Genomic DNA, 144,179 nt, shown 5'->3' with positions numbered 1-144,179 from the left:
CCACTAAACACTTTTTCCCTCTTCCTGGATGTACCATTTGCTCCTCCCTCCCCAAGGCCCAGCACTTGGGCCCTGTGCAGTTCTGGGATGGTGAGTTTGGGGTTGTATTCCTGGGGTGATCCAAGGCTGCAGGGCCTTTCCCAGGTTCATGGAGTATTGCAGCTCATTTGGTAAAAAACACAAAGATATCTGCCTTTCCAAGGTCAGCACAATTTCCAGTCATGCTGCCTTAGGAATCAATAAGTATTTAAAATACTTTAAAAAACAGCCTAAATCCATAGTTGTGAATCATTTGCCTGGTTTAATGATAGAGCCACATGCACTGTACCATCCTGATGCACCTGCCTGTCTGCACCTCTGCTTTGAGAGATATTAGTGCACCCCTCTCCCTCTGTCTGTGTCATTCTGTTTGACCTGTCTGGGGCTGTGGGAGCAGAACAAACAGCAGCAGTGGGAGCTTTTAATGCAGTGGCTGAATTCTGATTTTCCTACTGGAAATAGGCAGAAACAGTCTTTAATAAAGGTGACCTTAGTTACACTTCAAGATAGGCAGTTCCAGAGGGAGGGAGGGGACACTGAAGTATGAAGGGTTTGTGGTATTAGTGAGAGGAAAAGCAGTGCAAGTGTTTTATTCCTCATTAAGGTCATCTGGTCATTATGTTCTTGCATCTATTCACTCAGAGCCTTGGAAGGAGAAACTCTTTCAGATTCCACAAGGAGGGGTCAGGTGGCATGGAGGAGGATTTTTCTTCCCATGCCTTCCCCTCTTCCTGACCTGATGCTTTCTCTCAGCAGGAGCAATTCCTCACCTGGCTTTCTCCTGTGTGCCCAAATGAGTGCTCTAATTACACACCCTGCCCTCCCAAACCATTCTTTATCTACAAAGGAAAAATAAAAAGCAGATAGGAGGTCCAGAAGATTTGTGCCTATACCCAAAAAAGCTTCACCTTCTTTTTTTTTTTGTTTTATTACGGTTGTTTTTCTTGAATATATTTTCTCTGATTCACGGATAACAGGGAGAAAAAAATTCAAATAATGGAAAAAGAAATGAAAACTATTCTTGCCATAAATCTTCCTTTTTCTCTATTTACTGGAACAGAAAATTGGCTGGAAGTTGAAATGTAGTGTGTATGTGTGTATTTGTGTGCCTCTGAACCTCCCTTTCCAATGTAAGTAGTGACATTTTCCTAATTTCAGTTTATATAAAAAAGGCTTTGCATGACTTTGATTTTCATAACATGAAGGTCAAACAATTCAGAATAGAAACAATAATATTCTTTAGAAATTGACCCATGAAAATGTATTTAAGTTGGGTCTGGAAAACTGCCCTTCAAAGCTCCTTCCCAAGTAAACTTGCAATGACATTTCAAAAACAGAACGTGGGCACCAGTAGCTGTGGGGAATTTTTGGATTGTTTCTACTAATTTGGACACCACACACAAAATACCTGTTACACAAATCAAAGTCCAGTAATTTACTATCCAGGTACCTGATCTTGTAACAGCCAACATGCTGAGAAACGTTTGAGGATATTCAGCTCAGCCTTATATACGTTCTCTATTGCTTTTTCTATTACTTTGATTGCTGATCTTACTTCCCAAGGCCTTTAACAATGAGAGGGATAAAGCTGCTGCCCTGTTAAGGCACAAGGCATTGAAATATCAGAGTAATTTTATGTCAAAGGGGTCATTCAGTTGGGAATTAAGGTTTCATCATGGTTTTACATCATTTTTTTATTATTGTTTGTCATGAAGAAGCAAAGCGTGGTATTGCCTAGCTGGACTCAGGTGTTTGGGAAGGTGAATGTCCTGTCTGTGTGGATGTAACACCTGTGTCTGGTAACACCAGGTATTATATTGATATTATATTATAGGCGTGGGTGAGGGGGGAATGGGGCTGGACAGAAAATGGGAAAGAAAGAAGTCTTTAATTAACCTTCTTTGGATATTCTTTGGCCTTTGTTTTGAGCTCTCTTCTCTATTGTAGAGTATTACCTGAATACATAAATATAAAGAGTACTTTCTGAATATGTTAAATAATGTGTTGGGAGCATGCAAATCCCCACAGTGATGGAGATCTGGTGAGGGATAAAAATCCCCATTTCTGACGGGCTGTGCAGGGGTGTGGAAGGGCTCACATGTAGAGAAAGCTCTGTGCTGACAGCACAGGGAACCCAGAACACCCAATTCCTGGGGGAATTCTGCTTCATAGCAAAGTGGTTTTGTCTAGTACTGGCCTAGTGATTCTGTGTGTGCAGTGCCTAGATCCTGGGGAGGAATTACCTGGCATCAGCTCTCATTAGTGATTATCTTCCTGCTGCACGCTAGATAGAAATTCAGAAGCTCTGTTGAATATCTGGTGGATTGTTATTTAATATATATGTATGTATGTATGTATTTAAAAGCAAAGTGTAGCTGTGGGTGAATCCATGAGTCCACTGGCCCTACAAAGACATATCCATGTCCATACCACCCCACAGCTGTCCATGTTTCATTTTTAACATTTTGGGAGTGATTTCACCATGAATCTTCTACTTGTTGCCCCCTGGATTGGGTTATTTAAATACAGATCTGCCTAAATTTCCTTTTTATTTTTTCCCCCTCTGCATTTCTAAATGTTTTCAGGCTGAAAACATTATGCCACGATTTCTAGAGGAAATACCATGTATTGATCTGGAGTCATGTGGTCTGTTGTAGCTGACATTGTTTTATTGCCTGGGTTTAATGGTTTTTATTGGTTAAAGCTTTTAGTCTCAAGGCCCAGCAGTTACAAGGGAGCAGTGAGTGTCTTGTGGCTGTAGGAAGGGTATTAACCTGTCTGCTTTAACTGCCAGCTCATTCCTCTGGAGGCATCCTGTTTGTCAGATCATTTTTCAGCTGTGCCACACAGGCCTGGGAGTGATGTTCATTCTCTCTGTAACAAGTTCTTTAATTAATTTATAGATGGGACACTGAGGAGTTCCATGTTGCTGCTTACTATTGTTATTACTTCTAAAATAAATTTTGGTTAAATCTTTGTTTTGCCAATGTTTGGTATGTTTCATGGGAGGGTTTGTTCTGCATTGGATAAAATCTTGTTATGAAGAAGCTCTGAGGGTGACAGGGGTCTGCTCTGGTTTAGGTGTGAGCACAGCAGGACTGGAGGGACGGTAGGAGCCAGTGGAATTTCTGTTGTTGTTACTCCCACCTCAGCTTCCAGTTGCTTTCAAGACTTCTTGGAGCCAAGGCAATCCCAGTGTTACCCCATGGTTTGTGTGAAGATGGATTGTGAGGAGACCTCAAACTTTCCAAGGTTCCAGTTTCCCAAATTTGGGGCTGCTCAGCCTGGAGAAGAGAAGGTTGCATGGAGACTTCACAGCACCTTCCAGAAGGAAATTGGAGAGGGGCTTCTCATCGGGAATTGGAGTGACAGGACAAGGGGGAATGGGTTCACACTGAGGGCAGGGCTGGATGGGATCTTGGGAATGAGGAATTGTTCCCTGGCAGGGTGGGCAGGCCCTGGCACAGGGTGCCCAGAGCAGCTGGGGCTGCCCCTGGATCCCTGGCAGTGCCCAAGGCCAGGCTGGACACTGGGGCTGGAGCAGCCTGGGACAGTGGGAGGTGTCCCTGCCATGGCAGGGGTGGGATGGGATGAGCTTTAAGGTCCCTCCAGCCCAAACCACTGTGTGATCCTATCCTCAGGTAATTTTTCCTCTCCTCCAGAGCTGGAGCTCCTCATTCCTGGCTGTCCCTCAGAGCTGGGTCCCCAATGCACAGAAGGAAACTCCTGGAGCCCCAGCTGTGATGGAACCCCTGAAGATCCAGCCCTGAGAGGAGCCAAGGGCAGCTCCTGTGCCTGGAAAACATCACTGAGGTGAAAAGCAGGGAAGGCTTTTTTCAACTTTAGTTTTCTGCCTCCTTGTAGCTCCTGTCAGTCACCTTTATCAGCCCAGGGTATTTACAAGGCACGTATCACCTCAGGATCTAAACCTCCCATGGAAGACAGCCTAGATAAAATAACTTTGTGGAATAATGAACTGACAACTGCAGGGTGTCCTCCAATGGGAATTCACTCGGGACAACGAATACATCCCACAGCATTTAACTGCTAATATATAAACCCAATTGTAAATATTTATGCTCTACACTATAACAGAGAGTTTTGGCAATTGTCCATAAAATCTTGATATTTTGAGACAAGCAGAATTTAATTTTCATATATTTCATGCAACTATATTTTTAATCAGTTTTCTACTGAATTGTGTGCTGAACTGCAGCAGGAGTAAAGTAAATATTAATGAAAATACATTTGAAATAGTATTTTAATTATTAAGATGTGCTGAAACATTATATATACAGAAATATTCATGGCTAAATCCTAAACTAATACTGCAAGATAAATTTCCGGAGCCTCAATTTGCAGATGACCAGTGGAAGAATGATAGGTTTGGGAGAGTAAATGTTTTCCTGTAGGTATGAGGTGTGATGGGTAGAAGCATTTTTGAGAATGTTGCTGAGGTATCACTGAAATGTTACTTTCTGCAGCACTAAAATTCATCACCAGAATTCTATTGCTCTTTTACTTAACTTGAATTACAGGGAGAAGTATTTCAATTTATCTCTAATAAAATACCTGGCAATCATTATAGTGGAAACCGGAATTATTCAGAAGATGGAGGTTACTTTAAGAGGAATATGGTATGAGTAAATTAAAGAATTCTTATCACATTCTAGTGAAAATGCTTAAAAACCCCTTAAATGTGCATGCTTTAACCAGAGGTTCTGGCTCATAGCTCTTAATTGTGCTCAAAGCTGTTCCCAGAAGTGCTGAACTCTGGATTGATGTATCTGTAGTAAATATACAAATAAGAAATAAGTGCAATTTATTTAGTTAAAGTCTAGAAATTAAGAGAATTGAAAACAAGTTAGAGATTCCTCGGGTTTGCTGTTATTACAAAAGTAAAAACTGTGGGGCTTGGAGGAGGTTTTTAGTCGCTCACATTGAGTCCATTTCATATATTTGGGTGTTCTGCAGGTAAAAATACTGCCAGTCTCTTGAGAGAGCTTCAATTTATCCTATCTCATGAGCTCTAAATCTGAAAAGGTGACAAAAATGGCTGTTTCAATGAGTCCTTTCAGAGTGTCATGCCAGCCCTAAAATCGAGACCATCTATTACACATGCACCGTGCTCTGAGCAAGTAGGAAACATGTTCTGATCCCAGAAAAAAGTTCAGTATTTTTCATCTGGAGTTGGTTTACTGTCAGCAAAAAAAAAAAAAAAACCAAAACCAAAATAAAAACCCAGCCATGGATGCAGTTGTGTATTTATGAGCAAGTTTTATCTCTAAACAGATTTGTAACTAAAAACAGAAATATCTTTTTATGGGAGACAGCTGGTTGGGAGATTAAAGAAACCCAACAAGGGAGGGGAGTTCAAATTAACAAACATTCCTAGACAAGGAATGCCTGTAAGCATTAGCAAGCTTTTAGCTTGCGACCTAAAACATATCTAATCTCATCCATGGGGCTGCACTGATGGCTTCCACTTGGTCATTTGCTGATAAAGAAACCTTTGAAAATCCTGGGGTGGAGCCATAACTCTTGGATGTCTTTAAGTATCAGACAGACCTCAAAAATCTGTCAGGCTAAAAATTTCAGGCTAAAAATCATGCCATGGGTGTCAAGGAGTTAAACCTCAGAGAGCTTTGCTGGTAGTTTTTGTTGGGACACATTGCTCTGAGTCTTCAGCAGCTTCCCTGAAAACTTCCAGATCCTGGAGCAGAGCATTGTCACCAGACATGGATTTTTTTCCTAGGGAAAACAGAATTGTCTCCCTGAAGAGCCAAATATCTGAAGATGGGCAGGCAGGAAGCAGCTTGCCCACAGTGTGTAAATCAGAATGTCACATCAGTAACCGAACCCCCTTTTTGTCACAGGAAACTGTGCAGGACAATGTGTGTGATGTCCCTGTTGGTACCAAGGTGCCTCCTGGGACTGGAGTCCTCAGCACATTTTTGATGGGATGCAGAAAGGCAGCTCTGCAAAACAAGGCCATTGTTCTGTGCAGAGAGGTTTGAATAGCCAGACCTTGAGTGATCAACGACAAATCTCGTTGAACTTTTCTCAGAAAGTATACAGCAATGTGTCAGTTAAAAATAGTTGGAGTATGCCTGTGCATATTGTATTCTGTCTTTGCTTGTTTAAATATTATTATTGGGAATGCTGCCAGTCTCCAACAGAACTATTGCTTGTTTTTAAATCAGTATTGTTACATTTGGAATTGTGTTCTTCCTTCAGTCTGGTTGGTTTTTATATGATTTTTCAAGTTCGTCTTATAAGGGCACATCTTCTGCTGGAGGAATCCAGCTCAGATTTACTGTCTTCCAGTTGCACCAGAACAGCCTTATCTATGCTCAGAAAATTCCCAGAAGTATTTAGGCCAAGGAGAGAACCAAAGTACCAGCTTACTTAATACCAACTGCTTTGAAGCCTTTTTTTTTTTAATATTATTTTTTAAGCTTTACCCAATGCATGACTGTGTTTTTGTGCTCTATCTCATAAATATCCCCTAAAAATTGAAGGGTGGAAAATCCTGTTCTCAGTGCAGTTAGTTAAGTCCAAGTTTCCCAGTATCCATATTTTCACCTCTTCTGCTTGACTTGTTTACAAAGCCCAAGTTTGCTCTAAAAAATTGAAGAGAATAAGGGAAATTATAATTAACTCTGATAATTAATATGTGTATAAAAGGAGCAAAATGGCCAGGATGGGACTTTTTATGTCACCGGGAAGAACTTGGAGAAAAATTTGAAGGAAATTTGTATTTGTGCTTGACCTCAGCTCCCTCAAAGAGCTCCCGAGTACTGATATTTGGCCACAAAATGTGGCTCAATGCAGGGGATGCAGGTGGAGATGAAGAGAAATGAGTTGAGCTACTCAGTTCCCTGATTTCTTGTCTGTGTTTCTCTTCTGTGATGTTATTTCACCTGCTCCACTCAGATTCCAGGTGCTACATGGAGGATAATTTATGTCTGATATCCATATTTCTCAGCAGAGATCTCTTTGAAGACTTGCAAAATCAAATCTTCCTAAAAAATATTCAAACTAATTTGGGTGTTGTCCTCACCACAAATAGGCTCTGGGCCATTTCTCGTTATTGCCTTTTGGATAGAACAATAAACTCTGTGAATGATGAAAAACACACGAATTAAAATTTAAAGGGGAAGAGTTGTAAAATCCTTAAACTGTGTTTTAGAGAATCAGAGATCCAGTGGAGAGTTTTTGTTTGTTTCCATTGCGGTATTTTAAGTGCGTTATTAAGAAATGTTTAGCTACTTAGATATATTTTAAAGATATTTTGTTCCCTGCAGGATTGGGAGTTAAACATTTTAGGGGTTAAATGTGGAATTTTAGAGCTCTTCTATTTGCTTTTTAACGTGGATTGAGTGCAGGTGCCTGTAGCAATTTATGCTTTCACCTTCCTAGTTGCAATTATGTACATACATTACCAAATCAGAATCCTGCCTCTGAAAATCTGTTTCTTTCAGTGCTTTGTGAGAGTATCATCAGTTTAGATCTTTCTCACACATGTTCCTGATTATATCCTAAAGAGGAAACACTTTTCAAATTCATAAGTTAAAAAAAAAAAAGGAAACTGTATCTGATTCTTGAACCCAAGAAAGTAACATGAGAATCATTCTATTTTGACTGGAATTCTTCCTTCATTATGTGCAATTCTAATCTAGACCACATTTTTATTACCCTCAAAGTGACATTCTTTCAGCATGTGCTCGGGTGGAGAGCTACAAAAAGATTTAAATACATCCTGACGGCACAAACTTCTTTTACACAAAAATAGTATTGGTGATTATCTATTCCATATATTTATGCTGGGAATTTTTCCCAGTTTTCCAGCCATAAAAATTGGGGTGGAAGGGATCCATGCATTGTTTGATGCATTTTTCTTCTGTACAAAGATATTCGCTGGATGTTTAGAAATTCAATTTGTTGGTATGGTGGTTTTTTCTGGGTTTTGTTTTGTTGATTTTATTTCTTTCATTTGTATTTATGCCACATTAAGTAATTTTGGCAAGTCACATCTTCGAGATTTCTGTAAGAGCTCACCTTGAATGCATTCTGGTGCATTCTTTTGTCCAGAAATAAAGTGATTTTGGATTGGAAAAAAGTCAAAATGGGTTATTTTTCATAAAAATACATAAACTAAACCTTTCCTGTGAGCAGCATTCACTTTTGCAGTGTGAATGGCCTCTGATTGACTACTCCAGACCATTCACCCCCTTTGTTGGAATATTCATACTGAAAACATCAGCCATAAAATCATAAGGGAGCATATGTAATATGTATTTACACACATTGTATGTATGTTTAAATATATATTACAAAAATATATGTATTTATATTGTATATATAATGTTAAACTGTATGTATTTATTTTTTTAAAAAAATTAATAGATCTCTTTTGCCATCCGTTTTTTTCTCCATAACAAAAAAAAAAAAAAAAAAGAAAGAAAATCAATTGGAGAACAATAAAAAAGGTGAGTAATGGACCACATGAAGGAAATTCCTCCTGCTGCACAGGCATTTATGAAGATGTGCGTGTGTATAGAGCTCAGAGAGCAAGTAAATAAAAGTATTTTTAATTTCAGGATTAGCTGGAACCATAAGATTATCTGTTTGACCTTTTCTGTGCAATAACTCTTGCCCTTTTCTGTGCTGGGCCCGTGATGTGAGGGAGGCAGCAGCGCTTGAACGAGAGCAGCACCTCAATGGGAGAAGATGAAGGTTCCTTTCCTTAATTACTGCTGTGTTCAATTAGCCAGCACAAACCCATGCCTGGTTGGGATTTGTCTGATTTCAGCATGGTTTGTGCCAGGTGTGTTTAGGATTTCCCCAGGAAAGCTTTCTGTCTGTGAGTTCACCATGTTTGCCAGAGAATTCACACTGTAAAATCAGCATTGTCCCGTCACAACCTCCAGTTGTCACTGCAAGTCCCCGCTGTCACTGTGACGTGAAGAACAGTTGGCTGGTGCAGTTCTAGTTACAAACCAACCCTTAAATTCCAGTGTTTCCCTGTCTTTGTGCAGGGGCTGGTCAGGATAAAGCTTCCCAAGTCACCTCTTTGTGCTGTCTCATCTTCTGGGGCTCACACCATTTTCAGCAAGTGCAATCAGTTTAATTTAATTTCCAATAGCATTCCTGTGAGTGAAATTCATGGATTTCCTTAAAATGAAGAGCCAGCAGAAAGATTCTTATTTAATTTCAGTTTGATGTCTCTGCAGCTTGTTTTAAATGCTAATGTTAATATCTTTAATGCTTTCCGGCATTTTTGCTGGTACTTTCTTAGTAGCCATAACACTTAGAGTTATTAATTCTGTTAAGGTGATGTTTATGCTCTGCAGAACTGAAATCATAAAAGTCCCTGGTAATAGGTAATATAATAGGATATCCAGAATTACAACAAAACTGAGTAGTAGGTGTGTTATTTTTTAATTTCAGCTTGTACTTGTTCCCCTCTTTGGCAGGGCCACATCAGCACCAGTGTTCTGGTACATTTGTGTCACCCATCAGTGAGAAGCCCAAAGACTCTTATTGTTGAAGCATACAGTGTGGACTGAAGGATTGCTGTTATGCAACCAGGTCTAGAGTTCTGCACAAATCCAAAATAAGTCTTTGGCAGGAAGATGGAATTATGCTGGGGGTCTCACTGCCTGGCACTGAAGTGTTTTTCAGATTTTGGGAAATAATTAGCACCTCAATTTCTATTTGGGAAATAGAAAGCAACTCAAATAGCAGAGAATATAGCCTTATCATGCTGGAAATATTAAGAAGTGATGTTAAAAAGAAGAAAACCACCTGAGATTAATACCAAAAGCAAGAAGATTATAGAGTATGCTATGAAATTATTGCTGCTGCTTAATGGTTACTTTAATGGTGAGCTGAAGGTTAAATAAGAGTAGTAGTAAAGCGGAAAGAAGGAAAAGAAGCTGAGACAAAGATGAAAAGATAAAGTGGAATAATTTTATTGATAGTCTGGATCAATTTTATTCCCCGGGAGACTTTATGAGATATTCTGTCATTGTCCATAATTATCTCCTGCCAGTGGAACAGCTTTTTCTCTCCTCTCACAACCAGCTCTGCATCTACAACATGCAATCCAACTTATTTCTCTGTCATATTCTTCATTCGAGACATAACAACATGGAAACATTTCATTTTTTCACAGCATTTCCACTGCTGTTTTTCCCAGTGAATTTTCCCTGACAGAAGCACTGTGCTGTCCAGCAGAAGTCCCAGGTGTGTAACCTGTGGATGCTTTGGGGTTGGGTTGGTGCTCTGTATTGTGGTGAGCAAGCCAACACCACCACGTCACAGATGGAGTCAGACTGACAGGAGATTTTAATCAGAATGTCTAAACCAAACATTCCTTCACTGGATGTTTGAGTGTGGGTTCTGGTGGATATTTTAGTCTTTATAAATCCCTTAGTGCTGTTAAAGTTGGAGAGGTTTTTGGCTTCCTCTGGGGAGTCTGTGCTAAGACTTTATTGAGTACAAACCCTCAAGATGCTGTAGAAGGTTTGAATTATGACTTGTGGGGCTGTTTATTCTCATAAACGAGTCCTTTTATACAAGGGAATTCAGAGGAGGAAAGTGGAGATGGCACAGCTTTTCCAGCTCCACAGGCTGTGTATAATTCAGGTCCCAGCATGGCCTGGCCAGAAGGATGGAGGAAAAATGGAATTCTGTAACCCTGGATAAGTGACTTCAGCTTATCTGGTTTGGAATAAGTATTTCAGCTGAAATGGGATTGACATTTTAAGGTGAAGATCAGTTCCTTCAGTATTCTTGAAGCAGGAAGATCAGGTGGAAAAGCCAAAACAGAGCCCAGTATCCCCACCTTTTGTGCTATGGAGAGCTCAGTAAAGGTTAGAACAAAAGGAGTAATGGCTGTGTAAGAATTTATCCCCAAATCCTGTGAAACACTGACAGGAAAAAAGAAAGCTAGAAGGATGTGGTGTTTCTTTCTGCATTCCACACCCCATTACCTTTATTGTCCGCAGAGGGAAAACCAGCACCGACATGATTGTGTGATTTACTAATGTGGATCATTAATTCTGCTGGCCTTAACCTATTGAAATATTTGACTTCAAACATTAGCCAAACATACTCTTGCTGTGTTCAAAGCATCTGTGGGGGAAGGCCCAGCCAGTTCTCCTGCCAGCAGAGGTTGGAGTGTGAGACCACTGGGATGGAGTTACTCCTGCTCCACAGGCCCCCAGAACCTTCTCCAGTGAGCCACCAAGAGTGAACTCTAGCCAGTGTTTTCTGAGACAAAGGAGCAATTTCAGCCACCCAGTTAGGGCTCTAAATGTAGAGGAAGAGCTCCAAATCTTCCACACACTGCATATTTCCATGGTTCCAATGTGTACAGCTGGGAATAGATATTCCTGCAAATTTCTGTTGGCTGAGTGAGGATGATACCTAATAATCAAGCAGAAAGTGCATTCTGATGGGTTTAATTTAACAGTAAATAAAAACCATGGTTTAAAAGCAAACTTTTCTGTTTCAAAGTGATAGTGTCAGGTGAACCAGAACAGAACAGAACAGGCCCTGGGAGTCCTTAAACTATATTTTCTGTATCTCCAGATGGTTGTGCTAAATGGCACAAATAATCACGTTAACCTGCTCACTAAGTCATTACTGACAGGATGCTGCAATGAATAAACACTGAACTGGGCTCTCATGTTTTGTTTTACAAATCCAGTGAGTTTTGGTGCAATTTACACAGAATATTCTGGGGGAATTATTTTCCTCCTTGAGGTTTGAGTCGGGTGATTTTGCTTTGTATTTGAAGTGTTCTACCTGAAATATTATTCTTTCATCTAACAGGAAGACGAGGGCTAGTTACAGGGCCTTGGAAAATTGCCTACTTTTAAGATGAATGGCAATTAGCACCTTTTTATTTCAGGATTTTGTAATATCTCTCTTCTTTCACCTTTGTACATTGCCTTGTAGCCATTATTCTCTGCTGTTTTTTACGGTATTTGATGTCTTACCTAGGTTTCTTCTCTTTTGTGAATCAAACATCAAGTGTTTATGGTTTCTGTAGGTCACTTGAATGTTATATTCACACTGGATTCTTTCAGGCAGTCGGGGCTTTGAACAGAAGCAGCAATATGCAGCTTCCCCCTCTACCTTTCCTTTCACTTTATATTGTTTTCTTGGGCTTCCTCAACAATGTTTCAGATGAAGTTTTATTGGAGGATCAACACTTATTTAAACTAATTTTTATAATCACATTGTGAACAGGAGACAGAAAAGGATCAACATAGAAAGAACCAGAACATTTCTCTTTGCCAGGGGCAAAAATGCAAATGAGTTAAGTGGTGACTTGAAGAACAGCAGCACATAAGAGAAATTGTTTTCTGAACCAGGGGAATGATCCAAATGAGTAGTCAGGGAGAGCAAATGGTGCTCTAAATCACATTATTTTCCCTGTGAACCTTGTGGCCCTTCCATAGAGAGCTGGTTGTCTGCAAGCCAAGAACCCACTGCTGGTTCTTTCACCTGGGTACAAGGATGGGAATTCCAAGCAGTTGGCACCTCTGGCAGAGCTTCCCAACAGTGGTGGTGTGGTCTGCTCTGATCCTGAGCCCTGAGTGTGTCCCAGGTGTGCCCTGCCCTGCTCTGATCCTGAGCCCTGAGTGTGTCCCAGGTGTGCTGTGCCCTGCTCTGATCCTGAGCCCTGAGTGTGTCCCAGGTGTGCCCTGCCCTGCTCTGATCCTGAGCCCTGAGTGTGTCCCAGGTGTGCCCTGCTCTGATCCTGAGCCCTGAGTGTGTCCCAGGTGCTGTGCCCTGGTCTCATGGGAGGGGAGCAGAGCTTGCACTGCAGGGCTGCAGATGGATCTGTTCCCTGATATTCGAGGGAGGCACGGCATAGATAGATGTGAGGGGTGTTTAAATTCTGCATTGTCTTTGGGAATCACGTTTAGAAAGCCTCAGCCCTGTGCTTTCCTGTGGCAGACCCTCCAGCAGGCCAGCAGAGGCAGGCTGTGGCAGGCAGGTGCACGTCTGCGGTGTGGAGCTGTGGAACTGAATGACCCCAGGAGCACAATCCTTGGTTTCCTCTGTCTGAGGGGTTTAGCACTGTGATCACCACTTAGCAGACAGGATTAGCACCGTGCTGATCATCCCTCAGCACGATGAGCAGCTCTGGCCCGTTTGCTCTGCTGGCAGGGTGGCATCAGGGGGAAGAGCAGCCCCCCACCCTTTGTTCATGCTCATGTGTCCTTTGGTTTCCCCAAACCATCCTCTGCTGAGACATGAGAATGCTGATCGTTATTTCCCAAGCCATCAGAAAAAAAGCAAAAGGATCAGAAACCACTCCCAAACTACTCTGCTGGTCTATTAAAAGTAACAAACATGTTGGTTTCCAGTGTACTCTTATGGAAAGCTCCTCTGAATATCTGATATGTTGTTTCCACAAAGAATTACTGACACCTTGAACGTTATCAAGGCAAAATGAACCCATCATTCCTTAGAGGAATTTACATCAAAATTAAGCTGTTCCACCCCCCTATTGTAAGTAATACAGTGATCTACTCTTTCTACTCCCTTGGTTTTTTAAGCCTTTTTTAAAGAGTTGTACAATACAATACACTTGATTTAAATAAACTGTTTCTTGATAAAAACAAGGAGCCTGGCAGAGCTGTTCTGTAATTGTGGGGTGTCGGAAATAATGGGCAGAATGTTCTGCACATGAAAACTGGCACAGCTCCATTAACTTCAAAACTGTTCTGTGAGCTAACAGCAGAATTAACAGCCAGAGGTGTAATTTGGGCCAGACCCTGTATGTGACTGGTCAGCTGCAGAAGTTTGCAGACTGGTTTGGGTTTAACTGGAGAAGGACAAGGATAGCTTGATCCTCTTCAAGCAGGAGCAAATTCCTTCAGCAGCAATAAATAAAAGTTACTTTCTTTCCAGGAGATTTCCAAAATCTTTAATAGACATATTTTCTCTTTGCCCCAAAACTGTAACAAACAAATGCAAAGCAATTCAAGAGAGAAACAAAACAGAAAGGAGAAGTTAATTACGATTTATAAATGTATTCACTTGTTGAATATTCTAATGAACCAAAGCAGAAATTTAATTTCAGGGCAATTCCACTAAGGTGTGCTGCCAAAAACAGCACCCATGGCAAGAAAGTAACATCCATCAGATCATGGTTAAAGATCAGTAAAAAATGTAACCTTTTAACCATTGATGTCATTTGCTTACTTCCAGATCAGCAGGTAAAAGTGACAGATTACCAGCACGGCATAGCTGAACCTTGCAAAGAATCATTAATATTTCATCATCAGAAACAGCAGTGGCAAAAGGCAGAGCTTGGGCTCGTGGGGGCTCCTGCAAAGCTCCCCACAGATTCCTCTGCCTGGGCAGGTGCTGCCTGTGGAAATGCTGCTGCTGTGTCACAGGGGATGAGTTGGTGCTGATGTATGGAGCCACAATCTCTCCTTCAGTAGCAGCACAGCCCTGTTATTTTAATGACACAGATGTCAAAGTGAGCCTGTGTTGCTGCCTAGATTGGCAAAAAAAAAAAAAAAATCCTCAGCTAATACTGAAGAAATTCTGAAGGTATTCAGTGTAACTGTGAAGTTAAACTATTACCGTATTCAGGAGGATATTAAAATAAAAAATGCTAATATAATAATAATAAATTAAAAAGAAATGACCTTTAGCTTTTGCATATTATGCATTTGTATTTTTTTTTTTTTTTTTGCACTCTCTGTGCAGTATTGTTTAGAACAGCATTTGCATGAGCTCAGAAGAAGCAGATGATTTGCCCACTGTCCTGGGTGAGAGGAGCTCTGGAATTGTCTGCCCAGTGTCCTGCAGGAGAGGAGCTCCAGAGCCAGAGCTGCTGCCCACGGAGCTGGATGCTGAATTGATGCTGCTAAGCTCTAATTCAGATCCAATTCTCTGTGCAGCAGTCTTGGGGCTGGGAGGGAAGGGTTTATTCCTGACAGTTTCCCTTCCTGGAGACAGGTTTGGATCTGATGGCAGCAGCAGCTTCCCCCAGGACTAAGTGAGGATTAAAATCCCAAATGAATTGCTGTGGGAAGTGCCCTTTCCTGAGCCACCACGTCCCATGGCAATGAGGACACCCCTCTGGATCCTTTGGTGGTCCTTTGGCACCTTTCCTCTCAGGCTTTCAAAGCGTTCTACAAAGGTGATGAATCACACCTCGTGTGAAGGGGATGAATGACAAGTCTCATCAGAACTGCCTTATTTTCAAGGCCAATTTTTAGCATTTTTGTTTCATGGAGTTATGGCATTTTGTTTGTTAACGTGGCAGTGCATAAGTTTTTAATACATTGGCAAGCCTGTAGTTTCATTAGATGTAGTTTTATTTAAATTAGTCATTCTTCCCTTTCCTTGATGTCGATCATCATTCTGTAGATTAAAATGGCTGGGAATCTGATTAGACTTGCAAGTTTTCTTTCCTCTTGCCACTGCTAGTATTCCAAAATATTTCAAAAAAATACTTTGGAAACATTTATTGCTCTGGACAAAAAGTCTTCATCTTTAGAAAAAAGATGTGTGACTCTTAGAGTCACAGAACCACAGAATGGTTTGGGTTTGAAAGGGACCTTAAAGCTCATCCGATCCCATCCCACGCCTGCCATGGCAGGGACACCTCCCACTGTCCCAGGCTGCTCCAGCCCCAGTGTCCAGCCTGGCCTTGGGCACTGCCAGGGATCCAGGGGCAGCCCCAGCTGCTCTGGGCACCCTGTGCCAGGGCCTGCCCACCCTCACAGGGAGGAATTCCTTCCAAATATTCCATATGAACTTCCCCTCTTTCAGTCTCTCTTCCAAGCACTGAGATGTCTCTTCCCAGCTCTCAGCCACCATCAGCACACCCAGGTCAGCCCTGTATTTAATGGCTGTCCTGGGTTTTGCCTAGGAAATTTCTAATTCTGTCATTGGGGAAAGCTCTATTTTTAACAAATGAATCAATTCTTTTTTTTCTGAGTGCAGCTCGTGGATACTACAAACCAATGCAGTGGTTTTGTTTTCTGTGGAAGAACCATACTGTGTAGTTGGGAACAACACTTACTACTCAAATTTTCCTCTTATTTTTATGCATTTCTCTACTTTGCTTGTTAAATAGCATTTTTTAAACATGGATTATCTAATCCCCTCTCTTTGCCATCTGGATGCACAGGTTCTCAAAGAGAACCTACACTTTCAAGGACTTGGGTTGCAATACAGGATTTTGACCTTCAATGATTTTTTCTGTTAATTCCATCCCAAAAATGCACAATGGAGTGATGACCTCGTTATCTTGTACATGGAACTGCTTTTGACAGACCCTCACTTTGCCATCTTCATCAGTCCTCAGATGCCTTGTAATCTGCACTGTGAATAGGGTGACATTGGTGCTCAGTCTTGATATATCTTTATAAATGTTTGGTTTTACACATTTTAGCTGCCGCCTTTCCACATACCACTGCCTTTTAGTTGTTTAATATGTATAGAGATAGGTAAAAATAGGCTGTTCTTTTTTTATTTCTGGGAGTATGTCAATTATAAAAATATATTTATATACTGGGTACATTAACATGAGAACCTATCCATAAGATTCTGGGGAACAAAGGTCATGGAAATACTTTTTTATCAAACCAGTGAATTTCATAATTTACAAGTTCAGTGGAATATTTCTGTGCATGTCGTTATCATATTACTTGTTACCAACATTTATAGGTGCTCCCATAAACCTTATTTAAACTGAGAACTGTTTTTTCCACTTTGGTCACTCAATGAAACAATTTAAACTTTTTTTTTCTGTTTGAAATGAAACTCCCAAAATGTATTTACAGTTGAAATAAATGTTTTAATGTGCTCAAAGACAGTTTTAAACATTTAGGTTTGAGAAATTTAGTTACATTTTGTTTTGATTTACATTTATAAATAACATTTTCACACATTTTGTTTAAAATATATTAAAACAGTGCTTTGACTTGTCTACAATGTTTCCCTTCCCCATTTTTCTTAATCCCATTTGCACACTGGATTTAATGTCAATTTATCAATAATTTGTTGCCAAAATGTCAGTTTAATATTTTGACTAGCAACAAAGAAAACAAGTAAATCCATTATGGAATTGAACAATTTAAACAGAGGCTGAGAAAAACACGTACAAATTCTGGCCCAAATTGCACAAGGCGCTGAATATTCTGTGCTGAAAAGAAACATCCCTGTTGTTAATTGGGGTTTTAATTGGAAAAGCTGAAGAGGAATGCTTTGAGAGGTGAGACATTGGGTGCCAGGAGGGCTGCTGGATTACGGACAGGGAGGTGAAATCCATAGAGGCCATGGACACAACTGGAAGTAATGCAGAAATAATGACATTTAGGGGATTCCTCAGGGATGTCATGTGGGACAGGCTCCAGTACCTGCCATATTCTTGTTGGGATTTTTATTATAACAAATGAAAAAATTCCTTTCTCTATTTCCTAGTGGCAGATTTGTTTCTAGAGAATTAAGTTATATTGGCATCTGAATACTTTCTTTGATCTTTTACAGGCAGGATCTGCCCCCTTTTTGTCTGATTTCATGCTGTAATTGCTCTGGGCAATAAAATTAAACTATTTTACTTGTATGTGTATTTCAATTTCATTTTATTCCAGAAAAAGCCCTACATAATTGTATAAAATTTGAACTAGGTCACTGTTGCATCATAAAAACACAAACAGTAAAAAAATCACTTGTAAATTAGAGAAGATGCTTTCTTTAAGGATTTTCCTCAGCCAAATTTAAGGCCAGTAGGATTCAGGGACTTTTTCAAATTAGCCCATTATATAATGTTTCATGTTTAATGTATCATGTCTGTAATGTAGTTTAGATTATTTAAAATTATTCTCTTGGTATCTTTAAAATCTGCATACTTTAGTTACTACAGCACATCACTGAAGAGGATGATTTACAGAGCTTGATTTTCAGGGTTAAAGGTACAAAAAATTTTGTATGTCTGCTTTGTGTGTGTTTTAGTCAATTCTTTGGTGTACAGAGCCATTACAGTTGGGCTCAGAAAGCCTCTGTAGATCTGTTTAACTTGATTTCTGGGCACTTTGTACATGGGTGCATAAGGAAATTTAAAGGGCACGCGATGCTCAGAACTGCACACATAGTTGGAAGCGTGGAGCATTAATTTCTTCTTATATCTCTTACCCAAAGACCAGCACCAAACCAGGCTTCATTCTTTGTTTATCAGTTCTTTGAGGTTCTCATTTATTCAGGAAAATTTATCAACCAAGCCTATGACTTTTAAAGTATGAGAAGATGGATATGGTGTCCTCTTATGGCAGATGAGAAATTAATTTGAGTGAAATGAAACTCATCCTCTGTTTCAAGAATTACAGATTGGATTGTTGTGCTCCTCTCGCTGATGCTCTGAGAGCTCCCTGCAAATTGCACCTGGAGAGACCCAAGAGCACAGGTTCCAGACAAAAATTAGTTTTTCCATTAAATTCTGTAGAAGTCCTGTTTAATGAATGAAGGAAAAGCTAGATGAGGCATCAAGGTTGAAATCAACACTCAGACATGGAAATGCTGAATATTAGTCTTGTGCCTGGGAAAAAGCAAAACAACCCAGACCAAAGTATTTAAAAGTTTTCTGAGTTCTTTCAGCACAAGTCTTGAACAGAAGACAGGCAGCTGAATGATATCAAAATCTGATATATGTGCTTTAAACCTAGACTCAAATTTTTACTGAATAAGTGACCAGAGCATAAATCCATCCAATATCTGAGTAGAATTAATCCAGGAATGCCCCTGTGCACCCAGAAATGCTCTTGGATCTCCTTTCCCTCACAGCCTCCCTTGTTCTGTTACACTCCCCCAGGATGTTCAGCTCCTCTGCCAACTTCCAGATCCTTAAAACAGGTTCTTTTGGCAGCTGCAAATGCTCTTATCAACAACTGCATTTGAAATTTATCCAACTCTCAGACAGTTGTAAAATCTTGCAAATTGAAAATCCTTGAATCTCCTGGGAAATCACTGTTTAAGATCATGTTTAATCTCCTTTTAATATCCTCTCAGCAGTTTGATCCTGATCCTACAGTGATGTAAATTCAAAGTAACTCTCCTGAAGTCAATGTAAAATCTAAGTAAGCCAATAGTGTTATTTTGGATTTATGGCATGAGAATAGAATCTGGCATGGCCTCCTTATGTTTTAGTTTCCTTGAGGGAGCAAGTGGGAAAGTTTCTGAATCCTGTGCTCTTGTTTCCTCATCTTTACCTGCCAAAAGGTTTGTTTTCTTTTTTTGAGCTTGACCTGAAGACTTGAGACATCAATAAATAATGAATCATATTCTCTAATGTGGTGGTTTCAGTTCGAAACCAGGCAAAAACACCAATTTCATGTAGCTGGCTTCAGACCCTCTGTAGCTTCGACTCCAAAATCCCAGTGGTCGGCCTTGAGTCTCCCCAGGCACCTTCTGCCAAAGGCTCCAGGACAAGCCATGGTTCCCGGCTGCAGAGTAGAGCACGTTCTTCACCTCTGGTCCTGTCCTGACTGGGCCAAGGGCCACTCCATGAGCGATCTCCTGCTTGATCTGTGCAAAGGCTTGTTGCTGCTCAGGGCCCCAGTGGAAAGTGTTCTTCTTGCGGGTGACGAGGCAGAGAGGGCTTAGATCTGACTGTACTCAGGAACGTGCATCCTCCAAAATCCTGTGGCACCCAGGAAAGCTTGTGTCTCCTTCTTGCTGGAATGAACACAATGTCTTTGGTGGAGACATTGATGTGACTTTATTGATGACTTCAGAGGGAATCTGACACCGTCCATCTTGCCACTTCGCTCCCAGGAACTGGATCTCTCGGGCAGGTCCCTTGACTTTGCTCTTCCTGATAGCAAAGCCAGCTTTTAGGAGAATCTGGATGATCCTATCTCCTTTCTCAAATACTTCCATTGCCGTGTTCCCCCACACAATGATGTCATCAATATATTGCAGGTGTTCTGGAGCCTCACCCTTTTCCAGTGCAGCCTGGATCAGTCCATGGCAGATGGTGGGGCTGTGCTTCCACCCCTGGGGCAGTCGGTTCCAGGTGTACTGCACGCCCCTCCAGGTGAAGGCAAACTGAGGCCTGCATTCTGCTGCCAGAGGAATGGAGAAAAATGCATTGGCAATGTCTATAGTGGCGTACCACCTTGCTGCCTTGGACTCCAGCTCATACTGGAGCTCTAATATGTCTGGTATGGCAGCACTCAGGGGTGGAGTCGCTTCATTCAAGGCACGGTAGTCCACAGTCAATCTCCATTCTCCATCAGACTTATGCACAGGCCAGATGGGGCTGTTGAAGGGTGAGTCGGTCTTGCTGAGCACCCCTTGGCTCTCCAGCTCACGGATCATTTTGTGCATGGGGATCACAGCATCTCGATTCGTTCGGTACTGTCGGCGGTGCACTGTTGAGGTGGCAATTGGCACTCGTTGCTCTTCCACCTTCAGGAGACCTACTGCAGATGGGCTTTCTGACAGTCCAGGCAAGCTGTTCAACTCTTTGACTCCCTCTGTCTCTACAGCAGCTATTCCAAATGCCCATCTGAGTCCCTTTGGGTCTTTGAAATACCCACTTCAAAGGTAGTCTATGCCCAAAATGCATGGGGCCTCTGGGCCAGTCACAATAGAGTGTTTCTTCCACTCATTTCCCGTTAGGCTCACATCAGTTTCCACCAAAGTGAAATCCTGGGATCCTCTTGTCACACCAGCAATAGAAACAGACTCTGTCCCCACATGTCTTGATGGTATTGGTGTGTACTGTGCACCAGTGTTGACAAAGGCCTTATATTTTTGTGGATGTGCCAGGCCAACAAATCCACACAGTCCAAAAAACACGGTTTTCCCCAGCCTCTACCTGGCCAGAGGCAGGGCCCCTCTAAGCCTGGTTATGCTTCTTCCCTTGGACATATGTCTTGGATGTTCCTTCGAGGGGATCAGACATGTCATCATCATCATCATACCTGGCAGTTTGGCTATGGGCAATTGGAGCTGCTTTCCTTCTGGTGGAACTCCTTTTCTCAGCCCTGTCTTCCTTCAATTCACGCACCCGTCGTGCCAGAACAGCAGTAGGTTTTCCATCCCATCTCCTCATGTTTTCTCCATAATCATACAGGAAGAACCACAGCTCAGCTCGTGGGGTGTACCTTCTCTCCCCCTGCTTTGCTCTCAGAACCAGTCTGAAAGGTGCAAAACTTATTCTGGGCTAAACAGACAAATGGGGACACAAGCATCACAAAGTCAACCCAGGACATCTGACTTCTTTGCCCCATTTCTTTCGCCTCTTTATTTTGCAATTCTCATAAAGAGTCTTTTTCAGTTACCTTTTCAACAGAACAGATGCTGAAATGGTGCGGGGACAGTATTAATTTAATTGCATGAATCACAGCAATGAAAGACAATTAATCTCTCTTTTCACTGCATGATCAGGAGGTTCAAACATTCAGGCATATTTTTCTAACCTTGGTTTTGTTGGACCATCATTGTAACCATCATTATTACAAATTTTAATATAACAATTAAAAGTCAAAAATTTCACTAGATCCAGGTTTAAATGTATAAACATGTGTAACTCCTGGGGATGCAGGGGTGTTATTTATCAATACTGTATTTAAATTCTCTGTTTCTGGTAGTCTTGAGTCAAACTTTCCAATACTATGTTCTACCACAAGTAGTGCAGTCCAATTAGATCTTCAAAATAATGCCAAGCTGCATTGTCAAACTAAAAAGGAAAACATGTAGGCCTATAATATAGTTCTGTGTACTTTATCATGACACCATAAAAATCATAGAGTGGTAAAGTGGTTTGGGCTCAAGGGACCTTAAATCCCCTCCAGTGCCACCCCAGCCATGGCAGGGACACCTCCCACTGTCCCAGGCTGCTCCAGCCCCAGTGTCCAGCCTGGCCTTGGGCACTGCCAGGGATCCAGGGGCAGCCCCAGCTGCTCTGGGCACCCTGTGCCAGGGCCTGCCCACCCTCACAGGGAACAATTCCTCATTCCCAAGATCCCATCCAGCCCTGCCCTCTGGCACTGGCAGCCATTCCCTGGCTCCTGTCCCTGCAGCCCTTGGCAATTGTCTCTCTCCATCTTTCCTGCAGCTCCTCCAGGCCCTGCAGGGCCACCCTGAGCTCAGCCCAAAGCTTCTCCTGTGCAGGTGAGCAATGCCAGCTGTGCCAGCCTTTCCTGCCAGCAGAGCTGCTCCCTCCCTCTGCTCATCCTGGTGCCTCCTCTGGGCTCTCTGCAGCAGCTCCAGCTCCTGGCTGTGCTGGTCCAGGGCTGGGGCAGCTCTGCAGGTGGGGTCTCACCCGAGGGGCAGAATCCCCTCCCTGCTGCCCATGCTGGGCAGTCCATGACTTCATTGCACAAGTCCAGATGGGACTAGGCTGAAATAACTGACTTTTAAAAGCTTAGGAAAGTGGGCACTGGGTCATTTTAACATCTTGTGGGTATGGTCTTGAAATTAGGCCAGTATCTGGGTCCCTTCAGGACAGGTCCCAGTGCCTGGTGTGGAGCACTGGGCAGGCAGCAATGGCAGAGAGCATCCACTGGATTCTGAAAAGCTGCAGGAGGCCACCCCTCTCCAAGAAGCTTGGGAAAGCTACGGAGAGTCACAGTAATCAATACATCCCTAAAGCTGAAGCAACTGCAGAGAACCTCTCAGAGGTTTCTGCATGGCAGAGCATTGCAGGTGCTCCTTTCCATGGAAATGAATTCATCTAGATGCTAAACAGTTTAGTGAGGGCTCCCTGCACATTCCTACACGGCAGCGGTGGAAAATGGAGAAAGATGAGGCTTTCTCTGAGTAGGTCTTATGGAAATGAAAGCATTTTCCATGGATTAAGGGCTCTGCAGATCCAGAACATATGTAATTTTTTCCAATACTCCTAGGAAAGAGCCATTCAGCTGTGTTAAATTGTATGAAATGCTTCTGTGAAGCATTGCTTTGTGTTGTATAACCTGAACAGAGGCAGAAGAGGCCTAGTCCATGTGCAAATTCCCATTTGTTTCTTTTTTAAATACATAGGTTTGCTTCCTTTGTTGATTAAATTAGGAGGAAGGGCGCATTGGATCCTCAGATGGAATGTGTTTGTCTCCTGCTTGCATTTGACAGTGTGGCATTACACTTTGGGCATGTTTTTCAGGATTTCTTAGCACCCACAATATTTCACTTGGAAAAAACCCTGACATTGTTAGATGCATTAAGCATCTGTGTTAATCTACCTCCTGATTTTGAAAAATGGAAAACAAACAGCAACACATCTCCACTGTGGAATTGACAGAAGATTTGTAGGTTGGTTTTTTTGTTTTATTTTTTTTTCCTTAAAAGCTAAAAAACATCACCACTTATAAGGAAAAAAAAAACCAAAATCAGCAAAGGACCAAGCAACAGAAAGGCATTCTCATGATTTCTTATAGATGCCCAAAGGACACCATGTTTTTCCACAGAAGCTTGTTAGATATCTATCTGGGTGAGAATTAAAGGCAAATAGATGGCTGAGCTTCCTGCCTGTTATTTTCAGGCATCTCTTCTCTGAGTGGGATTTATGATCCCTGACTTGCTTGTACATGGAACTAAAAATGGTATTCAATATTTCATTTATATTATTGGAAAATAGAAAAAAAAACCCCAGCAGACTCTTCAAATAATTATCTGGGCTCAAGCAAAATGATACCGTATTATACACAGGATTTTAAAAAGATTGTGCTGTGTGATCAATGAGATTTTAAACCCTGTGGCAGATTTATAGTAAAGAGGTGCCATTTCATTTTTTTTTAACAAGTTTAATAACTGAGATTGTTTTCTTGTTTTATGATTGATTATTGTGTGAATCATCTGATGTTTTCAGTTGTGACTCATCTGACAAACTCCAAAGTCTGTTATATTTTTATCTCCTGATAAAATCAATAATAAAGAATTATAATCTTGGGGACTTTAAATAGTGAAGCGAACATATTTCTTTTTATAACTTTTTTACTCCATTAAAGCCACCATGTTTTTACCAATAGCAGATAGATGTGAAAGCAGTGACAGCACGTGATTTATGGATAAAACTTCATAATTTTGCCATTATTTTGCTAGTCTACGCACAATTTATAGCTGTTTACTGAACCCGAGAGTGGTTGGTCTCTTGGATCATGGCTATTCACATACAGACGTGAAAATGCCTTTGATTACAGCCTTGTGTAGAGAGATAAGTAGCTCCCAGCTCCGGGTGCCTGGAATAGTGAGGGGACATGGGCAGAAATCTCCAGGAACAATCTGAAATACTCGATGCCTCGCTGGGCGAGATTGACTATCTCAAACTGTGGGCATTCAATGAAGAAAGATCTTTGTGCTGGATAAGCATGACTGCCTGGTGTCCCTCAGCACAGGGGGCTGAGCAGGGAGATTACAGGGACAGCACTCTCCTTTAAATCTTCCTGAGCACAGCCAAGGCTGTTCACAAACTGATGCCTGGTGTGCCCAATACACACAGAAGGAATATTCCCAGCAGAAGTACATGCTAACAAATCAAACGTGATTTCTCCAAACAAAACAGGAAAATGGACAAAAAAAAAAAAAAAAAAAAAAAAAAACATTGTGAAGATGATCTATTTTTTCTTAGATTTTGGAAGAAATAGTCAATCATTAATTGTACAGCACATCCTGCACCAAAAAACTGACATTCAGACCTGGAATGAAAAGACATGATTATTAGCAGCTATTTAGCTGTGCTATGTCTTACTGTCAGATGTGTGTGCAAGCTGTGCATGCTCTCTAGGAAGATGCAGTGATTTTTTTTTTTAACTTGTTTCCTAACAAGATAAATTAATAAGCTATCAGTTGACTACATTAGAGGAATATATTCAGAGGTGTTATCCTGCTTGGCAGCCTGTGCAGACAGTGCCTTATACATGGCTGGAATCACAGAACCATGGAATTTTGGAATCTCCTGGGTTGGAAGGGACGCACAAGGATCATTTGTCCCTCCATTGCTGACTCAGATCCACCTGGCCATCCACCAGGACCCCCAAGTCCCTTCTCATGGCTTCTCCCCAGCCTCTCATTCCCAGCCTGTCCCTTACTGTGTGTTCATACACATTAAAAAATGCATTTCTTTCTTTTAATGCACAGCGTCAGAAATAAATGAGCCTCAAGTTCCTAACTAAATAATGCCTTCTCTAAATGAGAAATTTAATTTTAGTTTTTGTGTTTCTAAAGAACTTATTAGCAGAAGACATTTATAGGTTAAAAAGTTTATGAGGTCGGTCTGACTCACCCATGCAAGCCTTTTTTCCCCTTGGATTCTTTGTGCTGTAATTTTTGGATACTGGGTTGAAGCTATAAATAGTTCACAGTTGTGAATCTACACTGGTCAGCAGACCCTTTAGTATACAGCATTTTTGAATTACTGCCCTTACAAATAATGTTCTCTGTGATAATCTACTTCAGTGTGGTCAAAATCACCCAGCTGGGGCTTGATCCCTGCGTGGGCCAAGTGTGTAACTCAAGGCAACTAAAAGTGTCCCAGTGCTTCTGGAAACCTCCCAGGCTTGAGAGCTCCTCAGGACAAAATCTCTGACCAGTCCAGTCCTGCCTGGCCTTCACTGCCTCCCAGCAGAGCTGAGGAAATGGGATGATGGCCAGAGTGCTGCTGCATTCACAACAGTTACTTACCACCTCATAAAACTGAATAAAATAGGGTCAAAAGATTCAGAGGACTGTATGAGGGTAAGATGATCTCAAAGCTCAGTGACAGCAATGTTTCAGTGTCCATGCATTGCCAAACATCCTCAGATTTTATAAAACAAAGCCATGAAGGGAGCTCTCCCACTAAAGCCTTAACGCAAACACACCCAGCTTTATAAGGTCTCTGAACACTGGAGAAAAATCAACTGTTGTCACTGCAGCCTAAATGAAACTGGACTGCATTCTGTTGTCTTCTGTGGGCAGGAAGGTGCTGGTTCTGTGGCCTGAGCCTGGATGCCTGGGTTTGGCTGACAGGAGGGATTTTCATCTCCATGAAGAGCTGTTCCGCTTGGGATAGGTGTTTCCAGCTGACGCCTTATCGGTGTCGCCTGCGGCCTTGCAAAATGCTCCATGTGCACATCTGAACTTTAAAACCACCCCCAAATCCTCTGTCTATGATTGTACTATTTCCATAGCTCAGTTTGGTTTTACTGTGATCCTCTTCCCACTTCAAAATTTCCTTTTCCCTTCAGGTTTCAGTGCTTCAAGTCTAACCCACGGAAAATGTTTGCATTGCTAACTTTGTGGAGATTCTGTATCAGTTGTTTTGTGTATATTTGTTTTAACCTCAATGGTTTTGCCTTTGTTTTAACCTTTTTCAAGTAAACAAGGAAGACATTTGTTATTGGAAGAAATGGCTCTAGGTAGCAGCTGCTTTGAGCTGTTTATTATTTATGGTGTAAAAGCCTTGCTTCCTCGCCACAAAGAAAACACTTTTGTTACTTATACTCTTTTTACACACTTGTCTTCTCACTGGGCTGGCTTGTGACTTTAATTAGTTTTCCCTTTTTTTGGCATTATTAAGAACAAGGTTTTTTCTCTCCTTCAATCCTGGCCACCTTTCATGTTTCCACATAGGATTTAAATTGTGCTTTGATTCATTAGCAAAATGACACTGAAATTGAAGGACATTTTGAACAAAGAACTTTGTTCTGGTTTTGTGGAATATCCTTTCCTATAGACCTCTGCTTTTCCTGCTCCTTCCTGTGCTCCCAGCTCCTGCAGATAGCAATATGCTACTCATGTGCCTCTTAAATCTCTAATATTTTCCAGGTGAGAAGAAAAGTGAAGGAAATTGCAGGTCTGTTAGAGGGAGCTGAGAGAGAAGAGCGTGTGTTGGCAAAGCCTAACAGGACTGGGGGGGCTGCAGAAAACAGGGTCAAAGAGATGGAAAGAAGTTTCTCCTTTCCTATTCCCTGTGTAAATGCGCTCAAGCTGCTGAGTAAATGGGGTACTGATAAATTCTTTTGAGTTGCTAAAGGCTTTTTGCAGTTCAGTTCCTGAAGTTCACAGTTCAAGCTTTTCCATGCATCCCAATGCAAATGTCCAACTCAAACTTGCAGCTTTCTTACCCTTATTTATAAACTTACAGTTTCCTTAAACAATAATTCAATTAGCAGAAGTGCATGTATCCCTTTAGATGCTTAGAAAACAAAGCAGACAGCTTATCTTCAAACAAAAAATGGGCTAATTTACCCAGCAATAAGCATAATTTTTAAAAAACTTCAGATTCTGTAAACCCGCAGTAGAAAAGAAACCTTTTATTTTTTCAGTTTCACAGATTTGTTATCACAGATGTTCTTAACCTAAATATATGGATATGCAAAAACAAATACTGTTTAAAATATGTATAAACTTCCTTTATTTATGTCTGACACTGATTTTATTCTGACTCCAGGTTTCAAGCAGCTGGAAATGCTAACTGCAGGGCTCAGTGTGCTCCCCTGCTGCTCCCCATGCCTTCCTTCGCAGCAGGAGTGCTCAGCCTGGTGTTTGGGGGTGCATCTAACATTTTGTGAAGAGAGCTGACAAGTGTATCTAGAGAAACTTTCCAGCAGTGAATGTGACACTGAGTTTAGCTTGGTTCAATGTGCCATTTGTAGAGGGACCACCAGCCCAGGGCTGTGAAGGTGGGGAGTCACCAAAGGCAGAAATGGGCAGTGGCAAATCCACTTTTCCCTGTGTCCGTGCGTGCTGGGAATATCAAGGTGTGGCCTGGGCAGGCTGTGAGCTCACAAACACTGGCAGGAATCCACAGGGCAGCTCTGCAGCCACTCCAGGCTGCCCTTCCTCCCTGCCCATGTGTGCCCTGCTGTCATTCCCTGGGCAATGCTCTCCTGGAAAGATGGCATAGCGCTTTGGAGCTGCTGCAATGGGAGCTGCAGTGGCTGAAGGGAATATTCCAAATGTCGCCATTTATCAGCATCATGGGCTGACTTTGGTTTGAGCACTTCTTCTTTTTTGTGTCCAACAGAGAAAACAGGTCCTGCCTCTTCCCCTCCAGCTGGCAGATAGATGGCTGTAGGTAGGGTTTTAGTGAGGAGGTTGTCTTTGGGATACAGAGAGGCTTATCCAGCTAAAGGCCTGTCCCAGCCCGAGGGACTGTTTATTGACATTGACTGGACTTTTTCTACACACAGCCTGTTAGAGATTCAATTTTAAAATGGTTTAAGGTAGGTGAAATTAATTCCACAGTGGTTATTCAGGTAATCAGCCTTGGGACTTAGCCAGAGGTACAAATACAGATTCCAGCAGGAGTTTTCCTTCAATTTTGTTTGCAGATAAGGACCATCCATCCATAGATCCTATGGGAAGATGAACAAATGAGAAAAATAATAGCAGAATGTGATTAGTTTATGCTGAGATTTCAATGCAGAAGGAAGGGAAGACACAAGGCTCTCTCCAGATCAGATGTTACTGCACTCATTTGTTAACGTGTGTCCTTGAATGGAATTAATGAAACCTTTCATTATAGATCAATATGCTCTTTGACTAGAGAATATTATGGCTACCTATTGTATATGCTTAATTAGATTGAAATTGCTTTCACATTTCCTTTATATTCAAAAAAATCTGATCTCAGCAGTTTAAAAAAGGGAATTACAGAAGTCATCCCCTCTGCCATGTGCTGGAATCAGCAAGAGAAGGGGAAAAGGGAAAAAGCTCCTCTGCCAGCTCTCAGGTCTCAGCTTGGTGTCAATTATGGCAGAGCTCACTTGTGCTGCCATGTACCCATGACAAAACCAAATTGTAATTCTTTTACCATCACCAGAAGATTGACTGGTGTCCATTGAAGGCAACATGTTTGGAGTGGGTCTATAAAATCAATTTTGGGACATACTTGTATTTTTTGTCCAAAACCAATTTCTTGACAAAACTGTTGTCAAATTAATGTGCACCACCCTCCTTCCTCATCCACATCTCCCTAAAGACGTTCTCAAACAATCCTTTGCATCTTTCATTTCTTGATGGCCTTTATTGCTCCTTGAATTCTCTCTCAAAACCCAGTGTTAGAACATGTTATCTTAGTCCCATAGCCCTATTCCTACAAAAATAAAGCCCTTAGACCTTCAGTACTTATCACTCTGCTGTGCTGTTACCTCATGCTTTCAGCTCAGTCCCTGGGGTGTTTCTGTGTCTGCTCAGGGCTGTCCCTGAGCACACACAGGACAACCAGGGCCCTTGTTCCTCACCCCCTTCAGCCACCCAGGTCCCCAGGCATGGCCCTGGGGCTGTGTCTGTGCTCCAGCTCCATCCTCCCCACTCATGCACACCCAGACCTGTCCCTGGGCCCTTCTCAGCTCAAATGGCAGCTCTCAACCACGCTCTGAAGCACTTTGTGTCCTTAATTCTCCAATCTCTGCTCTGCAGCCAGAAGGCTCCTGCTGTTTGCCCCAGGCTGCCATGGGCCAGGTTGGGGTTACTGTGCCTGGAGAAAAGGAGACTCCCTCTCCTTAGAGCTCTCCACAATTCCCTGACAGGAGGTCGTGGCCTCCCAAGTAACAAGGAACAGGACAAGGGAAAATGGCCTCAGGCTGCACCAAGGGAGGCTTAGATTGGCTATTAGAGAAAATGTCTTCACTGAAAGGTTTGTCCAGGGAAATGGTGACTCAAGACTCAAAACCTTGCAGATGTGGCACTTGGGGACAGGGTTTAGTGGCAGATTTGGCAGTGCTGGGAGAGCAGTTGGACTTGATGATCTTGCAGGGCTTTTCCAACCTAAACAATTTTATGACTTAGTGTTCCACTGTGCTACGTTCAGTATCCCTCAGCCTCCTAAGGATGCATTGTTTATCAGCTTTCCTCCTTCCAGATTCTTTGTTTGTACAGTGGCAGCTTTTGTGCCAATTTTTCCCCCCTCCTTTTGCCTGGAGTTATTGGCAGAGCTAATTAGCCACAGAATATAAAAGCCTTGTTCTCCATGGGCGGGCAGTGCTGTCCCAGAGCAGAACCAGTGCTGCCTTGGGGAACGAGCACAGGGATGGGCTGCCTGAGGATGGGCAGGATGTCTTCACAGAGAGGTACCAGGTTTATTCCAGCAGTGAATGCAGCTCTTATCCTGGAGGAGCCACGTGTTGCATCCTTCCCTGCCCTGCTCCACAGCCACACGGATGGCACCGGCTGTGCTCGCAGGCTGGCACGGGTGGGGCACGCTGGATGCTGGTGGAGCAGAGGGGGTTTGCAGGCTCACCTGTGCCTGTGTGGGTGTGAGGGGAGGGCTGTGAGCCGCCTCTGGGTGGGGATGGGTGCCCGGGCTCGGGGTGCTGCTCCCTGCGAGCTCAGCCACACCTGGGAACCACTGCAAGTGAGGGGAACAGGCAGTGGGAGAGGGGCAGCCATGGGGCAGGCCTGGTTGGGAAGGAAAGGGCCCCCCTCCAGATCCAGGCCTGGCCTCAGCCTCTGGCTGTGAGCTGTGAGAGACCAAGATTTTTCCACATGCAGAAATGCTTGAGGAACTTTTTTTTTTTTTTTTTTTTGTCTTTTTTTTTTCCTCTTTTTTTATTCCTGGACAAATGTCTTCTCCTGACAGGGAACATGACTGGATTGAGTATAAAATGCTGGCGCTGTCGCTGCCCAGCCGAGCCCCGTGTCGGTGTCCCCACGCACGGAGCTCTCGGGGGGTGCCCTGGGCAAGCTCGCCCTGCAGAGAGGCGACAGCGAGGGGACAGCGAGGCGACAGCGGGCCCGGGCAGCAGCCGCGGCATAGGCGGGGGTCCCCGGGCCCCGCAGCCCTGCCCGTGGGTGCCTGCGTGACCGAGAGGGTGCGGAGCGACCCGTGGGGAGGGCACAGCCCCGGGGGCAGGGACGGGCTGCCCTGGGCCCCTGCCCCGCTGCTCGGGCCTGCAGCCCCCGCCAGGCCCCGGGGCAGCAGCGGAGCGGGGCCTGAGGGAGGGCAGGGCCGGGGGCTGCGCTCCCCCGGGGCTGGGGGAAGGGACAGGAAAATCGAGACGAAGCAACAGTCTCCAGCTTTTCCCTTCCTCTAATCTTGCTTCACTCCCCTTGCTCCCTCTCCCTCCCTCTCCCCTTTCCCCTCCCTCCCTCTTTCTAATTCCTGCCGCTAGCTCGGAGCCTCATTCAGCAGCCGCTGCCGCTGGAGTGTAATAGGCTGAAGATGCTGCCGAGCCCGCTCCGCGGCCACTTGTGAATGGGACTTGCCGGGTGTCCCCGCTCCGCAGGCGGCCGAGGGACGCGGCCAGCCCCGCAGGTGAGCGGGGAGCGCCGGGGGCACAGCGGGAGCGGGGCAGCCCCGCCGGGGAGGGCACGGCGCCGGGGAGGGCAGGGAAGCGGCGGGGCTGAGCGTGTGGGCAGCGCGGGAAGGAACGGAACGGAACGGGGGATGCTCCGGGCCCCCCGAAGTTGGCGGCGCCGGGCAGGTTCGAGGCGAGCGGGGCCGGGCGCGGTGCGGGCGCTGCGGCGGCCGCGGGGCCCCGGGGCGCGCTCGGCTCTCCGGAGGGAGAAGGAAAACGCTCTGGCAGACGCTGCTTTATTTCTTTTCTTTTCTTTTCTTTTCTTTTTTTTTTTTTCCTGCCTTCAGTTCTTGCTCGGGGGCGGGGAGGGGGATGGCGAGCGTTTGGATGTTTTAAAATGTTCCTCCGGGGAAGTAGATGCCGAAAGCTCCGAACTGAAAATTTTTTACTTGCGCCGTAGCTCCCAGGCACGAAATGGATATGCAGGAATTAGGAGTGCATAAAATGAAGGATATTCTAGCCAGAATGAAAAAGGCAAAGACTTTGATTTATCCCCTTTCTCTCCTCCCCCCCACCCCCCCAGTCCCTTTATTTATTTATTTAATTATTTTGCTGGCTTTCAAATGCATTACTATTCACAAGGTACCAAAATGGTATCTGTCTCTAACACAGGCTAGTCCAAAAAGCATTAGACTCCTGGGTGATGCATGCATAAGCACATCCCCAAGGAAGGTAAAATAGATCAGGCTGCGGGTCCCCATAAATACCATTAAGTTCAGAATAAAAGTGCTTCCTGTGCAGCCCTTCGGGAGCACATATAGCAGTCTGACATCATGATACAAGTGCCTTCACCTCCTATAGAAGTCCCCCTTTATTGTCTACTTTTTAAATATTCATTTGGTGAGGAGAGAACCAGTATATGCTGGGAGAGCTTCTTTGTACCGCTGCTACAAAGGACAGAGTGGCTGTGTAACACAGTATTTACCTACCCAGATATCTGTGACAAAGGAACCTCTTTAGCAAATGAGGTCACTAATTCAGAAATTGGCCCTTTATGAGGAGAATGCTCACTTCTTTTTCACGTTCCAATTACTAGCAAGTCTCTAGGAAAGACTTTCTTCCTGTTGATTTGTGACGGTGACACGATAAGGTTTTCACAGACTCCGTGCCTCTCTATTAAGAAATTCAATGTTTTGAATTATTTACTAATGGAACTGTTGAACGAGAGCGGCAGTGCGGGCTCAGGGGCAGGGAAGCACGCATTCAGGCGCTGCTGCATGTCCGTCTCCTTCCCCCCTTGCTCTGCCGTCTGCCTCGCTGCTTCCAAAGTCTCTGTGATTCTCCAGGTAAATACTTTGTTCTCCTTTTCCACGCTGGCTAAGGAATCCCAATTAATAAATTGCCTTTCAGTGCAGAAGTCCTGCAATAATTAACGTGACTTGAGCCTCAGCCCGGTCTGTCCGGGAGGTTTGGAACACAAATCGATGCTCGTGCTCGGTCCTTGGGCTGGCTGTACCGGCAGGGATGTGTGAGCCCATAGCAGGGGATCTGCAGATGTTTGTGATCTCCCTGCACGGCTCCTGTGGCAGGGAGAGCAGGGGAAATGGGGAGCAGCAGGTCTGAGCTTCGTGCTCAACACACCAGGCGTTCTTGGAGCACGTTTCTGAGTCTAGAAAAGTCTGTGCTCTAGAAAACACAAGTTCCTGGCTGCAGTTCAAAAGCAGTTCTCCTGCCTCTTGCAGAAGAACAAAATAAAGTTTCAGGACTAAGAACAAGGTATTCAGTAAAAGAATTGGAAATCCTTTAGGAAAATTTTACCTAAAGGACATCTTTCTTTGGCACGCTCTTGTTCTTAGGCCCTGAAATAGGATTTTTTTTTTTCACCTCAGCTTTGCACATCAGAGAATGAGCATGGACAGACAATGCTATTTGTAGGTTTCTCCACATCAGCTTTAACTTTACTACAATTGTGTTGCCTGTCCAAAGAAATCAGTAGGAACTGGATTACTTCATTAGCAGAAATGCTGCTACAATAGGGCATGCCAGGGGATAAGTCACTGCAATTTATCAGCAGTAGTTTCAGAGGAAAATATGTATAGAAATGGTTGATTGAGAGATAGGGCAGCTAAATTAATTTTTCTTCTGCATAAAAATATGGGGAAACTGTGAAGATTGGAGTGATTTCTGTGATTTATCTGATAAAATGATTTAAAGTGTATAATGTGATTTCAGCTTCAATTAATATGCTATTCTGACAACATCTGACATATTTAATTTAGTGTAAGAAACATATGTGAAGTTCAGAGTTACAGTAGACTGAGACTAGCATTCTTATTTTCTGCAACTGCTCTGGCATAACAGCATAACTTGACAAACAAATCTTTGAGTGATGAGAATTCCACAATAGAAGCTATTTGTAGCTCGGACATCATAGAAATTTCAAATAATCTCACACCTAAAATTGGCATATCTTCTTTTTGGTGGACGCCCTAACTGAATTTTGAAGCCATTTTGTGAGCTGGATCTTTAGCAAAATATCTTCAGTGTGTGAGAAGCGGAGGTCTCATCTGGAATCAATTAATTTGAAACAGTTTAGGAACATACTTCCTGGACTTTGTGTGTGCGTCTGAGTTTTTCTACCAGCATTTTAAGCTAAAATCTCTGTACAGTTTCCTATGCCATAACCATTTTATTGTTTTTAATAGCACTTCAGCTTTCATTGTTTCTTTGTAGAGGCCAATCCAAGGCTTGGGGACAGAAATGACATGGTGGCCATTGATTTAAATGGAGATTGGGTCGGGGGCTTTGTCTGGGTGAACTAAGAGGACTTTACGGTCATTTTATGCCGTCTGTATCTCCGTACATCAGATGCGTTATCTCTTACCGGTCGAGGAGCGCTGTACCCCTCTGCTTTGATTCATGCTGGACATGGAGTAAACCCCTTTTATAGCATATGAGGAGCAAACGTAGCGGCCGCTGTGTGTGGGGTTTTGGCGCTGAGGGCTCGCACCGCGCGGCGGGCGGGAGCGATCCCCGCGCGGGGAGGGCGCGCTGCGGCGGGCGGGCGCCAGGGGGCGCTGCTGCGCCTCCCGAGCCGCTCCGCGCCGCCATGGAGCCGGCGCTGTGCCCGGTGCTGTGCCCGCGCCGCGATGGACCCTCCGGGTGTGCCCGGTGCTGTGCCCGCGCCGCGATGGACCCTCCGTGTGCCCGGCGCTGTGCCCGGTGCTGTGCCCGCGCCGCGATGGACCCTCCGGGTGTGCCCGGTGCTGTGCCCGCGCCGCGATGGACCCTCCGGGTGTGCCCGGTGCTGTGCCCGCACCGGGATGGATCCTCCGGGTGCCCGGCGCTGTGCCCGGTGCTGTGCCCGCGCCGGGATGGACCCTCCGCGTGTGCCCCGTTCTGTTCCCGGTGCTGTGCCCAGTTCTGTTCCCCAACCGGGATGGACCCTCCTTGTGCCCGGTTCTGTTCCCGCACCGCGATAGACCCTCCGTGTGTTCCCGGTTCTGTTCCGTTTCTGTTCCCGGTTCTGTTCTGGTTCTATTCCCGCACCGGGATGGACCCTCCGTGTGTTCCCGGTACTGTTCCCGCACCGGGATAGACCCTCTGCGTGTGCCCGGTGCTGTTCCGGTTCTGTTCCCGCTCCGGGAATATCCCGCGGGATGCGGGGCCGGACCCTCCGCGTGTGCTCGGTTCTTTTCCCGGCGCTGTTCCCGCACCGGGATGGACCCTCCGCGTGTGCCCGGAGCCGTCCTCGGTTCTGTTCCCGGCTGTTCCCGCACCAGGAGCGCCCCGCGGGGTCCCGCCCGCGCTCCCGGGGTTTCGCAGCTCTCCAGCCGCTGACCGCCTCAGCCCCGTCCTGCGCGGCCCCGTCCCGGCTCTGGCGGAGGCGTTTTGGGCTGCTGGAGGTGCGGCCCGTCTGCAGACAGGCTGACTCCACAGCTGGAGGCTGGGCGTGGAGTAAGAGCGCGGGCCCCTCTCGGGAGGGTTTCTGCTCGATCTCTCGTCCCTTTTCAAAGGCAGAGTCGGTTCGTACTATGCCAAGAGTTCAAAGTTGGAAAACAATGATACAGCAAAACAAGATGTATTTCTTTCAGAGATGGTATCGGGTTTGAGAGATCTTATAAAGAAATCCTTGATAGGAGGGAAAAAAAATTATAAAAAAAAGACATATTAAACCAAATTAGACTAGTTTTATCAGTTCACATCCAGGTCAGTGGAGCTTACAGCTGAAGGACTGAGAAAAGCAAATTGGTCCAAATCACTTCCGTATATCCTGCAGCACCCTGGAATACAAAAGATGTTACTACCCACAGAATCACAGAATGGTTTGGGTTGGAAGGGACATTAAAGCTCATTTCCTTCTACCCCCTGCCATAGGCAGGGACACCTTCCACTGTCCCAGGCTGCTCCAAAACCCATCCATTCTGGATGCTAACCAGCAGGGACATATATGATCATATAGATTTGGAATGGTTGCAGGCATGGAAAGAGGCTTATTCTGGCTGCCTTCTTCTGATGTTCTTCTAAACATCCCCTTTGGGGTGTTCCTACAAACTGGACCTTTGATTTGACTCAGACCAACCACATTGCTTTATGGAAGAAGGATGTACCACAAATAACAGTACAGAACTCTACAAAATTGCAGAACATCCACTAGGTGCAGCCAGAGAAGTTCATTAATGCACCTAATCCAGGTTCTTGCCTACACCAAAGCCAGGCAGTGTCATGACAGCTGTACAGCTTTCTGTCAGAGGCCTGAGAGAGACTGTTAATTAAGAATTATCTTGAAGAAACAACCCTTGGTGAGAGCGTCAGTGGCTCCTGCACAGGAGGGCACATTTCCTGTCAGGAGTCCTGTCAGTGCCCATCCTCTGTGCTGCAGGGCCAGGAACAGCCCTTCAGCTGCTCCCTGGGCTCAGGCTGGCACGGAAACTTCAGCTGCCAGCGCTGCTCAAGGCCTCCGGGAACATCCTGCATGGCAGGGACGGGGACAGGAGCAGGGACAGGGACAGCAGCAGGGACAGGGACAGCAGCGGTGCCTCCCTGGCCAGCAGGAATTCAGACGGGCATGTGGAGCTCGGCCGTGCCGCTGAGCAGTGCCCGGGCGCGGTGACACTCTGGGCACGGTGACACTCAGGGCACGGTGGCATTCGGGGCATGGTGACACTCAGGGCACGGTGACACTCAGGGCATGGTGACACTGGGGCACGGTGACACTCAGGGCATGGTGACACTCGGGGCACGGTGACACTCTGGGCACGGTGACACTCGGGGCACGGTGACAATTGGGGCATGGTGACACTCGGGGCACAGTTTCATTCAGGGCACGGTGGCACTCGAGGTACGGTGACACTCAGGGCACCGTGACACTCGGGGCACCGTGACAATTGGGGCATGGTGACACTGGGCACGGTGACACTCGGGCCATGGTGGCATTTGGGGCACAGTGACACTTGGGGCACGGTGGCATTCGGGGCACGGTGACAGTCGGGGCACGGTGACATTCGGGCTCCTGTGCCTGCCAGAGGCACCGGGGCTCCGTTCCTCCCGGCTCGGTGCCTCCCAGGCGTCCCCGTCCCGCCCAGCTCTGCTGGCTCCACCAGCCATAATTTGGCTCCTCGGTTTTAAAGTGCTGGCTTAAGCGAATTCTAAGGAGGTTTTGTGTGTGTGGTTGGTTGCTTTTTTCCCTCCAAGGTTTGGCAATGAGTGAGAGCCCTCTCCCTTCTGAATCAGCAAGAGTTCATCAGAATTCTTAATTGGAATGCAATGGCAGGCAGAGCTGGAGTAGTAGAAATCAATGTAAATGGATTAAAAGAAAAGGACCAAGTAACCGAATGTAAAAAAGGAGCCAGTTTTCCAGAGTGATTGGTGAACAGCGCAGCAAGAGGTTTCCAAATACAATTAATTATTATAATGATGTTTAATTGTTCATCAACAGGTAGACTGTAGCCACATTATAGATACACTAACAGAAATTGTGGATCATGGAGCATGATAATGCAGACAGAATGGACAGGACTTTGATATGTGAATGTCAGCTGTAGGAAATACCTGTCTCAGACAGTAATTGCAATTAGGGTTTGATTCAGTGGTGTTGGTGCAGCCTGACACTGTTGCCGTGAGCCCTGGGTGATGCTGTGAGGACACCAGCCCATGCTGGGAAACACTGAAGGGATGAGTAGGAGGAATTTTATTCCAAACCCCTTGAAAGCAGAGTTTTTGTGTTTGTGAGCTGCAGAGCACTGAGTGTTTAACTCCCCTGCCTTTGTATGGTGCACTGGTGCAGGTTTTGGTGCCCTGTGAGCAAGCTCAGCTCGGCTCAGCCTGGCTGGCTCAGGCTTGTCCCTGGATCCAGGGGAGCAGTAAATCAGAGCTGTGCCCTCTCACAGCCTGCTTCCTCCCCCGTGAGCCCCTAACCACAGTCTGTGCTAGCCTGGAAGCCAAATCCCATTGAAGGGCTCCTCCTTCTGCCCCACATTTTAGTGCTACTCCTTTTACAAGGGATATTCCAAGGGAGAGAGTCACGCTTAAGGTTAAACTGCTGCCATATAAACTCTGGTTCAACATAATTTTGATCCCAGTGAGGTTGCTGATATATACTTTTAAATAAAATCAAACTTCAGAAACACATTAATTGGTCTCAGTGGTTAAGTTAAATAGTTAAATACATGCATACATATCATTCTGCCAAGGCTAAGTCATTAGTTCAGTGGAAAGCAGAAATGATGGCTCTATTGGAATCAGGAGACTAAACCCTATTTCCATTAATGCTAACTGTTTTATTAATACATGCATGTGTCAGCATTAACTAATAAATTTAAATGGTCTGCCCCTTCTTGATTTAAAGTAATTATCTCACTGATCTTGGCTGTTGAATGAATAACTCTGTTACTCCTTTCATCTTTTATCAACTAAGGTTTTTGGGTTTTGTTTTTGGTGGTTTGTTTGGTTTGGTAGGCAAACCAAAGAAATAGACTGTGGGCAAAGTTGGCTGGTATTTGAACCATTTATAGAGGTGACTGGAAAACTTTGATGGAAGCAACAGGTAAAAATTGCAACCTTCATATTGCTAAAGGAAAATGCCATTCAAAAAGTATATCCCTAATTTTTTGACACAGTTTAATTTGATAAAGAGTGTCCTGAGGCAAATACAGGACTTTGAATGGCATTTAGAAATTAAGAAATGTCTCATTAGAATAGAAAACAGTTGAAGTGTTGGATTCAATCTCACCCTCCTCAGAGCAGTGCTCCCTTCAGAGACCTGACCACACACTGGTGCAGTTAAGGATTCCCCAGCATCACTCAGCTCATGGTAGATCATTCAAGACAAGGGTTTAGTGCATTTCTTGCTTTCAGGGCACTTCCTGTTCAGGCAGGAATGGCTGTGAGCTGTTTTCCAGGAAGGAGCAATACTGGAGCAGCTGAATGGTGCCAGGTTAATTCAGCACATCCAGAGCACTGATCAAACCCTCCCATTCCATATTGCATGAGCCACACGGATCAGCAGCTTGGTGGAACTGAGAATCACTCCAACATTTACCCAGCGCACACAGAGAACAGACTTTTTTTATGATAATGGCTCCTTCCTATTCCCTTTCAGGATATTTTTCTTGCAATTGAAATTCCAGAGATCTTCAATATTTCACATTAGTGAAAAGTCACTGTTCATTCACAGTTTCAAACCCAATTTCTCCAGACGGAAGAGGTTCCAAAATTTTGAAAAGCAGCTGAATAATTTTACTTGGGGCTCTGATTCAAATAGAAAATTTTGTCCAGTGCTGATTGTTGCCTTTTTATTTGTTACTGTTCCAATTATAGCTGGTATAGCTGGGAGAATATGGCTGATTAGTATGCATTTCAATTCTTTTTAGCACGGTGGCAATTTCCATAGCATTTCTCTTTCTAAAGCAAGAAGAAAACAGAGGAGGCAGTGGCATTTGCATGCAAACAATTTGTCATTTACATACAAAAGGGCTGATTAGGTAGCAATACAAGTGGCTGTAGGTCAGACAGCCTGTAGGTCATAATTGCTTTTTCTGTCCTTAAAATTAGGAATTTTGTAATATTTATATGAAAAAATTATACTCATAAATTCATTATGTTCATGTTTCAAGTACTGAGTTACAAATCCTCTTGGAGATCTCTGGTTTCTGTGGTGCTTTGGCTACAGCCCCGTGTGTGACACTGGTTTCAGCTGCTCCCTTGCTCGGCGCTCCCCAGCCCGGTGCTGCAGGTCCCAGTCCACTGCTGGGACAAGGAAAGCTGATCTGGAGCATTCCCAGCTGACGGGGCACTGCACACCCTGGCTCACAGGGAACCACACTCAGCAGCTGGGCTGGTGTCTCCGTGCCCTCAGAGTCCTGCCTGTGCTCCCGGCCTTGGCTTGGGCTCTCTCAGGTTCCTGCACCTTCAGCTGGAGGTCACTCACCTCGCTGGGGTGTGCGTGAGATTCCTTGCCCCTCAGTTTGTCAGGTTCTGCTCTCCCTGTGCAGCTCCAAATCTAATATTCAGTGAACACTTCACCCCCAGACTTTCCCACTTTGCAATGCAAACTTTGCCCTGCTGTAACCTCACCTTTAGCAGGTACAGCAGCCTCTTCTGACCTTTCTTTTTTAATTTTCATATTTCTCCTTGACTCAGCCAGCTCCATTTGTGTTCAAAAGTGGAGACATTCTTCGCAGCTTCCTTGGGTCAGGCTTATCCAACATTTGCCTTCTCCTCTGGCTCTTCCTACTCCCTGAATTGAGCAAGGTTTCCACATCCAGCCTGCAGGGCAATCACACTCCTCACTACGAGCTTGGAGTGATGTCCAGTGACCTTCTGCTGACATTATTTCACTTTTTTGTATCCAACAGCAAAAGCTCATTTGTCTGTGTATTTGTGTCAGTAGATATCAAAGTGCTGGGAGCAGCTCAAATTAAGTCTTGGTGCATTTAATGACTTCAATAATTATTTACTTCATGACAAAGAAAACCCCACATTGAAATGAGGCAAGAGTGTGATCTGAGAAATACCTGAGCCCTCTCCTGAGAGAGGAGTGGGAACCAGCCCTGCTGCCTCACTCAGAAGTGCAATATGCAGCTGTCACATGGAACTAGGACATGATGAACTCCTTGGAAAAGGTGGCACAAGGATTCACTCTGGCTGCAGTGATGTTCTGTCACTCTGGAGCATCACAAATTACCAAGTGGCTGCTGGCTTGGGCTTTAAAGGAGCAGTCAAAACGCATGAGGAAAATCGAAAGTCAAAAGTAAAATTGCTGATTTTTTCCTCATGGCATGGACTTGACATTGAGTTCCACCTTATTGTGCCCTTCAGTGTGGATTTGTACTTTTGGAAGGCACTGGGAATATCCACCTTGGTTAATACATGCTCAGAACTTTGTTATTGTGGTTAGCAGCCTTTTTACAATATTTTTATGAGTGGGCAAGTTTAAGCTGTTTATCTGATGTCTGCACCTCCTGGCTAAACTTAGACTGGTGAACCTGGAGTGCTGCTGGAGTCCATGGGTTATTCAGTGCCACTGGGATTACTGAGCAGCACCTTTGATGTGGCATTTCAGGGAGTTTTGGTGGTTACACTGAGTTTGTGTTAGAGTTTAGATGGAGCTGTGCATCCCAGAGCTCAGCCAGGTTTTGGAATGTGTTAGGATTGCACTCAATGCGCCATCAAATGGATGAAATTGCACTAATACATATTTAATTATCCAATCAAGTTGAAATTAGTTGGGCTGAAATAACCAGTTCTGCAGAGGAAGTGCCAGCTCTCAGATCTACCAAGATTTACCAAGATTTGCCGTTGCTCATGGTCCTGACCTTGGCTTTTTTGGGATGAGCTGCAAGTCAGGGAAGGTGCATTTCTGTCTCCCAGGCATCCTGAGGGCTCCTACCAGACTGTGCAGTGCCGCCCATCACTGAGGGACTGGGAGCAATTCTGTATTTTGATCACAGAGCTGTGAAATCCTGCTTGTAACTGTCCCCACAAACAGTCTGGGGAACAGCTCAGCCTTTAAGGTGTTTCCCTTCAGAAATGAGTAACCAGCAAGTCATTTCTTGGAAGAGGTACATTATAGGAGAGCTACCAAAACTCAGGACTTTTAATTTCTATTTACTTTTTTCTGCCCAAAATTTACAGAAGATCATTGATACTTTATAAAGAAAATAATGTAAATTAAATTAATCATGTCTACAAAAGACTTTGCCATTGGTATTTAGTCATTTTGCCTACTGGAGGAGAGAAGGAGAATGTTTTTGCCTAGAGGCATCTACCATCTGGAAATCACATCAATTTTTACTAGAAATGAAATAATTCAAAATAAACCAGAGTAAAGCTTGTGTTTTAACTGTTTCCATGTTCTTTAAAACATACTATATTTAACCCATAATTGCCTTGGGCATTTTATTACTCTGAGCTAATGAATGCTAATTGCGTGTTGAATTGGAGATCAGCAACTCCTCCTTTAACGCTTTTCACTGGTGTTACCAGGAGTATTGGCTCAAAAAAGGAAGGTTTCCCATTTCTCGTGTTAGTTCTATGTGCAGCTCCTTTGGCTTTATGGAAAATGCATAAAATTGTGTGTACATTGACTCCTTTTCTCATTCTTACTAATTCATTATACACATTTCCCCTCCGGGCTTTACAGAAGGCCCCAAGTTTTATCTTCCAACAAATCAGAAACATCCCAACTTTTTAAGAACTTGTCAAGCATTCTAAAGTAAATACATGAATTTCCATCTACATCCTCATGGCCCAAAATAATTTTCCTGTTATCTAGGGAAAGGCAGGCATGCTCGTTATGCTTTTTGCAGGCTGTACCCTGTGAATTGAGATGTCACTCTGCATGACAGGGATCCTTTCCCCAGCTGTGCTGTGAAGGACAGATGCCTTTCTGCCGTGAAAGACCAGAAAAGTCCTGTTGCAGAACTGTTTTTGTCACATCTCAGTAGTCTGGTGAGGTCATTTCCATCATCCATGCAACTGCTGCTAAAATTAGGGATGTATCCATGGCTGTTTTGTTGGAGCTGTGTAGGAAACTGAGTGAGAGATTTCTATATATTAATTATGCCTTCTAATTATGTCCTTTTAGTAACCTCCTCATGTCCCAAAAGAATCTTAGAATGAATGAAGGGGAGCCTAACTCCTCATTTATGTGGAGGAGTTATCTCAGTAATCATATTCAGAATGGCAATCAGCTGAGAGCACAGTGTCTGCATTGACTAGTTTCTGCTTTTCTGCAGGCAGTACCACCAGGGCTTTGACTTGGTCATGGCACAGATTAATTCATCCAGGTGCCTGTATTTGAGGAGAGGGAAGGCTTAGATCTACTTGATTTTCCTGTTTGAGGAGTGTTCTTTCACCTGACGAGAGGAGTCTGTGCCCACTCCCATTTCTTTTGGGGGGAATTGTTGGGAAGCATGGACGTGATGAAATCTCTTGTACAGCCAAGGCAAACCCCTTTGCTTCTCAGCAGCGTTTTTATGTCTCAGCGCCATTCCATCCAAAGAGCAGCTCCCAAAAATGCTTTTAACACAGGTTGACTCACTGGGGAATAATTTCAGCTTGTTTAGAAGATGAGCATCCCATCCAGTGTGGCACAGGGATCCTCCTGGACCTGCCATGCCTCCTGTGCTCCTTCTGGAGCAGCATTCCCAAACGATGCTGTGAGGCTCGCTTGGCAATGCCAGAGCACTGCTGCAGTCTGGCGCCAAAGGGGTTAAACCCCGTGCGGGCCAGTTATCCGTGCGGAGCTGCAAACAGCCTCCATCCACATCAAACACGGACTGCAGCGACTCCTTGATCAAAGCCCAGGTAATTGAATTATTTGCCTTCATGAATCAAGGGGTCCTTGAACAAGCTCGGGATGCTGGATATTAGAATATGGGAAATTTATTGTTGCACTCCTTCTAATGTTCCGACATCAAAGATAGCCTGTTCCTATAAACAAAGCAGTGGGAAGTCAAAGAATTCAAGTAAAAGCTAATGTGGAGAGACTCAGTTTTCTAATGCCTTTGTGAGCTGGAAATTAAGATGATTCCTGTGGGGTGAGATATTTACCGCTGTGATTCTTTGTGCCTGTTTTATGTAAGGAAGCATCTGTCCCGCGCAGAAATGCTCAGTCCCACCCTGCCCAGCCCCTTGGCTGCAGTTGTTGTCCCCGTTCCTCAGTTTTGGGCGATGTTTCGCAGTTTGGGTTGGAGTCTCTGTGTGCCGAGCTCTGAGTGGCTCTCTGACCGCGTCACGCTTTGAGATTCTAATTAGCACATCGTAATTAGCGCGGGCAGCCGCGTGCGGGGGGGCGGCTCCCGCGGCACGCCGGCCAAGAGCGGGATAAATGCCGGGATAAACTCCGTGAGGGAGCGGAGCTGGCCCGGGGCTCCTAGAGCCGCTCCCGATTGATGGGACCGGGATGGGCCGGCATTTCTGAACCCCAGAACGCCCCGATTGATGAGGCAGAAATGGACCGGTATTTCTGAACCCCAGAACGCTCCCAATTCACGAGGCAGAAATGGACCGGCATTTCTGAACCCCAGAACGCTCCCAATTCACGAGGCAGAAATGGACCGGCATTTCTGATCACCAGAACGCTCCCCATTGATGGGGCCGGGATGGACCGGCATTTCTGAACCCCAGAACGCTCCCAGTCCATGAGGCAGAAATGGACCGGCATTTCTGAACACCAGAACGCTCCCAGTCCATGAGACACAAGTGGAGCGGCATTTCTTGAACCCCAGAACGCTCCCCATTGATGAGGCAGAAATGGATCGGCATTTCTGAACCCCGGCCGAGCAGAGAACCGTGTGCTGCCCCCAGAATGGATCCTCCGCCCGCACAACTAAATGTCGCTTTATTTCTGGGAGAGATGAACTCCTCTGTATCTTTCCCTTCTCTTTTCATTTTAACATTCTCTTTTCTCGCTCTGCCGCGTTTTCTTTCGCAGCTGGGGCCTGACCCCTGTCGTTTCTTTGTTCATGGAGCAAACATAAAATGCTAGAATTTCCTCTGGTAAGTGCCAGCCTCGGTGTGTGTGTTGTGTGTTTGTGTGCTACGTCATTTCTGCATCAAGGCTCTCTCCTTGCCTGTGCTGCCCTGGTTTTGGATGCGCTTTTGGATGCGTTTGATTCGCAACCTGCACCAGTCCTGTGTGTGAAGCTGCTGCTGAAGGCAGCGAGATGTCTCTGTGCCTCCTCATAGCTCAGCAGGAGCCAAAATAAATTAGTGGGAGACAAATCAGCAGAGAGAGGAAACAAATGCAGTCACTACGTGCAGTGACAAATGTTTCTGAGAATGGTATAAAAGTTCTCAAAATAGAAAATAAAACAGTGGCTCATTCCACCTGCTCGTATTTACCTGTGCGATAAGAGCCACAAATTTCTAATGATGCAAATCCTTTTGCAAATGAATTTTTTTTCTTTAAAAATGCGATGGAAATATTTTAGAGGAAGGGCTGCAAAATGCAAAGTATGAAAAATAAACTGTTGAATTATTTTATTCAACACAGTAAATAATTAAGATAGCAGTGCAGTATTCTGCAGCTCGCCGGTGAGGAGCTCTACAGAGAATTTTGTGTAAAATGGTGAGAGGATGCTTGAAGAGATGTTCCTGGCTTGGTGTAAAGGTGCAACCTTCACCTATTGATTTACTGTAGAACAGCTCTATCAGCTCTGTGCATATCAGTTCCCTGCAGATCACAGAATTTAATCAACTGAGCTCCATTCTAGTGACATTCCAAGTTCCTACAGCAAAACACAGGCAACTGTTATTGGAAGAATGTTTCGTTTGAAACTTTTAAAACCATTGGGTCCCATTTTTCCGTTTCTTTAATTTGGACAGGGAACTTTTAAGCCTGAAAGACTTAATTTTAATTTCCATGAACTAAACATGGTCAGTTTGTTACCAGGTGAAAATCCTATTCCTTATTTTCTGAGAAGTCAGCCGTAGAAAGGCGATTGTTTTGCTCAAGGGGAAGTAGCATCCAAGACAGCCAGGCAGGATTGCCAAACAGTTTTCCAGGTTGGATGGGGTTCAGAGCAATCTGATCTTGTGGAAGGTGTCCCTGCTTGTGGCAGAGGGGATTTTTAGGATCCTTTCACCCCAAAGCACTCCATGATCCTGTGTGAGAACACTCACCCTCCTGGGTGAGTCCCAGAGCTCCTGTGACTCCTGGTGCCAGCAGGGGTTTCTGGCAGCCCCAGTGTGTGCCCCAGGGCTCAGGGGCTGGTGGGCAGTGGGTGATACAGCTCATGGTCATGCCACTACCAGAGGAGGAGGAATTGATTAGTAATAACACACTTCATTAACACTGCACTTGCTCAATCATTGCAATTGTGGCTCTTCCCTAAAACATCAAGTGGATCAGGTTTTGTTTCAACCAAATCAATCTAATGTGTTAGAATTTACATAATTTCCTCTCATTTCGTTTATGGAGCAGCAGGAATTTTAATTTGCATTGTCTGTATAGCCTATAATCAAAGTGTTAAGAGCACAAGGTTTATTCATTATGTATGGCATGTGGTGACAAATTTGCATAATGGGCCACATCTTGCTGAAATGTTCCTTCTTTCCCCACACCCACCTTGGCAGTTTTGCCTATAAATGATTTTCTATAAACCTGGTAATTCAATTACACAAGACTTTGAGTCCCTTGGAATATTTAGTGGGGATAAGTATCCCTATAAAAATTAAAAAGTGGATAAAATATCATACTGAAAGATGAGAAGGGCTGAGGCAAGTCCTTGAAAACTGGGCCGTGTTTTCTGACTTAGGGAGAAAGCTGATATAAAGCCATTGTTGCTGTAGAGTGAAGGTGAATATTCAGAGGATGAATTGAAAGGTGCCTTTATGTTTTTTTCATGGCAACTCCTACACAGACTCCTTCCTATGAAAATTTCAGGTCTAAGTTAGAGACTAAAAAGCTATTGAGGTGCTGCAAATGAAAACCTCTATCATAGACTGTTGTCTGCCAAGGCCAACATTTTCTTTATGAAAATGAAGTTCTTAGCACAATTTAATTTTTTTAATAGAAGATTATTATATTTTAGTACATAGAGAAAAAAACGTAGGAGCTAAAAATATTATCTAAATGAGGAATGCAATGCATCCTTTGGTTTGGATACCCAGGCCCTTCATGGAGCATCTCAGAGCATAAGAGTTCTCATTTAGATCTTCAGTTGGTGAGTTTTGGATTTGGAACAGTTTCATTCTCCCTTTTGCTGCCTGAGGATAGTCAGACTAAAATGTAGGAATATACATTTATTTCTATTTTATCCAGCTATCTCACAATCCAACAGTATAAACAATATCTTCTATGTGCTAACATGAACAGAAATTCAGGTAGTACAAGATTTACCTACCTTTGATCAAAGCAAAGCTCCTGACAGAAATGCAGAACATCTTTAGATGCTGACAGCCATGCTCTTTGTAAGAGTACATGGACAGGTGTTTCAGTTCTTTTAGGAAACATTCATACAGATCATTTTGTTAAACACATCCTTAAATCCCTCATCTGAGGTGAAGAGTTTAAAACTCCCAAAGTGCATTGTATTATTTTAGCTAAGAAAAGGGGCTGTGGGTGTCGTACATGCATGGTGACTTGTGTTTGCAAGTTATGTAAGGAGAGGAGCAGACACAAATCTGACATTTGAATCATGAATCTTTCAATCTCTGCTTGAAACTGGAGTGAAACTTTGACAAGGCTGTTGGCACCCAAAGTCTGCCAAAAGGCTTTTAAACAGAGTTCTGTCACTGTGGATGCAACAACTGCAGACAGGAAAAGGAAGGGAGCACTCTGAGTTCACACTACCACAGTGTCAAGAACAATGCCTGGAGAGAGGGTTGCTCGGTTGGTTAAGAGAGGTGCAAAGGACAAATGTAAAGGCACTTCGCCTTTGAGAGAAAGAATATCCCAGGAGAGGGGAGGCTCATTTTGCACTGTGTTCACCACTAAGAGGTCCTATTGAGGTGATCAAGCTGTAACACTCTCAAGCCCTAACACTGGTCACTTTTTTCTCCAGCTTTTCACAGAAGTTGCTGTATGTGCTGCACAATCTTTGAAAATGCCATCTCTTCTCTCCAGCTCCTGTGGCAAAACCTCTCTTGCCTACTTTCCATCTTTTTACTTGCTTACTTATTTTCCTACAATTTCTCCACGTCCATTAAAAGCTGTTGAAAAATCTGAAAGGATCTCCCGAGGTTTACAGAGAGAGACAAAGGGCAAGTCAGTCTTGGGTGTCTCTTAGCCCAGCCTATTCTCGGAGATAAGCCATGGGTGCTCAGGATTCACTTCCTTAGAGTGCTCCTGGAGGACCTTCAGAAGTGGGGGTGAGGGAATGTGTATGGTTATTTTAATTGTGTCCCCCACCCCCTCATACCCATTGTGGGCAGCTGCAGGCACCCCAGGCTGATCCTGGGAGCCTTGCAGAATATTCTTGTCAAATTGAAATCTCTCTTGGACCACACCAGGCTCTGGAATCTGCTCGAGCATCAGCACATCTTGCTGGTAATTAAGCACCAGCTGAAAAAACACCCAAAAATGAGAATGTCCCCAGAGCTCCTGCTGGCCACCAGCAGGGAGCCAGCCTGTCCAGCTGAGAATTGCTGCTCACAAAAGGCCAAGGAAAACCAGGGAAAAGCTGAAATATGGGAAGGGGCATGTATTAGGGGCAACAGCAGCTCATCCCATCCAAGGACATGCCCTCTCTGCATGGCTGCATGGAGCTGCAGCTGGAGGCTGGGGGAATCAGGAGCAGCCCTGTATTTGTATCAAGAGAGGGAATTAAACCTGGGGGAACCAGGAGCAGCCCTGTGTTTGTATTAAGAGAGGGAATTAGACCTGGGAAGCCACGAGCAGCCCTGTGTTTGTATTAACACAGTGAATTAAACCAGCCAGGTCAGCTTGGGTAATCTCAGTGTGCAGCAGCACCTCTGAACTGGCTCTGTCCTTTCTGGGGGAATCAGAGCTGCTGAAATCTGAACAGTGCACTCAGCCTGCTATTGCCATGAGAATGAAATGCAATAGTCAGGGCAATATATCTTAACCCAGCTCAGCAGCTCCTGGCTGCTGCAGGTGCTATCGCTCCCAGCCTGCTCCCTGCAATTTCAGATACAGTTTTTCTTGTCCGTGGCTTCAGCAGCTGTCATGTAGATCAGGCTCCAGCCCAAATCTCTGTCTGTGGCACTCTTAGTGAATAAGAAAAATGTGTTTTACAACTCAGTGTGAGAGATGAAAGCCAAATCAGATAAAGTTAAAATGTTTTACAAGTTTAGCAAGTTGTCTCTTGAAATGGCTGCAGAACTTGGGCAGCCACTAAAACAAAATGTACATGAATCAGTTGGAATAGCAGCTATTTGTTGTGAATGCTGTTATGTACAATTAAACAGGAGCACTTTTATTTTTGTGAAAGGCTATAGCTAGTCAATTCAGAGAAGTGCCTACATTAGGGTAATTAAAACACCAACTGTGGGGCATAGTTTGGCACCCAGGCAGGAGAACAAGGGGATGCCTCACCTTTGACTCAGATGTTGTGGTTTGGACAAGACTTAGGCAGGCTTGGGTCACTCAATGGGGTTGTTTTCCAAGTTGTACTCTTCTTCCTTTGGAACATGGAATGGGATTTTATTTTTTTTTAATAGTATCATCCAGGGCTTTTACATTGCAAATATGTTCCTCTTCCAGAATATGTGATTGATTTCTCAAGCTCTATTCATATGGCACTTCAGGTTTTCCATCTTCTAGTGCACATCTGAAGCTTCCTATACTCAAACCTGTCTGCTGCTTAACTGTGATGGTGTTTCAGGAGCTGCACCTTTTCCGTGTCCTTCTCTGTCTGCCTGAGTCGAAGTCTAGAAATTCCTGGAGTTCCTTTTTTATTCAGTAGTGCATAGAGGCAATTTCTTTGATAATTTACATGATAATGTAGAAGGGAAAGTAGAACCCCTTTGCCTTAAGTGCCATTATTTATAGGGTACTTGGAAACTCTTAAAAATATTGGCGTTGATAGCTTTCAAAGGAAATAGATCTGGTGCAAATAGACAAAATATTCCACTAATGGTTCTTTCTCTCCTTGATCCTGTTTCAATCCAGGGACTATACAAAAGAAAAAACAGTGGGCTTAGACCTATTAAAACCTATTTAATAGGTTTTTGAAAACTTAGATTTAAATCAGGGAAAGATCAGCAATATGACACTGCCAGCTCGAGAGGAAAAATGAGATGTCTTGTACCTGAAATAAGTGCTACAAGTCTTTGTGAGGCAATGGCTGTATTTTTTTCCCCTGCCTGATTAGATTTTATAAATATCCTGCCTTGTTCAGGTGTGTTCTCATCTGCCCATCAGCAGCGCAGGGCTGTGCTCCCCTCGCAGAGGACAAGCAGCCAGCAGCTGTTAATGACAGCTCTGGGATTTCTGGCACCTTTTTCACACCGCTCTGACTCCGTGCTCACAGGGTAATTATCTCTGGCTCAGTTCTGTGGCACTGAGCACAGCGTGTGCATCACTGCTCCTTCCAGAAATTTCCCAAGAATTTCTGGTGATTTGAGGGGAAAAGGACCCTTCACTTCATATATGATTCATGCAGGGGTATTACCAATACCAGTTCCTTCTTTCTCTTTTCTGAAATACTTTCAGTGAATTTTGGGCAGGTTGCAGCATTGGGCTGGGGGATGATAAGCAACTTTGTATATTCTTGGATATCAAAGGAATCCCAGCACATATTTGTGTGGAAGGCATCAGAACTTTTGAGGATGGTTAGTAGGGTTAAATGCGGGTAAACACAGAGATCATGGAGGTGTTGGACCTAAAGCCTTTGTTTCATGCAAAGTTTGACCCTGCAGGAAGCTCCTTATGGGCTCCATGATGAGAGCTGAAATGTAAAATACACTGAGCAGTGCCAGAGGCAAGAGGAACATGGATCCTCTTTGCTCTATATACCCTTTCTCAGATGAAAGACAGATATAAAATTCATTCTTATTCAAAAATTTTCACCCCAATGTTGCTTCATCTTTCACCTTTTCAGTGCCTGGATCTTTTATCCTATGTCTTTGCTGCCCATTTTTCAATATCCTCGCACCATGGATTCCCTTTTCACATTCTTGATTTCCTTCAGCTCCGTGAGATTCTTCCTGCCTCAGGTCTGAGGGTTCACAGTGCCACATACAGTGGATTCCCAACTTCAGTTCAGGGTTTCCAGGACACTTAATACAGGCATCCACAGGGATCCTCCTTTTGTGTTTAGGTTTCCTTCCTCCTTCCCTTCCCTTCCCTTCCCTTCCCTTCCCTTCCCTTCCCTTCCCTTCCCTTCCCTTCCCTTCCCTTCCCTTCCCTTCCCTTCCCTTCCCTTCCCTTCCCTTCCCTTCCCTTCCCTTCCCTTCCCTTCCCTTCCCTTCCCTTCCCTTCCCTTCCCTTCCCTTCCCTTCCCTTCCCTTCCCTTCCCTTCCCTTCCCTTCCCTTCCCTTTTCTTCTTTCTTTCCTTTTCCTTCCTTCTTTCCTTTCTTTCTCACGCTCTCTCCCTCCCTCCTGTAATTGTAATTATTTCAAGCATGATTACATAATTTAACATTTTGAGAGTAGTAAATGTTGCAAAACACTGAACCAGCCAGTTTAAATGCTCAGAACCAAACAGTGTCAGCAGCTTTTGAAGAGGCCGGGGATTGCCTAAGGCAGTGTGAGGAGTGTTGGATTTCTGCTGCCACAGCCCACAGGTGGCTCCAGCCCAATGCTCCTCAGAGGAGTTTCTCCTGAGGAATGACCAAAATGAAGCTGTCACAGCCCCCCCAGCTCAGCTGCACAAGATTTCAGTGCCTGAACCTGCACTGACCCCTCCAAACCAGGTTGTGCTGAGCCCCACCCCAAACAACATCCTGAGTCAGTTGCTCCTTGTGAAGTCGCTTGGAGGAAACACCACTGGAATGGGACCTTTGAGTGAAGGAACACCAAAACTTGTCTTAAAAGATTCTGATAAATGAAAATACAGAGTGGAATTCATTTTTTATACTCATCCTGTTCAGATTTATTTGCCATCTTTTGGATCAGAGAAGCCAAATTCTATTTGCAGTGGTTTTTCTGTATAAAACATCCGTTGTGCTCTTTCAAATTAAATGTTGCGTGTTTGTTAAATTCCCACAGAACCTGGGAAAACCAAGGCGTGTATATTGGATTAATGGACCTCTAGTGAAATCTATAGTTTTGTCCTTACAGTTTTAAGAATAAATTTTGTAAAAATTCCTCCAAGTGTATCAGTTCACAAGATGTTCCCTGTATTTCATTTGTTCTTTTCTGACTACTTCAATATGACTATTTCAGTTCTGATTACTTGTTTCTTCATTTTAAATAGAGGAAATGGAACAATTTTATTCCTGTAGTAAAATGTTCCTTGAGGAGGTGTGAGAGTACCACAGAATGAGACAAAATTCAGATAAAACTCTGCAATAATATCTCAAGGAACCATTAAGGTTTTCAAAAGAAAGAACATTAAATTAATACAGGGTAGTCATTTCTTTCAAGTATTTTCCTCAGATAGTGAGATACAGCTTTGGTATACTACTATACTACGGTATAGAATTGCAATATTTATTTTTCTTATTCTTGAACTGTTATTATTTTCTCCAGGTTCTTTTAGGATAATGTTGTCAGGTATCTATTTCACTCATAAATCCAATAGTTGCATCCTTTATGCAGAAAAGAAAGGACATTTACTACCTTGGAGCGATCGTTTCTCAGATGCTAAAACAGGCAAAAATCATAAAGCGACAGACTTGCTGTAATTTTAGCTACTTATTTCCTGGAAGAAAAAAACCTTGAATTTTTAATTCAGAAGAAAATTAATTCCATCCCTTAGTATTCTTAGTAAATGACTCATGTAACAGTTTTCAGGCACCAGCAAATCTGTCTTTGGGTAAGACATAAGATTGAACTTCAGAGGAACTGCTGACGCCCACATGGTGTCAGTTGGACTCAGTTGACACTACTTGCCAAATTTATTTCTTTGTCTGCCTCTTGTTTCTCTGTAGGAGAATATGTGGATATCTTGGAAGGCGCACGGAGCATGGAAATGTGCGTGCAGTTGGTGGGAGAGCCTTTGCTTTGTGTAACAGCAGTAGTAGCTCTGTTCAGAGGGGTGGGAACAGAGAAAACCCACTAGCACAGACCCATGGAGCTGTGGAATAGAGGTGGACTTCACAGGTCAGAGGTCTGAGATGATTCCTGTTTTTAACATTACTATTTGTAATTAGTTTTAGGTCAGGACAGTGGCAGGAAACAGAATCTTCTTCAAATGCAGACGTTATCTCCTAAAGAAATGTACTCTCACCACACCGTCTGCTCCAAGTGTGGAGGTTTTTTGTGGTTCAAATTTTAAAAAGAAAAAAATATTCTCGTGAAGAAGACATGTTTTGGGTCCTGTTCTGCAGCAGAAAGTGTTTGCTGATAGAGTTCTGCCAGGATAGCTGTATCAACAACACTCCTTATTTTAAGCACAGCATGTGCTGGCAAAGAAATGCTTTTATCGGCTCATGGATAAAACTCATATGGCAGAAAGGACTTGAGTTTTGCCAGATGAAAAACTTCTCAGGTTTTTGTCTTACACTGTCAGGAGGGGCTGAAGCAGCTCTGATGTAGGCTGAACCCAAATTTTCAGGGAGCCAGAGAAAGTGAGACATTGCTAATTTAGACATCTCTAAAGTTTCTGCTATTTTTTAGACATTATTTCTAGAGTCACAATTTTAAAGAAACACTGTTATCACCAACACAGAGAGGTGTCAGTGCAAGGGATTTAAGGTCTTGTAAAATCTGACAAAAAGATTGATAGACTATATGGTTAATGTCACATTTGCTAATCTAGAGACATCTGAGTAAAAAATGTGGGTTCTTTTCCTACCACTGTGGATTCCTTTAGTGACTTGTTTTATGGCCTTTATCCAGGCCATTCATCTCTTTGCACCATCCCAGGTGGCTGTGCCCATCTCTTGGAATAGGTTTGCGCATGGTTTTAGAAATCTAGAGGCTTTAGGGAGATAGGTCCTTCTGTCAAGGCAGGAAGAATTTCCAATCTAAGTAATCTAAAATGGATAAAAACTTTTCTTACATAAAAGCTGTGTGCTAACCTAAAAACCTGTGGATGTTACAGTGACCAGCAGTGTCCTTCAGTTCAGAACCTTCAGGAGCTGTATCTCACTAGCTCCATCATTATTAAATTAGCAAAATTAAGCACTTCATAGCTTGAAAACGCTGCTAATTGCTGGTGAACAATGGGTCATTCATGCACCATGCACGACAATCCTCAGGGCAAAGCACCATTTCCATTTTCCTCTATAAGCTCCTAAGTGCAGAACGTACTTACTCCAGGCCTGTGGTGTTTTTCTGAGAACAGAACTGTTTATGGAGAGGTAGGACAAAAAAACCTACAGAAAGTTCTCAAACCTCTCTCCCTGGATCCTGACAGGAATATCCCAGGTGTGTGTCTGGGTCTGCCCACAGCAGTTACGTGAGGATACTGCTGCACCCTCTGGCTTCTCACCCACCAAGGCATTTCCCAGCAGTGGCTCCAGAGCCTCTCTCAGCTGTGCAGAGAGCTCTTCATGATTGCTGATAGCTGAGGGATGTGCCAGCCTTCTTTCAGACTCAGCTGCCTGGCTTTTCTGTGGGTCAGAGCTGTGGCTGGTGCTGTGGCTTGAGACAGGCTCGAGCGGCTGAGCAGGGATGAGACACCAAGGCAGATGTTCAAGGGGAAAAAGACGCAAGGGATGGGAGATACAAATGCAAGGAGCATTCCTTTCCATTGGAGCCTTTGTGGGGCTATTTCCCTTTCAGCATTTTTGGTTTATAAGCAATGAAACTGTGAGTTTATACTGGAGGAGGGAGTACAAACACAGGGTGAGGATCAGCTGACACCAGATCATTTCTTTGCTGGTAGGTTGAGAAAAGTGCTAGAGAAACATATAAATTATAGCCTCATATATTGTATATATTACTGTATAATATGTACAGCAATATGTACTCTTTTGGCAATATTGTCTTTACCACGATTTCTGTTCTGTTTGTTTGTTCTTCTCTCTCCAAAAGTTACATTTAATGAAAATATGCTGCAGGTTTGGTTTTTATTTTCTGTATATAGGAGAGAGTTCTGCCCAGTGTTTTATATTCCATTTTCTTTCCTGCTCTGTATTTCATAGACTGCTTTGGATTTTATTAGTTATCACATTCTCTACATACAAAAGGCATGTGAATTAAGCAAAACGTGTTCTTTGGTTTGGGGATTTAGGACTTAGGAAGTGAGTTAGGTCAGCACAAGAGTTACCAGTGTAGATGCACAGAAGATACTTCAGGCTGTGAAAAATAAAAGAACAAGAAAATTTTAAGGCATTTAAAACTTGCCGAGTTAGGGATGAAAGGCCTTGGCACAGCAGCTGTACTGAGGAGATCCTGGCAATGGCATTTTGGCCATCCAGAAAAGGCTGTGCTCTTCCTAAAGACACTGTGAGCCCCATCCTGCCTTCCCTTATCCTGAGCCCTGCTTGAACTGGGAGCAGTTACAGGGTGTTTCACCTCCTGCTAAAACTCTGACCTAAAACTGGTACTGAAAATGTATTTAATGCAAGGCAAGAAAAAACTTAACATCAATTTACTGAATTGTAGTTCTTCCTTCCCAAGAACAGGAAGAATCTACTCTTTGTGCTGTTTATTTGGAGAGGTACTAAATGGTGATGAAGGAGGTTGGAGTGCTAGCTAAATGCTGCAGAGATGCTCCAATAGCAGCCTGAGCTTCTGCTCACATCTTACCAGGAGTGCAGAATAATACACCAGCATGGCTTCAGCTCTTAATAATTCTTCTAATGAGCTGAACTTGTGCTCAGATTGTCTCCTTTTCCCTAATTTTGTGGACCTAAAATCTGAGTATAAATCAGAAGTCACCTGGCTGCCTCTCATGATATTTGTTGTTTCAGTGCAGCAAAGCCATTTGTATTGTTGAATAATAAAAGTAATGCTAAAGCTAATATATCTTATTAGGCTTCATGTCAATGGAAGTAATCTTGACCAAACCTGTATTTCAGCCCAAGTGGGGGGAGTTACAAAACCTCACAGTGCTGTTTGTCATTGAGACAGCCATCATGTTTGCTAATTGGAGCTAATGATTGCTGTAAATTGGGATACAATTAGTCTGGATTTGACAGCAGAACTGTTGGGTGTTCAACTGGATGGAGCTAATGAGAAACTCTAACTGTGATTATTATGGTTTATCCAAACAGATGCTCCTACCTTGCCATAAAATCATGGTCATGCGTTCTCCTTTCCTTAGAATTTATGTGTTAAAATTAAACAGGTGGATGTGACAGGGAATGGCTGCCAGTGCCAGAGGGCAGGGCTGGATGAGATCTTGGGAATGAGGAATTGTTCCCTGTGAGGGTGGGCAGGCCCTGGCACAGGGTGCCCAGAGCAGCTGGGGCTGCCCCTGGATCCCTGGCAGTGCCCAAGGCCAGGCTGGACACTGGGGCTGGAGCAGCCTGGGACAGTGGGAGGTGTCCCTGCCATGGCAGGGGTGGCACTGGGTGGGATTTAAGGTCCCTTCAAACCCAAACCAGTCTGGGATTCTGTGACTCTAAGAAAAATATGCTGATTTGGTGTAATTAAGAACATACAGTAATTTTTTTTAGATTATTTTAATAGCATTACTTAATTTATTACAAGAATTCATTTAGTAAAGGTCATCGTGCTTTTCCATTTGCAGTATTTTCATGCAATAATTACATGCTGACATAGTAATTGAAAATTAGTTAATCTCAGTGAAGACTCATGTATGTGATCAACTTTTCTCACCTCACTTGACTATTTGTACAAGGTCACTGACATACACTGTTGGTGGAATTGTGTTTATTTGGGGTTTTTCTGTGAGCTGCTTGGTGCATTTTGAGCTGGGCTGATGTGATGTACAAGTGATGTGTGATAACCTTCAGTTTCCTAAATAGATGTGTAGTTTTTGGAGTTTGGATCCTGACGGGAATATTAGCAATGACAACTTGAAAGGCTGCTGTAAATAGTTACACAAAATATGCTGTTTCAGCAAATGCACTTGATAATATGGATTCAGGGAAGCATTTGCAGATGTAGGATCTGAAAGTGTGTGAATTTGATCAAAATGTTTTAATCTGAAATGAATATTTATAGTGCTTTGGCAATATTTGCACAGCTTTTAAAATGGTTCGTGAGTGCATCAGACTACTTTCATTTTCTTACCATGGAAAAAGAATTAATTACGTGGGGCAAGCAGCTAAATAGAGACAAACTTTGCTCCCAGGGGGTTGGAGTGAGGTTCTGATCACAGCTGATGGCTGAAATGGTGTCCAGGAGCCCAAGGCACAGCTGCTCATCTCCGTAAGGCAGAGCAGTGAAATCCACGGTTCTGCTTCCAGTCATAAAATCACAGAATCATTAAGTTTGGCAAAGTCCTTTAAAATCATCAGGCTCAACGAGGACCACCACCACCACGTTCACCACTCTGAGAAACCCCTCAGCATCCCAGCAGAAACTGTAGGGTCCCCCACTCAGCCTCGCTCTTCCATGCTCACAGTTATTTTACATTTGTTTGTGTTGTCTGCAGATCCAGAAATGAATCCATCTCTTTTTTTCCTACTTAAAAATGTCAGTGGACGCAAGAATCTAACAAGCCTTTTCCCCATAACACTGGGAAACTTAAAATGCTTACATTGTTCCCTCACCCAAAGATGAAAATGAACTTGTGGGTCTTGCCTTCTGTCATGAAGCTGAGAAATTGTGGATTTAACACCAAGTGCTTGTGGAAAAAATTCATTATAAACATTTCCTAACAATTCCCAGCTTTTGATTAAAGCTATCCACCCTTGCCATTAAGGCATCAGAAAGTTTGCAGCTAAGCCTTCCTGATGGTTTTTTAATGCATCAAACTTATTTTTAACCTTTTATTTATTTGTTGCAAGCTGATGCTTTCAGGTCTCTGATGCCATTTTTTCCCTGACATCTGAATGAGTCATAAGGTGCCTTTTATTCATTGTTTTGTTATTTTTCCTGTGTTGCTGATACATCTTTTGATCTACCTGGCTCACAAATTCTTAAGCTTGGAATTCAACTGCAAGATCAAGCACTGCAGCCTTAGACTGTTTTCAACTTTTAATTTTTATTTACTTAGCCACATGAGCATTTAATTAATACTTTCCAGTTATTTCCATCAAGGTCACCAGATTCTTCATACCCTTCAATATCTTCTGTAGTCAGGGCCTTCCATCATTGTCCAATTCAGCTTTTAATTTTAAATCTCTCCCAAGTTTTAATATTTGTTATGTGGTGACCAAAAATCAGCGGGTTTTTTATTTTGTTTCCTCTGGAGTTACTGGAACTTTCTTAGAGTAACTTTCATTTTCCTGGTTGTGATCACTACTGATAACTGGATTCTGAAATTCAGCTTTTACCTTCCCTTAATGCCTCATGCATTTTATTATTGAAGAGTTTAGAATAAAAGGTAATTTTGGATAAAGGTTAAATGTAAGCGGGTAACTTTCAGGAAATGTCAACTTAATTTTAGCAAGATTATATAAACTTTTTTTTGCAAAGCTTTAGAAGATGGGACGTGCTCTGGTTCTTAAGGGCTGCACAGTCTCCAGCATTTCGGACAGTGACCCTCTAACCAAATTTGGGTGATAGCTTGGTTGAGACTATGAAAGTTGGATAAAAGTAACTTGTCCTTGAAGTTTTATTCAGATCATTTTTATGTCCACACAAATTTATTATGACAGATGTTTCTCCTCTGACTTATTTTAAATTTCAGAATATTTGATGATGTTCCAGCCTATAATTGAGTTAAAATAAGACCTATAAGGAACTTCCTTCATCTGACTGCCAGCACAGGTGATGCACCTAGACCCTGCCTGCTGCCAGCTGATGAACCCCCAAGGAAATCCTGCCTCTCTTTTTTGAACTTTCTCATCCAGAGGTTTTATTTCTTTGTGCAATTTACTTGTTAAAATTAGACATTTTCGCTGTTCTCTCATAATTCCTATAAAATTTCTGGATCCATCTCAGTCATTCATACATGATTTTCTTATAATTTTTTCCAGCAAAGTAATCTTGGGTTCCTTCTGAGGCTCCAAAATGTTGTTCAAAACCAGAGGCGTTTGTCTCCTCCTGGTTCATGTCAGTTCATGTGCTCAAGTAGATGTTAATTAACAGAACATTTTATAAATTTTATAAGAGCATAATTTCTGGATCCACTCTTCATTTTAAAAACCATGTCTGCTCTACAGCTTGGGGAAAAAAAATAAAGAGAGTGGCTCTTGCATCCTTGTTCCCATGCAAGATCTTCCTTTTCAACTGCTTAAAGTGCTCATTTTAAATATTGTGCTGTACAATTTACAGACAAGATTGTGGAAGGGAAAAGAGTGGCAGGAGCTCTTTTGGCTGTGAGCTGCAACCACAGAATCCCAAAATGGGTTGGGATCATAAAGCCCACCCAGTGCCACCCCTGCCATGGCAGGGACACCTCCCACTGCCCCAGGCTGCTCCAGCCCCAGTGTCCAGCCTGGCCTTGGGCACTGCCAGGGATCCAGGGGCAGCCCCAGCTGCTCTGGGCACCCTGTGCCAGGGAGGAAGGGAAGAATTTCTCTCCCATGTCTGCTCTAACCCTGCCCTCCTTGAGCTTGGTCTTGCAGGAAACCAGCAGTGAAGGAGAAAGGGGCTGTACCTTGCCTTGGTGCTTCCCTGCCCTGCAGCTGGGTCAGGTGGGCTCCCAGTGTGGTTTTGAGGAAGTTTAATATTGTGCTGCCCTTTTTACATGACTTGAGACAAACCTGAGCTCAGCTCCTGATGTGCAGTGTATTTCTCTTACCAGCCAGACCTAACGAGGCTCAGCCAGGGAGCTGCTGGGCCTTTGCTTGTTGAAGTGAGGGGGAGAACGACCATCCTATAATGCATCGAACTCCGAATTTATTGATCGATCAGTCACTTTAAATAACAGTGTTAATTAACTTCATGCATATTCCAAAATCCAGGTTTATGATAGGCTAACAGAGAAAACTCTAACCACTCCTTTTGTTTTACAATACCGTTGATTGTTTACATCAAACAAATCCAGTGTTCTCACTGTGATACGAACGGTTCCCAAAACTTCCATATCTGTTCCCAGGGTGCCATCTTTTCCCAGAGAGGATGTTACCTTTGTTATGGGAAGACTGCCTGAGAACCTTATTGTTTATACAATGATGCCTGAGAGAGACTAATTGTTTATAGAAGTCAGGCTGGAAACTGCTTTGAAACTGCTTCACAGCTACCTGTTACTTTTCTCTCAGCTGCATGGCTTCGTGGCCTTTTTCCTCAAGCCATGCCTGAACTAAACTCCCGACATTTGCTCAGCTGACTGACAGCAATGGGAGCTGAAGAACAAGACAAAGCCTTGCAAGTCTCATTTTCCTGCCTTGCAAATGCATATGTACTGCTATACATGCTGAAAACCCAGCTCATTTCATCATGTGGTTCAAAATACAAAGGTTGCGTGTCCTTTAAGTGTGGGCAATACCCTTCATTTTAGTGCTCAAATTATCTCTTCTTTTCTCCTCCTCTTTAAATCTAAGCACATATCAAATCTGTTTGATCAGATCAAGATATTATTTGTGTGGAAGGCAGTAGAAAACATTGTGAAGTATCTCAGTATTTCTCAATATCAGCTCAGCGGGTAAGCTGCTATTGCTTTAAAAATATAATGTGGAAACTATAATGAGAAAAAGTTTGGATTTGGGCCAAAAAATGTAAAACCTTTATGGTAGATTAAACTGTTTTGCAACTAAATACTGCTTTTCTCTGAAACAACCCATTCCCTCACGCAGCTAAATACTGCCATATGTTTAAATTCTTGCAGGCCTCCTAAGGCTGACCCAGAAGAAATGTCAACAAATGTTTGTGAGTCCTTGTGGCCTTGTAACATTTCCTTTAAAAAGTGAAGAATGGAACAGCAGGAGCTGTAACACTCCCCCAGAACAGACATATGAAGGCATATGGCTGACATGGGAGCCTGCTGGCTCTTCCAAGATTGCTGGCTTCATTTTTAAGGATCCTTTTTTTTTTAAATTCCTCAAGACAGCTAAACTTGTCTCTCTGTTTAGTGAGTTGCTCTGCTCTGCTCAGAGCAGAGTTTGGGATGCCTGGGGTCCTGTGCAGCCCCTGCTGTGCCATGAGAGAGCCCACAGGTTGTTCCTACACGTGGCAGATGGGGAAATGCAGGGAGGGTGAGACGTGGTGGCTGCGAGCTGGGGGTGTCCCAAAGGATCTTCAGGCAGCTCTGTACACTCAGGAGCTTGGGTAGCTGGGGAGGTTTTCTCTGTAGAGCATTAACCCAGTGCTAGCTCTGGTTTTGATAATTAAAATAAATTACATTTGCTGAGCAGCGCTGAATAGTTGCACTTCCATTGCAGATGTGGGTTTATTACTTCTTAACTATAGGGTTTGAGTTTGCTGATATAGGGGAAGATCTTCAAATGTACAGGATCTCAAGTTTTTTCCAAGCCAAAATGATTTATTTGTACAAAGCCATTACACTTCCAATAGAATTTGTGCTCAAAAAAATCTTTGATGCCTTGGATCATTTTTCTTCTTCCCTGTAAATATCCTTTCCTCCAATTATTATTTTTAATTAATTGAAATATTCCTGTGCTGTTCTGAAGTAACTCCAGCCCTGGAAATCTCAATGGCACAAAGCAACCAGAAGGGTAAAACCAGGTCCACAGCTCAACTTCCAGCAGCCTGTGCTTCATCTCCCTGATAGTGTGCATTTTCCTCCCTGTTCCTAAGGCACTTGGGAACATCTGTGTCCTTAAGTCCAGCTCTGCAGGTTTTTGTGTTCTCAGAGGCTGATCCAGGCCAGCTGGGTGAAATTGTGGATTATCACAAACAGAAGGAAGAGCAGTGACTGTGCCTTGGGTACTCATCCAGATTTCTTTCTTCATCTTTCTGATGAAACACCAGATCTTACTCTCCAGGTTACAACTTTTGGTCACTTTTTTCTCAGTCCATTGTGCCAGATTTGTGGATGTGCAGTGCTTTAGACCCTGAAACCTTGATCTTTTGAGTTACAGCAGTGAGTGTTTCTCAATACCACAAGATATTTCTTCACAAAATATTTTGGAAGGTAATTTATGTAATTGCTTATAAAATTATACTGTCTTGATGTGGGGACTGGTGAGGTTTGTTTTCTCCATTGTGGCTAGGGCAGTTTCTGTGCCCTGAAAGATAACATAAACCCAGCCTTTGAGTAAAATGCAAACTGTAAAAGAAAAAAATCCAACCTTTAGTGGAGTTTCTGTGGTTTTTTCCTCATGCTCTTTTTTTCTCTGGGCACTGCCGTTACAGTAATAAGAAAACAATTATGTAAAAACAATGAACATCTTGTATGAGATTGACAGAATGAATAACTAGATTTCTTTTTTTTGAAAGGGAGTGGGGAAGCTTATTATTGGCGTTGGAAACCTCTCAAAAGAATTTTGTGAAGTGTTCAGCCACAATTCAGCATGCAGAATGCTGTCTGTTAGAAAGGGCTGCAGTAATTATCATTTCTGTGACTGGAGAACCAGCAAGGTGTTGAAGCTGAGCTGTCCATGCTCTCAGGTAAACTCAGGGGGCTTGTTTCCCTGTAACTCCAGTTGACTCTATCTGAAAATGAAATAACAGGTTTGTTTAGCCATGTTGAGCTGTCAAATACTCATAAGTCTCACAAACTCGAAGCTGATAGCACAGACACGAGTGTGTGTTTATGTTCTCCAAGTGGAGAGCTCACCAAATTGAACATTAAGTGTGCAGACAGCTTCAGTTTGGCTCAGTTCCACAGCACACATATGGAAAAAGGTTGGCTCCCTGAAGAAATAATTATATGGCCATCTCATTCTGGGCTTAGAGCATCTCGGCGTTGGCAGTGCGAGTGAATCCCCTCCCCTCCCGGCCGCTCCCCACCCAGGCGTTAATTGCTGTCTGCAGCTCCCGGAGCTGAGGAGCAGAGCCCGTGGTGACAAAGCTGCTCTTGGCAGATGGCACCTCAGCCAGCCCCGTGCTGTCGCCGTGCCAGGGCTGGGGGAGCAGCTCTGGTCAGCAGCGCTGTGCCCCTGTGCCCGGGCACACCGTGTGGGCTGAGCCAGCTCCAGCTCAACCCGCAGCTCGGGCAGGAGGAGCTCGCATCTGCAGGCTGTGCCCTGTGGAGACACTCCCAGCAAAGCTGCCCAAGGCCACCCAGAATGGCCTGGAACATTCTTCCACCCCTGGCCCATTCAGCTGAAAAGGAAAAATGCTGTGGGAGAATTATTGCACTTATCTATTTTAGACAAGCCTTTGGCAAACAGGCTTCTCTGTGCTTTTGGGGAGAGTCACATTTCTGCAGAGCTGGTAAAGTGACTCCATTATTATAAAGTTATCTTGGACTTCTATTAGTAATTAGAATCATGGAATCATAAAATTATTTAGCCTGGACAAGCCCTCCCAGCCCATGGAGTCCCAGCTGTGCCCGATGCCCACCCTGTCCCCAGCCCAGAGCCCTCAGTGCCACCTCCAGCCCTTCCTGGGACACCTCCAGGGATGGGCACTGCAAACCCCCCTGGGCAGCCCCTGCCAGGGCCTGAGCCCCCTTTCCATGGGGAAATTCCTGCTGTGCCCACCCTGAGCTGCCCTGGCCCAGCCTGAGGCCGTTCCCTCTGCTCCTGTCCCTGTTCCCTGAGCACAGCCCGACCCCCCGGCTGTGCCCTCCTGTCAGGAGCTGTGCAGAGCCACAAGGGCCCCCTGAGCCTCCTTTGCTCCAGGCTCAGCCCCTGCCCAGCTCCCAGGGAGGTTATTTCCATGCAGTCTTCCTTTTTCTCTAGGGATGCTAACACTGGGCACTCCTTGCTCCGCCCCAAAAAAAGCCACTGAAACTTAGGGAGTAGCTGTGCTTCTGAAATCTGGTGAAACAGTGGAGACAGGTTCTCAGCATTTAGCCAGTGAGGGTTCTTGCTTTCTTAGTGTTGTTTTCTGTTTCATCTTTGTTTTGTTTTGTTTTTCTTTTAATGATCCTTTTATTTTCCTAAATAGATCCTCTTGCTGGTTGAATATAAGTTTACCACATGATTGCAGTGGTACCCTGGAGCTCATTTATTGTTATTTAAAGAACTGCCTACAGCACCTAGGACTATCTCCACCAGGCAATGTCACTGACAGACACCAGCAGGAATTTTTCCCTAATTGTGCAGTTTCTCTGGAATATGCAGAGCACTTGCACTGTTATTGTTTGGTTGTGTGTATTTCTACTTCACAACCATTGTTTGGAAGAAACCTCCTAATGCACTTGCTTGTAGCTTGTTATAATTACACCACAGAAAATTAGAGCTTTGGGTGGCATAATGAAGAGCAGACAAATGTTAAATATTAATATTGTCAACTATTCTGGTTCATTTTGGCTGTGAATTTTGGTGTTATGAACATGTCATTACCTGCTGCAGCTGAAATACAGATATGTGCTCAAGTTACAGCTCCAAGAACAGATGGGAAGGCAGGTTAGCAAATAACAAAGTAACTCCATAAAAAATATTAGTGTATTGTAATTTCTGGAGTGATATCCTGAAATGATTGGTGGTGGAAAATCATGCCATCCTTGCTATAAATATTGCTGAAATTCTGCAAAACTCTATTAGTTGTGAGTAGGAACTGCACAGCAGGCATCAAGAAATGCTCCTAGTCCTTTCTCATCTCCCAAGTTCTTACCCACTGAGTATTGAGCTCTGTTTTTAATGGATATTTCTTAATTTTATTAGATATTTCTTAAAAATTATATACATATATATAATATACATAAAATATATATTTGTGTATATATTATATACAAATAAATGATATTATTACAGTATCAAAATATCAATTGCTCAGTACTGTTCAGTCCTGAAAACTGAACCAGTTTTACCAGTTGAAGAAGATCTGGGGGTTGTTTTCCTTTTTGAATCAGTACTGTTTATCTTGTCTGTCTGCACTTCTTCAGGCTTTCTTTTGTCCACACTTAAAGACTGCTTCATGGACAAATTAATGTGCTTGACATTGCCTTGTCCTTGATTGAGAAGCCAAGTGTGTAATGTCCTTTGAGGAAACACAAAAGGAAATGAGGAAAAGCCAGTGAGGAAGGACAGAGACAGAATGGCTTCTGGGTGACCTAAAATGAATTTACAATCCATTTTCCCTTCCTGCCACCCTCCCTAGATCTAGACAAGCTGTGACCTCTGGGAGTCTGGGAGGAGAATGGAATAGGAATAGGCAAAGGGATATATTTGGTCCAGAAATAAGAGTGAATGAAACTTTTTTAAAAGCCTTACAAATGTTTGAAGAGTCATTGCAGGGTTTGCAATAGGGTCCCCAGAATGAATAATGAATCTTCCTGGGCTGACAGAGATATTCAGTGAGTTGAATGAGGCTCACAGAAATTCAGAAGCATCAGATCTCTGGGGTGGCTTTGAACAACTCCTCTTTTCTTTATTTATTAATAAAAGGAAGAAGGTAGGAAAAAATGTCCCTGAGACCAAAGAATTCTGTCTCTCTTGAGTCTCTTGGACAGACTCTGAACTATTCTCCTTTATGGTATCTCTGATGTCCCAGAATTATTCTTCCTTGGGTGTCTCCAGTGGACCTGGAACCAGCAGGATGATTTTGTAGAACATTTATATAAAGATTTTTTCCAAAGGTTAGTTGAATTTATTTTCTGTGCTGAGTGTCCCCTACAGCTTGACTAATGGGGGCATTCAGCATATACTTCAGTGGCTCTCAATTTTTAGGTTTTCTTTTCAGATCACTAGAAGAGATTGATAAAAGAGAGCAGAAGAAAGCCAGAGGAAAGAAATAGAGAACAGCCTTCTGAAAGATAATATAAATAGAGCACCAAATGCTAGTGAAGACAGCCTCTGGTACGGATTTGCTCTAGAGGAAGGATCTGGCCATTCATGTTTAGTGGAAGAAAAGCACCAAAGAATAGGAAAATGGCAAGGGGAGGATGCAAACCAGAAAAAAGCCCCCAAAACTGTAGGGCAAATTTGCTATAAAAATCTTTCAGTGCTGACAAGCTCCCAATCCGTGGTGTCTGACATCTGCTGCCAGTGGAAGCTGAGCTCCAGTGTGACTCAGAAGGCTTCAGAGCAGCTCTGTGTGCCTGCTGCACTGGCAGGAACTGATTTGGTATGCTCTGCATGTAGAATTTGCTTTTCCAAGAGAGAATATATACGAGCCTTTTACTGCTAGCGGCTCAAGAACAAAGGTTTGAGATAATCTGCTAGACAACGAAAATAAAAAATCAAGTTTTTAGAGTACAAATGAAGTGCTTTTTCCACATATAGGTCATTTGAATTATATAGGGTGTGGTACATAGAAATATTTATTTAGGCATTAAGAACTTGTATAATTTTTAATTCATATTTATTTACATGCATATACATCTCTATAAGTGTGTATGCACAAAAGGTCTGTAGCTGCTTGCTGTGGATCTAAAATGCTTCCAAATTTAGATTTTAGAGGAAGCTCAGGGAAGTTGGAAACATTGAAACAGAGGGCTTGATTTATGATATTTAAAATGACAGAACACACCTGCCTGCAGGCCTCCCAACCCACTTGTATTCCTGGTACCTGGGTAGGACAGAGCTGCAGCAGCATGAGGATAATTAATACAGACTTCCCCCTCCAGGGCCCATCGTTTGCCTCCAGGCCCTGGTGACCCAAAAGCAAGAAAAAGCTGATAAAGTCATATTGTGTGGGTGAGCACAGCACTGGGCACTCATGTGATTTGCAGGGGGATTTTGGAGGGAGGTTAATTTGTTCCTTGTGAGCCCACATGAACCTTTTCTGTCCTGCTGGGTAATTTGGCCTCAGATGGGTGAGATTTGGGCTTTAGTCTGCAGACTGTTACCACCCTGCAAAGCACTGAGATGTGGTTTTGTCTCTCAGGAGAGCACACAGCTGCTCTGCTCCTGAGCTTCCTTGCTGCCTGGTTGGTGCTCTCCCAGCTGGGTGTTGGGCTGTGGGTTTGGCAGAGCTGCTCTGCCCTCCTGGCTCCCTGTCTGTGCCGCAGCAGTGTGGGTGGACAAGGGTTGGGAGCACCAGGGGAAATGTTTGGGCAGAGTATAAAGTCAGAACAGTTCATAAGAAAGCGAATCAGGCTGTTAACCTGCTTAGAGCAGAACCTTGTCTGTGTGAAACCTTCTCTGCAGCCCTCACGTGTTGTCCTGCACAAGGCAAACCCCTCGAGTGGAGAGGTGCTTTCCTCCTGGACAAAGGTACAGGACTGTACAACATTTGAGCCAGATTCTGGTTTTGATCCTCATTTTATGTCAGGCTTCTTGTGTTGAGAAGGGCTCCTCCAGGCTGAGCCCTGTGTGCGGACACAGGCATCAGCTGTGCCCTGCCTCGGACGCAGAGGGCAGCAGAACCATCTCAGGTGCTGCAGGGACAGTGTGTGCTCCTGTCCTGCTGCTCAGGAGTGAGCACGGGGCAGGGAAAACACCCCAGCTCTGAAATCAGAGTTATTTATTTACCCTAGGCTGCCTACAGACCTGTCACTGGGGGTGTGTGGGGAAGGCAGGTTATCCAAATTGCTCTTCTGTCCTTTCTGCTGCAATTCTTGCCCTTTGCTTTGTTCCACACCTCTGCACCTGACCATATTTCAGCACAAGATGGGAACCCTTACATGTCCATGTCCACACAGGGACCTTGGTCATGCTGCTGGTGTCAGCTGTGGACATTAATTAAGTGACAGCCTTAATAACCTAAATGAATTTTGAATTTGGAGCTGCTTTGGGCGGTGCAGTTGGACCAGGTGTCCTCCAGAGCCCCTTCCCATCTGAACTGTCCTGGGCTGCTCTGTTGGTTGCTGACTGTGGGATTCCCATTGCTTGGCTCAGCTGCCTGCAATCAGAGGGAAAAACAGTTTCTCCTCAAGGTGATTCCAAGCATGAACTTATTTCCTTGCTAAGATAATGGCTAGCACAGGAGCAATTTCTACACAGCCAAGGAAAATCACCCTGGCCAAGGCCCCCAGATCTGAGTTCTCCAGAAGGGTTAAATAATCCCTGTTGTATGCTGAGACTTAAACCCCAATGCAGATCCATTTTTTTATACCTAAACAGAGATTACTCTATATAAAAATATGGTGTGGTGCTGTGGTGTGTATTAGGGCCTAGAATAATACTCAGAGAGCTGACAGGAAGCAGGTTTTGTTGAAACTGTGTTGCTGAAATGCAAATTGCAGAAATAATCATAATAATTTCATGCAAATTATATTTATACAGATAAATTCTCTTCAGGAGAAAGGGGAGTTTGGGTAGTGCATAGCACAGAGTAGCAAACACCAAAAACAGCATCAGGGAAGTCAAGTGTAAACTTTATTTTAAGACAGAACTTATACCTACATCTTTAGAACAGTTAATTATTCAGTGAGGAGAGAAGTGAGAGAAGAAATGGGGAAGCTCTGCACCCAAACAGCAGAGATCCTCAGCTGGCATGTGGGAGCTCTGAGTTTTATATGGATTCGTGCATTTTTCAGAGGTGAAATGTTTTATAGTGTGCCTTTGCTCACTTTCAGCAATGGCTCCAAGGTTAAGTGACATGTGGCAGGGCCAGACTGCAATTCATGATAGAACCATGGAAAGCTCACATATTCCTAAACCTTTGTGATTGTGAGCTCAAACCTGCATAATTTTTAATTTAAATTACATTAGCTTAGTTTCTTTTTCTTTTTGTTAATTTTACCATTATTGATGTTGTTTATTGCATACATTCTGAATATTTAATACGAGTAATCTGCTTCATAGGTTATGAATACTTGCATTTTTTGTAGGCTTGTAATAATTAATCACAGGGGGGGAAAAGCCCTAGAGCCACGCAGTCCATTGGCCTGGGCTGTGTAAAAACTTTGTTCCTGTATTGGATTTGAATAAGTAGTTTATGATCAATAATTCAGTCAAGAAGTTTTGACTTCTCCAGGTTTTAATTCAGCCATGCAGATGTCTCTGGCACTTTGAATATGATCAGCACTCTTTGCTTAAGCAATAATTTAGATTATTAGGGTTTTTCTTTAATCATTGTGTGTGGTGTCAGTTGTGTTTCCATAGGCACTTCTCCAGCAAATTGTAATCAAATAACTATTTATGTGGAAACCTGAGGCAATGGAGTTCTGTGTTAGAAATGCTTTTTGAAGTGTCATATTTATGGAATATTTTAGTCTCTTTCAGTCAGTTCTGTGATATTTACCAGAATTTTCATTGGGCTGAAAAGAGTTGCAAAAATCTGGCACCATTTCATTTCAGAAACTCATCCCTGATGCTTTTGGATTTCTCTGTAAGTGGGACCTAAACATATGTAGTTAGAAATCTACAGTTTAAGTCCTTTTGTGATTGTGAGCAATTTGTCTCTATTTCATTAAACTCTCAGATATGCTCCCAAGTTTATTTCTGGAACTGCTCTCCTGGAAATATTTAATTTTAGGGGTACAGTGGATGCAATTTGTCTCCAATTTGAGATTGTTGTGGATTTCTAATATTTTTCATCTCTTTTGATAAGAGTAATGTATCTGGGTGTTTTTTAGAGGGACAAATGTGTGTGCAGTGCATCAGGAAAAGGGAAAATGAAAATTAACAGAGGTTTGGGGTTGTTTTGGGTTTCCTCGGCATAAATTTGCGTATTTTGCGTGCACCTCGATTGTATTGATTTATTCACTTTGCCAAATGGCCCACAAAGCTGTGAATATTTATTTAGTGCTGTTCCTAATCGTTTTTCTAATAGGGAATTATTTGGGTACAATGAAAGACATTTGTAAATGAAGCAGATAAGCGCTTTGGCAGACAAGGAGTGTTTTGTCCAGCACAAGAATTCTATTGTCCACTGCTTTAGTTGTCAAGTGCCTGGGGAGCCCAGGATTTATGGTGATGTTACAATGGCCCTTTCAGAGGGACTCTAAGAAGCTGTGAGATTCCGTTCCTCTGCTTTTCAGACTCCCAAACCTTTTTGTGGGGCTGGGACAATGCCGGATTCAGGGTCTGCCCGGGCGCTCTCCCACTGGCCTTATGCGGTGATTTCCCCGGGACAATGGGCCCTGCTCCCACGGGCACTGTGCGGTGATTTCCCCGGACAATGGGCCGCTCTCCCACCCTCGTTGTGCGGTGATTTCCCCGGGACAATGGGCCCTGCTCCCACCGGCACTGTGCGGTGATTTCCCCGGGACAATGGGCCACTCTCCCACGGGCACTGTGCGGTGATTTCCCCGGACAATGGGCCCTGCTCCCACCGGCACTGTGCGGTGATTTCCCCGGGACAATGGGCCACTCTCCCACCCTCGTTGTGCGGTGATTTCCCCGGACAATGGGCCACTCTCCCACGGGCACTGTGCGGTGATTTCCCCGGACAATGGGCCGCTCTCCCACCCTCGTTGTGCGGTGATTTCCCCGGACAATGGGCCGCTCTCCCACCCTCGTTGTGCGGTGATTTCCCCGGACAATGGGCCCTGCTCCCACCGGCACTGTGCGGTGATTTCCCCGGGACAATGGGCCCTGCTCCCACCGGCACTGTGCGGTGATTTCCCCGGACAATGGGCCACTCTCCCACGGGCACTGTGCGGTGATTTCCCCGGACAATGGGCCGCTCTCCCACGGGCACTGTGCGGTGATTTCCCCGGACAATGGGCCACTCTCCCACGGGCACTGTGCGGTGATTTCCCCGGACAATGGGCCCTGCTCCCACCGGCACTGTGCGGTGATTTCCCCGGACAATGGGCCGCTCTCCCACCCTCGTTGTGCAGTGATTTCCCCGGGACAATGGGCCGCTCTCCCACCCTCGTTGTGCAGTGATTTCTTTGGGGCACTGTATGGTGATTTCCCCGGGACAATGGGGACGATGGGGACAATGGGGACAATGGGGACAATGGGCTGCTCCTGCCCCGCTCCCGCCGCCCTCAGAGCGGCCCCGCCTGTGCTCGGCATCCCCGGCCCTGAGCCGCGGCTCCTTCCCCACAACAATCCTTGTCAGGCCGTGTGCTGTAAAGAGACACTGTGACAAATCTCTTTCGAGCATTGCAGCTGGTTAATGGATTTATTTTTAAAGTTTTCTTGTACTTGTAATTGGACTTTGAAACTGTAAATACAGCAGTTGGAGGCCCTTGGCTTTTTGCCCTTTTGTAAGCGTTATCAAGTTATCAGAACTCCTGAAGGCATATTCAGCTGCAGAGGAAACAGGAAAATAAAAATGTTATACAATAAGTAATAGGCATCTGATTAATGAAATGGTAAGAGGAAGTAAATAGGTATCTGACACCTAAATATCAATTACTCAAACTGTTCTGTCTACAGTCACAAGGATGGAAATAGTCTCAAACTATATTTTTAATGAAAATTGACATCTGGAGGAGTTTCTCTTTGCTTGATGTTAATATGAAGCTTTATTTACTTCTAATAATGATTAATGCTACAAAAAGTATCCGTTTGAAACCCCTGATATTTGCTGAACTGCAGTGTGACTGCAGAATAGAGGCTGTGATTGGCAGTGAAATGATCATTTGCCATTTATTATCTTTTATTCTTTGAGATGCTTGCAGCCCAGCCCACTCTGGTTCCATGATTGGTGCCTTTGCTGGTGGCCCCGTGGGTGCAGTCAATGGAGCTGCAGGTCAGGGGGGGACTGGCAGTGTTATCTAATCTCTGAGGCTTTTAAAGACAAAAGAGCTTAAAAAAATTGGATGGTAGGGATATTAGGGAGGATATTTTCAGAAGTCCTTATCCAAGCAAATTCAAATGTCTCGGGCATAAAGGAGTCTTGGGCTGCAAAGTCATCCATAAAGATGTTGTTTCCTGTAAAGATATTGAACAAATTCTCAAAATGAGGGAGTTTATTCAGTTTTAGTCATTCATATGTATTGTGAATTAGTTCAAAAGGGTCCTTTATTTAAAAAAATACTTGCAAAATTAATATATTTCAAAGTGCCATAGGTACTTCATAGTATGAATGTGTGGAGTACTTTTACCAACCAAGTGCTTTTATATTAGTGGCTCAGTCATCACACAAATCATCACTTCACAGAGCTTAACCTTAGCAAAATGCACTGTCTAGGAATGTGCTTTTTTGGCACATGTATCCCAAGTTTTTAAAAAAGACTCAATGTATTTGCAGTCGTGAGAGGCCACAGAAGCCACATGAATTTATTTATTCCTTTGGTGGAGCAAGAGTGAAATATGTTTGTGCAATACTGGATATAAAATAGCCAGTCAATCCTGTTTCCTTTTCAACACTTGTGCTGAGAACTCTGAAATTCCACCTGTGCTGCTGAACTGGTTTTTTGCAATTAAAACTCGATTGGTTTAACAGGGGTGAAAAGTGGGTATAAAATGAAGGATTGATATAGATGAGGTATCATCAGCAGTTAAACACTACAGAAAATTACTGACTTGGATCTATCAGCCCAAATTACAGAGGCTATTTCTTAATAATTAAATAATTAGTTCTAGAAATTTTCTAGAACTACTTATTCTAGAAACATTATTTTCTAGAAATTAGTTCTAGAAATTTGGAGGTACTAGGGAATCTAGCCTAGTTTCCTTGGCTGGAATTGATGTAGTGCTGGAATTCAGTTAGGGCTGTGTCTATCAAGGTCTCAAATGAACCTCAGGAATGCAGTGTCTGTACCAGTAGGGAACAACAGATCACACTGAGTATTTCCTTTGCATTCAGTCACATTAATTATATTTTATCTATATTTTACTTGTGTGGGGACATTGTCAGAAACACCTGGGATGATGAGGTGTGAAATGATGAGGTGTGCGGATGACTGCTCTGGGAAATTGTGACCATCCTTAATGTACCAATTTAAATTCAAGACTTGTCATGAGAAATGATTCAGCAGGTTTCTTTTTTGTTCTTGCTCCCTTTGTCCAGACTGACTCAACTTCCTGCCCTATTTTTGAAAGAATTGTAACTACTGAAACAGCTGTAGATGAACTTCTTACAGGCACAGGCGCCTCTTACGTGTTTGGGGTTTTTTTGGGTTTGTGATTTTTTGGTGGGTTTTGTTTTGTTTTGGTTTTTGTCTTCTCTTATGTATTTTTTCACTACTGTAGTGGCAGTTCCACTTCCTAAAATAATCTTCTCCCTTTTCCATCATAATGATAAACCCACTAATTTTCTAATATGCCTTTAGAGCACTTAGAAATGTTCAAAGCACGTCTTGCTGGTTAATGGCATCTGCAGCTGTTCCTTTTTTCACTGCAGTGTGTCTTGTCTTGGAGAACATTGCCAGAACAGATTTTTTCCATAGATAACACAAAAGAGATGTGAAAGAATTTTGATATGGCCTCAAGCATTTTAGTTATGGGAACATTGTAGCAAAAGTGAGTCTTAAATATTCCAGGTTGAACAGGGCTGGGATGGTGGGAGGTGTTCCTGCCCATGGCAGGGGTGGCACTGGCTTATCTTTAAGGTCCTTTCCAAACCTGGACTTCTGTGATTCTAGGTAAAAGCTATTTATTAATTATAAATAGTACTTAATTGCTTGTCTTTAGACTCTCTTTAGGCCGCTGTGGTAGTTTGTAGGCCAGGCTTCAGTTTCCTTTTTTATGGTCCCACCAATAGTTTGGATTTCAAATGTCCTTTTCCTTCTTTGCAGCCAGAGCTGAAGTAGTGGCTGAGTGGCAGCAGATTGCTGACAGGTGTCACAGCTCCTGAGGTGCCATTTCAGATGTGTGGAATATGCTACATCAACTGGCAGCAGGTTTCCAGTGGGTGAAGGTGAGTCCTGCATCCAGCCCTGTCATCTCCTGAGGGATGTCAGGGGTCCATGGCTGGCACCTTGTTTCTGTGGTGTCCACAGTGTTTGTACAGTATGGGGAACATTTCTGCAGGCACTGATCCCTCAGAGAGTTTAACTAGAGCTCCTGATAGCTGTCAGCTGTAGGACACAGACCATCCTTCTACCTCTGTACAGCACAGTTTGATAAGGGACATGTTTTGAATCCCTTCTGTTGAATTTCTTGTTTTAAACATCAAAGTATCACTTCAAAACTCACAGCAGCGGAACGCTGAGGCACAGGAATGTAAGAATTTTTCTGATATTTAGGTTTGCAGCTGGAAGTGATCAGTCAAACAGGTTCATACTTTCCTTATTCTAGTGAGTGATTAATTCCACATTTGGACTCTTTCTCTGATATTTTGTGCAATCTGTTGAGCTCAGTATAACCGCTCAGACTTGGGTTAGGAAAGTAACTTCATGGTGACCCTTAGGCTTCAGAGCAGGTGGAAAGTGTGGAAGTGTAGAGTTTAGGAAACTAGACATAAAACCAGTTGGATCTGCTGCTCTGATGCCTTTAATTGTTCAAATCGTCTGGGACTTTCAGTTGTGCTGTTGCTGCAATTCCACAGAGGTGAGAATTGCTCATTTACAGGAGTGTCCATTGTTTGTTTCTAAGTTTAACACAGAAACAGATTAGGTGTAATAGATAATAAACATCTAATCACTGTCATTTATACAGAATCAAAGGCACGAGCCCACCTGAATCTTGTGGGATAAAAAGTACAGTGCCAGGATATAAAAGTTCTTTGTCTTGCTGACTCATTCACACTTTCTACATTCAATTCACTCAGGTCCTGCTTGACAGACACTTAATTTCAGTGAAAATCCCTTAAATGACAATTATCTTATTTCTGGCAGCCAAATGAACCAACACTTCAACGTCCTTGTGAGCAGCTCTATGGGCTGTGTGTGTGTGCTGTCCTCAGATCTGGGGAGGGGACAGCAGCAGCCAGGCTGGGTGACACCAGCAGCACGGGGCTGAATTAACTCTGAGCAATGGCAGAGCTCAGCAGGGCAGATTCTGGTCCTGTCTGAACACAAAAGCCACAATTGCAAACAGTGCTCAGCTCTTGTTCAAATCCAGTTTCTCAACAGAAATATTCTAAAGAGGGTTTGGTTTGAGGACATCCTAGGTTTCAAATTCATTCCTGGGTATTAAGAAGACGTAGAGAAAATATCTGAAATTAGTTCTGCATGTCTCTGCTCCATGCACAGTTACATGAATTTTCTCACCACAGTTTTGCCTCTTTTGGTATTTTCTAATATCTCAGTTCATGGTTTAGTTCAGGCCCCTTTCTACTCCACTTGTTCTTGACTTCAGAGCTACTTCCAAACAGACTTAAATTTTAGAAATTAAAGGACTGTGAGGAATAAGCTTAAAGGAAAACAGCCCATCACTTTCACTAGAGTGTGAGATAAGTGAACTTTAACTGGGTCTCTACCCAAGTTTTATCTGACAAAGTGTTGTCTTTTTTTTCATGGACCTCTTTGCATTTCAGAGTTAAAGCAAATAATTTGTGAAAGAAAGCTTCCTGCAGAGAGACTGTGGGATGTTCCCTCTGCTTGGAGTGTGAAGTGTCTCCCTGCAAATGAGGAGGAACAAGAGCTGCTTTTGTTGATTATCATGTAAACCTGTGACTCCATATGCTTCCTAAATTCTCTTCCCTTCTTTTGAAGGATCTTTCTTAAATTACTTCCAGCTGTGCCTATTCAGGAATGCAAATTTCCTGTTACAGTATCTGGATAATGACAAGAGTTGAGAAGGTAAAATATTCATGTTTAACTATTGTTCACGGAACAAAGAGCAGCGGGGCAGACAGCAAGGCCCTGCTGAGCTGCTGGGGGCTGTGACACAGCCTTGGCTCAGTCACTGCAGAAGGTGACCAGGGAGCTACAGGAACTGGGAATATCCTGACTGGACATTTTCTTCCTGTGCTGCATGGATTTTCTATAGTGAATTCCAAGAGAGATTGAGGATAAGCACAACAGATAGACTTCCCTATGATTATACTACTCTGTAAAGCATCCCACAGGAATAAAGGGTCCTCAGGACCCCAAAGAACAATACTCTCATAGAATCATAAAATCAGGGAATCCCAGAGTTGGGCTGGGACCTTAAATCCCACCCAGTGCCACCCCTGCCATGGCAGGGACACCTCCCACTGTCCCAGGCTGCTCCAGCCCCAGTGTCCAGCCTGGCCTTGGGCACTGCCAGGGATCCAGGGGCAGCCCCAGCTGTGCCAGGGCCTGCCCACCCTGCCAGGGAACAATTCCTCATTCCCAATACCTGACTGAATTTCCCCCTGTCAGTGTGAAGCCCCTGCCCCTGGCACTGCAGCTCTTGGTGCAGAGCCCCTCTCCAGCCCCTCTCTCTCCCTGCAGCCCCCTCAGGTCCTGGAAGGTTGTGATGAGTTCCTCAGATGGGATGAGAAACTGAAGTTCACTTCCTAAATCCATAAATTAGTGCTGTATAATGCATACTTTGCCTCTTTCATGTGTAATATTTCATTCTTATCTAGAAAGACCATAATGGGAAAACCAGGCTGTTCACAATGCACAGAGCACATCTTGGAATGAAATTCCTCTATAGTTTTGTTTTTGCACAGATGGCACGTGGAAAGAAAATTAATTTTCCTTTGGAATCCCTGTCCTGCATGTTGAACCCAGCCTACAAATCAGAGCAGAGTGTTCCCTCTCCAGGTGCCTTTTATCCTGTCTCACATCTTCGCTTCTCTACAAATATCCACTTCTGTAGGTTTTTAAAACCTGAATTTTGAATTCTCAGTGTCAGCCCACAGAACAGACACTCAGTGTACCTGCAGGATTAGCTTGTTACATGTATTTTAGGATGGATATTAGTAATCTGAATGAAACAGGCTCACATGTGAGGGCAAAAGCTTTGATTTTAGTAAGATGACACTCCAAAGTACAGAGAATCTCCAGCTGGCTCTTAAAGAAATGCCTGAGAGTGAACTGTTAAGAAGAGTAAGTGTCATTTCACATAGTCTGTGCAATGAGATGGAGTCTGAATTTATTACTTCTGCCTTTTTGGTTCTCTTCAAGACCTTGCTTGAGCTGAAAAACCTTTGGAAACATTATTGGGATAATTATAAGACCTGTTCTGGTCAAACAGATACCAAAGAAGAATGCTTATTTTGTTAGGAATTACAATGGCTTCAAAGACATCAAGTGGGGAAATACATTGACACTGTCCTGTCTCTTATGGTCTCAGTACTTACTAACATGGACATTTCAGGTTTTCCTATCTACTTTTTAATAGAAAATTATTTCCATGTTGCCTTGAAAGAATCTTCAATGTAGAAGAATGCTGAAATGAGTGATTTGTTTTTGGAAACAATGAACATGTACCTGAGCTGAAATTCAGCTTTTCATGGCAAAAAAGTTTGTTCCTGGTTGAATCCTGAAACAACTGAGTCATCAGAGACTCATCCCTGCATTTTCCAGCTTTCTGGGGAATCCCAGCCATGTCTGGGCTGCAGGGTGGAGCTCTGGAGCAGGATCTGGAGCAGCCTGGCTGGGCTAAGGAATGGGAAACTCCAAAATTCCCCCAGGATGAGATTCCCTAAGGAATCTGCACTGCACAGGCTGCAGAGATTGGCCAGCAGAGGAGAAAGGCCATTAAAAGACTGATCCATTGACTGAAAAACTCCCCAAAACTCCCATCATTTCTGGATCCAAATAACCTCAAATACTTGGAAATTGTGCTCCAATAAAATGAACTGGTAAAAGTTACACAGCTGCTTCAAAGGTGAAAAGTGGGAATTAAAAGTGAAATTGGAGTCTTTCTGAAACAATTTTAATGGGAATTTGTGGATAAAACTGTTGTCAGCTTTAACAATAAATACATAAATATACAGTGTGTATATATAAACACATGTATACCTATATACATATATCTCTGTGTATATATAGATATGTATGGATATGGATACAGATATAGATATAGATATAGATAGATATAGATATAGATATAGATATAGATATAGATATAGATATATAGATATAGATATAGATATATAGATATAGATATAGATATAGATTAGATATAGTTGCTCACTTTCTGTTTTAATAGTGATGGTGAGGAGGAGAATAATAACATATTTAAAATTTATACTATAGTGTCCCCAAGAAAAAAATACACATAGCCAGGGCTAGAAAAATAAACCCAAGAGAAGAGTAAATAGCATGACCTTCACATATATATTGCATATGAAAAGATGGCTGTGCACTCAGCCTTTCAAGGTTTCATATGCAATAAAAACTATTTGAATTCTGCTCAGATGTTAGTTTGCTGTCTCAAAAATTGACATATTCTGCATGCCATAAAATAAATCACAATTTAGTGTATTTAATTCTTTTGAGGTGTTTAACCCAGCCAATTACATTGTTAGTCACAGTTGAAGAAAAACTTCTTAAGAATGTATCTTGCAGGAACACTTGCTGATATAACCATGCAGCAGATGCAGTTTCTGTGGCTTTCCTCATCTGTATAAACACTAATAAAGACACACAGGTAGTGATTGGTAAAATCTAATGTAATGCAAAGGTTTTTCCCTCTCCATTCCTGACAACCTGCATTTGCAAGCACTCAGTTACTTTTATTTTAAAATGGCTTTTCAATTACATTCTGCTGCTGTAGGGGAAAGCTTTTTGACAAAGGCATGACATAAACCATTTCTATTGCAGCTCCATCATAGCTTCCACAGCTAAACTAGACTGGACAGTTCATTAAAAAGAAAAATTAATAGTACAAGGTTGTAGGGAAACAATAACAGATTATGACTGGCCTGTGGCAGCCCACTGAATTCATGTAGTGGAATAAAAATGATTCCCTTGTCTCATAAATGAAGGTTTGTTCCAAGGTTTTAGGTGAAGTCTCTCCTGTTCTTTTACAGGAAAAAGCTGTTCCAGTTTCTGGTCTATAAAAGCAATACTTGTAATCACTGCAGGAGAATAATGTGGATTTTTTTGGGATAAAAAGCACCCATTTGATTATCACTGAATATATAATAATAAACATAATATCAAAGAGAAAGGCATAGAATACAACATACTAAACAGATACCTTAAAACAAAAAAGTAACTCTCTCAGGGCTGGTCAGGGGGAGGAGGGACAAAATGAGAATGGAGTCAGGACTTGATCCTATTTTTATTTATCTAAGGTAGTAACTGCTGTAGACCAGGTTAAATTTGCTAAGTTCAGTGTGCCAAAGCCAAAGTGTTTGTGATTCCATAGCAGTGCTTTCAGGTCTGCTGCTGCTACCTGTGTAGCATCATGTGTGATTTCTCTCTTGCTTGGGGCAGTTCTTAAACTTGGTTTAACTTGTTCTCTGACTTGGTGCAACCAAGTCCTAAAGCCTCCCTCTAGATGGGAGTGCATATTTTCCCCAATTTCCTCAGGGTTCTGTGGCTCAGATTTTCTGTATAATTCTGGTATGTGTGGCAAGCAGACAGACTCAGACTTTAATGCTGTAATCCGAGTTTCATTATATTGATGCCATAAATTCCTGTCTCAGAAGATATTTCAAAGAATATGGGCTCTGGGATGCATTACCCGTTTCTTTTGGCCAGTAGCCACAGCCTCCTAATGAATTCAATGGGATAATGGGAGAGGCCAGGAAAGGGGAAGTCTGAGCCAACATAACATTTGGAATCAAAAGCAGGACTGACCCTGAAGGGTATTTTCTGGTTCTGTTTATGAACACAGTCTTCTTTTAGAAACAACAGCCTAAAATTCTGAATATTCATGGTCATGGGGTCTGACCCCCTGTTCTTTTGCAGCTTTTCCCCTTCTTTTACAGGAGAACTTGGCCATTTGGCCTCCAGCTCTCCCATCTCTCCCCCCAAAAGAGAGAGCAGATTACATAAGCTGCACAGCCTGGCCACTGTCAGAGGCCTCCTGGCTGCCCTGGCTGGGGTCTGTGCCATCAGCTGCATTTTGTGAACCAGGGTGTCACTGAAGCAAAAATAACCAACCAAGCCAAAGGCTCTGCCTTGACCTCCTGAGCTGCTCCCATACTTTCTTACTGCAGGCAGCATGTGTGACTTGCAGCACGCTGGGTAGAAGACATTCCCTATTTATTCCAGAAAATGTGCTCACACAAACACATAGCACTCACTAATGAGCTGCTCATCCCAAGGCTGGGAGCCAGCTGCAGCCTTCCCTGCTCTGCTGGCCTGTTCACGAGCCCAAAGGTGCCAGCTGTGTCTCCTGTCCCCCTCTGCCATGTGTGAGGCCCAGGAGAGAGCAGCCCCATCCCAGAACGGGCTCACCCCAAGGACAGCTCAGCAAAGGCTGTGCTGGGCTCTCTGCCAGTAAAGCCCCTGTGACCCACTGGTTATCACCCCTCTGCTGCTCCCAGCCTTAGCACAATGACCCCAAAACTGTGTGTCCAACAAATGGAATGCCCACTGTGACCGTGGTCACAAGGGTTTTGAGGATGAGAGAGAGATGAAAATGTTGACTCTATGATCAGAAGGCTTGATTTATTATTTTATGATATATATATAACATTATAACTATACTAAAGGGAATAGAGAGAAAAGTTCTGAGAAGGCTAGCTAAGTTAAAAATAGAAAAGAATGAATAACAAAGGTCTGTGTCTCAGAGAGAGTGAGACCCAGCTCTGCCATGAGTGGTCAGTAAATCCAAACATCCACAGGAGACCAATCACAGATCCTCCTGTTGCATTCCACAGCAGCAGATAAGCATTGTTTACATTTGTTGCTGAAACTTCTCAGCTTCAGCAGGAAAAATCCTAAGAAAGGATTTTTATGAAAAGATGTCTGCGACAGACCACTTTTCTCCTTGTTGGTTTGTAGTAATTTGATTTGTTTTATATTTAACAAATACAGAGATAATTAATTGTTTAAGTGGGAAAACTTTCCAGCAAAGAATAGAATGGTAATGACTTTTTAACAGTTGTCAAAAGCACTCTCCCAAGCAGGGGCTGCTGCTCTCTTGGATTAGGGTTATCCAGGTTCCCTGTGCTCCCCAGTGCTGTTGCCTGTGTTTCCTCTGCTCACACATTGTCCTTTGCCCAGCTGTGTGCTCTGCCTCTGAGCAGCTGTGGAGTTACATCCAGGTCTCAGTGCAGGGTCCTTCAAGTCTCCATCAGTTTAATCTGCTGCAGCTTGTTGAGCTCATCTAACCCAAAAGAACAGAAATTAAAAGCCAAGAATGTTCTGTTGGCCTAAATTCTAAAGAATCTAACAAGAGAATTGTCAGTTCTGCCACACTGAGCTCTTATACAAATTATGTACAGTTAAAAGTGATGCAGAGGAGCCTCCCTGTCCCTGCCTTTTCCTGATGGAGAGGAGCCATCAGCTGCCCCAGGCAGAGGTATTGAGGCATTGGGGGCAGGACCTTATCCCAGAGAGCTCAGGGATGGATCCCTCTCCCTGGACCCAGAGCCATTGCTCTGTTTCTAACACGTTATTTCTCCAGAGTCACTGTTAAATTTGCAAACCTGCTCCTCAGGCTGCACTTTCCCCATGGCTCTGTAGGGCACATGGCAGCCTGTGTTTCTGTGAAAGGTGATTTTCTGGGTGTTGCTGTGAAAGGTGATTTTCTGGGTGTTGGACAGCACCCTCTGCTCCCTGTGCTGCCTCTGAGCTTTGTGCAGCTCCCAGGCTCAGTGATTCCATGGCTGAGCCCTGGGCAGCAGTTTCCAGCCCCACCATCCTCCAATTTTCACATCTCCTCTCTCCTCCTGTGCTGTTTCCTGGCTGCACAAGTAGTTCACTGTGTATGGAGCAGTGCATTATTATTTTTACCCTTTCATTTCAAACATACACATGAACCCACTGTGTTACAGCACAGAGTCATCCTGAGTGAAGCAATAAGCCCAAGCAAATCAGGCAATGGCCCTTTGGTCCTTAAATAACTTCTTACAGCCAAATAAATCAACCAAATTCATAAAACCAAGGCCTGGGCAGGCCAAAAGTGGTGCTGATGCTGCCTAAGAATCCAGCTGGGTCCTGCTGCCTGTGCTGGCAGCTCACTCCAGCTTGGGCATGTCACAAGCAACGGTGGCACTGTCCTAAAGGCTTACAAGGCACTGAAATTTTAACAAGTTCACATTAACATGTGGAAAATTATGTTTTACACTATTTATTTTTAGCCCCATTATTAAATAAGCATTTATAAACACTCCTATTGGCAATCTCATTGTTACACCATCATTCGTGTCACGTATCATGGCTGGGTTTAGTTCAAGCTGTGTTTACAAATATCATTCAAGGCCTGTGCATGGCCTCTGTAATTATTCTTCCTGCTTGTAATATGGATTTGCCATTCCTTGGGTCTGATTCTAAGCTCACTTGCTGAAGCTTAAGCCAGAAGGGGTTCACAAAATTTGCATGAAGAGTTCAAAAAAAAAAAAAAATAAAATATCATGTTAAGTTTTTTATAGCAATGTTTACCCTGTCAGCCATCCATTGGAACAAGAAATATGTCTGTCTGCTCAGAAAGATGTTCCCTGTTCTTGGATGAATCCCCAGACCCAGTTTCTCCAGCTGGTGCCTGTCTGCTGCTTTATTCCCTCTGACCACTGGATTTCCAGGAAGCTATTTCTTATTGTCCTTTTGCTCACCCTTGTGAGTTTTTAAGTTGGAAACACTGTCTTTGGGTCTTCAGTGTGGTGAGAAAGTAGAGGTTCAGCTTGCAGACAAGCACTGGGTCACTGTCCTTGGGTGGGATCTGGTAAAGATCCATAAAGAAATTCAGATACTGATCCACGTGAGTTATCCTTATGCAATATTATCTCATATACCAGAGAGATTTAAAGGAAAAGGAGGATGGGTGTTTCAGCTTCACACATAAAGGAAAACATAGCCAAGGAATTAAAAGAAAAGCTTTAAATGGAAAGCTCCCTGTTCTTTGCAATGTGAACAATACTAGCAAGCCCCAGAATTTAATTCTATGAAGTCTGAGGTACCAGACTAAGCCAGAGAACAAGGTGAACAGAAAACAAGCTTGTTCTGAAATCAGTACTGCTTATCAGATGAATGCCAAATCCCCACAAATGAAAGGGAATCCCTAGCAAAGGTAAAAGAATTTATTCTGGAAAAAAAAAGAACACCTCAAAAACTCATGAGATGCTCAACATGCTACACCTAGCAATTTTAGCCTGCTTTGGAGCCAAAGCCAAAGCACAGCTGGAACATAAAGTTACACATTTGGAAATTCTGGAGCTGTGAAAGCCTCGTTTGCCTCTGTCAGGGCAGGTCAGGTTCCCAGAGAGGGGAGGCATTGGAGCTGATGGATGGGCACACACAGAACCCCCCCAGCTGCAGCAGCCCAGTCCCAAGGGCTCCAACATGATGGATTAAAGGAGTGACTGCTCCACTTTGTGCCCTCCTCTGGATCATCAGTCCTGGGCTCTCCGTCCCCTTCATCTTGTTCACCATCCACTTGCTTTAACACTGCAATTTGGCCTTCCAGTTCTCACCAGCCCTCTTGGGCTTAATACATAGAATTGAAAAGCTTTCTATTGACACAACTTCCATTTTCTTTCCCTCTGCACTCCCAGGACTGTCAGCAGTCATTTAAGCTTGGTGCTTACTTCAGTTGGGAAGTTGACATTTCCTTTAAAAAAGCTAAAAAGGTCCAAAGTTTTAAAGTATTCCATCCTTCTTCCAATAAATGTAGCAAGCACCAATGTTTCTAGAAAGATTATGTTTGGTGACAGACTCTCATCTCTCTTTAACCTAATAGTTCCTTTTCCAGAAAAAACCCCAACGTAATTACTGCAAGAGCAATTTATTTAATTACTGTTATGGGAGACTTCAAAGGAAATTGGTTGGATTAAAATAGTGATATCACCCTGGCAACATTTTGAAAAGAACATTTTGGTAGAAAACATGCTGAATGTAAGGGCATGTTTAATGTGGAGGAAAAAAATGCCTAATCCTGTTCTGGTGAATGGAGCTTTCAGCATTTTTATGTGTATATTTGTACATGCATGGCATTTTTTTAATTATAGGTTTTTTGATTTATTTCACTTCTATAAATGTAAATTTTTCCCTTCTACTTGCCTCATATTGAGGTAATTTCATCAAAAAATGAAACTGTTCTCAATCCAGCAGTCCTACCAAATGTAAGGTTTTCCTCTTTCTTTTTCCCAAACTCATTTTTAAGGGCACTTCAGGCATTTTCATTAATGAGAAAATTGTTATTGATGTGGAAGGTGAAGCTCCACCGCCTGGACATAGGTTCATTCCCACTCCAGTAGTTCCATGACTTCCTGTTGGTTGAGGAAGACTTTGCTGGTGCAGAAATGAGGTTGGTGTTCCAGGACCTGCAGATTCACCCCCCCAGATCTGGTTATTGCACTCTTAAGGCCAAGGCTTGTCCTTGGCACCACAAAAGGTATTTATAGCCTCAAAACCCCTAATGCCCTTCCAAAATACATCTAATGAAGTTGATTCATCGATTCAGCTATGAATATCACTAAGCTAATTTTTTAAATGCCCATTTTTGGCCAATTTCCCACTACAAACTCTGTGAAATATCAGTTCAGGTATTTAAAATTTGCCTTTTCTGCATGGTAACAATGACACCAAACATCAACAATGACACCAAACATCATTCCAGCTAAAGCAAGGCACTGCCTTAAATCTGTTGTTGCTACTGGTTCTGCCCCAGGTACAGAAATGAAATGTTTTGCCACCATCATCTGTAATTATATGTCAGAAATAGTGCCAGGCCGGGTCTGGGATGTGTTTGTGGTTCATGTGACCAGTTAGAAAGATGTGATGAACAGGTTTAACTCAGAATGAGTTATGCCTATGAAAAATATGCTGAATCATTTGCCCTTTTTTTTTTAATGGGTCAGTTGAATGAAAACCAAATTTTAATTGCAAGCTGACACCAGTCTGTCTTTTTTGTGCTATTATTGTATTTATTTGTATGCTTAGCATCTCATTGCATCATCCTAGCACCTGTTGCTGGATTTTTGGGTTTGCAATAAAAAGCTGAGAATTATGCCTCAGTTCTTACAGCCTGTGAACCCTAAAAATCCATATGATTCCTCTGATTTTTGCTCAGAGCAGATCAGGAAGCCAAAAGGAAGTTGTTTTAATGAAGATGGTGTTTTCTTTGTGTTTGTGTACTTGGGGTTTCTTAGGTTAAATGGAAATATTCTGTGGTGACTAATTACAGCAAGGCATCTCAGGAAAGAGTCATGCAAACATTTTTTTAATTATGATCTTGTGATTTAATAGCTTGCAAATAATAATAGAAATGTGGAGATTTGGTCTTTTCAGCTGTAGCCTCCCATTAGGTATTTAAACAGTGATGGTCTTCTTTATTAGTGCCACTGAGGCTGCTTTGGGAACGTGTTTGAATATTCTGAGGTTGTTATCTCATACATTTGAGCCAAAATTGGTCTCCTCACAGACAATCTCTGCCTAGGCAAAAATTAATTATTGATTCAATTTTTCATTCAGAAGTCTCAAAGTGGCTTTTATGCTCTTTGTGGAAGAAATCTGCACTAAACTGGAATAGTTAAGCAAGCTATCAAAAGAAGAACCTTCCACGGGCATGGCTAAAGGATCTGAGCTCTTCCTTCTGCAGCTCCAGGAAAGCTGGGGACAGGAGAAGGCTTTTGGTTGCTAATTTAGCTCTCACCTTTCTCTTTTTAGCAAATGTATTTGTAAAGGGAACTCTCAGTAATTCCCTGACTTAGCGAGTTTTAGAAAGATAAATGTTCCAGGGCCTGTAATGTGAACCTCTCTAAGGAGGGGAAGTCTTTCATCAGGAACTTTGCTGCGTGAGGGAGACCAAACTGAAGGGGACAAGGGGATGGAGGAGTCCAGCAGGATTAAATTCAAAGGGAAGAATGTTTTGTGGAGGAGCACACTGGCCACACAAAGACCACCCAGCATGCTTTAGTAGTGTGGCTTTTGGGCAGCGCTGCTGAAGCTGCCTCTGGAAATGAAGCTGTAAGTGCAGAACCACAGGCTGAATTGAGATTTCTGCTCCTGAGGGGGCTGCCAGCCTCTCAGCAAGGGGTTGTGGATCCGAGCAGAAATGGACTGCTGGCTGGAATTCTGTCTGCCTTGGTTTGGGAGCTCAATAGACCTGCCTGCAATCATTAGTTTTTGATAGGTTTTCACCCTTTAATCTTGACTTTCTGTCTCATTTCTGGCACAAACCAAAGAGATTATCAGTCACAGCACAAATGCTAGTCAGATATGCATACATATCAATTCTTAGGGGAAAAAATATTCAGGGTTGGCTTAGCATGTAAATACAGCATTAGTGGTTGCAAGTAAGTTGACTTTAGTTGTCATTTGTGTCCTCCTCAGGCTGTCATTGATAGCCACTTACATAATAACAAAATGACTGAGACTATCATGGGCTTGGCTGCAGCCTCGCTGGCCTTGGAGCATCCACAGAATTATGAGAATTCTAGTTTGTCTGAGGAGCACAAGAACACAATTACTATTTAAAATAAACTCTACCAAAAGCTTAGTCATTACTTGAAATGACTCTATCGATCACCATGTTCTTTAATAAGACTGCCTTTCTTATGCTGGTTGTGTTCCTGTAGAGTTTATGCTTAAAACCAGACAGCCTCTGTCACATTTATCTTAAGTGGATCTCCCCAGGGCAGCAAGTAAATGTAAAACTCTGTTTACAGCCATTTTTCATTTCCCAAGCCTTTTAATATCACTCTCTCAGGCTTATTTCTGTGTCATTCACTCCATAATGTACTAAGTTGTCTTCCTGCTTTCCCCTGCTTTATATGAGGTACAGCAAGAGGCAATCTCACCCTTCCCCAACGAGCACAAATTAAATCAGAGCTTGGGGAAAATGCCCTCCTTCCATGATGAATTCAGAGGTGGATGCTGACAGATAGCACATCACACTGTTCAGGGCGTTATTTCTCTTCCTCTTCCCTGCACAATGACTTCTGTTTTCAAAGAGCCATCATTTTCTGGCTTTGTCTGTGGTTTTGTAATGCTGAGTCTCAATGCTGCTACAGGAAAATGTGGCTACATTTCAAAAACTCTTCTTTGGAGCAGGTGGGGATTATTGGCTTTAAACATCTCAGTAATCCAATACAGTGCTATAAAACATAATTTAAAAATGCAAAGGATTAAGATTTCCTTTCATAGGATTCTACAGAACTCAGAATAGGATTCTACAAAACTTGCTTAGCATTTTTGAAGCAACTTCTATTGTCAAGATGCAAATCACCAGTTCTGTAAAGATTTCACTTCTGTATTTAGTACATACAAATCTTGCCATGACCTAGAATTCCTCTGTGGTAGTATACCTCTAGAATCTTGGCTGTTTGCTCACCAAATACAAAGTTATATATAAAGTTATATATACACTTATCTCTGTAGAATTGCAGTCTCAAATTCTAATCCTTTACATTGCAGGGTAAAGCACTCCCATGCAAAACACAGAACATGAGCTGGGGGAGTGTGAGGTTCTCATTATTCAGTGCAATAACTAAGAGAATTTTTTTTCCCCTAAGTATCTTTAAATATGAAGAATTTCCTTTTCTGGACTAAATACTTTTGTCTCATAAGACTAATTATGTTTTGTGAATGGCACAGAAAACTTCATATTCATTTGCATTCAGTTGAGGGGTTTTTGCTGTTCTCTCCAGTGAGGCCTGGAATGTGCTCCAGCAAGAGGGACCCAGAGCTGCAGAGGGGCTCCCAGGGAGTAACTGCTGCTGCTCTGCTCTGGGATCACACACTGGGAAACATGACATTTGCCAGCTGCCTATACTGCAGCAATGTATAGAGATCAGAGCTCTTGTCATCTAAACAAAACATTTTACATGAGACCAGTGCACATTGGCGTTTATTAAAAAATTCCAGAATGGTTTTGGCTGGAAGGGACCTTAAATCCCACCCAGTGCCACCCCTGCCATGGCAGGGACCCCTCCCACTGTCCCAGGCTGCTCCAGCCCCAGTGTCCAGCCTGGCCTTGGGCACTGCCAGGGATCCAGGGGCAGCCCCAGCTGCTCTGGGCACCCTGTGCCAGGGCCTGCCCACCCTCCCTTGTTCATTTTTTTCCCCTAATATCTGCTCTAAATCTTCCCTCTATCACTTGTCCTGTCATTCCATGCTCCTGGTGCCTGATTCCCAGCACACACAGATGTACATGACCAGACTCTGGGGCTGCTCACAGGCATGGAGTCACTTTGATGCAGAGGGAGTCCTTCAGTTTTTAATTCTCCTGTTTCACACATGGTGAGTGAGGCCCATGGTGCTGGCCCTGGGAGGGAACTGTGCTGGTGCTGTGTCCCAGTGCTGCCCTGGCAGAAGGGGCTCATTTGAGGACCCAAAGCTCCATTTCCCAGTGGGATGATTTCCTGACTGGAAATACACAGGAAGCCCTAAACTGCTGGGGTACAGCTGAAGGCTGATGTTGTCTCATCTCCCAGTCCTTTTAAAGGAGGCCTTGCAAATTTTGACACAGCAGAGTTGCACCTCCCTAAATTCTGCTTAAGGGTAAATTCAGCCTGCTTTCTAGTTGCAGTTCTAGTTTCTAGTTGCAGAAAAATGCAATAATCCTCATTTGAGTCTTGTCCAGATTTAGCACACCTGGAATTTAAAATTTCAGCTGTTTTCAGGACTAAAGGGTTTATGTGAAGAACTGGCATTGCCATATGTGTCATGCAACTGAATGTGCTGGAAAGCAGATCTTGATATCATAATATTATTTTGTGTAAATAAAATGAGGAGCCCTTTTTTGCACAAGTTTGTGATGAAGTTCAAGCAAAAAACTATTCAAAGATTGGTCTGATAATGCAGAACAGTTTAAAATCAAAAATTAATGGAGAGAATTAAGTTAAATGTGCAAGGTACTGATTCCTGGTGGTTTTTTCTTGCTTCGCAAACAAGAAGGAAGAGGTTATCAATTTACTTTATTATGTTATTTTCTTGAAATGACTCAGGAGAACAACATTTTGTCAAAGAGGAAAAAAAAATGTTAAATGTGGGAGACTGTCTGGTTAGGGCTGAATAGCTTTCTGCAACAATAACTTTTATCCTTCAAAAATCCTTTCTTATTAATATGCACCAAATTTCTTGAAAATTGGTAGGCATCAAGGGTTTGCATGGAGAAATCTGCAGGAGGATAGAGATCTGTGGCATGCTGAGCTCCTCCCACGCTCATCGATGCTCAGGAGAATGAAACCCTTGTGCACAGAACTGTTCCACATCCCTCCCCTCGTGTGTTTCATTAAAACTCCCCGAGTTACCTTTGTGATGTGCCCTAAAGATTAGGCAGCGTGACTGGACTGATTGTTGGATGTGGGGAGGTGCTCCCCACCTGCTTTCCCTGGGAGTGCTCCTTTCCAAAGGGACACTGCAGTGTCCAGGGAAGGGCCCTGCAGAGCACTGAGGTTAAACCATGCAAGGGGAGCCCGGGCTGCTCAGAACAGCCCCAGTGCCAGAGGCAGGGATCTGTGCAGCTGCCGGGAGCTCTGCAGTGCCACATCCCATGGGGACAGTCCCAGCCCTGCTGGGGACATCACCTGCACACTGCAGGCCCCTCCCTGCCTCCCAGGGCTCCTCCTGCCGAGCCCCATCTGCACCTCTCTGCCCAAAACTCCGCCACCCTGAGCTCCAGAACTAATATGATCCAATATTTATTCTGTCATTAAAAAGCTATTCATTTCCTTGTCTGATGATAAAATTATGGTAGAATAAATCCTTCATCTTTTCAGCTAATTCTAATTACAGCTAAAATCTCATTTAGACTGGGAGTTTGCTATGTTTACTTGATACTTTTGCAAAACATTTCAGAACATAATCATCCATTATTATATTGCAACGCTGTGATCTTGGCTGCCTTCTGCCAAGTGTATTCCTGAGAACAATTGCTATTTTAATGCATCATCCAGAAGTTATGGCCTAGACAAATCAGAAAAAATTGTTTAGTCTATTATAATTTGGCATATGGTCATTTAACAGCATACAGGAAATCATCATGAACGCTGGGGATTATTGTTGCTATAAAAATAATGAAAGGAATTTAAAGTTGGCTAGACTTCACTTCCGCCACTGCTCTTGTCATTGAAATCATCTCTGCTGCGTCTTCATTTTTCACTGTTGGTGTCTTGGAGCATTCATTCAGACCTGTGTGAAGCTGTGGGGAGCACACTGACTTTGCAGAGTGGCTGCTTGCAATATGGTTTCCACATGGACATGGATATATTATTTTTCAGGTGTTGTGTTCTTGATTGAATTCTCAAATGAACAGCGTATTTCCATTAGGAATATTGATGGGTGTTATTTTCTAGCAGTCTAACAGACTTTTCTTATGTTAAGATTGAAAGTGGTGATGTTTGCATTTGCTACAAGCACATGCATTTGCTACAAGCTACACACAGGCCCAGCAGGCCTGTTCTCACAATTGTTTAGGGACACATTTTATTTCCATGCAGACATTTTGGTATACACCTCCTCATGCAGGTTGTTTTTTAGAGTGTGCACTAGACTTTTAAATATTTCTCTGTCCTGTATGCATCCAATGATATTCAGGGATTCCACTGCACTCATGTGAAATGAGATCAGGCCTTGTGTGGTGGCTGACTAACTCCTTTTCACCCTTTACCCCTGATGACGCTGTTACTCAATACCAAAATTGCCAACATTCATCTGTATACAGTTCAAAGGTATTAATGGAATTCCTGCTTTTCAGTACAAGTCCCTCTTGGTTCAGCCAGAGCAGTCTGAGACCTCCTCCCCAGGGGCAGCTCCGAGCTCTGCTCAGGCCAGGGCAGCCCCAGGAGCGGCTGGAGCTGGGCCAGGGCAGGCTCAGGCTGCAGAGCAGGGCAAGGTTCTGCTGCCCCCAGAGGGTGCTGGCACTGCCCAGGCTGCCCAGGGAATGGGCACAGCCCCGAGGCTGCCGCAGCTCCAGGAGCCTTTGGGCACCAGGGATGGACAGGGGGGATTGTTGGGGGGTCTGGGCAGGGCCAGGGGCTGCATCCATCATCCTGGGGGGATTGTTGGGGGGTCTGGGCAGGGCCAGGGGCTGCATCCATCATCCTGGGGGGATTGTTGGGGGGTCTGGGCAGGGCCAGGGGCTGGACTGGATGATCCCTGTGGGTCCCTTCCCACTCAGGATATTGTATGTTTCCATGAAACTTGGGATCCACTATGCTCAAAGAAGTGGGAAACAGCTTTTCTTACAGATTTGTTAGGAAAAATTGGGATTTCAAAATGATACCTTGCACAATTCTAAATAACAATGCAAAAAAAAAAAAAAAGAAATCAGGATGTTTGTCAATTAACCTGAGCCAGCAATTGAGCACCACACAGGCACTGCTCACTCCCTGCTACTCCCCAGGAATGGGGCAGAGATTTGGGAGAGTAAAAGTGAGAACACTCATGGGTTGAGATAAAGACACTTTAATAGGACAGAAAAGAAAGGAAATAGTGATAACAGCAAGGAAAGAATTTGAATATACAAAACACGTGATGCACACTGCAGTTGCTCAGCACAACTCTGACTTCAGTGTTACCAGCATCATTCTCCTCCTAAATCCAAAGCACACCACTGGAGCAGCTTCCAGGAGGAAGGTTAACTCTATCCCAGTGTTGCAGTTTGATCAGCTGCCCAGAGACTGGCTTTGCTGCAGTTGAGGATTGTAACCTATGGGCAGAGATACCCAAAGGTGTCAAAGATTGTGACTTTTAAAAAGGCTGCAACCTTTCATGGCAAATCAGTCTGACAAATCTGTGCATCTGAATCCAAGTGCTGCACACAGAATTCTCAGGTGCTCGCTGGAGCAGCAGCCCAGCAGCTGCAACAATTGCCATCCTCACATTTGTATTCCAAACTCTCAGTCTTATGAGGTATTTTTCCCCAAGAGAAAAAGGAATTGCTTTATAAATTGTTTAGCTGTTTTTCCATGTTTTCTGCTTGAAGTAGAAGGAAACTATAGGCTTTCAGCAGCTGAATTAATGTTGAAATGTTTGAAATGTTTTAAGTAGATTATTTGGAAAATAAAGGAAGAAAAAAAGAGCTTTGGAGTTGTTTTTTGGGGTTTTTTTTGGTAAAAGCTACTGCTTCATTTTTTAATGAAGTTCATTTTAGCTTTAACTTAAGAACATCTTGTGCACCTAATCTTTTAGAATACAAGTAGTTCATGAAAATCTAGACTGTAGCTGGTAATTTCACAGCCTTCAGTGGGAGCCTGTTGATTTATGCTATTTTAGGTTTTCTGGGGATAGGAGTCAGAGGTTTTACTGCTGCAGTGAGCACCATGTGAGCGAGCAGAGCATGAACTCCAGGAGGGGAGAAGGGGCAGGAGGAGGCCAGGGCCACGCTCTTGCAGCTCCAGCTTTCCTGGCAGCCTGTCTCACCTGGGGGCCACTGCCTACAGAGCCAGCTTGGAACTGCTGCCAGCACAGAGCCCTTTGCCTTTATAGCCCAAAGCAGAAGCAATTGCTCCAAACAGCCCAAGGGACTTGTTCTTAGCCCCAGAGGAGCCTGGCTCAGCCAGAACCCCTGCCCTGGGCTGAGCCCAGCGTGGGCAGCAGGGAGGGGATTCTGCCCCTCAGGGAGACCCCACCTGCAGAGCTGCCCCAGCCCTGGACCAGCACAGCCAGGAGCTGGAGCTGCTGCAGAGAGCCCAGAGGAGGCACCAGGATGAGCAGAGGGATGGAGCAGCTCTGCTGGCAGGAAAGGCTGGCACAGCTGCCATTGTTCACCTGCACAGGAGAAGCTTTGGGCTGAGCTCAGGGTGGCCCTGCAGGGCCTGGAGGAGCTGCAGGAAAGATGGAGAGAGACAATTGCCAAGGGCTGCAGGGACAGGAGCCAGGGAATGGCTGCCAGTGCCAGAGGGCAGGGCTGGATGGGATCTTGGGAATGAGGAATTGTTCCCTGTGAGGGTGGGCAGGCCCTGGCACAGGGTGCCCAGAGCAGCTGGGGCTGCCCCTGGATCCCTGGCAGTGCCCAAGGCCAGGCTGGACACTGGGGCTGGAGCAGCCTGGGACAGTGGGAGGTGTCCCTGCCATGGCTGGGGTGGCACTGGAGGGGATTTAAGGTCCCTTGAGCCCAAACCATGCTGAGCTTCTGGGATTCTCTGAAGAGGTGGATGAGAGAGAATAGGCTTTTTTAGATTGAAGACATGGAGCCTTATTGCTTCATCTCTGTACTTGTAGAGGATAAAACAAAAGATAACAAAGAAGTTTGCTTTAAATCCTTGTTAGTAAATAAGCATGGATCTGTGATTAACATTTTGTTTCCAGCACTTCACACTTGAATAGCTGATAATAAGCAGTGTGTGTATCAGCTTGGCTCTGCCATTCTGGTTAAGCAGCTTTAAAAAGTGTTTACTGGTTTACATAACAGCATTGAGGAGTTGGGAAGAGTGGGGGGATTTGTTTATTTATCTCTGTAGCTGATATAATTCTGTGATGCTAATGATGAATGACTGTCAGTGAGTTTAATTTGCAAATGCACCCCAAGTTTATTAACATAAGAAGTTTATTTACAGCTTTTCGGTTGGGTTTTTGGTGGGTTTTTTTTTTTTTCACAGCAGGTTTAGAAATGCACAGCTGTCCAGGAATATCTTCCTGTTCCATGTTTGGAGTATGTAAGGTCTTTGTAACATGCCAGGAACCCAATCCCATCTAACTACTGCACATGAGTGATCCCTACAGCACAAATCCCATCCTTTTCTAACCCTATGCAGAGCTGGGTGCAAAACAAGCATCCAAATTAGGTGAAATCTCAGTTTTCATACCACTTAAGCCTTTCATTGTTTTTACCCCTCAGCAAGATGGAGACATGAAACCACAGACCTAATGCTCTACACTTCACACACATACATTGTGTCAAAATAGAATAGAATTTTTTCCTGAGCAAAATCATAGGGATTGTTTTCCTTTGTATGTCTTCCATGTTGGTGTGAGTAATCTGTAATGTATCATCATGTAACAATAGGAAAATGCCAAATGGATACACCAAATCTATTTAATAAATATGCTTGGGAAAGCTAGACTATATTTGCATCTGTGTATGAGAATGTCATTTCATTCATTATGCTGTAGTTAGTTTGGTGCTGTGATTTCAGTTTTCAGTAAAATAAAATTGAAAGCTAATCTTTTTTGAGGAAATAAACCAATATATTTCATTCCTTATTCATGAACCCCTGTCAGCCAATGTATTTTTATGTAACTGTAAAAGGAATGTGGAAGGAGAATATGACTGCTTAGGATGTGAGAAAGACAACCCCAAATGAGTGGGTTTGGGACTGAGATGTTTGTCTGTGGCTGGAGTTACAGAATGTGCTTAGCTTCAAGCTTTTGCCTATGTTCACATTTTCTCTGCTGAAAATACCATTAAGATCTCCCTACTTCACATTTAAAAATCATTCTGTTTTACAGTTAATGGTGGTACATATTTATATATTTGCCTGTACAAATATAACATCAAACTTTTTATCAGTATCTTGCAGAAGAGTAAAGTGAATCACACCAAAAGCTAAACCAAACATTTTAGGGACCTTGTAAAATTTCTTGCTGTGTAAAGATTTTAGGAGAATATGTTGGAAACCCCAGGGATAAGTGGAAGTGGCCTTTGTGATGGATTGAGGGCTGCTTAGTTCAAGTTTCACTGTATAATGCAATTTCTCCCTCAAATATTAAATCTGACCTAATGTTTTAAGAAGTATTAGAAAGTAGGAGATCAATGTAATTTGATCATTTTGATCACCTAGTAATTTGACATCCAGGGAAAGTAGAAAAAAATAGTTAAATCAATTGTTATCAAAAATATCTGAATGCATCACACTGGCAATCACTGCTGATGGTGCCTCGATCCTCAGAGGTACTTCCAGGTCTAAATCCAAACTGGAGCTCCTTAGAGGTCTGCCAGCCCCTGCTCCTGCCCGGAGAAACCAGGGGTGGTGATGTTCAGCATAAGGATGTGTTGATCATGCAAGGGCTGGTGGAGAAATATTGCATTCCTGATAAGTCTTGGGATCTCCCTTGTATCTGGACCTCTGCCTTAGCAGCTTATATCAAAGGCTTATATCTAAGCTCCAAAGAGGGATTAGGTCTAAATTAGGTATTTCTACAGTTACCTTGCATTTTGGGCTAAATCTATTTGAGAAGATCATGAGAAAATATGATTCCCTATCTATCTTTCAACTTCCAGCCACTGAGTGGCCAAACAAGCCAGCCAGGAGATTGTGCAAGGTGGCAGCTGCATGTAGCAAAACATCAAATCTGCTCATTACTCAGGATTTCATCAGCATTGATGTTTTTATTTTAATCTTCTTATCTTGATATTTACCAAGTCCTAGTTTTGTTTTAGTAAATTAAAAGCCCTACTAGATCCTCAAACAATTGACGATTTTTTCCATTTTCCCTTCTTGCAGGAACTGAGCTGGGAAGCTGCAGAGCATTAAGGTGATGTGTTTAATGCGTGGTGGCATCCTATGTGCACAAGGGTTGGTCTGAACCTCCCCGGCGGCCCCAGACTTGCTGACTGCCCAGGTGGAAGGGGTGGAATCTCGGATCCTCCTGTGCCTAGGCTCTGACCAAAATGAAGGAGGAGCGCTGTGTGCGGGCGGCCCTGCTGTGCCTGGGGGTGCTGTGCTGCAGCCAGGGGCTGGCAGGGGAGCGCGCCCGGCCCTCGCTGCACGGGCACCGCGACCGGGGCAAGGAGGGGCAGGTGCTGCACCGCTCCAAGCGCGGCTGGGTGTGGAACCAGTTCTTCGTCATCGAGGAGTACACGGGGCCAGATCCTGTGCTCGTGGGAAGGGTAAGAAACCATTGCTTTTTCAGCCATTCATTAATATGCTTCATTTTTATTATTTCTGAGGTGGTTTTCTGTTGTTTTTTTTTTTTGGTGGTTTTTTTTGTTTGTTTGTTTTTTGCTGTTGCCTTTGTGCTTTATAAGCTGCTTCTTCATTTTCTGGTAGATAAGTTTAGATGCTAAGCAAAATACTACCTAGGTCAATACAAATATATCCATTGACCTCAGCAGTCCTTGAATGAAGGTATGCAGACTGTTACTCAGCAAAACAGCAAGAACCACGCCAACAACCAGAGCAAAAATATATCTCAAGAATACCATTCTCAGATCTTTAAAAACAGCAATTAAAGTTGAATGTCTAACCCAGCAGCTCAATAAAATAGGTATATTTTATCCTCTCATTTTCAAATTATCAGTAAAATTAAATATATTGAGGGCCGTGTATAGAGGAAGGTAAATATCTGTGTGCACATGTATATGTACACACATCCCGGACTGGTTTTTTATTCTGCTACTGTCTAACACTGGTAAAATATAAACAGGTAAATAAACCAGTATATTTAGCAGTTTCTAAATGAGCAGCAGAATGGTGTTGACTTAACCAGAGCACAAAAGGAGTGGAGAAACAGGATCAATGTCAGCAAATACCATGCTGGGTATTCTGGTTTAAAATGGTGCAATTTGTAGCTGTCAATATCAAATCAATAAATCTGTAATTTGGCTCAATGTTTCCCTCATTCATCAAACTGAAATGTGCACTGGTTTTGGAATTAAGAATGTTTAGTAAGCATTTGTTGTCTCTTTTATATGAGAGAGGGCGTAATTAAAAACTAGTTGGCAATCACAGAATGACACAGAATCACACATAATCCCAGAATCACTGACATTGGAAAAGCCCTCCCAGCCCATGGAGTCCCAGCTGTGCCCGATGCCCACCCTGTCCCCAGCCCAGAGCCCTCAGTGCCACCTCCAGCCCTTCCTGGGACACCTCCAGGGATGGGCACTGCAAACCCCCCTGGGCAGCCCCTGCCAGGGCCTGAGCCCCCTTTCCATGGGGAAATTCCTGCTGTGCCCACCCTGAGCTGCCCTGGCCCAGCCTGAGGCCGTTCCCTCTGCTCCTGTCCCTGTTCCCTGAGCACAGCCCGACCCCCCGGCTGTGCCCTCCTGTCAGGAGCTGTGCAGAGCCACAAGGGCCCCTGAGCCTCCTTTGCTCCAGGCTCAGCCCCTGCCCAGCTCCCTCAGCCCTGCTGGGGCTCCAGCCCCTTCCCAGCTCTGTTCCCTTCCCTGGACACCCCCAGCCCCTCCATGTCCTTCCCGAATATGGAGGCCCAGAACTGGACACAGCCCCGAGTGTGGCCTCAGCAGTGTCCCCAGTACACGGGACAGTCACTGCCCTGCTTCTGCTGGCCACATTGTGCTTGCTACAAGCCAGGGTGCCCTTGGCCTTCTTGCACACCTGGGCACAGCTGGACTCATTCATTTATCACTTAGCTCATCCCCGTTGTTATTTAACAGCATTTTACATGCAACCCAGTAGAACATGGCTCTCTGAAGTGTACAAAAGCTTTGTAAAAATTACTCCTCCTATCAACTTCATGTGAATAAAGAGCTTGCTATAAGCATCTTTTTGTGTATTTTCTTCCTTCAATCTGAAATTTTGGGTTTAGCAGAGCCCTGCATGAGGCAGGAGGCCTGTCTGGGCTGGCATTGCCCTAGATGCAGGGTACCCATGGTCACAGCATGTCCCTGAGTGTGGATTATTGCCTGATGGAAGCCACAATTGTTGAAAACTGTGAAAAGGTAGCAATTCTGCATTTCTTTGTCTTATAAGTGCATCCAGGAAATGTGTGCCCCCATGTTAAGGTATGTCTGTTTCTCCTTTTGTAGCTTCATTCAGATATTGATTCTGGAGATGGAAACATTAAATACATTCTCTCAGGTGAAGGAGCAGGAATCATTTTTGTTATTGATGACAAATCAGGGAACATCCATGCAACCAAGACACTGGATCGGGAGGAGAGAGCTCAGTACACCCTGACAGCTCAGGCTGTGGACAGGAATACAAACAGACCTTTGGAACCCCCCTCTGAATTCATTGTCAAAGTTCAGGACATAAATGACAACCCGCCTGAGTTTCTCCATGAAAATTACCATGCCAATGTGCCCGAGAGATCAAATGTAGGTGAGTACTCAGAAGGGCACTGCCCTTGTGGAAGGTGCTGCACTCTCAGGATATCTTGGCTTTATTTAATTCCTATTGTCAAGGATTCAGGGAAGTAAAATTTACTTCCGTGTTCAGCCAGTGATTCACTTGATGTATTTAATCTGCTGCCCAAATCAAACCCTGCACAGCTCCTAACTGTGAGACCGTCCTAGAATAGAACTATTTTTCCTCCTAGGAAGGAGCAGAAGAGTCCCCTGGAATTTATGGAGTGTGAATTCTCTGGGGTAAACACAAAGATCATTCCTTTGGCAGAGCTGTGTAATAAAGCTGGGAAGTTACTGCCTCACCAACTATTCCATTTTCATCTCCTGTTTGAGCTTGTGTCTGTCTCAGAGATTTCTACAGGAATGATTTGTCTGAAACTCACTGAGAAAAATGTAAAGGAAAACTCTATTGTTTGGCTGTCTAACGACAAAAGCAATATAAGGCTTAAACTACTGAGAGGAAAAGCCATAATAGTGCAGGGTGACTGCTGACTTTTGTATCTTCACTGGTTAGAACATTAATCCACATCACAGCTGGTGATAGATCTTTTTGGATCATACAAGTATATTTTGTCACATAGAAATTGTAAAGTAATTTTGATTTTCGTTTACCAAACGTGGAAATAAAAAATTTTAGGAATAGCTCTGCTGTGTGTCTGAAAGCATCTCTGCATGATCCTTCCAGATGTGTTCGCCTCTGACTCTCCCTCCTGTGTCTGCTCTCCATTTTTAGGTACATCAGTTATTCAGGTAACAGCTTCAGATGCTGATGACCCTACCTATGGGAACAGTGCCAAATTGGTTTACAGTATCCTTGAAGGTCAGCCCTACTTCTCAGTGGAGGCTCAAACAGGTATTGTCAAACAGTTTATTTGAGTGGCACCTCATGACCAGAGTGCATCAATGAACTGCATGTACTGGCAGGACACAGCTGCTGCTGTGTCTGAGCACATCTTCCTGCTCTGCTGCAGGTTGGTCTCCTGCATCTGCTGGAGCTCCTGCACCAGAAAGCTGATGCTGTTTCTGGGTGTTCTGTGTGCTGTATGACTGAAAGGCTGTTTCTGTGCTCAGCTGTAATTCTGCAGGCCTGTCCCCTGGGTGGAATATTGGGGCTGCTTTCCTCACAGCAATGCTCAGGGAAAGCAGAACCTCCACCATCACTGCAAATATTGCTGGGTTTAATGCACTCCAAATGCAGCAGCCAGGTTTTCATTAAATCTGTGTTTGGCACCTTCCTCGTGCCTGCAGGAATCATCCGAACTGCCCTTCCCAACATGGACAGAGAGGCCAAGGAGGAGTACCACGTGGTGATACAGGCCAAGGACATGGGAGGACACATGGGAGGCCTCTCAGGGACAACCAAAGTGACAATTACACTTACAGATGTCAATGACAACCCACCAAAGTTCCCACAGAGTGAGTACCAACACAGTTCTTCTCCCATCTCCTACCAGGACCCATGTTTGTGAAGTATCAGACACACCCAAGGCTTGAAGAGGCAATAACTGATGGGTTATTGCACCACATGTGAATAAAGAAGTTGTGGCTAGTAAAATATGGAACTTTAGTGTCTGGAATATTTGCTTTGTGTTGCAAAGTGAGACATTTTTAGGGCCAGCATTGAATTGCAAAGATTCCTGACCCTACACTTCATTTTTTAAGCTACTGGGCCATGCTGTATAACTTATATGAGCAGAGAGACCTATGTATATATTCTTCAAGACTCACAGTTACCATGACAAAGCAAACTAAATTTTGCACAATTACATTTTTAAATTGTTGAAGTGTATTAATGGAGGTCAAATACAGCAATTTTTTTATACCTGAGCAATTTACTTTTCACATATAAAATTAATCAGGGCTGACATTACCAGACTCAGCCTTCACAGCTGGGTGGAAGTACATTAATGGGCCCACACATCTGTTCTGCAGCTCATCTCTGCGTGGGTTTGGGGTTTTTTGAGTGCTGAGCAGACTCACTCAAAGCTGTCTCAGCCCACCGTGTTTCTCCTGTGAGCAGCCCTTCTGACCCTGGTGTGTCCTGGCCATGGCCATCCCTCTAACAGCTCTAACAGCTCCTCTTCCAGTGCTGCAGCTCCCTGACTTCTCATGCAAGAGCTGAATGCAAAAATCTGTGCCTGCATTATTTACCCTTCAAAAAGAAAAGGATTAAATAATAAAAAATCAGGTTTTATGTACCTTACAAACAAGCCTTTTCCCTCCACATCATAACCTGGGACACCAGGACACAATATTTTGTTAACCCCATCAAATTATGGATTTTTTTCTATGAATTCAAGCCCCTTCACTGAGTGTTTTGCAAGAACATGTTAAATTATCAGAAACGCCAAAAGGCAGTTCCTCTACTTAATCATTCATCCCCAGGTTAAATCTGATTTGGGAATGTTTCGTAACTCAGAACCAGGGTTTAGCTGTCTGTATAAACAGCCAAATGACTGATATTTTCATTCTTATTTTCCTTTTTTCTGTTGTTGTTTTGTTTTTGTTTTTGTTTTTAATGTTCATTGCTCAAGCTGTTAATGAGTTATATGCCTAAATTTTGGGTTCTTTGTGACTGAAGTTAATGACCTATTTCAATGACATGTGGCAATTGTTTTTATGGGTAATGAGCCAAGTCCCTGCCTGGTGTAAGTCTCCTGATGTTCCTAGGGTGCCCGTGGAGCAAAGAAGAGCAATTACAAAGGGGAATAAATTAGATTATTTTATTTTATCATCCCCCTTTTTTTTTTCCCTCCCCAATTTATTACTGCTGATGATGTGGCAGAAAATGCTGACATAGATTTATCTATTTAGGATCAGGTTGTGTTATCTGAACTCTGGAAGTAGATGGAAAGTTCTGGAATCAGTAGTGCTTAAAGGACAACTGTTGGAGAGATATCCAGGAACAGTGTTGCTCTTCTCTGGTGTCCCTGAATACCCAGGGAAACACCTGTGGGATGTTTGGGGATGGTTTTCCTATTGGAGCTTGCCATGGGAAAGCCATTTTTTGTTTGGCATGAAATCACATACAAATTGGTGCATACTCTCTGTGGTTGTGAAATTTTAATAATCATAGTTGCTCTACACTCACACTCCAAATTCAAGCCATAGAAAGCAGCAGATTTATACTTTAGCCAGCACAGCAGACAGGATTTATCCAGTTCTCTGTATCTAATTTATGGCTCTGGAATGAATGGGCAGAAATGAGAAACAGAGATGAAGGTTTTACCATGAGTCATGTGAGAGAGTTTTCCTTCCATTTCTGTAACAACATCTCTGCTATCTGTGGTAACCTTGATGCCACAACAATTGCTGCATTCTGGGGGCCTGGCTGTCCTTTTAAGCCCCTCCCTGAGCAGAGGGGTAACAGGGAGGAGGTCATGTTGTACACATTATCCATGTGGGTTAAGGTTTCACAGCTGACTTGCTGCTCAAAGCTCTTCACAACAGAACAGAACAGAACAGAACAGAGCACAACGCAACACAACACAACACAACACAGCATCCCTCCACGGGGGTGACAATGCCAAAAATCGCTGTGTTTATTGGAACTCCCAAGTTCAAAGAGTAAAGACCCAAGTGGGGAGCCCCTGCTCACTCGGGGCACACGCCTGTTCTCCCTGTGCTCCCTGGCCCAGGTGTGTACCAGATGTCGGTGTCGGAAGCAGCTGTCCCAGGAGAGGAAGTGGGGAGAGTGAAGGCCAAAGATCCTGACATTGGGGAGAATGGCTTGGTGGCTTACAGCATCATCGATGGAGATGGCATGGACATGTTTGAGATCACCACAGATTATGAGACTCAGGAAGGGGTTGTGAAGCTTAAGAAGGTGAGTGATGCCTACTGCTATGTAGTGTTTTTTGCTGACAGAATATTTGGTAATAATGGATTACCACCTAAGCTAAAATATTAGTAAATGCAAATGTCACTTAATTAATTTTTCAAGGTGTGATTAACTCTTAATATTCCATTTCCCCATTAGCTGAATTGGAATGGAAGAAAATAACCAAGAAGAGTTACATAAATACTGTACAGTGGATTAATTGCACAAACTAAATGAATTCATAATAAAAAGTCACGGTAAAATACGATGCCATCAGCTTCATTGTTAATGAAGTTTTGCCTAGTGCTGATAAGTAGCAGACATTCACTGTTGCTTTATGTTCAGTCTGAAAAGCCTCATACCCTATAGTTTGAATTCTTCAGCTGTGCATTGTCCACAATAGTGTTCTGAAGGAGTCACAGGCTATGGGAAAAGCAGCAGAGGGGATTTCACACACAGCCCATCAGCGGGAGCTTTGAAAGTGTTATCAAATTAATTTTAAATTGCAAATTACAGAACATAAATCTTATTATTATGGAAGCATTATCATTTTGCCTTTTGTATCTTTGAGCTATTTATCTCTCTTGAAGATAATCAGAAATCAAAGGAGAAGGCCTGGTCAACTTCTGGTCAACCCTGCCCTGCCCTTTAGGGCAGACCATCAGGAAGGGACCCAGAGGTCCTCTGCTCTAAACTGCCCTGGTTTGATTTGTGTCTCTGTTCTAGAGGTGGGAGTGAATTTTTTGTGTGTTTTGAAATGTGGGTGAGCTGTCACTCCCCTCTACTGGTGTTAACATACTTTGTGAATTGTGATTGGCACCTGTGTGATCATTTTGAGGTGCAACCCTGCAGCCGCTTCATGCCAATGCAGGTACAGAGGTGCTGTGGCTTTGATCAGGCTCCCAAAAGGACTTGTCCCATGGGGCATTATTCCACCTCCCCTTTGGAAAATGTTATGAGTTTTCTGTGCTGGAAAGAACTGCAGGAATGAAAGCACTCCAAACCATCTTTGTATTTTCTTCACTACCTAAGTAATTAAACTCATCAGTATGCTATCTCATGGTGCACCCAGGAGCACTTGAAACCACATCCACGTGGAATGCCTGCCAACCTGGATACAACCAGGCCTCTTGTGGGAGCCCCTTTCCCATCCCTTGCACTTTTGTGCTGCCTAGAAGGCTGTATGGATACAAAATTCACATTTCCAGTACAGATGATTTCCTTAGTGATACAGCAAGCAAAGAGCAAGACCAAGACTCTGTGGTGATATTTTGAGTGCCTTTCTATGCTGCTCCATACATAGAATGTAGCTCCTTCCATTTGAGTCTTTATGTTTTTAAATACACACATTTCAGTCCAAGCTCGTTGACAGACGCTCACCTTTGTTTGATGTCATTGAACACTGGGGCGCTGCCTGCTGCTCTTACAGCCTGGTGTCCCTGACTCTGGAATGCACTGTCCTCTTGTTTCTCACAGACCTTAGATTATGAAACCAAAAAGTCCTACAGCCTGAAGGTGGAGGCAGCCAATGTCCACATTGACCCCAAGTTCATCAGCAATGGGCCCTTCAAGGACACGGTGACAGTGAAAATAGCAGTGGAAGACGCTGATGAGCCACCAGTGTTTTTGAAGCCAAGTTACATTTTCGAAGTACAGGAGAATGCAGCATCTGGTACTGTGGTTGGAAAAGTACATGCCAAAGACCCGGATGCTGCCAACAGTGCTATAAGGTTTGCTGGATTTCCTGTTTCCTTCTGAGCATTAGCTTGTGGAATTGTTAGGCGAGTTCTGAAGACAGTGTGACAGATCTACAGACACCCAGAATATTGAAAGTTTAACCATCCAGCATTGTTTATGTGTCTGTTCCACAAGCTGCCAGTTTCTCAAAGCCTGTATCATACTATAACTATGTCTAATTCAAATATACTTAAGGGCATCTTTGGTAGACTCTATTCTAAATTAAATTTTCCACAAATATCTTGTGCTGTTATCACAGCATGGATTTTTCTCATCATATCAAAGTCTAAGATGTAGATTAGGGATTGGGCTGGGTAATTGTTAAGTGTTAATTATTAAAGACAAGCCCACACAGACCCCTAGTTTCTGCAGTTATGTTGGATCGTCTTGGAATCACAGACTCATGGAATGGTTTGGGCTGGAAGGATCTTAAGGTTCATCCATTTCTACCCCTGCCATGGGTAGGGACACCTCCCATTGTCCCAGGTTGCTCCCAGCCCCAGTGTCCAACCTGGCCTTGGGCACTGCCAGCGGCAGCCACAGCTGCTCTGGGCACCCTGTGCCAGGGCCTGCCCACCCTCATAGTAAAGAATTCTTATATTAGAATAGCTTTCTATTAATTTAATTTTATTTGTCATGTTCTCAGTGTAACTTAAATTATGAAGACCTCTTTTGTGGGTATACTTAACATTTCAAAGAATTTCAATGTGAAGTTATGAAAGTCGGAGTTGTGTAAAGCTGTACAAATGTGCAGAGAGTGGATAATAGCTGATAAATTGGTATGATCAATTAATATTCCAAGTAAACCAAAGATTGGAAGACTTAAAAGATCATCAAGATTCATATGAAACAGAGAGAAAAAATATCTCAGTAGATATTTTTATCATGTTTTATAAGAGAAGAAAATAAGGAATATAGTAGAGCTTTGATATAGAGACTTCAAAGACCAGCATTTTCACTTATTACAAACATCCTGATGTCCTGTTTTTCTAAATGTAGAAACCAACAAGGTGATTCTCCTTTTAAAAGAACACATATCCTTTCGACAATGATGTTGGGGAAAACAATAGGGGTACTACTTACAATTATTTAGAAATAATAATTATGTAGAACAAATCTGGGTGCAGGAATCTCCTTTTCTCTAATTACTGGCTTTCAATCTTCTTTAGATATTCAATTGATCGACACACCGACCTTGAAAGATATTTTGTTATTAATGCAGAAGATGGCAATATCAAGACAATAAAGACTTTGGATAGGGAAGAAATGGCTTGGCATAATATCTCTGTCTTTGCAGTTGAAGTCCGTGAGTATTTCACTGAGGTGTTGGAGAATCAGTGGTACGAATCTGTAATCCTCCAATTGTCTCAGTTTGATAAGCTGCAAGAAATCTCAGCAGAATTACATCAGCATATTTGATCTTTCCTTGGATGCAGCTGGGGATTTGTTTGTCTTGAGGGGTTTTCCTGCTTCTGTCTCATGTCAGTGTTGCCTCTCCCGCAGACAAACAGCACCAGGAAGCCAAAGTTCCCGTTGCAATCAAGGTCGTTGACGTCAATGACAACGCTCCCAAGTTTGCGGCTGCCTACGAAGCCTTCGTGTGTGAGAATGCCCGAAGCAACCAGGTATGGCCTGCCCGGCACCTCCTGTGCCCAGCACCTTGTTTTCACCACCTCCTTGTTTTCACCACCTCCCTCTGCCCACCATCCTCCCCTGCCCCACCTTCCCTGTGCCCACCACCTTCCTCTGCCCACTGTTTTGTGCCCACCATCTTCCTGTTCCTATCACCTTCCTGTGCCCAACACCTTCACTGTTCCCACCACCTTCCTTGTTCCTCCCACCTCCCTGCACACACAGCTCTTCCCTCAGGCATTAGCCCAGGTTTGTCCTGTCAGCTCCAATGAGAGGGAGCAAATGAACATTTGTTTTGAGCTTTTGACCAGAAAGCCTTGAGCACCCAGAAAGGCACTTTGTTTCTGAGCTGCTATCAGCAGTTATCCAGTGCTTTGTGTATGGAGTGGGATTGGTGTTGGCTGGGAGTACCCACTAGCACAGGGCCAGTGGAGCTGGGGGCAGCTTTCCCAGTTGTGAGACTGGTTTGGATATTACAGAAATGGTCAGTGGGAATGGTCTTATGGGAAGAATCGCAGTGCAGTGCCTGTAGAGTCTAGCCAACAATTTATTCCTGGCAATCTGTGAGGAAGAGGGGTTAGGATCATAGAGAAATACAGTTCTGCACATGGTCTGTGCCTCTGCAGTCAGCGTAGAAGCTTAAAGGAGACTTTCTCAGCTGCTGAGTTTTCTGCAGAATTTTATTTAATCTGTTATGTTACTATTAACACATATTTGTGTACAAGAATGTTGAAGATATGTGCTTTTACAGCTGTAATTCTGGGGTGGTTAATGCAATAGTAATTAAAGATTACCTGTTGTAGTTTGGAGTCAGCTCTGTGTTTCTACTTGCTTATATTTGAATTTGAGAGGGGTTCTGCTATTTTACAATTCTTACTCAAGGGCTGTCTCAGAATGCTGCCTGTGTGTGATATACCCAGAGAAGGAGCTGTTTGTTTACAGAGTGCTTTTCTTTTACAGCAATTTATTACAATTAGTGCTGATGACAAGGATGACTCGGCCAATGGACCAAGATTTATCTTCAGTTTACCACCTGAAATTATTCATAATCCAAATTTTACACTCAGAGACAACAGAGGTTTGTGTGAAGATTACCACTCTACCAGAATCCAAAGAAATGACAAAGTAGAACTAATGACCAATGTAATGTCATGTAACAGCATTGTCATTAACTTTGACAGAGTGTCTTTCTCCAAGATTTAGGGGAGGAAAGCAAAAGCATACAGCTAAAATTCAAGGATGTTCTTGGGAAAGTGGGATGTTTGTTAACTCACTTGAATTTTCTTGAATGCATATTATAAATTACATAATAATACCCAATATGAAGAATCCACTGCCATTTTATCTCCCAGGAAGAGAATAAAAACACTGCCAAACACTCAGTAAATGGAATTGGCAGATCTCTTTGAATTAGACAAACCTAAAATTAGCTGAGACAGCATAAATTATTAGGCTGCTTGTATTTGTTCACCACTGTGCCTGCCAGCTTTTGTAAATTATGGATCACAAGAGATGTGGGCTAGATTCCCAATGGAATCAAATCACTGCCCAGTGCAGGAAGTAAATCAGGGATTTGTGCTGTGGAACATACCTGCGCTGGCTGTCTCAGGATCTGCATATCCTGATCCCTTTGTCAGTTTCATATTCACAAAATAAAGTAGAGCTTTGCATTCAGATTGATGGCAAGATGTAAGAAATTTGTAAGCAAAAATCGTCAGGCCTGGGTGAGTGTCAAAATTCAATTGATCACAATATAATAACATCAGTAACCTGAACTTGCCAGAGGCTGAGGGAGCAGAGGAAGTGGGCAAACTGAAAAAAAAGATAGGTTTGGCCATTATATGTATTTATTCCATTTATTTAATTATATTTAGATTCTTTTTTTTTCATTTTCAAATGTTCATTTTTTATTTCCCTTCACAGGGCAAAAACTGTTTCAGCTTCTAAGGAATTGGTTTTGATTAGTAAGCTTTAATGTTTGAAGAAAACTTGACTGTCTTCTGAAAAGAAAAACTTGGTTGAACTGGCTTAAATAATGAATCCAAGAGTGCCAGAAATACAAAAGGCAACACAATCCAGATACATGATTTCAGTAAAAACTGCTCTGTTGAGGCACACTTTATATCTCTCTCCTCATCTGAAGGGAGTGTAATTATCATCAGAATTTCCAAACAAAATCTCTGTTATTCCTGACTGATCAAAGTAATACTGTTGCCTGGTGCTTGACACTTGTACGTACATAAGCAATTCATAAAGGAGCCAGTGCAGGGCATATATTTATTCTCTTTAAAGTAGTAAAACACAAGTTTTGAAAAATTCATGGGTGTATTTTTAGAAAGGAGTAAATAAGCATGTATTCTTTGCTTGAGACCCGGAGGCCAAGCCTTGCTATAAAATACATCTTATGGTCGCCACATCAAACTGAAATTAGATTAGATTTTATAATCTAGCAGAGGAAGCGCAGCTCAGAGTGGAGATACTCTGAGTGGTATTATGGTTCCTGACTCCAGCCAATCCCGCTCATCCTTCATTGCCTTTTGCAGCAAAATTTGTTACTGACAAAATTAACTCAGATAGAATGTGTTGTAGTTGAAATTATGATGTCAGTTTAGTGTAAGGTTTCTACCTGACAATAATGCAAAAGGTTATTTCAAGAAGATAGTATTAAGGGATTGTATCTTCCCATATAATTTCCTTTTTGGGAAATGAATAATATGAAGAAATTCATTCATTTCCATCCTTTCTTTCCCTCATTTTGTTCAATCCTCAGTGTAATTATGTTATTAATTTACATATTCTTGTGAGTTTTTTAAAATAAGTTATACTAGAACAAAGTAAAAAAGTTAAAATTCTGTGTACTCCCATATAAAAAAACTTCTTAGGGAGAATGTGTTACCATTTGCAAGTCAAATAATGTCCATGGTCATTCAAAGTTGTTTTTTCAGTTATAAGTCAGAGTATTCTATAAGCCATGCCACAGCTTTCAGAGGGAATTGCTACTTTCAGAGAAAAATGGCTTTATTAACTGTGGAGAACAGTTAATGAAAACTCCAGTGTTTGGGCCTATTACAGAACTTTAAAGTGCATACAGTCTCATAATTATCATTTAATAGAGTTTCTTTTTACCAGCTCCTGAAAGTAATCACATATTGCAGTAATCCAAAAAAGCATAATCACGTTCTACATCCTATTAATAGCCCACTGTGTTACCAAGTCTTCAGCTGAGCCCATCTCCCATAGAAAACATGAGATAATGGCTTAGCCCACGCTGGGATAAAACACAGAATTACTTTTGCACTGTTTCCTTATATTATAGCTCATAAACAAACAGCACTGTCTGCCCGGGCTCTGCTCAGTTCTGCTCCCACTGAATTCAGGCCTTCAAAACAGCAGCAGAGGCTGGTGGCACTTCACAGCAGAGGCAGATTTTGAGTAAATGTGGATTTCCTGCTTTTGACCCTGCTGGGTCCTGTGCTGAGATGCCCTTTCCTTGGGCTCCCTCAGCACGGCATTACTGGAATGGCTGCAGTCCCAAATTCACAAATTAGAGCTTTACAGAGCCTGAAATTAAACTTGTGAGCCCCCAAAAATCAGTGACCAGAGTCCACTTTTTAAATTCATACATGTGCTTCACACTTTTTCAACAAGAAAATTTTGAAACAGACAATCAAGTCACAGGATTTTGTCATGGATTATCCACAGTGATTGCCACTCCTGGTAAGGTAAGGATTTTAGACAGCTGGACCCCTGAAATTGTTTCATTTTCTGACTGAATCAGCACTCACACCTGATATAGGTGATAAAGTTCACACTGCAGTCAGCTCCTGTAATCTAGAATCCTCCTTACACAATCTATGTGTTAACAAGCCCCAAAAACTAAGCTACATTTGCCTATGCACACGGGAAAAATTGGAAATCATCAATAAGATCACCAGAGAAAAAGACAAAAATCAAAGGTCAGAGAGATCAGTATAAGTATCACCAAGAAATAATGTAATTTTAGCTTCTAAATCTAAAGATTTCATGGAGAGCACAGGGAATCTTCACTTGTAACATCTTTGGATATTGGATAGCCAAGGCAATAGTAGCTGGAAAAATGTGATATATTTTGGGATTGGCCTTGAGATGACTGTTCTTTTCCTTCTTGTGTTAATCCGCATTGTGTTAATTAGGACTGACAGTCAAGTGGCTCCCATCTGTGTTAAGTAATAGTTTTAAGCTGGTATTGACATTTAACTTCTGTTGGCTTAAAAAATGCCATTTTACCAGGATTAGAGTTCTACTCCTGGGCCTTGAAAATATTAAAAAAGCAAGGATGAGAATATTAGCTAGGATTATATGTTATCTTTTATCTAGGTAAGGAGTTTTTTTTTCCTATAATGGATATTATGTTTCTTCTAAATGTGAGAAGTGAACATAAACAGTAAAAGTTTAAAAAATGACCTTTTAGGCTTGATGTATTGTATTTCTTTTTAAACCTTAGTCAGGCATGTTGATTGGATTTTTCTTTTCAAAAACTTATGTTAAACCAAAAATCGCTTCCCATTAAAACAGATAGATCAGCCATTGGATCAAAATCAATTTTGTTTAGTGTAAGTGACTGCAGTGGACCAGGCCAGTGTGCATAACAGCTAAATAATTTGCCATCCTTTTCTTATTTTAAATTAGGAATACTATTTCAGCCAACAAAAGGTAACAAAAATAAAATCTATGATAAAAAAATGCAGAGCCAAAGACTATATATACTAATATATGGTATTGTCATTCCTTACACATTGCCTTGGCAGCCTTGAGGCAGCTGTAGCTCAGCCCCCCTGTTTTTAGTTCAAGTTAGCTGATAGGTTAATAGATATTAGATGTTGCATTCCTATTTGTACCAAATTGTTACGAGCCCAATAAAGTCCTAAAATAAGGCTTTTGTCATGCAGACATTGGTATCACCAAGGTTCTGTAAAAAATTGTGCCTCAAAGTTCAGATGGCATGTAAACATTCAGGAGACGAGGAGGACTCTGAGGGAGACACCTCCAACAGGCACAAGTAATAAACAATCAGATCTTTATCAGTGTCTCTGTCCTTAGCAAATGTGACATTGTGCAAAGGAGAAGTTAACAAGCTCCTTTCTACCCAGCTGTTGTTTTTGTGAGACTCAACAGCAGAAAGCAGCAGTTGTGTCAAGCCCAGGTGGCCATTCAGGGCACCAGGGGTGCAGCTGGCAGGACAGGGGCAGGTATGGGGGATGGATTCATTTGCTGTGTAACAAACAGCTCCTACCTTAAATATTCATCCTTTCTGGTGAAGTTCCTGGGAGAGTCAAGCAGTGCAATCCTCCTCATCCCATAGATTGACCAAATTTGGAGGCAGTTTCAGACCTTGTCCTACATCAGGGGCACTGCCTGCAAGGGGGGTTAATGCAAGGCAAGAACACTTCTCTTCAGGTATAATTTATTCACAGATTTCCGTGGAAATCACAGTGATTAGATTATTAGGAGAGGTTTTATGGTTTGCATTATTAAATTCTGGGATTTATGCTGACTCTTCAACAGGAAAACGATTAATCTGCAGAAGCCTGAGGCAGCAGTAAAGTGGGTACCTTAGGAGGTGAACAGCCCTCCCTCAGAAGATAAAAGAACTGCTCTTTTTCCCCTCCCTTTCTGTTATACAGTGAAAAATAAAGAACATAGCAAGCCAGGAAAGGTTGTATGGAATAAATCTTCAATATAAACTGGCTTTTGGAGGTCTGAAAACCATGATGTGATTGCTTCACTTTATTTACTTTGGGATGTTTACAACTGTTATAAACTTTGGTTTAGGCTGAGGTGAGAGACGGGGGCGGGGGCACAACAAGGGAGGCCTGTTGGTGTTCTGCTGAGAGCAGGAAGCACAGGCTGGCCCAGCCCAGAGTGTCATCTCACACTGCCCCTTTCCAAGGCTCTAGCCAGAGGAAGTATGCAGGACCATCCAAAATGTCCTGCACCATGGCAGGTCACCTCTCATGAGGGCAATGGGAATAGAGTTACAGAAATATTGCCAGGAGTTGGACTCATGGGTCCCTGTGGGTCCCTCCAACTCAGGGCTTTTTTGAGTCTGTGATTTAACTCTTTCTCACATCCACATGATTCAGAATGTGACCAGACATACTGTGCATGTATGATCAAGCTCTCTGAATTATGGTTTTGGAAGTTTGGGTGAAAAACAGATTCTGATAAAACACTGTCACCTTCAGCATTTCTTGCTGAAAAAACAAGGCTCAAATTTGCTCATACACAGCAAATATTGGCTTCTGTTATGATGGGAGTCTCATTATCAGAGCCCATTTGGGGACAGCATCTACCACGCTTTTAGATGTGACTCCAAGAACTCATAAGGGAGATATGGGTTTTACCCCTCCATTGAAAGCTTTAATTCTGGAGAGACACTAAAACCAGATCAGACAGCAATAAGAAGGTCCAGCCATTTGGGTAGTTAGTTGAAAAATATTGTGAATTTCTCAGTAAGTTACAGATACTAAAAGGTGCTATCAGACAGAGATTATCTGTGTTGCTTGTGTTAATTAAAGAATTAAAGCTGAGTGTTGAGCTATATGAATTAAATACAATCTGTAATTGCTCTTAGGTCATTACAAAGGTGGCACTTTCTCTACTGGTTTATTGTAGAAATGACGGTAAAGCCCCAGAAAATTGAGAGCCTGTGCAGCGAGATAACTTCCTTTTCAATATTGGCTAAGAGCACGACTATGGAAGAATTAACAATGACCCTCTCTCTTCTTACGCAGATAACACAGCGAGTGTGCTGGTCAGGCGGGAAGGGTTCAGCCGGCAGAAGCAGGATTTGTACCTCCTCCCCATCGTCATCAGCGACGGCGGCGTGCCCCCGCTGAGCAGCACCAACACGCTGAGCATCCGCGTGTGCGGCTGCGACGGCAGCGGCTCCCTGCTCTCCTGCAACGCCGAGGCCTACGTGCTCAACGCGGGGCTCAGCACCGGCGCCCTCATCGCCATCCTGGCCTGCATCGTCATTCTCCTAGGTGAAAAATGCTCCTTCCGTGCTGCTGCTCTGGGCTTGCGTTAGAAAAGTAATCCTGCCCTCAGCTCCAACATGGAGAAATGAATCTGATTTTTTTAGCTTTTATTTTTATAGGGAGTGCTGATCTGCCTGGCTGTGAAAGGCTTTGGGCTGAGCTCAGGGTGGCCTTGCAGGGCCTGGAGGAGCTGCAGGAAAGATGGAGAGAGACAATTGCCAAGGGCTGCAGGGACAGGAGCCAGGGAATGGCTGCCAGTGCCAGAGGGCAGGGCTGGATGGGATCTTGGGAATGAGGAATTGTTCCCTGGCAGTGCCCAAGGCCAGGTTGGATATTGGGGCTTGGAGCAGCTTGGGACAGTGGAAGGCCCTTGGCAGAGGGTGGCAGTGGGTGAGCTTTATGGTCTCTTCCATCCTAAACCATTCTGGGCTTCTGTGATATCTTCAATAACAAACACCAATGGATTTGTGTACATATGCTCAGAGAATGTCCTCCCGTGGCCTAATGCCAGCTAATCAGGGACACTGCTTAAAGGAGGTCATGACATACAGTTCTGAGTTTTGTGTTCTGCCCTGGTTGACAAGTTCCTTATTGAGGTCAGCCAGGATTAATGGCCCCTGACAGCTATTTCCCTCAAACCCATCTTGTGTTGAAACCAGATGAGTGACTTGGAAGACCTGCTTTAAGAAATTGCTGCAAAATGTTTCTTGATGATTTGGAAAAAAATTACACAATATTTTCTAATTTCCCTGCAATATTTTGTAGTGTTTCTTTTTTTTTCAGATATTTTATTTTATAGAAATTTGAAGTGAGAATGCAAAACAAACACATCTTTGAAGGTGTTGCTTAAAAAAATTCCATTTTAATGGAAATGACACACTGGAACTAGTTAAGCTTTGGGCATACAGGAGAGGATAAAGATTCATCTTTGTTTTGTTGCAGATATTCATGTGCTTGGGCTGCTCAAAGGCAGTGTCACAGTACTCTGCAGCACTTGAGGCCCCACAAACACTTCCCTTGAATTAGTGTTGCAGTAATGAGCAATTAGTAAGAGCACTGGCATGCAGCTCAGACAGAAAGCCTCAGATCAGTGTGTTTCGTTCTGTGTACAAATATCTCTGCTTTTACCTAGCAAGGAGCACTAAAAATGCAGAAGTTTGCAACAATCCAGCAGAAAAGCCAAGGGCTCAGGGATGCAATAATTACTTACAAAGGCGCTGCTGTTTGACAGCGCAGTCTAACCCGTGTTTTGTTTTCCCAGTCATCGTGGTGCTGTTCGTGACCCTGAAGAGGCAGAAGAAGGAGCCGCTGATCGTGTTTGAGGAGGAAGACGTGCGGGAGAACATCATCACGTACGACGACGAGGGCGGCGGCGAGGAGGACACGGAGGCGTTCGACATCGCCACGCTGCAGAACCCCGACGGCATCAACGGCTTCATCCCGCGCAAGGACATCAAGCCCGAGTACCAGTACCTGCCCAGGCCGGGGCTGCGGCCCGCGCCCAACAGCGTGGACGTGGACGATTTCATCAACACCAGGATACAGGAGGCCGACAACGACCCCACTGCCCCTCCCTATGACTCCATCCAGATCTATGGCTACGAGGGCAGGGGCTCCGTGGCTGGGTCCCTCAGCTCCTTGGAGTCAGCAACGACAGATTCTGACTTGGACTACGACTATCTACAAAACTGGGGACCTCGATTTAAGAAACTTGCAGACTTGTATGGCTCCAAAGACACTTTTGATGATGATTCTTAACAATAAAGGTTAAGATTTGGCCTTAAGAACTGTGTCCGAAGTTCTGAAGAATCCAGAGGAAATGTAAGCAGGTATTTTTTTAAAAATCAAGAAAAATCTCATTTAAACATTTAAGTTTGACAGAGAGGATTCATTTGATGAAAAAGGACATGAAAGTGGTAAATACTGTGAAGTACCTTTTCCTACAAAAGGCAAATCTGGAAGCTGGCTGCCAGCTTCACTGAAGGAAAAAACCCACTTAAGATATGAGAAATATTTAAATGAAGGAAAATGCTAAAAGCAAACCTACAAATAAGGGAAATCTTTTACGTGTTATGAACATCTAAATCTTTTATTTCAAAGAAGCTTCCACAAATTAGAAAAGATAACAGTTCTGAGCTGTAATTTCGCCTTAAACTATGGACACTCTATATGGTAGTGCATTTTTAAACTTGAAATATATAATATTCAGCCAGCTTAAACCCATATGATGTATGTACAGTACAATGTACAATTATTATGTCTCTTGAGCATCAAACTTGTTACTGCTGATTCTTGTAAATCTTTTTGCTTATTCTTTCATCTTAAACTAATACGTGCCAGATATAAAAACTCTGTCTTGTTCGGTGGGAGGCACCCTATTTCTATGTCATTTTTAATGTATCTATTTGTACAATTTTAAAATTCTTATTTTAGTATACATACAAATATCAGTATTCTGACATGTAAGAAATGTTACAGCATCACACTTATATTTTATGAACATTGTACTGTTGCTTTAATATGTGCTTCAATATAAGAAGCAGACTTTGAAATAAACTGATTCTTTTTTAATTCTTGTTCTGGTTATTAAGCATATAAGGAAAAACATAGTGTTTCTAATGTCCCATTTATAGTTCTGACTAATTTACTACAATTGTGACCTTTTAATAGCCTTATTTATTATGTGTTTGTAGTTGGTTTGTTGCCTTGTTAAGTGATTATTTAAAAATCAAGTACATTTTACAAATGTTTTTTAGATTAAAACAAATGTAATGTCTGGTGAACATTTTGTACCCTCTCTATCTACGGCTTGTGGCTGCTCCCAGAACACAGTAAGAATCATCATATAGTCCTACTGTGTTTTCTGGATTAAATTAAGTGTAATATTTTTCAATATTTCCCATGTAATAGCATTTATCTTATATCTTAGAGATTCCCAAGGCTTCATGAGTTTTTGGGTGGACGGGAGTACTCTGTGCTTACACTTTACTCCAGCCTTGTGAGTTTCCGTATCTGTGCTGAGCTTCTGCAGGTTCTAGAGACTGAAATCTGACCCAGTTTAGCTGTGACTTCCCTAAGGACTCTTCTACCTGAATTACCTTACCTGAGTAGTAATTAATATTCTGGTACTTAATTCCTATTTTTCCTTTGGCTTTTTTTTTTTTTTGGGGGGGGGGGGGGGAGGGGTGGGGCATGGTTTGTTTGGCTTTTTTTTTTTTCTTCTAATTTCCAGTAGAATAGCATCATCTGCAGATAGGGAGACATTTTAATTTGTGATGACAGAAATACAGAATGCTTTCAGAATTGTTCTTTGTAATGCATGTTTTTAATCCAAAAAGGGATCTATAACTTTTTTTTTTTCTTTTAAGTATTAGTTCAGAGGAAGCAAGGGACTGGGGTATGTTCTGCACATCAACATCTTCTGCATCTGTGTACAGCTGTACCTCTGCTGAATTTAATATAGTTGGCTGTTTAGGGTCACAGATCAGCAGCTGCAATATGGGAAGAGGCAATAAATAAAAATTATCTACATTTTCCTACATTTGTTTTACAGACCCTGTCCTTCATTTGCAGTCAGGTACTAAACTGCTTGATCTGAGAGGAAATCTGATTTGTTGGTGTGTTGCTTTTCTGAAGACCCCCCCATATATGTAGTTAGATTAAAATTTAACTCCTAAAAATGATGACTGATGTTTCAGCTCTACATCCCTAACATATTCACTTGTCCCATTATATCCCTATGTTTTATAAGGCAGAGTTTGCTAAATTAGCAGATTTGCTCTATAATGTTTATTGTAGTATTTCACTTTATTATAGCTGTATGCATTCTATATAATTCTATAGCTTATTATTAACTTGGTTCAAATTTCTTTGGTTGCTGATTTTTCTCTGTTTATAATCCAAAGAATATTTTGCTAGATTTGCACATTTCTCCATTATAAATTTAAATAAACATTAAAAAAAAAAAGAGAAAGCAAATGAGTATCACTTTGAAAATTAACAAATTGAAATAAAGTAAAAAAAAAGGTAATTTGTAGGACTCCATCTTCATTGATGCTATCTGGATTTATTTCACTTTTGAGCAAGTTTTAGAATTAATAACTGCATTTTCTACGTTTTTATGTTTAATTTTTTAGAAGGACATTGTCAACTACATTTTTTAATAGTTTCAAATGCTTTGAGTTTTAGTCTCTATTGTTTGTAGCACTCTCGTAGACGCTTGGAAATAAATTTTCTTTCCCTGCTGGTTTTGTCCTTTTTCATTTGATTATTTTTCCCCTTCCCAGTGAACATGCAATTGTGATAGTGCTTTTTTGAGTTATGCTTGCTGATCTCAGCCAGGGCCAGCCCTGAAATGCTGGGAATTGCCTTCACCCCGGACTGTCTGGAGCACCCTGGACAAGCAGCGTGTTCTGGCACCACGACAGGACGTTGCTTTGCGTTGAACTTCACCGCGGCACTCACGGAGCCTCGGGTCTTTAATCCGAGCTTGGTAAAACCCAGCCCAGCACGGCGGCTCCGGGTTAGCCCCAACGCGCCCAAGAACGCTGTGGGCCCTGGGCTGCTGCAGCATTTCCAAAGATCCAAGGCACCTGGGAAAGGATTCACCCACTCCAGTTGCTTTAGCGCAGTGGCACTGCCTTCCCCAAGGACGGAGCCTCACATCCATGGAAGACAGCTGAAAAGTTAATTACAGCCTCAGTGGGTCTGGAGAAAACCCTGACCACAAGGAGGATCACCACGGCTGAGCCAGGTAAGGCAGGGGATGGTGGCAAGTGAAGGTGCTGCTTTGGCCAGGTTTGCCTTTTGCAAGCCTCACCCGAGGATCATTTGAGGGGCCGCAACAACGCCCCTCCAAACACCATCAGCAACAGAGAGCCTGACCTGGCCAGAGGGATTTTGTGGTGAGCTGAGCTGCAGCTGACAGAAGTGCTCAGCTCCTGGTCTAGCTGGGTATCACCAGGAGAGCAGGAGGCTGAGGTGCCACAGTGTCTCTGCGGCATTTGGAACTCTGTTCCTCCTCCTGGCAAGAAACAATTAGGGAAGCAAGTGCAGGGCTGGTTGCTAAGGGAGCTCTCCCAGCTTGCTCTGATAGGGAAGGGGAGGGTTTGTTTGGGGATTCTCAGATCTCCTCTGCCGTGTTCCTGCCACGATGTCAAGCAGTCTTTGATACCATGTTAGGGGGTACAAGCTTGCAAGCTCACCACCAGCATTTCTGTGATCTCGGGCGAGATCCTGCCCCAGAGACTGCTACAACTTGGACGAGAAAAGCTTTTTAAAGAGCTTGTAGGTTCTGTTGGCTCCATGTGGTTGACTGACTGGCAAAATAAAATGTTGAAGCTTACCTTGTTGCTGCTGGTAAGCTCGGAGGTAAAGAGAACAGTAGGAATTTAGTAAGGCTCACAAAGGGTCAATCTTAAGGACCCAGAAGTGTGAAATTCTTGTACATCTTCCCCATCTAACTGCATTGTCAGAATTACTTTTGTAATGAAAGAGTCAGTAAGCAAAAATCCAGGTAGGACTTGTGCAAGTTTTCACTTTGGCCTTTGCTCTAAATACTGCGCTACTGTAACAAAAACTGATTAACTGGCATCAGAATCACATTCCGTATCAAGGGGGAAAAAGAAAAAGAAAAAGAAAAAAAAAAGAAAAAGAAAAAGAAAAAGAAAAAGAAAAAGAAAAAGAAAAAGAAAAAGAAAAAGAAAAAGAAAAAGAAAAAGAAAAAGAAAAAGAAAAAGAAAAAAAGAAAAAGAAAAAGAAAAAGAAAAAACAAAAATATGAGAGCGAGAAAAGCAAAGAAATGGCTTGGGAGAGGGACTGAGTGCACTTTCCAGGGAGTGAGCTGCAGGTCTCTGAAGCTCTATTATTGTTTCACGCTTATAGCCTGAGACTGGGGATCAACCATCTTGACCCAGTTCTATTCCCTGCATTGCCCAAGTTTTCTATTATTTATTATCATTGATCTCTGCGTTTGATTAGAAAGGCCCTTTCAAACCTGACTTAGCTGGACTGGCTCCAATTACCCAAGCGATAGAACAATTTTAGACTGCTCCAGTTCATGGATTCATAGTAATTTGAAAAATATTTTTCTTGTGTTTCTACATCTTGAGCCTTGCCTGCTCGCCAACTCTAGATCTCTGTACTCCCTCCCTTGATGAGCTGCAGATCCCACAGTGGGCATCCTCCCTGTCCCAGAGCAGGGGCAGAAGCTGCAGCGGCCCTGCCAAGGGAACTTCATGTGTGAGCACACACAGGGGACTCTGCTGATGCCCCAGACCTCCTCCTCCTGTGAGGGATGTGCATGTCAGGGGCAGCTCCTGGTCCATGGCTGGTCTGCAGAGGGTACGGAGGACTTCGTGCTTCCCCGTGGAAGGAAAATGAGAGAAAGAGGGAGAGACTTGCTTGGGCTGTGAGTGACTCTCAGAACTCCTTCCAGAGTCTTTTGGACTTCCCAGTGAAGCCGGTTTGTGTTTTATAAATAAATATTATCTAGGGCAGGGAATTGAACCTGAGATTTTCAAAGTCCTCGTGAGTTCTCTTAACTGTCAAACTCAAAACCTGATACTTCTCCTCCTGCCCTTTTTGTTTTCTGTACTTGTTTAGTCCATTTGCAGTAGTTCATAACTGCATAGAGAAGCGCAACGGCTGATACACCAACCAAGTTTGTGGGTAAAGTATTCCATGGCTGGGGGAAAAGTGCTCTGTAGTGGCAAATTTATAGCTGATGGTGATGGGGAAACAATTATTGTCTTCTACGCCATGCTGCCAGGGATGGAATAGCTAGCCACATCTCTTGTTTTCTGTATTTCTTCTTCCTTTTGTGTTTGTAAAATCAGGACCAATACCTGATTGCTCAGCTATCTAAGCCAGGAGAAGACTTCATCTTGAATCCTCTTTGCTATGGCTGTTTGGCAGACTCTTGTTCAAAGGAGTGCCCTTTTAAAATAAAACAAAAGCTTAAAAGTTTGGCCTTTAGCAACTTAAAACTAGAAATTTAAAAATAATCCCAAAAAACTTACCCTGTAGGTTTTTTAAGAATTCAATTTTAATTGAATTTTAGGGCATGCCTTGCATTTTTGGTGGTTAGTGAAAGAGTCTTGGACTTTGCGACTGCTTTGGACTGAGGTTGCTGATTGCTTTCCCTTTTTGTTCTACTTCCAAACAAGGGAAAAACATGTTTATTTTAACGGAACAAATCCATATGCTGTTGTCCAGACCTAGCTGCAAGTGAAGGCTTTGTTTTGTTGTTGTTGTCTTCTTTTCCAACCTAAATCATTCCATGAGTCCATGACTCACTGCATTTGCTGCCAAGGCAAATTTCCTGCAGTTCTGTCTCCAGCAGGACTTGCAGGCACACCACCCCTCTCTCTTGCTGAATATGAAGATCTTCTGTACTGTTCTCTGTGATGTATGGGGGGCTTTAGGGGCTGAGGTTGGGGTGTTGGGTTGTTCTTTGTGATATATGAGTGCTTTAGGGGGCTGGGAGGTGGATTTTTCCACCAGTGTTTTGGAGCTATGAGGCTTTTACTTCCACAATTACAAAATTGGCTTTCATGCTGTGCTCAGTGCCCTGTCTCTGGGTGGTAAGGAGCAGTTTTTCAGGGAGTAATAAACTCCCTCCAGCTTGGCAGGGCATCTCTAGAAAGGCCCATTGTTCTCCTGCTGCCAACACTGCCCTTCCTCCGGGAGCCCATTCTCCCTGCTGCAGCCCCCGCTCTCATTCTCCTTCTTCTTATTAGCACACTGGAGAAAGTGATCATTAATCAAATGCAAGCACATTTAGCAAAGTTCAATGTGTATGAAAAATTTATGTCAACCTTTAGGCTCTATGACAGTCCCAAGGCTTCACTTAATAAGTTCCATAATGACTTACTGTTAATGGACAATTCACATTATCTCTTTGAGGTATGCTGGGCCTTTCAGGAACATTTTCTGTTATTGATTCTAGACCTGCTCTACGTTGGCCAGACATAGAAACAAAACAATTGTTTACATTCTTTGCTTTCTAAAATGGAAAGTTGGATGCCTTTAAGTGCGAAACCCCAGAGAACACGGTTTGCTCTCCTGTTTTGTGTCTCTAGCACAGAGTGAATAAAAGAGCAGCTGTTTGTGGGGGCTGGCAGAAACCCTAAAAAATGACTGGAAATTTGATAAATCTCTTCCATTGATTTAGCAGGAATCCACGCTTCAGAGGCTGTCCTCAGCCAGCCATCCTTCACCCTTGCTAAGAGTCTTAAAGGAGCTGAATGGCCCCCAAGTTCTGCAGTTTTGTTCACTAATGAATCATAGTTAATCTCAGACATTCAATTTCTATCAGAGGTTTATCTGGGTAAAACACCTCCTGACATCCAAGAACTGCCATTTCTGTGGCTTTATACAATTCTCCAGCAAATGTTTTCCACTAAGCACAGTCTCTCAGGATTGCTCAGTTGTCATAATTGTATCATTTTGTAGAGCCTGGATCCTGTGTACAAGCTCCTGCACAGTGTTTACTACTGTGAGTAAATGGCAGCACTCAGGACAGTCAGTGTAATGAGCTAGCACAGCTGGAATCTGAGAGCTCCCACACTCCTGGAGGCTGCTGTGTCACATTGTGTTTAAACATCCTAAGATGAAGCAATATGGACACTCTGTGTGCCCACCCAGGCTGCCACTGCTCTGGAGTGCCTGGTGTCACAAACCATTCCTTTCGTGAGGAAATCCCTCCAATAACACCTAAGTCCCCCACTAAGAACAGGTAGAAAGGCAGATTTTTTTCCCATGGCCACCCAAAGAGAGCTGACTATTTCACTCACCTAAGTAAAAATACACAAGTGTAGTAAGAATAAAAACAAAAACAAATAAAGACATAGGAGCTGCTTTTGAAAAAGAAAGAAAAAAATCAGCAGAAATTTGCTGTATTGAGAGCCACTGTAAATCTCCAGCAGGGTCAGCCTTGACTGTCCAGCCACTGTATCACAGAATGATTGGGGTTGAAGGGGCCTTGGGGACGATCCCATTCCCACCAGGAACACATTTCACTGGAGCAGGGCTCAGAGCCCTTGCCCAGCCTGGCCTGGGCACTCCCAGCACACAGATAAAAACAGCATCTCTGGTTCTCTCTGGCTGCCCTCGCCCTTTCCTGTGCCACCTCCAGGTGAGAGCAGCAAGGCCAGCACCCCCCCACAGGACACAGAGAGATATCCTACAGAGCACAGAGCCACCCTACAGAGCACAGAGATATCCTACAGAGCACAGAGCCACCCTACAGAGCACAGAGCCACCCTACAGAGCACAGAGATATCCTACAGAGCACAGAGCCACCCTACAGAGCACAGAGATATCCTACAGAGCACAGAGATATCCTACAGAGCACAGAGATATCCTACAGAGCACAGAGCCACCCTACAGAGCACAGAGATATCCTACAGAGCACAGAGATATCCTACAGAGCACAGAGCCACCCTACAGAGCACAGAGATATCCTACAGAGCACAGAGCCACCCTACAGAGCACAGAGCCACCCTACAGAGCACAGAGATATCCTACAGAGCACAGAGATATCCTACAGAGCACAGAGATATCCTACAGAGCACAGAGCCACAGCAATACCAAAACAATGGTCATGGGGCATGGCTTGTGCTGTGCCCAATGGCTCATTGTAAAATCCCCTAAATGAAATCCATTATGTGCCTTTTGCATCAGCAGCTTCATGTTCCTGATGCTGGGCCAGTGGCTGGGTGAGGGAGAAGTGGACAAGCACGTTCAGAAATCTGCTGGCTGCTTTTCAAGTGAGATCACAGCGTTCGCAAGCTATTTACCGACAAACTCTTTAAAGAATTAAAAGCTGTGCATAACCCTGAATATTCCAAGGAGATTATTGCTGGCAAAGTGCTCTCAGCCATAGCAGATAATCAGAAACTTTAGCAAAAAAACCCTTTGCTATTAACTCTGCCTCAAAATAAAAAGGGCATCTGTACTTGACTGTCATAAAAAACTAGTGCTAAAATGTCTGCATGGTAATAACAGAGACCACAGTTTTAATGAGAGTTGGGAAAAAAGAAAGAGTAGAATTTCTGACTGTTTATTTGCCCTTGGTGGGTTATGAGATGAAATGAAAGTCCCTGCTTTTTTTAGCATGGAGGTCAGAGTGGAGTCGCGCTAATAAAAGAGCATTAGATTCCCAGTGTACCTATAAAACTCAGAGCCTAAACCAACCCTTCCCATGCAATGCAGGCAGCCAGATGCCAGAAATTCACTGCAGCCATGGCCCCTTCCCAGCACACGCTCCAGAGGTGAGCCAGGCCAGGAGCAGTCACTGCTCTGTTGGTTGGTGCTGTGGGGGTGGCTGGAATCCTCTCTCTCTCCATCAGCCCAGGCTATTTCCTTTCCTCCCTCACGCCTCGCAGGTGCCATCATGCTCTGCTCCCAGTTTGTGCTGGCTGCACACCCTGAGGGCAGCATTAATGAAATATCCCTGGGAGCCACAGGCTGGAATAGCCCCTGGTGGGTGAGAGATGCAGGGCTCCTGCCCATGGCACCCCTGGGCTGCCCTGGCAGCAGTGCAGGTGAGCCAGTGCAGGGCTGCATCTTCCGAGAGAATGACGTGCTGTGACCACACCACCAAAACCACCACCTGGCAGCCAGAAAAAAAAAAAAACATTTTTTCATTTGGGGAATCAGGAAACAGTGGGAGAGAAGCATTTCTGAGGAAGGGAGCCTGCCTGAAAACACCAGACAGCAGGGGAAGTAGGAGGAGCTCACCTTCAACCATCCTGGTCTCTCTGAGCTTGAAAATTCTTTCAGAGAAGAGCAGGAGAAGATGCAGGCAAAGTGCTTTGGGTGTGATTGGCTCAATGTCCTATGGGGCAAGAAACCAAAGCCAACAAGGCACACAAGATAATCTGAGTGAGTGTGAGGGAGTGAGAGGGACTCAGGCCTTCATGCTCACCTCAGCCCCACTTTGATTGCATGGCCATGATGGAGCCCAGCTCCCAAGCACAGCCAGGGACACACAGACAGGGACACAGGGACACACAGCCAGGGACACACAGCCATGGGACACACAGCCATGGGACACAGAGACACACAGCCAGGGACACACAGCCATGGGACACACAGCCATGGGACACAGGGACACACAGCCATGGGACACACAGACAGGGACACACAGCCATGGGACACAGGGACACACAGCCAGGGACACACAGACAGGGACACACAGCTATGGGACACAGGGACACACAGCCCAGGGACACAGCCCAGGGACACACAGACAGGGACACACAGCCAGGGACACACAGCCCAGGGACACACAGACAGGGACACAGGGACACACAGCCATGGGACACATAGCCATGGGACACACAGCTATGGGACACAGGGACACACAGCCCAGGGACACAGCCCAGGGACACACAGACAGGGACACAGGGACACACAGCCAAGGACACACAGCCAGGGACACACAGCCCAGGGACACACAGACAGGGACACAGGGACACACAGCCCAGGGACACACAGCCATTGCAGTGGGTTGGCTCCTGTGCCCCAGGGAAGGGCTGCTCTGCACCCTGTGAGTGGGACCAGCTCCACTGAGAGGCCCTGCAGGTCTGCTGAGGGTGCAACATTGGAAAGAATCCAGGTCCCTGCTGACTTCAAATGTCACCTTGCAGCTCTTAGAATCTCTTTCTCTCACGAGCCCATTGATCTTTAAGAGTGACAGAGCCCTGAAAACTTTCATCCCCTCTCTACTGGGTTCCTTCCCAACCCTCTTGTCCTCCATGGCTCCCTCCTGGGCTCGGCACGTCACTGCTGTCTGAGAAGAGAGTCAGGCAGGTCAGAAAACCAAAAGCAGGATAAATCTTTCCAGTCCTTCTTTCCGGAAAGCTTCCGTGCCCACAATGGAATGGCAGGGAAGCAGTGTCCAGCTGGAAGAAGACTCTAGTTCCTAATTGGCCAAATTCAGAGTTATTTATCTGGCAAAGAGTTTCCATCTCTCTCAGAAACTTCAAAATTAGTCTATCAGGTTGAATCCCATCATCACTTTAACTCAGAAGACTGCAACGTTTGCGGTGTTTTCTTAGCTCTGAGTTCTGACACGTGAGCTCTTCCTCTCCTCTGGACTCTCCAAGAAAACCCAATGCACTTTTTTTGCTCTACTCACACTACTCACAACAAAGCTTACATGCTCAATTTGTCTGGGGTTTTTTTTTTTTTGTTGTTGTTGTTTTTCCTGAAAGATGGTGTTTTCTTCCTTGATCTCTTTTAGAGTCCATTTAAAATGTGTTATGTTTGCCACCCTGAGCACTCTATTAATATCCCTGCCACAAACATCCACAACTCCATGTATTCTCTCCCTTAAGAAAGTCTAATTTGTTTCAGTTAAAGATCAGTGTTGTCATAGAGGAGCAGAATATCACCCTCACCAGTTTAATGAATAAACACGGTAAATGCTAAATCATTGCTCACTTCTGCAGGTCCCTCTGGTTCACTTGCAGGAGCTGCAAAGGAGCATGAGGATTGTCTGTGAGGGCAATTTTCCTGCAGTTTGGGACCCTTATCCACCAGAAATATGGTCAGATGAACCACTGGAGTTACTCTAGGGAGAAAGGTGTCCATATGCAAATTTAATGCAGAATGGCCTCGCCCTGCCAAGGAAAAGAGAAAGAAAACCACAGAGGGTTTTAGGAGCTTGCCAGTGCATATTATTCAACTTGCATTAACTCTCTTAACAACAAGCCAGAGAATTGAATTTGGATTCTTGCTGCAAAGCTAAACTGCAGCCCATCTGTTTTCCATCCCAGACAATGGATAGGCCAAAATTTACACAACAAAATAGTGCCTAGGATTTGAAGGTTTGAATAGCATTCATCTCAAAACCTGGTGCGCCTCCACTGCATCAGGGCTGTATTTTAGGGGAGATCTTTGTGTTCAGGCTTCTCCTGGCTGTATTTGAACACTGCCTGGGATGATTCAGGAGTTGTGCTCGACAAACGGGTGTTGTGATCCAAGGCCCATCTGGCTTGTTTTGGAGTGTGTAAAGGTCAGTGCTTCTGTTAATACAACTCGTACAAATACTTCCCTGCCATCTGACGGCGTTCCTCCTCATTCAGATTGGCAGCCATTCCCCCCCCACAATCTGTAATCTCCTCCCAACGTGGGCTGTTGAAGTGGGGATGATCACAGTTTTAAAACCAAAGGTTGAGTGCTTCTGTTGAGTTATACTTGGAAGCAACCATGTTCTGTACAGTGAGAACATCCCATATGGAAAGGACATATGTGTTGGAGACAATAATACATAAATAGTGAATACAATTTTATATAACCCTTACATTCTTATGGCTCTTACATTTAATTCTCTAATGAGACAGGTGAAATAGATGACTTCAATACTGATATTTAGGTCCATCTGTTGAAAGCTTACACAATAAACAGGGAGTTTTAAAGACAGATTTAGCTGTACATAATTTTTCAAACAATTGCAGTAATATAACTTGAAAACCCTGTTGGGCTGTTCTTACACAATACTGGAGATAGCACTGAAACCTCACACTAACACCTGCCTTGAACAGACACACATACAAACATCCATAATTTGTCAAATATAAACGATTTAGACTATTTTTTTCCCTGGTTTTGTTCAAAGAACACCAAGTTTCGGAGAAATAGAGCAGGTGAAAAGTTTCAATGAACAGGCAGAGCTAAGATGAAGAGAATCCTGGCAATAGTTTTGTTATGGAATGCCAGCATTGCTGAGCTGTGGGGGCTGGCAGGATCCTGGGTAACCACGTCCATTCATCACTGATCCTGCCCTCAGAAAACCCATCCCAGTGCAGGAGATGCCTAAGCCTGGGTGGGGAGAAGGGGAACAGAACTCAGTTTACAGATGGTCAGTGAAGACCTGTTAGCACTTGGCAGCCAAATTCTCTCAGGATTTTCCCATCCTGCCCCTGTCCTCCACAGCTCAGCATCAGCCCCCAAGAGGAGCCTGAGCACTGAGCTGTCTGTTTAAAGTAGGGGCAACACAATTACATTTCTGCTTATTTGAAAGGAGATTAAATAGGGGTTTTGCCTAAGAAGTTATAGTCGTTTTATGAACTTGCATTACCCAGTTTCAGAAGTCAGGGAACAGTGATGATGCATCTCATGGTCACATTAAGTTAGCTTCAATATTTTTTTCCTCATCATCTCCATACTGCTTCACAAAGCTTTGGGAAATATTTGTTTTCCCTCTAATGACTAAAACTAGTTTTGTAGGAAAAAAAAAAATTCCAATTTTTCATCTCTTTGGGTTTTGGTTTTTTTTTTTTCATTTTTGTGTCAGTAAATACAAAACACTGACATTGCCTGGTGAGAACCTTTTGGGGAGGAAATCTGGGCATAGACTTCATTCACTTAACATATGTTCCCTGGAAATTAATCACCTATAGATGAAGAACCTAATGGTTTGTGGTCATGCAGTATTAAGGCACATTAAGCACTGAAATGGAGCTGCCTTTTTTCCAGCACTACTCTGAAAACCAACAAGCCTCGGAAAAAAAATCCACATTCTTATTCTATGCTTTTTCATATATCTGATTACAAATTAGCTGAGTGTTTTAACTGAGCTTGGTGCCAATGGCTTATAAAATAATAATTTAAAAGACTTCAAAGCTCTTTGGTGCCTAGTGGAGGCTTCAAAAGACCCTAAATGTGGTGTCTTTTTTTCCCAAAGCATTTCCTGAGATCCTCCCTGTACAAGGATCTGTGTTCCATGAACCTTTCTGAAAGTTTCCATCTTCTTGTGAAACGAAGCAATTTTGTATTTGCTTGGTTGTTTGTTTTTTGTCAAAATAATCCAAAATGCTGTGAAATAAAATCCTACAGTGAATTCCAATGGCCAAAGGCCAGGCTATTCTTTAATAGTAGTTTAACTATTAATAGTATTTAATATTATATATATATATATATAATATATATATACATATAATAAACTATTTAATAGTAGTTCAACACTGCAGCATGGGATTTTTTAATCAGGATGACCAAACTGAACTGCACTCAGGAATGAGGGTACTTCTCACCCGCAAAATGATTCCTTAATGTACAATTATGCAGCTTTACAGCCCTGAGAAGCAAAAAACATCTGAGTTCTTCCTAAGCTTACAGACTGACTTATCTAGAAAACCCTTCAGTGATATTTCATAGCAATCTTATTACAACCATTATGGACACAGTCAGGCCCTTACACAAGTTTAATGGGATTTTCACACTGCCCAAAAATCAAAAAGCAAATTTCTATAGGTTCCCTCTACTAACTATTAGAAAAGCTATGGGGGAGGGCCGCAAAGAGCCTTCTTGCACCCTCGTCCTCAGCTCTCAGTGTGCCAGCTCTTATCCAGCCTTCTTCTGCACCACTGCATATTTATCAATTCATTATTTATTTATTTGCAATTGACTTTCACAGTGGCTGGTTTGACGAGCAGAAATGGCAAAGCAATAAGCAAATGAACTCAATAAGAGAATTTCCTGGAAGCCACCCAAGCTGGATGCAACATTTTACTCACTGTGATGATGACCCTTCATTCTTACCCCGTCTTCCAAGCCCTGCAGGAGGAACTGGCACTCAGAGATGCACACAATTCCTGTGGCCCTGAATCTGCAAGTCAGCCTGTGCATTATCTGTACATCTTTCCCTTTAAAAATATGCACACATTCTCTAAGGTTCCTTCAACAAGTCATTTCCATGTAAAAAATTTGCTCTTTTTTTTTTTTTTTTAATTTAATGTACATTGACTCACTCTGACACATGTGCAGAGAATTTCAGGTTTCCAACAGATTATTGTATCTTTTGGCAGCCTTCAACTATTAAACTGATTGTGTTTTTATAGGATAGACTAATGGTTTTGATAGCCCTTAAACATTGCTCCTATAGCAACTGCTGAATTCCTGGGCTACTCCAAAGAAGGAGGAATTGAAACATCAACAGGGAGAATTCACCTGTTAATGTTTGAATATGTGTGGAGAGAAAGGGAGGGAGGGAGGGAGGGAGGGAGGGAGGGAGGGAGGGAGGGAGGGAGGAAGGAGGGAAGGAGGGAAGGAAGTGTCGGAAGGAAGTGTCGGAAGGAAGGAAGTGTCGTGTCGTGTCCGTGTCGTGTCGTGTCGGAAGGAAGGAAGTGTCGGAAGGAAGGAAGTGTCGGAAGGAAGTGTCGGAAGAAGTGTCGGAAGGAAGTGTCGGAAGGAAGTGTCGGAAGGAAGTGTCGGAAGGAAGTGTCGGAAGGAAGTGTCGGAAGGAAGGAAGGAAGGAAGGAAGGAAGGAAGGAAGGAAGGAAGGAAGGAAGGAAGGAAGGAAGGAAGGAAGGAAGGAAGGAAGGAAGGAAGTGGCGGAAGGAAGGAAGTGGCGGAAGGAAGGAAGGAAGGAAGGAAGTGGCGGAAGGAAGGAAGTGGCGGAAGGAAGTGGCGGAAGGAAGTGGCGGAAGGAAGTGGCGGAAGGAAGGAAGGAAGGAAGGAAGGAAGGAAGGAAGGAAGGAAGGAAGGAAGGAAGGAAGAAGGAAGGAAGGAAGGAAGGAAGGAAGGAAGGAAGTGTCGGAAGGAAGTGTCGGAAGGAAGTGTCGGAAGGAAGTGTCGGAAGGAAGTGTCGGAAGGAAGTGTCGGAAGGAAGGAAGGAAGGAAGGAAGGAAGGAAGGAAGGAAGGAAGGAAGGAAGGAAGGAAGGAAGGAAGGAAGGAAGGAAGGAAGGAAGGAAGGAAGGAAGGAAGTGGCGGAAGGAAGGAAGGAAGTGGCGGAAGGAAGGAAGGAAGGAAGGAAGGAAAGGAAGGAAGGAAGGAAGGAAGGAAGTGGCGGAAGGAAGGAAGTGGCGGAAGGAAGGAAGTGGCGGAAGGAAGGAAGGAAGTGGCGGAAGGAAGGAAGGAAGGAAGGAAGGAAGGAAGGAAGGAAGGAAGGAAGGAAGGAAGGAAGGAAGGAAGGAAGGAAGGAAGGAAGGAAGGAAGGAAGGAAGGAAGTGTCGGAAGGAAGTGTCGGAAGGAAGTGTCGGAAGGAAGGAAGGAAGTGTCGGAAGGAAGGAAGGAAGTGTCGGAAGGAAGGAAGGAAGGAAGGAAGGAAGGAAGGAAGGAAGGAAGTGTCGGAAGGAAGTGTCGGAAGGAAGTGTCGGAAGGAAGTGTCGGAAGGAAGTGTCGGAAGGAAGGAAGGAAGTGTCGGAAGGAAGGAAGGAAGTGTCGGAAGGAAGGAAGTGTCGGGAAGGAAGGAAGGAAGGAAGGAAGGAAGGAAGGAAGGAAGGAAGGAAGGAAGGAGGAAAGAAGGAAGGAAATAGAGCTTACCAAAAAACTTGTTATCTAAGTCTTTGTTGATCATGACTGGCCATAACAGAGTCTCCAAATACCAACTTCTCTTCTCTGCCCTCACATTCGGCAGCAGCTGCATGACTGGTCCAGGCTCTCTTGAACACGCACCAGAAATGAACATCTTGGATGTAGATTTGTCTTCAGCTTTCTCTCTCTTTCTTTCTTTCTTTTCTTTCTTTCTTTCTTTCTTTCTTTCTTTCTTCTCTTTCTTTCTTTCTTTCTTTCATTCTTTCTTTCTTTTTCTCTTTCTTTCTTTCTTTCTTCTTTCTTTCTTTCTTCTTTCTTTCTTTTCTTTCTTTCTTTCTTTCTTTCTTTCTTTCTTTCTTTCTTTCTTTTCTTTCTTTCTTTCTTTCTTTCTTTCTTCTTTCTTTTCTTTCTTCTTTCTTTCTTCTTCTTTCTCCTTCTTCCTTCCTTCCTTCCTTCCTTCTTCTTCCTTCCTTCCTTCCTTCCTTCCTTCCTTCCTTCTTCCCTTCCTTCCTTCCTTCCTTCCTTCCTTCCTTCCTTCCTTCCTTCCTCCTTCCTTCCTTCCTTCCTTCCTTCCTTCCTTCCTTCCTTCCTTCCTTCCTTCCTTCCTTCCTTCCTTCCTTCCTTCCTCCACTTCCTTCCTTCCTTCCTTCCTTCCTTCCTTCCTTCCTTCCTTCCTTCCTTCCTTCCTTCCTTCCTTCCTTCCTTCCTTCCTTCCTTCCTCTTCCTTCCTTCCTTCCTTCCTTCCTTCCTTCCTTCCTTCCTTCCTTCCTTCCTTCCTTCCTGTCCTTCCTTCCTTCCTTCCTTCCTTCTTCCGCCACTTCCTTCCGCCACTTCCTTCCTTCCTTCCGCCACTTCCTTCCTTCCTTCCTTCCGCCACTTCCTTCCTTCCTTCCGCCACTTCCTTCCGCCACTTCCTTCCGCCACTTCCTTCCGCCACTTCCTTCCGCCACTTCCTTCCTTCCTTCCGCCACTTCCTTCCTTCCTTCCTTCCTTCCGCCAGCTTCCTTCCGCCACTTCCTTCCGCCACTTCCTTCGCCACTTCCTTCCGCCACTTCCTTCCGCCACTTCCTTCCGCCACTTCCTTCCTTCCTTCCGCCACTTCCTTCCTTCCTTCCTTCCTTCCGCCACTTCCTTCCTTCCTTCCGCCACTTCCTTCCTTCCTTCCTTCCTTCGCCACTTCCTTCCGCCACTTCCTTCCGCCACTTCCTTCCGCCACTTCTTCCGCCACTTCCTTCCGCCACTTCCTTCCGCCACTTCCTTCCGCCACTTCCTTCCTTCCGCCACTTCATTCCTTCCGCCACTTCCTTCCTTCCTTCCGCCACTTCCTTCCTTCCTTCCGCCACTTCCTTCCTTCCGCCACTTCCTTCCTTCCGCCACTTCCTTCCGCCACTTCCTTCCTTCCGCCACTTCCTTCCTTCCGCACTTCCTTCCTTCCGCCACTTCCTTCCTTCCGCCACTTCCTTCCGCCACTTCCTTCCTTCCTTCCGCCACTTCCTTCCTTCCGCCACTTCCTTCCTTCCGCCACTTCTTCCTTCCCGCCACTTCCTTCCTTCCGCCACTTCCTTCCTTCCTTCCGCCACTTCCTTCCTTCCGCCACTTCCTTCCTTCCTTCCTTCCTTCCTTCCTTCCTTCCTTCCTTCCTTCCTTCCTTCCTTCCTTCCGCCACTTCCCTTCCTTCCTTCCGCCACTTCCTTCCGCCACTTCCTTTCCGCCACTTCCTTCCGCCACTTCCTTCCGCCACTTCCTTCCTTCGCCACTTCCTTCCTTCCGCCACTTCCTTCCTTCCGCCACTTCCTTCCTTCCTTCCTTCCGCCACTTCCTTCCTTCCGCCACTTCCTTCCCTTCCTTCCTTCCTTCCTTCCTTCCTTCCTTCCTTCCTTCCTTCCTTCCTTCCTTCCTTCCTTCCTTCCTTCCTTCCTTCCTTCCTTCCTTCCTTCCGCCACTTCCTTCCGCCACTTCCTTCCGCCAGCTTCCTTCCGCCACTTCCTTCCTTCCGCCACTTCCTTCCTTCCTTCCTTCCTTCCTTCCTTCCTTCCTTCCTTCCTTCCTTCCTTCCTTCCTTCCTTCCGCCACTTCCTTCCTTCCGCCACTTCCCTTCCTTCCGCACTTCCTTCCTTCCGCCACTTCCTTCCTTCCGCCACTTCCTTCCTTCCGCCACTTCCTTCCTTCCTTCCGCCACTTCCTTCCTTCCGCCACTTCCTTCCTTCCGCCACTTCCTTCCTTCCGCCACTTCCTTCCTTCCTTCCGCCACTTCCTTCCTTCCTTCCGGCCACATTCCTTCCTTCCGCCACTTCCTTCCTTCCGCCACTTCCTTCCTTCCGCCGACTTCCTTCTTCCTTCCTTCCGCCACTTCCTTCCTTCCGCCACTTCCTTCCTTCCTTCCGCACTTCCTTCCTTCCTTCTGCCACTTCCTTCCTTCCTTCCCTTCCTTCCTTCCTTCCTTCCTTCCTTCCTTCCTTCTTCCTTCCTTCCTTCCTTCCTTCCTTCCTTCCTTCCTTCCTTGCCGTCCTTCCTTCCTTCCGCCACTTCCTTCCGCCACTTCCTTTCCGCCACTTCCTTCCGCCACTTCCTTCCGCCACTTCCTTCCAGCCACTTCCTTCCGCCACTTCCTTCCGCCACTTCCTTCTTCCGCCACTTCCTTCCTTCCGCCACTTCCTTCCTTCCGCCACTTCCTTCCTTCCTTCCTTCCTTCCGCCACTTCCTTCCTTCCTTCCTTCCTTCCTTCCTTCCTTCCTTCCTTCTTCCTTCCTTTCCTTCCTTCCTTCCTTCCTTCCTTCCTTCCTTCCTTCCTTCCTTCCTTCCTTCCTTCCTTCCTTCCTTCCTTCCTTCCTTCCTTCCTCCCTTCCTTCCGCACTTCTTCCTTCCGCCACTTCCTTCTTCCTTCCGCCACTTCCTTCCTTCCTTCCTTCCGCCACTTCCTTCCGCCACTTCCTTCCGCCACTTCCTTCCTTCCGCCACTTCCTTCCTTCCGCCACTTCCTTCCTTCCGCCACTTCCTTCCTTCCGCCACTTCCTTCCTTCCTTCCGCCACTTCCTTCCTTCCTTCCGCCACTTCCTTCCGCCACTTCCTTCCTTCCTTCCTTCCGCCACTTCCTTCCTTCCGCCACTTCCTTCCTTCCGCCACTTCCTTCCTTCCGCCACTTCCTTCCGCCACTTCCTTCCGCCACTTCCTTCCGCCACTTCCTTCCTTCCTTCCGCCACTTCCTTCCTTCCTTCCTTCCTTCCTTCCTTCCTTCCTTCCTTCCTTCCTTCCGCCACTTCCTTCCTTCCTTCCGCCACTTCCTTCCTTCCTTCCGCCACTTCCTTCCTTCCGCCACTTCCTTCCTTCCGCCACTTCCTTCCGCCACTTCCTTCCGCCACTTCCTTCTGCCACTTCCTTCCGCCACTTCCTTCTGCCACTTCCTTCCTTCCGCCACTTCCTTCTGCCACTTCCTTCCTTCCTTCCGCCACTTCCTTCCTAGAAAAGGAAAACTGACTCTAAAGGCTCTTTAAAATAAGACCCTACATTTATCATTTTTTAAATCTAAGGGTTTTCAGCTTAGCAGTTTAGTAGGTCTGACTCACTGCTTTTATCTCTTGGGGATGGCAGTTAGGGAAGCAGATTTCATTACAATAAAAGAACAGGTGCCATTCTTATTCTCAACTTTTTTTTTTATATCACTGCGTAACATACATCTGTCTCACTGCTACTACACAAAACACAAGCCCTGAGGACTATTTACTGATCATTCTGCACCATTTTTCATAAGAGCAGGACTGTTCCCCTGTTCTGGTCTAGCTCTAATTAACAGAATGATAGCATCACTGTAACATTGTGCAATTCCTATTTAAAATAATGTTCAGTGTGCACTGCTGCCCTTTTCTGTCAAAGTATTTCTGTGTGCTTTGGCACAGAGATATCTGCATTTCTATATCTTCTACCAATTTTACTAAGGCTTTATAAGGCTTAATGAATAGAAAATGCTTTGAAAAGCTGTAGATAAAAGGCAATTTTGAAGGCAGTCATTAGTAGTAAATACCTTAATCAAAATTTCTCTTGCTAATCCTCTCTGCTCTGGCTGTGCAGGCAGTGCTGACAGACCGTTCCTCCAAGGTTATTCTGATGTCACCTCACAGACAAGCACCCTGAAAGTCACTTATATTCACAACCCTGCTGGCACCAGTGTCACTCAGCTCGGTTTAAATTATTCCACCTTAACACCGCAGAGCAATAGACAAAAGAAAAAAATCATGGACCTATAGAGTCACCATTAAAACTAATATTGTGCAACTGGAAATCAACTGCTTCAATTAATGAATTAATGGGAATATATGGCTTCATTTTGTAGGCACAACCTTTCCATTTGAAAGCTTGCTGACATATGGGTTCCCACTGGTCCTGCAATTACACTGTGCCTAAAAGTCATCATTAGTTTAAAATGTGGATGTGCCATATATATATATATATATATATAATGACCATTCTTGGCTACAAGGGCTTTTCTTCCAGCACCAGCTCCAAGGGCTCTCACTCACTGTGTTCCCAGTTCCACTGTGGTCCTCCAAGGGCCAATTCCAGGCTGAAATCACCTGGGGGTTGCAGGGTACAGTGCCCCTCTCTAAAGCACTCTGTGGCTGTAAGACAGTGCAGCATTATTGTTCCTGGGGTGCTGGGATATGCCAAAGCTCTGCACCCCACAGTCCTGCAGGAATGGGAATGTTTAACACACTGGATAATTGGGGTTTCCACAAATGAGACACTGGTGGTAGCCTGGGGAGAGTGACCATCAGAGAAGCAAGAGGGAAAACTGCCCTCTGAGCACCTAACTGTGCTAAGTTACCAAAATTTGCATTTCCAATGTCATTTTTAACAGCCATTCTAGTGAGAGATGCTCATATAGTGCTGTGGCACTGGGAGCTTCTGGCTGAGTTTGAGCAGGAGGTTGTCCATGTCACCTCCAGATTAAGATTTTGCCTTTCATTAATTAAAAAAAAAAGGTAGGTTTGTAAGAACAATATTTTTAAAGTTTGGGGGTGGACAAGCATGTACTTGAAGCCTTTACTTTGATCAGCACTGAACACTTCATTTTGTATTTCAGTATTTCAACAACACTTTTGTACGGTTCAAAGGGAAAGTTTACCTGAATTTGAAATAAACTTCCAAATGAAATCTTATGCAAATAGGAGCAGGGAAATATGTTTAAAATCTGTCAAAAACAAATGCTTCGAGTTTTGTAAAGCATTGTGTTTGTCTTTTTTGGGGAGCCATGAATACTTTGATGACAGCAATATGTGATGGGAAAATGGCCATCAATGTCAAGAGTCTGCATTTGTCACACAGCTCCAGTAATCTGTGTTTTGGTTGTGCATCTGACAACTGTGGGTCTTGCAGATCCTCTAAGCATTTTGCTTCCCCAGACAGCCACTTTGAGTACAGACCCCCACACCCAGCCACATTTCCAAAGGGGCACCAGAGAGGCACCAGCATCACTCAAATCAGAGCAATGGAGTTGAGACTATTTTCCCTCATCATCCTATCAGATACCTATGAAAGACCAGGAGATCTTAAAACATTAAGACATTTGGGCCTGATGTCAGTAAAGATGGAAAATAATCTTTTTTTATTGAGCTACACAAGGCCTCAGGAAGGTCTCTTTCTTGTCACCTATTACGTATGAAATTATTTCTACCTGTCGTTTTTATGTCTTCTCAGGCAACTTCTGTTTGGCGAGCAAAGCACAAGAGCAAGTGTTTTCCTGTGCTACAATGAGGCCTGATGGTGCCACCAAAACTGGGGGAAAAACAAACTCTCCAACAACATTTTTAGAGTTAGAAAATCAGAACATTTTTAGTGTTAGGCATTACTTTATTCTGGCCAGGATGTTGTTCTGGCTAGGACATGCAACAGAAATACTTTCATCCACACATACCCCACATTGTGCAAAGAAAATAATTCCATGATACATGATTTTTACCATATTTTTCACATATTTTATACAGTCAAAATCCATAGAAATTAATTAGTTCAATGTTCATTGGTTTAAAGTTGCGCAGTTCTCAGTGTTTGGTTTCCTATCGCATACGGATCCTCTGATGCTAATTAGGTCCTCTTTCTTCTCTCTGTTTCCCAGACCATTTTTCTCTCTTTTTTTGACCATGGCAGAGTTGTTTGGAGCTGATGGTCATTGATGGTCGTTATCTTTTGCTGCATGAGATGTTCAGGTCATCAGACCTCGCCTGGTGGAACAGTCCTCTGAAAAGAAACCTCAATTCCCTTCCCACGGCACGAAGGTGAGCAAAACTGACTAAAGTAACTTAAAGAGCTTTTAAACTTTGCATCAATTCCAGCAGTGATTGATCCAGCACGGCTCGCTGTGCATCCCACAGAACTCTCTGGGCTCCCCTGCAAGGGGCTGTGGGACTGGGAATGTTGCTGGCTCATGCCCTCTGTGCAGTGTTTACCCTGGGTCAGCTCAGTCTGGACGCACCCTCGGTTCCCTGAGCCGCAGCAACGCTCCTCTGGTTTCCAGCGATCCCTTTTCAGCCGGGTGCTGCTGTTGGCTGTGGTGTACAGCTCTCCAACCCTTCCCCTTCACCCAGCCCGGGTGTTATGAATAAGAAGCTTGACTAGGCCAATATTCAAGCAGCAATCAATTTATTATTTAATATGGTAAGGTATGAGCAATACAGCGCTGGGTACAGTGGGGGAAGTTTTCCCTCCAACTGCACGCCGATAATTGATGGTTACAGGTATTTATAGGGGTAATCATCAGTTTTTTTCAGCAGTTTCTATTTCCAATCTTTTACTCGTCAGCTATATTTATTCCAAATTATTACATCACAATTCTATACACTATTGAGATTTTAATTTCTCAGGATGTATCTCAAAGGAGGATCCCCAGATGGTGACGGTCCAGTTTCCAAAAGAAGAAAGATGAATCCCATCTGGTGGGGTCCAGCTCCCCAGATGTGTGTCCACCTTTTAATTGCAGAGACTCTAAATCTCATTACAGTGATGTCCAGCTTCCCTTTGGTCGAAACCATAAATCCTTGAGGTGATGTTCATCTTCCTTTATCAAGTTGTTTTTCTCTGCTTCAATAAGGCGTGAGATAAGCATATTTCTTTTATATATATTCCAAAGCTATAGTTTCAAGGATACAAGTAATTATAACAAGGATACAAGTTCTAAAATTATCCTTCAAAAGGTTATTATTGCAGAGCTTTATATGGATTAAATGCAAGCAAAAAGCAACATCTTTAACACCTTAATTCCAATGCTCCTAAATCAACTAGGGTTAATTTGCAAACAAAAGATAGGTTCAAAGGCCTTTTCCATGCTTTAATTTCCTCAGTTATTATTAGAATTCACAGCTCTCCCATTGTCAGGCTCCACACATTTCGCATTCACAAATACACACGTTGCCTGTTTGTACCTGACACGAAACACAGCTGTGCATCTCACACGGGTGCTGCTGTTTGCTTTGGTGCACAGCTCTCTAACCCTTCACCCAGCCCCTCTCCACTGTCCCAGCCCACAGAGCCCTCCCAGGAGCTCCATCCCAGCCGGGCCCTCCAGCACAGCCACCCACACCTCTTTCCCTGACCCACACCTCTTTCCCTGACCCACACCTCTTTCCCTGACCCACACCTCTTTCCCTGACCCACACCTATTTCCCTGACCCACACGCTCCCTGCTCCCAGCCTGCTGGGCTGGGGATGCTCTCACAGCAGCAAAGCACAGTCGAGATGCATCTGACCAGATTTCACCCGGTACAGCCAAGTACAATCCCCTCGGCCAGTCATTAGGCTGTGTTAATTATGGCAATCAGCCTACTCAGTCTGACCTAATTATAAATAATTAGCTTATCCCTTTATTTCCAAACGTCTTCCCTAGTGAGACGGTACTTTAAAGATTTTTAAACTAGCAAAAGCCCCCTCACAGAGTTGCTTTTCTTTTTCTTTAATGTCAAGGTATGACAGCCTTGACATTAAAGGCCCAAGTCCATGAGAAAGGCATGGCCAGATCTCACAGACCTAGGGGTGAAGGAGGTGCCTTCTCTTCCTTGGGGAATTAAAAACCTTCATTCTTAAGCTACTTCACTGTTGTTTAGGGCATTTAGTGGGATTTTTAAAAATATCTTTAGGCACCAAAATTCCCAGTTGCCCAATAAAAATATCTCTTTAATGCCATTTTAAAAATATTGTGCTTTTGGATTAGAATGCTGCTTCTCAGATGTGAGCATGGCACAAATTTTAGTGCCCACTTATGCCCAGCAGCTAAGAAGATCATTGTACCCTCTGCACATAATTTGACACCATAATGTTAAAAATCATTTTCTTACAGTGAAAAAATGCAATATTTTTATTTTTGCTGCTTTGTCTCCAGTTAGAAGTAACTAATCCTCACCAGAAAGACCAACTCCATATGCAACTGTGCTGTTTCCCAAGTTTATGTTTTGTTGCTGTCGTTTAGGAAATGAGCACTGCACACATGGGTGGTGTGGGATCTCTCAGGAATAACACACTTGTAAGAAGAGGATGGTGTGTCCTTGCAGCCTCAAAATGTCACTCCAAATGACTCTTCCAATAAAAGCTCCCTGACAACATTTCTAAACCCTTCTTCCTGACCCAACTCATTTTTCCTTGAGTTCCTGGAGGTGATTTTCAGTTGTGGCCATGCCTCCATGTCAAGCAGGATAGCCCTGACATTTTTGCCATTTTTCTGCAGTTCTCCCTCCATGGCCACCACTTAATAGAGGCTCCTATGAAAGAAAGCACCCCTGGATTTTAGGCATTGCCCACCCACATCTGGGAGATGTTGTAGGTATTCCCCTCTTGAGACTCCATGCCAAGTCAACTTCATATTGTCATGCCCTGAAGGATCTCTTCCCCTTCTTTTCCCACTGACAGTGATGCACTGAGACCCATTCAGTGATGTCAGCCTCTGATCATTATGAAATAATTCCCATTCCAAGGATTTGTGCTCCTGGCTCATTCACACTAATGCAAAGTACTCCCAAACGCGTCAAAATTTCCTACTTTGAATACTAAGTCGAAGCTCATTAAAGCAAATTTATTTTTCCCCTCCAATGACTCCCAGGTTCTATGAATCAACCCCTATTTACAGAATTCTCCCAAGAGTGCCTCATGCCTTGCCCTGCAAACGTCATTTGCAAAGTAAAGCCGCCTTTATTTCCATGCAGGGCATTTACAGATAGTTAGATCTGTAAATAGCAAAGCTCCCTGGCTGGTCAGGAAGGCAACCTGTGGGATGGCATTTTACTCCAGAAAAGTATTTAAATGACTTCAAGTGGAAACTGACTAAAAAACCCCTACTTGCTCTGTACCAGGAATTCTAAGCACAGGCTGAGAAAACAATAAAGTTACTCTAAAATGCAATTTTTCAGTTTTGTGGAGCATGTGTTTCTGGACTCTTCGCATGGCATGGCACTGGGATACATGGATGACTGAGCAATGCAAATTCCTGCACTCTGTTCTTCTTTACATGGAAGAAATGTCCCTGGGACACAGAAACTGCCTGGCTACAGTAGATGTTTTGTGCCAATTAACACAAATAGCTCACATTTGCAGAACAAGCTACTCTAACCAAGCTATCTGAATTTTCCTGTACCCCTGCAGTGTGAGCATTATTTTAACTAAATACTGGACTGTTAGATGTACTGGATGTATTGATGACACTGCTGGGATAGAGAAATGAGCTTTGATCAGAATGGCAAATTATAGAATCATAGCATGGGTTGGGTTGGAAGGGACTCAAAGCTCTTCTCATTCTACCCCATCCATGGCAGGGACACCTCCCACTGTCCCAGGCTGCTCCAGCCCCAGTGTCCAGCCTGGCCTTGGGCACTGCCAGGGATCCAGGGGCAGCCCCAGCTGCTCTGGGCACCCTGTGCCAGGGCCTGCCCACCCTGCCAGGGAACAATTCCTCATTCCCAAGGTCCCATCCAGCCCTGCCCTCTGGCACTGGCAGCCATTCCCTGGCTCCTGTCCCTGCAGTTCCTGAGGAACTGTCCCTGTCTGGGTTCCCCTCAGAGCCTGGAAGGAGCTGTGAGCTCTCCACACAACCTTCTCCTGTCCAGGCTGAGCAGCCCCAGCTCTCCCAGCCTGGCTCCACAGGGGAGCTGCTCCAGTCCCCTCAGCCCCTCCATGGCCTCCTCTGGACTCTGCCCAACAGTTCCATGTTGTGTTCGGACACCAGAACTGCTCACAGGTGGCACCACCCCAGCCCAGGTGGAGTTTCAGGACAGCAGAGTAAAGGGGGAGAATCCCCTCCCTCACCTGCTGCTCAAAGTATGGTGTACTTTTGGCAGCAAAAATAATAAATAAACAAAACCCTCCTGATATGAGTCCTATGTTATGGATGATAAATTAAACTATACTTTATAAAAAAGCCCCAAAACTTGACACACTTTAAGCTTCCTTTCTCTGTGGATCCTTGTTATTGCCTTTTCTCCAACCCTCTCACATCATCTGTCTTGTCTCTTGTTTTTGCCTGAGTACTACAAAATGCTCCTTCACTCTCTGGCTGCCCTTTGCAGCCCATTATCCTGCCCCAGAGGGAGCTGCTGCCTCTCTCCTGCTCCTTGCAGGAATTCCTGCACGCTGCCAGCCTTTGCCTGCCTTGCACATAGCTCTGCTCCTGGGCTGCCTCTCCTCTCTCTGATCCAGGCTGAGGTGTCCGAGGGTCCCAGGGAGCCAGGAACCAACACCCCCCTGTGCCAGCAGCTCCTCAGAAGTTCTCTGAGTAACTGGAGTGCTTTTGGAGGTCTGCAGCAAATGGCACAAGAAGCTTTTACCACCAATATCCTTCATAGATCCTCTAAGCTGATTGATGGTAATACTGAGAATTAAATATTTATGGCTTAGGGGCATGGGGAAGTTTTGAAATACATATTTTAAATCTGTGTGAGAGGAGCAATGTCAAGGCATGTCAGAAGCTTCACAGAGTGGTTAGAGAAGGAGTTCTGTCTCCATTCTCAGCTGTTTCCTTCCTTCTTCATTTCTTCCCCATTCTTCCATTATTTTAAATAAAGAACACCTTCAGGAAGCTGAAAACAATGGTAGATAAAAATCCCAAAAATGAGAAATGGAAATCAGAAGATGTCTTAAGCTTTTTGTCTATTTAATCATTAGAAATAAAGAAACAGTCTGTCATGTTTCACATTGCTGAAGGTAACCCAAGGCAATATATACATCACAATAATGAATGATTTACTATGGCCATATTATCCAGGGCCATGATCTCATGCTCTCCTCCTCTTCCCACAACAAATGGAAGTTCCCACCATATCTGCTACCTTGTGTCTGGAAGATCCATCGATGTAAATGGACAAACATCCATTAGCAAATCAATCCTGCCCCATTCCATCAGCAGGCTTCCTCTACTCTGCAAGTGTTGAACATGCTGGAGGAAGTTTTAGCCTCATACCTTTAAAAACTCCCATCAGCTCCTCATGGCATTTGGGATGTTAATGCATTTTAGGATTTTCAGCCCAGTAGGCCAATTTCAGTGTTCTGACCTGCATTTTGGTACAGATACTGCCTTCCATCCTCAACAGGCCAAACTCTCCTATTAATATTCATTCTGTTTACCTTAATGACAGCAAAGAAGTACTTGGGCAAGGTTAAAGTGTGTTTCATTCCCTCAGAAGATTAGTGCCATTTCTATAATCTAAAATGTGAAGTCCTCTATATCCCAGATATGAAACCTGACAGCATAATTTTTTATTCCCATTCTAAGCAACAATTTGCATGGGTGAGCATTCTCAGGATTAGTTGCATAGTTGTCCAGGGCTTGTTTAGGATTAACAGACTGAAGAAACAAGATGTTTTTAAATTAAACTGCTGGGGTTTAAGGAATGTTTCCTTAATGGGTCATCACAACCTTTTTTCCTGACTGAATGGATTTTTCTAAACCACACTGTATTGAGAAAGTCTTTTCATGTCAGCTAAAAATACAAAGTATTTGGCTGCATGATCTACATAAATCAAACACTATTGAAAACACAAATTATCTTCTGTGCAGGCCAGCATAAAGCCTGTGCCCTACATGAGTGCTCCTGTCAGCTCTTCAGAAAGGGTGATTTCACCTATAATTATGAATTTAGACCCAAAATACCGAGCATATTAATTGATTGCTTCCATTGGTACCATCAATATTCTTGATGTGAGATTAAACTTCAAAAAGTGAACTCAGGAAACAAGACAGCAGTGTCTGAACAGGGGGCTGGTGGCACCTGGGACCTCTGAAAAGACAATGTACAACTGAGCCATTAACTATAAATTAAGTCTCCCCCTGCACTTCAGAGCATGGTTGCTTTGAATGCAGCACACTCCCTTCTACTGGGGTTCAAACTGCATTTGGTCTTCCTATGAAAGAAATCTGAACAGGCTTTCTGCATAACCAAGAAATCATTTTGCAGTTCTGAGTTCTCCATCCCCAGTGTCCCTGCAGGTCCTGCTGGGTCTAATTTCTGGTCAGTGGAGCTCTCCTTTTCCAGCATTTCACACATTTTTGGGCATTGTTTTGGAAGAAGGCTTCCAGCACTTGCTTATCTACAGAATGATCTGCCCATCAGGCACCAGCAGCAGCTCCTTGAGAGATCCCCATCTTTTCAGGAAGGGTAAATAGTGGGACCAGTTTAACCATGACAATTTCTGATTTTAATATAGGCAGATAGACAACATAAACATAACAACAACGAGGAGAGCAGCCCCAGGTTTATCATCACGGGAACACAGTCAGGTTCCATGGTTAGACAGCCAGCAGGACATTAAAAACTGGAATTTGAGCATTACATTTTATGGGCCTGGGCCTAGAGAATTGTGACCCATCTCCCTGGGAGCCCAATATCAGAGCCAGACCCAGGATCTCTTTGTGCCTGGTTCCACAATGGAGCTGATCTCCAGAGCTGACAGAACCGAGGGAAATGGAGACACAAGGGAATGCAGGACTTGGGCTGGTATTGGGAAATCTGAGGTGCAAAGGCACATGCACAGGATCACACATCAGCAGGTGACAAGGACAGACATCCTACATCCTGCTCTTCTAGCTCTGCAAATAAATTCTATTAAAATATTAATTCAGGTTGCATATGTTGACAATGCTCCTGCCCATCAAGTCATGTTGAGGTCTACAGATCTCAGCATTTTCTAATCAATGTTTCAAGGTGGTCAGCATGTGCCTACCTTTTTTTTTTTTCTTTTTTCCTATTTCTTACTACAATCAATTTTTCAAAACCAAGACCAAAAAAAGAGTATGAGCATAAATCAGAGACTTCCTGATTTGTGGTCAATCATGCATCAATACTGAAATCTAATTAAGTCTTACAAATAAAAGAACAGATGGCTAACTAAGCAAATTCTTGAATCAGAAATGGCAATGAACATGCATATCTAGTGCATTCAAAGATTGAATAGGATATCTGATGTCACATTACTTTAGAAGAAAATTCCAGCTAAAATTTTCCATCAGGTTTGAATATTCTCACATAATATTATCATTCGCAAAATATTTAGCTATTTACTACAGGATTCATAAATTCAGATATTTGCCTTGAATTACATCTATTAGGAGATTGTGGGGTTCTGTGTGGTTACTATTTCCTATAGAACTCAGTCAGAGATGAGATGAGATGAAGGGGAGTTCAATAACCTCTGCAGCTGATTTTCAGGTCCTGCTTTGAAGCAGCCAGGGTCAGGTTTTAAGCCACAAACATCAGTTTTGTCACTGATGAGTGACTTGAATCAAGTCAAGTCTTAAAACCATGAAAATTAAGGTGATCTGGGTTTAGGGCCACATATTTACTGAGAACATCAAGCTGTATAGGCTTTCAGCTGAGAGTTTTGATATTCACCCTGCATCCTAAATCAGGAACTGGGTTCTTCTGTGCATGTGGAGCTCAGAGCTGTGGATGAACACAGTCCTGGGCACTTTCAGTCTGAAACAAGACAGGGGGGGTTAAATGCAGGCTGAACTCTCTGCTGCAAGCTCTGCCTTGCAATCTAATCACAGCTACCACGGGGTTAATGCTCGGATCCATCTCCAACTGGGTTTTCTTCAGCTCATATTTGTATTCCAGCTCTGCAGCCTCTGTTCCGTGAACTCTGGGGAGCTGTGGCTGAATTCAGGGTAATGCAGTCAAGAGTGGGATGAGTTCCCTTCCATCCTATATCCTGCTCTAATGAAAACCAAACTGTGCATGCACACAAAACTTCCTGAATTCTGCAACGTTTGGAACAGAACCCTGTGATTTTGGCCAATATACTCAGAAAAATATCATAGCTTTGTGGTTGTTGCAGACATGAAGAAAGATGATTATTACTTTTTGTTTAGGTGCAGAGAACATGAGGATATTTTCTTGAATAAGAACAACATGCTCTTTCTCCCTGTAAACAGAATCTGTCTTCCATTTACTGAAAAATCCAGAAGAAAAAGTCCTGTAACACTGAGGCCGTGATGGTTTCTATGACTTAATGTTAAATTTGGTAAGATCTCTTTAAAAATCACTGTTTGCATGTGCTAGAGCATTACTTGTGTTTCTGGAGATTGAAGAGGAATGCCTACACAATCCTCATAGATGTTCAAAGTTAATAAACATTTTCCACCAACTATATTTCCTCAGCAATTTCGTCTTTTAATTGCACTATTTCTTTTGAGTGCACAGATATTTTCCATTAGTTTCTAAATGGAGCAGATGTTTTTCCATCAGTTTGGGATTTTTCCTACCCAAATATTAACTTTTCTTTTCAATTTTGTATCTCATGCTTAGGGCTGGCAAACCTTTAAGAAGCAGCTATTCCTTCCTCATGGCACCAATGTTCTTCCAGCCTGATGCTGTTTCATTCCCAGAAAAATCTGTCACTGAGGAATTGCAAAGGGATTTGATAATTAAAGTATAAACTGTTTTTCTTTACAAAAATGTATGATTTCTGTTGTTCAGGCCTTAAGTGTAAATCAGCATAACTGATTTCAAGAGAGAGATGTTAACACTTACTAGGCTTTACCTTCTCTGGGTTTTTTTAATGCTTTTTTTTTTAAGCAGCAGGAAATGAATATTCATTATACTGATATTTAAATCGGTTAAGAGACTGTTATACAAAGCTTTTTTCCTGGGCGAATATCAGAGATTCATCCCAATCTTATATTTTTTTTATCTCTCCTAAATCCAATCCCAATCCAAACCACAGATTTGTTTTTCTATGACAGTTTTCCATTTAAAGGAACTATACTATACCTATGCTTCCATCACCTATTGACAGAAAAAAGAAATAAAGTCCTGATAAATTCCTCCATAATGAATTATTCTTTTGCTTGAACCAGACAGAGTTAAATCTTACATTTGCTATTGAAAAGCAGAAACTGCAGTGTACCTAAGACACCCAGACTCATTTAAAACTGAGCATGTGTTCTCTTTTTAAAGAATTTCTCTCAAAAGGTTCCTTCTGAATCTAGTACCAATTGTTTTTACTTTATAGTGGACGAACAATTTTAAAATAAAATATCCAAAGTACACCATTTAAAAACTATAAGAAAAGAAAGATGTTAGAACAGAGCAAGACTACATCCAAATGAAATTATCAGTGTTCTCAGTGAAAGATAATGAGGAGATGATTTTGTAAGTGTTCTCAGCATTCTCACAAAACACTGTGTTATTGAT

General features: G+C 43.6%; 1 protein-coding gene across 1 annotated transcript; it reads left to right on the top strand.

The window, feature by feature from the left end:
• The first annotated feature begins 31,030 nt into the window (after window positions 1-31,030).
• CDH11 (cadherin 11) lies at window positions 31,031-114,037 on the top strand. The gene is made up of 13 exons (XM_059481194.1): window positions 31,031-31,267; window positions 72,887-73,008; window positions 94,459-94,844; window positions 96,726-97,020; window positions 97,780-97,899; window positions 98,295-98,462; window positions 100,685-100,872; window positions 102,343-102,596; window positions 103,773-103,909; window positions 104,107-104,228; window positions 105,196-105,313; window positions 111,009-111,260; window positions 112,516-114,037. The coding sequence occupies exons 3-13, from the start codon at window positions 94,626-94,628 to the stop codon at window positions 113,010-113,012; spliced, it is 2,370 nt and encodes a 789-aa protein (XP_059337177.1). The 5' UTR covers window positions 31,031-31,267; window positions 72,887-73,008; window positions 94,459-94,625; the 3' UTR covers window positions 113,013-114,037.
• The last annotated feature ends 30,142 nt before the right edge of the window (window positions 114,038-144,179 follow it).

This window comes from Ammospiza nelsoni, chromosome 13 (genome assembly GCF_027579445.1).
Source record: "Ammospiza nelsoni isolate bAmmNel1 chromosome 13, bAmmNel1.pri, whole genome shotgun sequence".
Classification (NCBI taxonomy): Eukaryota; Metazoa; Chordata; class Aves; order Passeriformes; family Passerellidae; genus Ammospiza; species Ammospiza nelsoni.
The sequence above is the reverse complement of the archived record's forward strand: the minus strand, read 5'-3'. Positions and strand labels throughout refer to the sequence as shown.

Excerpts from the sequence above, each read along its gene's own strand:
- CDH11 (XM_059481194.1), top strand. The coding sequence starts at position 94,626 with ATGAAGGAGGAGCGCTGTGTGCGGGCGGCCCTGCTGTGCCTGGGGGTG. Across the intron at positions 105,314-111,008 it reads TACACTCAGAGACAACAGAG|ATAACACAGCGAGTGTGCTG; the intron begins GTTTGTGTGAAG and ends CTTCTTACGCAG. Across the intron at positions 111,261-112,515 it reads CTGCATCGTCATTCTCCTAG|TCATCGTGGTGCTGTTCGTG; the intron begins GTGAAAAATGCT and ends TTGTTTTCCCAG.